This window comes from Mustela lutreola, chromosome 6, assembly GCF_030435805.1.
Source record: "Mustela lutreola isolate mMusLut2 chromosome 6, mMusLut2.pri, whole genome shotgun sequence".
In the NCBI taxonomy this organism is placed as follows: domain Eukaryota; kingdom Metazoa; phylum Chordata; class Mammalia; order Carnivora; family Mustelidae; genus Mustela; species Mustela lutreola.
In genome coordinates this window covers 78,246,088-78,390,266 of record NC_081295.1, presented here as the reverse complement: position 1 = coordinate 78,390,266, position 144,179 = coordinate 78,246,088, and the positions used below count along the sequence as shown (strand labels likewise).

General features: G+C 36.3%; 2 protein-coding genes across 7 annotated transcripts; one reads left to right on the top strand and one right to left on the bottom strand.

The window, feature by feature from the left end:
- The first annotated feature begins 45,893 nt into the window (after positions 1–45,893).
- HSF2 (heat shock transcription factor 2) lies at positions 45,894–86,879 on the top strand. Of its 6 annotated transcripts, none has more exons than XR_009354668.1 (14): positions 45,894–46,119; positions 59,327–59,435; positions 59,569–59,696; positions 60,544–60,668; positions 62,710–62,785; positions 66,097–66,158; positions 67,069–67,156; positions 68,708–68,856; positions 69,246–69,485; positions 70,064–70,169; positions 74,338–74,391; positions 77,127–77,211; positions 80,254–80,374; positions 86,205–86,879. XR_009354668.1 is itself a non-coding variant. In XM_059177698.1 (13 exons), exons 1-13 carry the CDS (start codon positions 46,027–46,029, stop codon positions 80,256–80,258), a joined length of 1,320 nt encoding a protein of 439 aa, XP_059033681.1. In that variant the 5' UTR covers positions 45,894–46,026; the 3' UTR covers positions 80,259–83,783. The 6 variants fall into 6 exon arrangements, 4 of the variants coding, with proteins under 4 accessions (XP_059033681.1, XP_059033683.1, XP_059033679.1 ...); XR_009354667.1 differs by lacking the exon at positions 86,205–86,879 and adding an exon at positions 81,095–83,783; XM_059177698.1 differs by lacking the exon at positions 86,205–86,879 and having other exon boundaries at positions 80,254–83,783.
- Positions 83,376–118,817, bottom strand: SERINC1 (serine incorporator 1). Its single transcript, XM_059177701.1, has 10 exons — positions 118,664–118,817; positions 102,368–102,529; positions 99,345–99,514; positions 91,833–91,912; positions 91,470–91,607; positions 89,584–89,753; positions 89,390–89,480; positions 86,732–86,876; positions 86,399–86,629; positions 83,376–84,981 (listed from the first exon to the last, which is right to left on the bottom strand). Exons 1-10 carry the CDS (start codon positions 118,700–118,702, stop codon positions 84,846–84,848), a joined length of 1,362 nt encoding a protein of 453 aa, XP_059033684.1. The 5' UTR covers positions 118,703–118,817; the 3' UTR covers positions 83,376–84,845.
- Positions 118,818–144,179: the final 25,362 nt, after the last annotated feature.

Below are 144,179 nucleotides of genomic sequence, written 5' to 3'. Positions count from 1 at the left end.
TGAATTTAAAATATTTACGTTTCTATGTCAAGGGTAAGTTTTGGGTCATCATGTTTTAGGGGATATGTCTTATATGTCTCTTATTCCTCAAAGTAAGAGATAACAGTGAATGAAATATGAGTGAATATGAGTAAGAGATATGACTGAACAACATGTTTTCCAATCATACAAATCTATTGACTACTAACAATTAAAAGAAACCCAGAGAGGTTCTGCTTCATTAGCATCTCTAAGTTTTTCATTTATTCACTGTAAGAGAGAAATTAATAAGAGGACAGCATAGAAATTTAGCAGCTAGGAGTTAACTAGAAATTCCTGGACCTCCTAAATGACTTGAAGTCCTGTTCCTTCCAATTCTTTATACCCTGCTCCCCTTATCTTCTCTACTTTGGCTCATTCAAATTTACAGAAGCAAACTGAAGAGACAGTGACTCCTAAAAAGCTAATAAATGCCACATCAATAAATATTTCCTGAATAGAACAGTAGATTCAAAACAAAAATCTGCAGCCCATGCCCTAAAGAGCTGGAGAATCAGAATCTTTGAAAGGAATCCTTCCATGCTGTGAAGACTTCGTTATCCAGTCTACCTGACTTACGGTCCTTTAGCCTCCAGTGACAGAAAATGCCTCACTGTCAAAGGAGGCCCATTCCATCGGATGACCGCCTCGCTGGTTAGAAAAGTCTTATAGTAAACTACAATCTCAGCTCTGTAGCTTGCCTACATTCACTCTTTACCAGCCTATTATAATCATAAGCCTGTTCTCATGTCTACATAAGGATTTTAAAGTAATGCCTATTTGAAATCTTCCCTTTTTCTTCTTTGTTCCACTATAATGTTCCCCAAAGGACATGGTTTTTGTTTTTTCTTCAAGTTTCCCATTTTTCTCCTGCATAGTATTTTGTCATTCGGAAGCAAATGTAATATTTTAGGAATGAATCACCTTATACTATAGACTCTATAGCCTTCTATTACTGCAACCAAACATGATGATAGTTTTTCTATAATCCAATAGTTACGCATTCAGCAAACATTTACCAAGTACCTACTAAGTGCTTGGTTTGGGCTAGGCCTTGGGGATTCAAAAATCAAGCAACCCCTGCTCTCATTTGGCTGCATTCAACTATTTGCTCATGGGAAGCATACGATCAGTTAAATCCCAGCTCTTCTGCATTTGTGTCTCTGCAAGCAGATCACTACCTCTGTCTACTGATGCATAGAGAAACTGACCTTTAACACTGATGTTCAGTGACTTCAATCACAGCATTTCCTTTAGGAATGATAGTTTTAATTCTGGTTATCAAAACTGTATACTCTATTTGTCATTCCTTTAAAGCAAAGATTAGATGAGCAAAAAACTTAGCTCTCTCTAGTGGCTTTTATAAAAATAAGTTACGCAGTGAAGGACAGATACCTATAGTGAGCCTTCTACCTCTCTGCTCTCTGTAAATCATCATGCAGCACACCTTAGATGCAATGTTTTTAGCCAGATAAGATTTTATCACTTTTTTTTTAATTTATTTATGAGAGAGAAAGCGCAGGAGGAGGAGTAGGAGGAGAGGGACAAGAAGGCTCTGCATTGAGCACAGAGCCCAAATCAGGGCTTTGAAGATGGAGGATGCAGGGCTCAGTCACATGACCTTGAGATCACAACCTGAGCTGAAACCAAGAGTCAGATGCGTAACTGACTGAACCACGCAGGTACTGGGAATTTGTCACTTCTACCATTCATCTTACATTGATCAATTGATTCACAAATGAAAATTAAGATATGTTGTGCACATATTCTCCTGGTTTGCCATATTAGCCACTCGGCTACAAAGGACATAGAATTTTTTATGCCATGTGCTCAGGGAACTCATTTTGAAGCTTTGTGATGTAACAATTCTCCAAAGTACTCACAGTTTTTTTTACCACTCCCATTCGACACTTCTGTTAGGGACTGAGATTATCGTTTGAGGTCTATTCTTCTCAATACCCTTCTTTTCATCTTCTGAAAATTAAACAATCTACATTTTCTGTTACTTTTCATCTCCCACCCTTCTCCCTCCAAAATTCTGATTCTTCTGGAAGCAGGAGGTCAATAATGGACTTAGAGTGATAGCAGCAATGACTGAGAGCAGGGTCCTCAGGCTCCCAAACAGAAACTCCTTTCAGTTCCTTTGCAAATTCTTCAAGTGAAAACTTAGTTCTAGTCTAATAACTAAAGCAGATACAGCTGCTGCTCTAGTTGAAGGAAGGAAACAGATCCCCTCTCCTAGAACCTTGCTTCTCCCACATGAACATGCATGTGAATCTCAGAGGAGGATCTTGGTAAACTGCCAGTCCGGGATCAGCAGGTCTGTGGTAGAGCCCACAAGTCTGCTCTCTACCACACTCCAGGTGATGCCCCCGGGAGCAGCTTCATGTAGCAGGACCCTGAGACATCTTCACTGTATTTCTAGCGTTCCCCCAAAGAATTACACTTATGTGGCTCTAGCATTTCCACCTGTTTGCTCATAATTACGTATCATCATCTCACACTATGGTACGTACAATTGTATGTACCATACAATTGTATGACTCCTCCCTGAAGATGTCTGTGTCCTAATCTCTGGAGCTTTCGAAATATTACATTATATGGCAAAGGGGAATTAAGTTTGCAGATGGAGTAAGTTTGTTCATCAGCTGACCTTAAAATAGGGAGATTGTCCAGGTGGATCTAACGTAATCACAAGATTTCTTAAAAATAGAAACGTAACTCAGATTCAAAGATGTGACTCTTGCTGAGTCACTTATTATGGAGATACTGTATTGCTGGCTTTGAAGACGGAGGATGGAGCCTGGATCTAAGGAATGTGAACAGTCTTTAGAAACAACAACAACAAAAAAAAAAAGGCAAGGAAACAGATTTTGCCCTTGAGCCTCCAGAAAGGAAGATACCCCAGATAACAACTTGATTTTAGCCCCATGACTTGTGCCAGACTTCTACCCCATAGACCTGCAAGATAATAATTTGTGTCGTTTTAAGCCCCCAAATTTGTGGTAATTTGTTATAGCAGCAATAGAAAACAAATATGCCCTTCTCACCATGGTTTTTCACCAGTTAACTGAAGAGCTGACTCTAATGGCCTATATAATGACTTTCTCTTTAAAAAAAAAAAAAAAAAAGGATAATATTTGAGTGAATTTCTCCCTGAGTTGCTACTTCATTTTCACACTATGAGTTGTATAACTGCTCCAATGGGTCTCTTTATGTAGAAGTCCATGATTTCTGCATATGACAATAGAGTATACATTACTAACTCTGCATCTGGATATAAAAAGAAAACAAATTGTTAAAAAAATATGTAACTAAATAAATAAAAAGAAAGCAATATTTTGCTGGGTTTATAACAAGATTTACTACTCAAACTAATTGCCTAGGGTCTGACTTTGAAGGTTATGCTCTGTTTTTCAGTGTTCAAAAAATGTGTCACCATTACCGCTTTAGAAAAAAAATAACTGAAAACCCATAAAATGATTTTCATTGCTACTTTTCTTCCTCATGGTATTTAAAGAGAGCCTTACCACAGTTACCACCAAATGAGTTTAAATGTCAGCATAGTAACTTTTCCATAATTCTAAATTAGTTAGAATTTTGGTTGAAACAAACCAGTACAAGTACTAAAATTGAAAGCATCAGGATTCAGGCCTCTTACATTAACAATCTTTAATTTCCCAGAAATTTTTGGGCAAAGGAGGGGGGAAATGTCAGTAAAATTAAAGCATTCTAGGACTGCATGTCTCTAAACAATTGAAGCTGCACCATGAAACAGTTTAACAAAGGAAATTACCTAAAAATAGATGCACGCCATTTGCATGGCAAAATCTCCCCATAGCAAGTAATGAAACTGTCACAGAATGTAAATGAAACATCACAAAACCTGTGGATAAGCTTTGTCTACTCAGATATAGTGGCTTCTGCTTCACATATCATTCAATGACCTAAATGCAAGAAATGGTCACATCCAAGTGCCAGCAGGGCTAGTGCTCAAGGTAAAATGTATGACAGCAAAGCTTATCACACTGTCTGTTCCCATCTCCCACTAGGAGGGGAGATCAGAGAAGAGGACAAAGGGAGGTCAGGGTAAGAGAGGCATCAAAGGAGGCCTTAAAGGGAAAAAAAAAAAAAATCAGGGAAGGGCTCCAGCATAAGAACAAAGTAGAATAAATAGAGGGGCATGGGACACTCTTCAATCAGGGTTTATAATTTCAAACAAAAACTCACCATGATTCTAGAAAAAAGACAATTTGTTGAAAAATGGAAAGGTTACTCACACTTCTGTCAATTAAAAAACAGGTACAAATGAGGGCAAGGAACCATGGTCAAGACATTCTGCAAAACCAACCCAGAGAAATCACCATTGCTTCCTAATACTTACGGCTGAATACTATGGGCTTCTCTGCCACTGCTTCTCACACTGGATATTAAAAGCCTTTGTTGGCCCTAAAAATTGGGTATTACTGCCACTACTGCTGCCACCATCCATCACCAAAATGGATTTTCTCCAGCATCTACTCTTTTGAATCAGTAACTTCTGGAGAACCTGGCTGGCTCAGTAGGTTAAACTTCTGCCTTTGGCTCAGGTCATGATCTCAGAGTCCTAGAATTAAGCCCCACTCAGGCTCCCTGCTTAGCGGGGAATCTGCTTCTCCCATTCCCTCAGCCCCTTCACCTGCTTGTGCACTCTCTCTCTCTCTCTCTCTCTCTCAAATAAATAAATAAATAAAATCTTTTTTAAAAAATAACTTCTTATTCAAAGCTGGAGGAGGACACACTTGTCTGCTTGGTCAAATATAGGTTATGTGCTGGGATCCTAGAAGAAAGAAACCCTGGAAAGTCAAACATCAAACATTCTCAGCCTCTACCTTATGCAAGATGGGCTCTGCTTTTCTCCAAGACTAATTACAGGGAAATTCCAAAAATATAAGAAGGAACATCTTTCCAGATGTTGGTCAGTCCTCCAGTCCCTCAAAAAAATGAGGCAGGTATCCATTACAAGAAACCCAAATTGAATGAAAGAGAGAGTGGAATTCATTTAGTGTTGATATCATTCAAATAAGCCTGAAACATTTTAGAAGAGCAGAAGACAGAAAACCTCTTTCTACTTTCCCACTACATCTGAGTCACTACCTGCCGTTCAAGAATATCAGTTGAGGGGCGCCTGGGTGGATCACTTGGTTAAGTGTCTGACTTCAACTCAGGTCATGACTTCAGGATCCTGGGGTGGAACCCCACACTTTGGGGTCCCCTCAGCAGGGAGTCTACTTGTCCCTCTCCCTCTACTCCTCCCCCAGCTGGTGCATGCCACGCTCTCTCTCAAATAAATAAATTTTTAAAATCTTCTTTAAAAAATCAGCTGATTCTGGGGTGCCTGGGTGGCTCAGTGGGTTAAAGCCTCTGCCTTCGGCTCAGGTCATGATCCCAGGGTCCTGAGATCGAGCCCCACCATTGGGCTCTCTGCTAAGCAGGGAGCCTGCTTCCTCCTCTCTCTCTCTGCCTGCCTCTCTGCCTACTTGTGATCTCTCTCTGTCAAATAAATAAATAAAATCTTTTAAAAAAATAAGTTTATTCTTTGGGAAATTATAGTAATGAGTCAACCCCAAGGATGAGTCTGCATAAAATATTAAACAAACATAATACCAGATATGGACTTATTGAAGATTAAGACCAAGCTTAATTTTTTTTTCAGGCAAAATATAAAATCAAATGTCTAGCTTTCTGGTAAGAAATAATAAAAATAGACTATTGATAAATCATACACTATCTTAAGCATTCAATCTTGCTGCATTAGCCTCTCTGTTTAATAAAAATATGCAAAAATAACCTAAGCAGAATTGAATTCTTACTCTGTGCCAAACATGATGCTAATTTTTTACAAAATTATTCTATTCTATCTTTATATACAATCTTATGAAAAGAGATCCTGTGACCATTCCATTTTAGAGATAAATTAACAAACCTGCTGCAGTGAGAGACTTGCCAAGGGTCACACAAAAAGAGCAAAATGAAGGTTCTACTCCACTTACATCTTCAAGTTCCAACCCTAACTCCAAAGCCTGACTCTGGCTAAAAAGTCCTGTAAAGGAAGCTCAGCAAAGTCGACCTTTCTCATTTTTGTTTTATTCATCAGTCTCTCTTCAGTGTTAAAATGAACTTATGAAAACTTCAGCAGCAAAGTCTGAAATTGCAGTTGAAAGTACTTATGCAAGTGGGGGCCACTCTATCAGTGTAAGGCCCTGGGAAAAATATTTTTGCAGAGTCATTACCAATATAATATGTTTGATCTTAAAATATATTACAAAATTCATGGTCCTTATGAAGATTAGTAACTTATTGATAATGATTTAGAATAACAGGTAGAAAAGATGTACTTAATTGTTTATTGTCTAATCAGTTCTTGTGAAGATTCTTCATAAGAAGAATCTTATGATTCTTCCTGCCATCTCTTCCTGTTCAGGTCTAGGAACTTTCTCTTTCTGTTCTTCACTGTCAGATATCTTTCACTGTGAGACTATGTTATCATCACAATGCCATAGTTCTTTGGAGCCCATGTGAACTGAAACAACTCATATCTTCTTCTCGCCAAGGTTCTCTAATGCTGTTTGCTTCGTTACTTATGATGCTTCTACATACTGGCTTCCAGTGATTAACCCAACTGTTGCTAATCTTCTCAAACTATAAGTGCACAACACAAGTACAGTCTTACCCGGAGTATGTGGGAAATGTAACCAACATTTAATGTAGAACCGCACAACTGACTGTAATGCAACAGTGTTGACCATACTCCTACCTTCTGTGCACTACCCTATCGAGGAGGCATAGGATCCATAGGCAAAGTGAGAATGGTCCCTCTTATTCAAGAAATGTGCATCCCTTAATTTGCATGGCTCCTTGAGAACAGCCTGACCCATGACAAGGAAACTGGAAAGGAGTTAAGATGGGCACCCTGGGTACCAGCAGTAGGGATGGGGAAGTGCCAGAGGAAAGGATGCATACAATCCCACTCTACACAAGCTTTGGGCTGCACTATGTGCAAACATGTTTGGTTTTGTAAACGTTTCGCTTTTTTTGCCTCTTTATTTCATTATCTCTTATCTTCACTTTCATCAGTTCTCTTGATTCCCACTTTAAATATCCTACTCCTCCTGTTCCATTATATATAAAATTGAGGAATTGGTTAATATATTGCAGTGGTTCCCATTTTGATGAATGCCTATATGATGCTGCCTCAGGAGCAAATTATTAAACACATGGACCAAATACAAAAAAATCAAGAAACACAATCTACTAAATATTTGCCTTTTGCTGAACAAATATATATGCTAGCGGACATTTGTTTGAATCTATTCTACCTGGATATAAATCCATAGTTTTGATCTTGTATTTTTGTGTTGGCATTAACTGTGATCCAAACACTCTTTGACAAAGCACCCTGTGTACAAGGATCACTGAAAAAAATAACATTTGCTGGAGACAAGTTAGATCAAATCATGGGGGGATAAATAAAAAGTATACTTAGTATAAAATTAGCAAAAAAGTATAAAATTAGTAATGTTGAAAGGTTTTTGTGTTTCTGAGGGTATTATATCTATGGTAAAAATAGTGTTTGGAATACAGAATTTTGTTATTTTATGTTATTTTTTGTTGCCTTTTTTCTTACAGAACAATACAGTTAATGTTTTATCAAAGGTTTATCATTGTCTTTTTCAGTATGTGATTTTATTTTTTCCTTAAACAGAATTCTAACTAGCCAAGTGTCATTTCTAATCCAATAATGAAAATAATAAGAAAAATATATAACAGAATTCTCTTAACAAAATTTTAGATAGCAAAGGTTTCTATTACATTAAAAGAAGGGTGGGCAAGTGGCTATGTGTAGCTCATACTGTGAGATACCGTCTCTGGTTAAATAAATGCTTAGTTTCATCAACATTTACAGAAAATTGAAACATAGGAAGAAAGAATCAGACGTACTCCCCACAGAAATTCCTTTAATTTTTGATACAAGCCAAACTCTTCATCCTTGAGAAATAGTTTGTATAGAGAAGTGTCCTAAATTCTTCCAACAGTGCACTGCTCAGCTGCTCCAAGTAATACATTTTGTCCTTGTACGTGAGAAAGTGTTTAGTAAAACCAGATGGCCAACTGTTTTCCTGTCCTGAAGCACTTAAAACTGGCAAGAAGATATTTGAGGTCAAAAATCTTACAGATCCTAATGACATGAACAGACACTTGAAAACTCTGGTTCTTCTATAATTAGATTATTTCGATTATTCTCCTCCACCCAATTCTTATTAAGTCACAGTTTGTTATCTGAAAAATATTATTCTAATACACACTGAGCTCAAATCTCCTTCATCCCCACCTTTGTGGAAATCTGTACAAACTACACTGTCATTTAACGCATTAAGAAACCAATAGGAAAATAAATTAGATTTCAAACCAGCACTTACTCTACCCATCTTTATTACTGGATATCCTGAGTGTCGCCCTTCAATATTCAACTCAGAGAGATCCACTCATGCACCAGGACATAGCCACATGATAAAATCGAGGTGCAAAGAAAAGTGCACCTTGTAGGCCAGAGGTTCTTAAAGGAATCTCCCAGGGATTGTGTTAATATGAAGTTTCTGACTCAGCAGGTCTAGAGTCGGGCCTATGGATCTACATTCCTAATAAGCTTCCAGCTGATACCAGTGCTCCTGGACTGTGGACCATCCTGAACACCAAATTTCCAAGGCTAGACAATTTCAGAATTCTCCAGCTGCCATGCCTCCCAACTTCCCAACCTCTCTCTCTTTTCCATGACCCACCTTTCATGACACCCCACTCCAACCCCTTCTGTTAGCTCTGGTGCATGCATGAAGTTTGTAGTTTTGTCTACCTCTCTACCATCCACATCTCTCATCTCACAGGAAGATTCTTTCTTCAGTCTCTGGCCTCTAGAATCCCTTCCTTCATTTTGACATCATCTCCAGAGCTCCTTGGAGGTAACCAGTGTTTAGACAATAACAGTGGGAAGAAGGGGTAAAAGAAAACCCTAACGTCCCAAAAGGAAGTAGAAGATAGGAAAAATACCTTTGGGCAATCTGAAATCCATTTGAAAGATATCAGATAATTAAACCTAAAAATCTTTTCAGTGCGAGCCTTCATGTATGGACCGAGTGATCAACCAGTACTTACAAGTTCAGAGAAAAGAGTAGTTCATCACAATAACTCAAGTAGGGGAGCTTCGTGCGAAACTGGAGAGATAAACTCTACTTTCAAAGTTGTGTAGGGATTAAATGGGTGAAGTGGTGTAGGGATGACATTTCAGGAAGAGAGTAACACGAGCAAAGGTGCAAGGGTAGAAAAGTTTAAGCAAAGAATGTGACAGGATCAGTGAATTCACCCACCAGAAAGACATAAAGAGTTAATATGAAGTTCCTGAATGCCAAGTTAGAAAAGATTTATTTCTTTTCATAGGTGGTGGAAGACACTGAGCTTATAGAAGGAGCAACATGACTAGAATGATCTTACTTCCCACTTTTCCTGGGACACTCCCAGTTTACACCACTGCCCAAGCTTAATTATCTTTACTGATACCACTCCCTTTAACTTTCCAAAATGCTCCAGTTTGAACAATGTATTATGTGGTCTCCCTAGACCATATATATATGTGAAATATATATGTGAAATATACATATACATATTTCACATATATACTAACCACGTAATGGAGTTAGTATTTTCCTCTAATACTCAAATGGATTAGAACAGAGGTATGTAGCCTATAGCCCCAAGATGCCTGGTTCATGAATGGTGGACTGTACAGGATGTTTGAAGAACATATTTGCTTGATGTGGTTATGCTGATTATTACATGTGGATCAAACTTTTACTGTAGTTATATATTATATATCTTAGATTTATAAAATACAGATAAATTAACTAAGTACCAGGCCCACTTACAAATGCAGTTTATTTTATCATTAGAACTTTTCAAAACATAAAACTCAGAATGAGAAAATAAAGAGATGTATGGAAGTTACAAGTAATTAGAATATAGTGAGAATAAGTTAAGAAGGCAGTGGCAGGGACATCTGAGTGACTCAGTCAGATTAATTGTCTGCGGTTAAGTGTCTGACTTTGGCTCAGATCATAATCTCAGAGTCCTAGGATCAAGCCTCAGTCTCCCTGCTCAACGCAAGGCCGGGGGCAGGGGCGGGGGTAGTCTGCTTTTCCCTCTCCCTCTGCCCCTCCTCCCACTGCTCTCCTTGGCTCTCTCTTACTCTCTCTCTCTCTCTCTCTCTCTCTCATATAAATAAATAAATAAGTCTAAAAAAAAAGAAAAAAAGAAGGTAATGGCAGCTTGGGGGGCATGGGTAGGTTGCTGATCAGGATGGCAACAGGGGTGGGGAAAAAAGTTAGATGTTATATATATCTTATATATATATAAGATATATATATGACCTATTATATCTTGCATACCTATAGATCCAGAGAAAAGAAAACTCAATGAGAATGAATCCTTCCATTCTTGTGGAGATGTCAAATTTCTAGTTTATATTCCTTGTTTCAGCAATGTAGAGGCTCAAAACGTTTACGTCATTCAAAAAACAGTACTTTTTAAAAATTAAGTGATCACCACAGGAAAAGTCACACTATGTGACCTTAGATACCAAATCATGCCTAAATTCAATGACATATATAAGAGGGTGTTTTTAATTAAAAATCATACATGAAAGAGAAAACTGATTTGATCTACATACGTAAAAGGATTATTCTTTTTATTTACCTAGATTCAGTTCACATCAGCAATATATTCCTAGTGTACTTCACTTTTCTTCAGTTCCTAAACCAGACATAATTGGACTTGAATACTGCCTGAACAGGGAGTATAAAAGGTATTGAGTATTGAGAGGCAACCAACCAACCAACCATTGAAGTTTTCTTGTAGCTACTGCCTTGAATCTATCCTTCTATTCACTTGCCCTACAATTAATTGTTCTTGTGAGTCCCATAGGTTCAGACTTCTCGGACTTTGAAACCTCTGGCTTACCCTATCCTTGGTCCTATGTTCCCTCCTGAGTCCCATCAGGGTATCTGATTTCCACATGCAAGTACACCTTGACTCTTGCTTTCCATCCTTGTTTCTAGCAGCGTTTCAAACTAAATTTTTTGTAGCCAGGGATGTTTCTGGGCTTATTTCCACCAGGTAATTTGATGATATTTGTATTAAACCCAGATCATAATGTTAAAGAGTGCAGGGGTGGGGGGAATCTTGCAAAACACACAGTAATTTTGCAGATAGGGAAACTGAACTCAGAGAGGTTAAGTATGCAGAATCATATAGGAAATTGATGGCAGATTTAAGACAAGAAGCCAAATGTCACATCTTGTAGCTCAAGGTTTCATTTATCACAAGTTTCTTTATTCCTTAGCTGTGGTCCCCGTGCTGAGATCAAATTTAACAATAGTTGTAGCCTGATCTTTAGCATACATATGTATCATCCTATCATCCATGCCTTCTTCTTATCCTCTTACTGAGCTTCATTTACAAGATACAGATAATTCATTTTCACCTGAAAAACAGAGATACTCCTAGGGTGAAATATAATAGCTACTGAAGCAATTCACTAAAAAAAAAAAATTAAAAATTAAATTCAAACAACAGAGAAATAACATGTCACCAGTTTGAAGGATATAAGGAATCTAAATTGTGCTAAGTAACTATCAAAATGAAAAAAATAGATATAGCTCAAAAACATTGTCACCTTAGTAATGTTCTTGGGGAAATCCTACTATCAAGGAGAAATTTTCTGCTGTTCTTATAAGAAGTTGGAACTTTAAGATTTCCCAGGAGCACAGAACTAATTAGATTGTAAAGCACTGATTTATTACTATTTCAAAAGAAAAATTCTATATTTTAAGTCACCAACATTGATGCTCTAACAAGCTGAAAACTCATTTTGTGTACAAATTTCAATTCCTTTTAAAGATAAATTAAACAGACAGCACAAATACAATATCCCAACTCCGATAGTTGTTACAAAAAAAAAAAAAAAAAAAGATAAAAATCACCGTGGAATTCCCAAGTCTCAAATGCACATCTTGTTCCAGCAACAACCCACATGAATTTTGTCCTTTCCCACTAAAAACCAAAACACTAATTTAAGCACTTCAAAGCTAGCATGGTTTTTGTGCAAAGAACTTATTGGATCCTTGACATGGAAATAAATCAAAAGATGGTGAAAAAAATGTTTTGTAGGAGAGAATGAGGATTCAGAATCCAGGTCAATGTATTCTTGTCCTCTCCCTTGCTATTTTCTATAGCAATCCCAAAGAAGACTAGACATAAATAATGAGACATGAAGAATAAAAAATTAAATATCTAACCTCTCAAGCCCTCAATAGAAATATATCAAAAAATATAAATATATGTTTATAAAAAATATATGTTTATAAAAAATTAAAAAATATATATATATAAAGCTTGCTTGGTTTCTCAGTTACACTGAGTAGGTACTCTTTTTGTTTAAAATCCTTTTGTGTACACATCTTTAAATAAAATAAATAGAGATAAAAATAACAAGGTTTTTAATAAAATTAACAAAATGAAGAGTTGTTCACGTTGCTTTGAGGAAAAGAGATACAGACCTCTGAGCTAATGAAAGTAAGATACTTCACATTTACAACCAACACTAGAAATTACTATGTCTCTGTTAGATGTTTTCACCATCAGTAAATTAGAGAAGCATAGAAGATTTTATTTCTTACAATTGTAATCTCACAAACATTCATGGTAATAGCAAAAAGCCTAGGTATAGGTCAATCCCCCTTGCTATACTTCTGAAAATCTCAGGAGGCAAAGTAACCCAATTTATTGAATAACTACTATGTTCCCATTTTGTTGCTGAGGGCATTAAATACAATATTTACAGCAATCTTAAGAAGTATGTATTATTGACTTTCTATTAGTAAAAGACTATCATGGCTCAGACAGTGGGCAAATGGGAAATAAGAATTCAAACCCAAATTTTTCTTACTCCAAAACCCATTCTCTCCCCATAGCACTTATGTTATTAGTGCTACTGCTAATAACTCACATGATCAACCAAATACGTGAATTCTCCAGTGATGTACTGCATTTACTAAAAAGACTTTATAAGCTCATTTAATTGCACTTACTGATAGCTAGAGAGAAAATACTTCCATAATAATTTTAACAGGCTATCTTGTGAAAACATTTATTAAATACCACTGATGTACATACAACAAACTCTTCTAAGTAATGTAGAAAACTCCCCAAACTATTCAGTGCTTCACTGAATATGTATTTACTTACTCTCTTATTTTCTACATTTCCCTACTACAAGCAATAGTTTAGTGATAAGATGATTTTACAGATGAAATTCCAAAGAACTATCACAAGAATCAACTTCAAGTTGATTCCCATTAATAAATGTATTTACACCAATCTTCAATTTTTGATGAGTATATAAGGAACAGCTGTTCCAGAGACCTGAATAAAGCCTGTGGCCAAGGAACAGTATGTGTTTCTATGTAACATTAACTAGTACATAGAGAGAAGTAATATTGACCTTATTGAAATCAATTTGTCATCAAGTGAACTATCTAGTTTGAATAATCTTTGTGGTCCCACTGAAAACCCAGAAGCTATCTATATGTATTAGGTCCAAATATAGTTATATATTTGGTCACTAAAAACCAGTCATGCGTGACAATTTTAGAAAAAGTCTTTGAACATACTTTGAATTGAAAATTACTTCAGTGGGTTAAAGCCTCTGCCTTCGGCTCAGGTCATGATCCCAGGGTTCTGGGATCAAGCTCCACATAGGGCTCTCTGCTCAGCAGGGAGGCTGCTTCCCTTCCTCTCTCTCTGCCTCCTTCTCTGCCTACTTGTGAGCTCTGTCAAATAAATAAATAAAATCTTTTATAAATAAATAAATAAATAAAATTACTTCTTATTATCATAAGAGAATACAAATGTTGGTTGCTTCTTTATCATACAGGGACAGCGATAATCCACATAACATTCAATAATCAGAAGCCTCTTAAAAGGAAATGTCTACTCCTTTAAGACTCTGAACTTTGCTTTACTTTAGAAAAGCGTGTTTGGCAGTGGATTAATCTCCCTCAAAGCCACATTACTGCTGAGTGAAATAACAAAACTAGATTATTTAAGCATGGCAGCCTGCTAGGCAGCACATTTCTGAGTGGTTATCATAGATCATACCTCAGGTAGCTGTTGTAAGGCTCCAAAAGCAAAATGATTCACAAGAACTGCATAAATCAACAGAAATTATTTTGTTTGGCATTAATACTGCTATTATGAAGTGAAATTAATATAGATGGATAAAGAAAAATCTGCAACATGCTAACCTCTTCCTGTGCCTTCTCCTCAAGTTCACAACACCCTTTGGTTTGAATGTACCACGGGATAGAAACCACATGTAACATTCTCTGGCTTAAAACAAATTTTACAGCTTGTACCTGGTTTCTGGCTACTCTACCAAGTACATTACATACAGACACCAGAAACATTGTCAGTCACCTAGGTGACAAATGAGGCAAAAAGACCATGGATGCAGTGAGGTAAACAGAGGGAAATGTGTTTTTCATACATTCAGTAGAACAATGTCATCCTCAAAGAACTTCTAGAAAAGCTAATCAATTTTCAACAGGTGATTTTGAGTCTCCTGCTTGGGAAGTTCAAGAAAGCAACTAATGAGGGTCAACTGGGTGGTTCAAATGGTTAAGCATCTTCAGCTCAGATCATGATCTCCAGGTCCTAGGGTGGGCTTCCTGCTCAGTGGGGAGTCTGCTTCTCCCTCTCCCTCTGTCCCTCCCCTCCACTTGTGTCCTCTCTCTCTGTCAAATGAATAATGAGTAAATAAAATCTTTAAAAAACATAAGCAACTAATGAGCAGCAAACAACTGTATGTTTGTATGTTACCAAGGAACTTCAGACTGCTGGCCACTCTACCTGGAATTCAGCAAATTAAAAAAAAAAAAAAAATGCAAAAGCTTAGTTACAGAATATAATGATAATAATAATAGGTAACATTTCTTGACTACGTTATGCACCAGGAACTTAACATTCATTACCTCATTAAGTAACAACACCCTGATTTTAGAAAAGTTCCATTTTAGAAATGATGAAACTAGAGTTCAGAGATCAATAATATCTTCATTCACTTGAATATTATATTAATCAGGGCAGACCATATAATTCACTAATGTACCCTCAGCTCCAAAACAGTGCCAAGCACTCAGTAGGCGTTCAATAAATAACGAAGGGAAGTCGAAACAATCCCAAAGTTGAAGGCACTTCTCCCAATGCCATGGTACTCCTCCAGAGATATAGGAAGACAAGAAAGAAGGAAAGAGATAGAGAAAAAAAGGAAATAAGAAAGAGAAAAAAAAAAGACTATTATTAGTGGGAAGAAGAATCTTTTATATTTTCACTGGTTTAAAACCAATGGACAATTATTTTTATATATGTCTGGCTAATGATCAAATTTATGCTTATAAATTGAAAAAGTTAGATGAAATGGATAAATTCCTTAGAAACTACCAAATCTCACTTGAAAAGAAACTGATAACCTGAACAAAGAAATAAAAATTAACTTTTCCACAAAGAAAACTGTTTTCCACTGTCACAATCTTTCTCCCCTTGTATATAGTCAATAACCCATGCTCATCAATTTTTCTTTAAAATTTCAATCCCTGTCTTCTATGACCACCTAGCCAAAAGCCTTTTTCAGCTTTTGCCTGAATTCGTATAATAGCTTCTAAGCTGTTACTCTGCTTTAATTCTTTCCTGGTAAAAATCTCTATATTTCTTAAAACACTGCCTTTATTTACCTACTTAAAACAACTTTAGGATTTCCCCTTTGTTTACAGAAACAGTCTCAACTCTTTTGGGAGTCAGTTTCCCACAGGCCTATCACATTTTGTTCATTGTGTGAAACAAAGCACTGACTGCCCTTTGTTTTAGATTGTTATTTTCGAGAATATAAGGAAAAATAGATACAATGGAATATAAGGAAAATAGATACAATGTCTCTCCCTCTGGAGCAAAAAAGAGTCATGCTACTTTCCAGTCTACAATATTCTGGTCCCCTAAACTCAGGGATCCTCTCTTATAATGAAACCTACTGTGTGTAACAGATGTCTTTTTTATCACTCTATGGGAATTAGGACTCAAGGAACCAGGAAAAAAAAAAAAAAAATCTGATATTCTGGCTTCTGATTTTCTACCAGTCACAAACTGTCCTTCATCTCTGACAAAAGACTCTCATGTTTTATACCAGCATCCTTGAAACTAACTTTTTAGCTATCAGAGTAAAATTTCAAGCCCTTCACAGTTCTTGAGAATTAGAATTTTAAAACACTCATGTCCAGTTCCCTTATATCAATTAATTCAGAATCCCTGACAGTGAGCCCTGAACATTGTTTGTTGTTGTTGTGTTGTTTCGTTTTGTTTTGTTTAGTTTTACTGGCTGCTTGGAGTTTATTTTCCACTCCATACAAAACATGCAGTTACAGGGTGATAGGAAGCTTTGTGTGTGGCTTGGATGGCAAAACCTGGACTTCTCTCAAGTTCCTGTTTGGTGTTTTGCTGTTTCCATATGAAAGAGCCCAACTGTTTCTGCTTGCCACAGCCTGCCAGGTCTATGGGGAGGGCAGGGGGTGGAGGGGAGGAGCTCAGGCAAGCCTAGCACCTCCTGAAGCCAGGTAGTGTGGCCACTCGGGATTAGGGCCTGGTGTTGGCTTTGCCAGGCAGGCCACCAGGTTGCTTTCTCATGGCTTCCAGAGCCAACTCACAGGTGACTTGACAGTGCCACTGGCGGCCTGGGAAAATTTCAAGCATTCTGGGGACTCCAACACTATAGCCACAAACAGGAGAGTGGACTTCCCCCAAAAAGAAGTTTGCCCACCGGTGACCCCAGTCGGCCTCGTGAAGACGGGGTGTTGAGGGATGACTTCCCCAGGGTACTCCACACTTCCACAGCAGCTGTCAAAGGAAGTGGAACCCAGGCTGTGCTATTAACAGTCCTGTGGGAGGAGGGAAGAATGAGTGAACCCCTGGAGGGGATGGCTGCCGCATTGTCACTTGTGGATCGCTGGCAATCCCCTGCAGGCCTCGGACTGTGATCACAGGTGGCAGGGATAGGAACACTAGGCCACTGAGCCCACTGGCAGAGGAGACCGCCGAAAGCCCACAGGGTCTGAATATTGGATTTTTTAAAGTTCCCCAGGTAATTCTAATCTACAGTCACATGAATCTATAGAATAGGATTTATATTCAAGGCACTCTAAAATCTGACTCAAATTGGCCTCTTCAAACTCACTTTTCTGGTGGAAAATTGAACACAAGTAAAAGAAGAGACTATCTAAACTAGAGAAAGAGAGACATCTTGACCAGCGAGAATCGAAATACAGAAAATTAGGATAGACAAATATAATGGAGAAAACAAGATTCTGAAGGCCACAGTAGAAATACAAATAGGAAAAAAAAAAAAAAATGCACTGAGTATCCAGGATTGTATTAGGAAAAAATTAAGAAGGAGAAGAGGAGACCGAGATCTAATGACTACTAGGGACCAACAACATCTGAGAGAGGAAGACAGAGGTAAAATCTCAAAAAAAAAAAAAAAAAAAAAAAGAAAAAAAGAAATTATCCCCCGAGGGGGACCAGGATCCTGGAAACTATCAACAGGTGGCTTCTCACGCTACAAATATAGAGTCCATTGTCAAAGTTGTTGGGAAACAACCCCTCAGGATTAGGAAAGCCAAGACTAAGTTGTTAAAATAAAAACCTGCATAGATTTGAGGAGAGAAAGTCAGGATCAGCATAAAAATACATTAAGAATTATTAAGTGAGTTTCAGGGCGACAGTGTGCCCTGAAAGTATGTGCCTGAAATGGGGGTGAAATTAGGACTCTAAGGGATGGCAAACCAAAGACGGGGATTTTTGAAAAGATGGGGCACAGCACAGTGGAGCCAGACAGAACAAAAGCAGATGGAGTCTCAGTTACATGTTGGCCAGATGGGAGAACATCTCCCAGGTGGGATTACCCAACTCAAAATGTATAAAATGGACAAGATATATTTGACAAGCAGAGGTTTTGATAGTCCCAGAATCCCATTATCCCCCTATCAGCATCGACACATAATCTGGAGGAACAGGGTAGTATTACAAAGAATAAGTTAAAGGGGGAAAAAAGCATTTAGAGCAAGCAAAAGGTGCTAAGAGAGGGAAATGAAACAATTTAGAAGCTGATTAAAAATTCAGTTGAGCTTCCCTGAAGATTTAACAGAAGCGTAGAGAAAAGTGAAACTAGAGACAAATATCCTACAGCTACAGAAGAATATGTAGGAGAAAATAATTTTACTTAAGACCTGGAACATTGAAAAACCAAGAACAATGCCTTAACCAGAAGTCCCCTAAGGACACAATTTTCAGAATTACCAAAAGGAACTTTAGTTCAGAAATCTATCAGAGCAACCCTCAGGTTAGCGCGAAGGAATAACTTCCTACAGCAACTCCTGGTATTAGGCACTTCATAGGAAAAGGAAAGAACAGGTACAGGCTAAAAAGGCCTGTCACAAGATCCTGCATGACTATGTCTCTAGACAGCGTCCACACTCATTAAGCTCTCGACTGTCTGAAGCACAAGATTCAAATAGAAAAAGTGAATTGGAAATTGAAAGGGTATAAATAAGCAAAAGGAAAAGAAAAACATCTCAGAAGAGACCCATGGGCCAAAGTTGCCACCACCATAATTTCTAAGCTTAGAGGAAATAAATACAGAGTACATGGATAGCTTCCCTTCCCCAATTCTGTTCATGGGAGAATGCCAAAATTAACTCTGGCTAGAAGAGAGCTCAGGCTTTCAAGATCCCTAATCATAGATCTGAAAGAACTATACTCATAGATGGGAATCACAGCAAGTCTGAACTGAGAAAAATACCTCCACCGAACTTCTTTCTCTAAATACTACTGGGACTTTAGCAACACTAAATACGGGGTCCTCAGAACACACTTTCATTGGGATTTCTGTTCTGTGAGATTAGACTTGGCCTGTTTTCTAAATTAGGTGGGTGTTCAGATCATCTTTTGTTCTATTAAATCCTTGGACACTTTTTAAAAAAGCAATGGTATGAAAGAGTTAAGTAATACAACTGAAGGAACTAACTGCATTTTAGTGAAAAACTGACCACACAAGCTAAAAGAACCTGACTTTCCCCAGGCACCAGACAGAGAGAATTTGAAATTTGGGAAGACTTAAAGTCCTTTGATTTTAATTAAATTTTAGCAATATAATTTGAGACTTCAAGTCTTTGGAATCTCCCTGAAATATTATAATTAGAAGACATTTATACTCAAGTTTGGGACATCTTTGTGCCGATGGCAGTTTATTACCAAAGTGTCTTGTGTTTGTATTCAGTCTTACTGAAAACCTGACTAGGGATTTTGAACATTATGGTGAGCCTTGGTTACAAAATACTACTTTAATTAGTGAACTGGTCCAATTTATTTCAGAGCCTTCTAGGCTCTGAACTAACTAGATAACTAGAAGAGGCACAGCAATTGGTAGTGAGTGGCCTCATGAAAAGGGAAGCCATCTCAAAAGTTTCTCTGGTCCCCTAGAAAGGAGAGCCACACTCCTGACTAACCACCGAAGGCTTCATAGTTAAACCCAAGAGTTAACAGCAAAAAAAAAAAACAAAAAACAATAACTCCATGGAATTCGGCAAATGGAGGTAACAAGAAACTCCATGTATTCTTTGATGAATTTGGGAAAAGGAACCAGAAAAGCAGAGCTGAACTTAAGCAGAGCTGAGATCCTTTCCCACCCCTCTTCCTTTATGGGAACAATTTGCCTGCACAAAGTACACATTATCCTCTATCCTTAACACAACTGAAATGTTACAACTCTGCCCCAGGGGAAGAGGCCTGCCAGAATCCAGACAGGCCTGTGAGTGGGAAAGTCTATTTATGGGATTCACTATAGATGGAGTTCAGTATCTTTGCCACATACCCCAGTGTCCTAACAATTCTGGCCATAGTAAAATGAGCATTTAGATCCTCCTCTGCTAGATTTCTTTGTCTGTCTCAACTGAATTAGAATACAAAGGAAAGAAGCAGATTGATGTTATGTACTGCTCTTCTCCAAACCCTTATCTGGCTCTCAAAGCCCAACTAACACCCTATTGCCTCACACCAGACAGCTCTGTTACTCTCCTAACCCTAGTAGACATTTGAGTGTGACCCCTGGAACAGCATTATCACAGCTGGAGTAAAGAAAATTTTACTGAATAAGCATAGATGGAATTGGATGATAGATTGGTACCAGGTTAGTAAAAGGAAGAAAATTTCACAGATGACACCAAAAATGTTATCTTGGGGAGTAGGGGAAGAATCTGAACAATGATGGCATTGCTGTTAAAAAAAAAAAAGAGAGAGAGAGAGAGAAAGCAGAGCTTAGCCTGATGTCACTACTCTTTCAGCTTTATAAGCACTTACTTACTACATACTATGTGCCAAGAAGTATGTTCTTAGTTAATAGTACACATATGAAAGGGCATGGAAGAAGAAGTTTTCTGCCAATCACCTTACTGTCTCCTGCCTGGCAGCACTACCAGTAACATCAGTGTGACACAGCGTACAACAGAAGGTAAGTTTCTGGCGTGAACATTTTACTTTAATCCATCAAAGAACATGAAAGGAAGATCTAAATGCATGTCCACAACAATACAGTAGAATCCTTTTCTTCTCAATTCCCCTGCTCCCACCAGATTTCCAGAAACTCTCAGTCCCCAAACCCCTGGTTTCTGAACCCAAGATTTTTTTTACTGCCTCTTCTCACTCTTGGTTCTTCTCTTTCCATTTTCCTTTGCACCTGATGTTCCCAAACCTTCGCCACAGACTGACTTCCTGAGAGACATCATCTGGAATGTCCATGACTTTTCTCCCCATGGATCAGCCCACTGACTTTTTCTTTTCCATATCCGCACCTACTGTCCTTACTGGACATTACGAAAATGTAATATCCTTTCTGGAAATCTCTGAATTCCTTTGAAAGTTGGTAAAGGCAAGGAAGCTAAGTGAGCACAACCAAAATCCTCTTCAGGGGAAATTAGAGGGGGTAGGGCTAAGAACATTTACACAATCTTGTGCAATTGTAATTAAAATAATAAGCATACTAATTAAAATATTGAGTGTTTACTACATGCAAGGACTGAGGCAGAGCACTCTTTTTTTTTAATGCTTTTTTTTATTTCTTTTCAGCATAACAGAATTCATTGTTTTTGCACCACACCCAGTGCTCCATGCAATACCCACCACCTGGTTTCCCCAACCTCCCACCCCCCGCCCCTTCAAAACCCTCAGGTTGTTTTTCAGAGTCAATAGTCTCTCATGGTTCACCTCCCTTTCCAATTTCCCCCAACTCCCTTCTCCTAACTCCCCATGTCCACCATGCTATTTGTTATGCTCCACAAATAAGTGAAACCATATGATAATTGACTCTTTCTTCTTGACTTATTTCACTCAGCATAATCTCTTCCAGTCCCATCCATGTTGCTACAAAAGTTGGGTATTCGTCCTTTCTGATGGAGGCATAATACTCCATAGTGTATATGGACCACATCTTCCTTATCCATTCGTCCGTTGAAGGGCATCTTGGTTCTTTCTACAGTTTGGTGACCGTGGCCACTGCTGCTATAAACATTGGGGTACAGATGGCCCTTCTTTTCACTACATCTGTATCTTTGGGGTAAATGTAGTGCAATTGCAGGGTCATAGGGAAGCTCTATTTTTAATTTCTTAAGGAATCTCCACACTGTTCTCCAAAGTGGCTGCACCAACTTGCATTCCCACCAACAGTGTTAAGAGGGTTCCCCTTTCTCCACATTTTCTCCAACATACGTTGTTTCCTGTCTTGCTAATTTTGGCCATTCTAACTGGTGTAAGGTGGTGTCTCAATGTGGTTTTAATTTGAATCTCCCTGATCACTAGTGATGATGAACATTTTTTCATGTGTCTGATAGCCATTTGTATGTCTTCATTGGAGAAGTGTCTGTTCATATCTTCTGCCCATATTTTGATATGATGATCTGTTTTGTGTGTGTTGAGTTTGAGAAGTTCTTTATAGATCCTGGATATCAACCTTTTGTCTGTACTGTCATTTGAAAATATCTTCTCCCATTCCGTGGGTTGCCTCTTTGTTTTGTTGACTGTTTCCTTTGCTGTGCAGAAGCTTTTGATCTTAGTGAAGTCCCAAAAGTTCATTTTCGCTTTTTTTTTCCTTTGCCTTTGGAGACATATCTTAAGTTAGTGTGGCTGATATCGAAGAGGTTAGAGGCAGAGCACTCTTACACAGACTATTTCACTTGATGCATCAATCACTACTATTATAGTTGACCTTTGAACAATACAGTAGTTAAGGGCTGCCACCACATGCAGACAAAAATCCATGCATAACTTTTGACTCCCTAAGTATTTGCTAATAGGCTCCTGTTGATGGGAAGCCTTACTGATATCATAAAGCATCGATTAACACGTTTTATATGTTATATGTATTATATACTGTTATTCTTAAATTAAGCTAGAGAAAAGAAAATGTTCCTAAGAAAATCGTAAAGAAAATTCATTTACAGTATCATAAAAAATCCACATATAGGCAGCGCAGACTGCGGGCCCAGAGATCTCTTGCTTTAACAGTGTCTGGATGACCAAACCCAAGGCGTCCCCTTCCGGCAGCCTTGGACCACCCTCCAACCTCTTTTCCAGTCGCAGTCTTCAGAGCCATGGTCGCAGCATCCCCTGCCTCCAGGACCAGCCAACACTGGTGTTTTGTTTTCTTTGTTTTGTTTTGATTTTGTGCACTTAGCTCCTCACTGCCATTGATCATGAGCCCCAGATTCACTGGAATTATTCCAGCGACAACACGCACCTGGGGGGCTCCTACACCTGCCTCTCTCTGGGCCTGTTTGGTGACGAAGTGGCTCTGGAGATCTCCGGCCATGTCCTCTGGCATCGACTGAGCAGAAGTGGGAGGCCTCCTAGCTCTCCAAAAGCAAAACCAGTAAGGAACCGCGCCCTCTTCCCTGGCCTGTGCACGCCGCCTGAAGACAAGGACAGGGGCGCCTGGGTGGCGCAGTGGGTTAGGCCTCTACCTTCGGCTTGGTCATGATCCCGGGGTCCTGGGATCGAGTCCCACATCGGGCTCTCTGCTCATCAGGGAGCCTGCTTCCTCCTCTCTCTCTGCCTGCCTCTCTGCCTACTTGTGATCTCTCTCTCTCTGCCAAATAAATAAATAAATATCTTTATTTAAAAAAAAAAAAAAAAAAAAACCAGGACACCCCGCGGTAGCCACGGTCCTGGATGAGAACCTGCCCAGGCGCAAGGAATCTGCAGGCCCTGGGTTCCGCCCAGGCAGCCAGACCCCACCTCTGGCTCCCTGACGAGCCGCTTCAGGGAGGAGAGGCGAAAAGCGTCAGGAAGGAGGCGAGGCAGCCACCCCACTCTCCTCTGCAGGCTGGCCTGGGCCAGTCTCTGGAAAGGCTCAAGGTCAAGCAGGAATTAGGAGCCCCCAGAGCCCAGCGGGCCTTGAGGGGTGCCTCTGGTGTTCTCCTGGTGTTAGGGCTTCTGCCTGAGCCTCTCCCTTCCACCCCTGGGCAGATTTTTAATGACCCTGGAGCCCTCTTTCAGGCCCTGGGCCAAATGGAAATAAAGCTTTTCACAGCAAAATGACAACAACAACAAAACGTTTTTTAAAATCCACATGTAAGTGGACCTGTGCAGTTCAAACCCCTGTTGTTCAAGGGTCAACTGTGTTTCTGTTTTAGAGTGAAGACAACTAAAGCTTAGGAGTTAAACACTGCCTGAGATCACAAAACTCAAAAGATGTGAAGTCAGAACTGAAACCTAGGCCTGCCTGACTTGGAAACTCTTAACTTTCTCATATCTTTTTTAATCCATGACAACCATATCTTACCCTTTTCTTCCCATCACCCTCTCCAAAATTGCAATTGTTTTAGATATAGTGCAAAATACCAGTAACTTAAAGTACTTATAGCATCACCGTACGTAAAAGCATGTCTGTGGTCCCGCTGCATTGTCATCACTACAAGTAATATTTGTTTTTTTTTTTCACTTACAATGTCTAAAATGAAATACCTCCACCCAGTCCTTAGCATCCAAATTTTCTTTATTCTATAAAGTATATCATTTTACACACACTCACACACACACACACACACACACTCACTAGATCACAACATCAATCTGGAGTTTACTCTCTTGCAAAATCTGTGCCGTGAGTATCTCCTGTTGATTCTCCTTGAAAATGTCCCTCTGGTCAATCTTTCCAGGACTACTCTCATGCCTAGCATAGAACCTCATCATTTTAGACTTTGAAGTACACAGTAATACCTTAAGTGAATTACCACTTCTAGTTTCCCAATTTTGACACACTACATACTGACTTTTCACAGACTCTTCAGTGATTCATCAGTCTTTAGACTAAATTCCACATTCTTTTGCCTACATCTCTAATCCCCAAAGACTCAGCTCCAAATAGTTTGCTCATTGTTTCCTGAATATATGTTCACATTTCTTTTTTCTAAGTGAAATACAAGCAACTAATAGTATTTTTAAAATGGGTTTATCTTTATTCACAATTAAAGGTATGTTAATTTAAACAGTGAAATACAATTTTTAATCCAGCTGCTAAGCAAAGACAAAATTTTAAAAAGTGTTAATAAACACCTTTGGGAAAATAGGCACCCTAATTCCTTAACAACAAAAAGTACTTCAGTGTTTGGAGGGCTATTTCTATCAAAAAAATGTAAAAGGCAGGGTACCTGGGTAGGGCAGTTGGCTGAATAACTCACTCCTGATTTCGGCTCAGCTCATGATCTCTGGGTCGTGAAATTGACCCCACTCAGCCCCGGGTCAGGGTCCACACTCAGCATTGAGTCTGCTTAAGACTTTTTTCCTCGGGCGCCTGGGTGGCTCAGTGGGTTGGGCCGCTGCCTTCGGCTCAGGTCATGATCTCAGGGTCCTGGGATCGAGTCCCGCATCGGGCTCTCTGCTCAGCAGGGAGCCTGCTTCCTCCTCTCTCTCTCTGCCTGCCTCTCTGCCTACTTGTAATCTCTCTCTGTCAAATAAATAAATAAATAAAATTTTAAAAAAAAAAAAAAAAAAAAAAAAAAAAAAAAAAAAAAAAAAAAAAAAAAAAAGACTTTTTTCCTCAAATTGGATAGTATTGTTTCTTTTTTATAATATTTTATAATTATAATTATGAACACTGGATTGCTACATGTAATAAATGACTTTACTGAAAAAAAAATATGTGCTGAAATTTTTTTTAAAAGTCTCTTTTCCCCGCTTTGTGCCTCCTGCCCCTAAAATAAATAAATAAATCTTTAAGAAAAATGTAAAAGACTTCCCTTGTAAGAAAAAAGATAATATTTTGAGAAACGTGGACTTTAATTAAATACCTTAGTCTTAAACTTCTGAGTTGATTAGTGATTTAGAAGAAAAAAATACAACCTTAAATAATTATTCAGTTTTAATAAAGGAAGACTTCAGGGTTTTTTAAACATGTGTATTTATTTTTAAAAAGCAATCTAAGTTTTAAAGACCATTAAAACTCATATGAATGTCTAATACCAACTGTACCAGTCCAGTGTTCCTCAATCCATTGCTGTCAACCATTTCCCACAAAAAGCCTGCCCTGCCCTCTTGTGGTGAAGTCTGTCCTATGCAACAAGCATAGGGGAAAGCTAATCCAAAATGTATATGCTGCTGCAATCAGACCTCCTATTCCTTTCATCGATGTTACGGAAGAAACGGGAATTGTTTGATGTAAATGAAGGCATGGCAGCAATACCTCCAAGAGCTAATCTTAAATACTTGGATGTAGACCTTTGTTTCTTTCTGCATTGCTAGTTGTATAGTTGATGATGGTTTTGATAGTTGGATATTTATCCTTCACTTGAAATAACTGAAAGAAATAGATATGTGATATGTCAAAGTTTTCATAATTAAGATCTAAAAAATAATTTTATTCCAATACCAAGAAAAAAATCACACCTGAGTTTATTATACTTCAAACAATATTATATACATGCCAATATCTCAAAAATATGGAACAATATCATCTCAATTATTAGATTATAATAAACAGATAAAAGAGATTTGGTTTTATTCCAATGCAGAATTAAATATAGAAAGGCTTTATGTATTGTCTACTGATTTTTTCAACATAACTGTGCCTTGTACACCACCTAGAGGAAATTTGTAAAATTTATCCTGAACCACTTGTACTGATTGAACAGTCTCACCATGAATTATAAAATGGAAACTATTTTCACCTGCCTGAGGTTATTTTCAGTAGTCAATGATTTTCAATGATGAAGTCAGATGTCAGTTGGAATCTAACATGGATATTTATAGTTGAAATTACTTAAATTTTTTTTTCATGAATGTAATATAAACTCCAATTTCTCTTAGTAAATTAGAGAGCCTAAAGCTAGATCTTCTTTAACATTAAACCAACTCTATTTTTTTTAAGTTAAATGTAACACTGTGTGACGAACAGATAGCTTAAACAAGTAAAAACCTCTCTCCTTAGTTCTCCATAAAAAAGCAAAATCTGTATTACTGACAGGAAAACTGAAAGGTAGGTTAGGAAAACTTTCAAACCTAAATGTTTTATTACCAAAAGAGAAGGTTAAAGAACTGAACTTCATTACCAAAAATGTTTGGCAAATATCTTTCTAGGTCTTATAGCATCACTGTGGTTAAGTGAGCTAAATTAATAGTTACCCTACCTCCTATGAGTAAATATTTTAATATGTAACTCTGTCTTTATAGAAGACAATTCCACTTATTTTCTAATAATAATTATTACTATGACTTACAAACACATCTTTTTAAGTAGGAAGAAGCTTCTTACTCTTACTATCCTATATTGAAAGCAGTTAATCAGAACTAAAATTCTGTGCCTTCATTTCTTTTCACATTACAATCTTTCTTCCTAATTAGTCTCATTCTATAATAAAGTCTTAGATAAATGCCACCGACTCCAAGTTAATACCTGTAATAAAGCTCTCATATCAATATATTCAAAAGCCAATTCAGGGAAGGACGCTTGGGTGGCTCAGTTGGTTAAGTGTCTGCCTTCAGCCCAGGTCATAATCCAGGCGTCCTGGTATTGAGTCCCACATCAGGCTCTTTGCTCAGCAGTGAGCCTGCTTCTCCCTCTGCCTATCACTTCCCCTGCTTGTGTTCTCTCTCTCTCTCTCCGACAAATAAATAAATAAGATCTTTTAATTTTTTTTTTTTTTAAGCCAACTCGGAATCTCTAGTTGCACCTCTCAGGGGCATTTCAACTCAGCATTGTTCAGAACCATCATTAATCTTTGCCCCAAAACTTGCTTCTTCTGCAGTTCTCCTTGGTATGGGCTATGGCACCATGAAACTTGGAAGTTATCCTTGAAAACAGCCTCTCTGTCTCATTGCAAATCTAATCCATTGTCCAGATCACTGATTTAGCTTCTAAATGACTCTTAAGTCTGTTTACTCCTGTCCACCTCCACTCCTGAAGTTCTACTTCAAACAGTCAACACTTCTGGTTCTGGTTCGGACAATTATCATAGTTTCCAAACTCCTCTCCCTTCATGACTATACTCCCTTCATCACATGTCCCTATACTCAGTTCAACACCCAACAGCCAGACTGTTGTTTTTGTTTTGTTTTGTTTTCACATTGTTCCCACCCCCCACAAACCCTCTTAAAACCTTCAGTGGCTTCCCAGTGCTCCTAGGGATGGAGGTTTCAGCTCTGAAGCTACCTAAGAAGGCCCCGTTTCCCCAGCCTCATCTGGCCAGTACCGGCTTACCCCTCTCATGTCACCCAACTCTTCCCTTGGTCTTCCATGCTGTAACCACCTGAATTCTCTCAGTTCTTCTAGGCACCATTCTCTTGGAACTTTGTAAGTACAGATGCTTTTTGCCAAGAACATTCTTCCTCCCACTCTGTTGTAATCTACCTCATTCTCAGTTATCCCTTGTTTCTCAATTCAAACTCACTTTCTCAAGGAAACTACCTCCTGAAATTAGGCCAGATGCCCTCTCTTACCTGCCCCCTTTGGTATCCCCATGAGCATAGAAACACTCTGTGGTCTTGCTTTTCATTCTATTTTCAGTACATGGCATAGAATTAATAAGTACTTAATAAATATTTATTGGATGAGCAAATGAAGTCATGAAAGTCAATGGACCTTTCTATCATTACAAGAAAAAAAAATCAGATGAAAGACAATGTAACTGTTTATCTCCTCTCTTTCTCAAGACTCAGTGGAAATAATAGTAGAGGTATACAGAAGTGGTATAAACAACTATGAAGAAGAAAATGAAAGCAGGACAACCTGCAAATGATTTCAACAAATTTGAGGAAGGCTGAAAGGAGATAATGAACCAATGACTGATAAAGTAAAGGAAATTGCTATAAGGTATATACACAGAAAGGGCTATACAGGAAGTTAATCTTCCCAGTGGAATCCAGAGGACTGAGAACATTGAAGTGCCACCTACAGTGGAGAGCAGAAGTGAGGCACAGGCTAAAAATGTCGAGATTCATTGAATGCGTTCAGACAAAACGTGTTTTCTCCATCCACACCCACCTCTGTCACCGAATATCTTTCTCAAAAGGTCTGTCACCTAGCATTTTCCCTCATCACGGAAAGAAAGGAAAAGAGAAAGAAATAATGGGGGGTGGTGGATGGAAGAACGGAGGAAGGGAGGGGTAAAAGCTGTCATTATCTTCTCTATAATAATTGAAAACACTGCTTGGAAGAAGTAGGGCAGCTTGTGTGGGAGTTGGAACTCTGACATTTAAGAGTCCCAATGATAATGTTCAGTTCCCCACCCACACACCTTAAAACAAAGCTTGCCAGCACATTCACTGCCTTGGGCAGTCACTCACTCAGCTTTTCTGTTACCTCTGAAAAATAAATGGACAGGCAAGGACCATCGAAAATCTGAGGGGAAGAAACCTACAATATGAATGAGAAAGATCAAAATAAACAAAAATGACCCCAGGAAAAACATAGGTAACTCATCAATAGAGGGATCTTTAAAAAAATACTTCTTATTATATCTTCAGAGATATTCAAGAGAGATATTCAAGAAGACACCATATAATAAAAGGGGTCACCTGGGTGGCTCAGTGGGTTGAGCGTCCCAGCTCCTGATTTTGGTGCAGGGTCATGACCTCCGGGTCGTGGGATGGAACCCTGCATCATCTAACTCCTCACTCAGCAGGGAGTCTGCTTGAGCTTCTTTCCCTCTGCCTCTCCTCTGAACCAACCCCTCCCCACCTGCTCTCTCTCTAAAATAAGTAAATAAATTTTAAAAAACAAACCAAGATTATAAAAAAAAAAATTTTTTTTAAATGAGTGCTGTGAAGTGTGTAAACCTGGTGATTCACAGACCTGTACTCCTGGGGCTAATAATATATAATATGTTTATTTAAAAAATTTTTTTTTTAATTTTAAAAAAAGGATTTAGATGTGGATCATGATGCGGTTCAGTTGTTAACCTGTAAAGGATTGGTAGTTTTAGCACATTTTCCTCTTTTGTGAATATTGCACATTTTCCCTGGTCACAAGGGTAAAATTTAAAGTGGGCTGGACCTGTTATATGAAATCTGCCTTAGATATAAATTTGTGTCAGGAATTTAGGAAATCCAGGTCGAATAGAGATTTCCCAAATTTTCTAATAGACTTAGCAAAAAATAGTTTTTCTTCCCTCATCTATAAAATATGAAAAATAATACACCTCTTCATAACATTCTTTTGAGTAGGAATGGATGTTAAACAACTTAAAAATGTCTTGGCATAAAGTAAATTTTCAGTAAATATAGCTGAATACCAGCTATTATTACTGCTACTACTATTGGTATCACCTTTATCCAGGATTGCAAAATGGTAGGTGATGCATATGTAGCTTCAGAGACCATCTTGCTCATCACATAAGGAATGTCTGAACAAAAACATAAAGCCAAAGAAAATAAATTCTTATGGATGAAGAAAGAGATAGTGGCCAAAGCTTACTGACTGAGTCCATAGATCCAACCATGCCTGAATGCCAGGATATTCTACTGGAATTGTGAAATAAATGAGCCAATAAATTTCCTTAAAAAAAAAAAAAAACAAGAACAAGAACAGGGTGGCATTAAAAATTAAAAACCAGAAATCAAATGTGTTAAATTAAAATGTTTCAAATTAAAATACGAAAGTTAAACATTTTATAGAATAACTGAATAAGATAAGAAGTAGAAAATATCAGAGAAAATGAGACATAGATGATTACTCTAAGATGTCTGACATTAGAGGGAACAGAGATTACAGAAAAGAGGGGATAATAGTAATAAATAATAATCGCCATTATAGAAGAAATCTCCGACAGCTGAAGTACTTCAGTGAAAGTCAGGTTGAAAGAACCCACGCAGTGTCTGGCTCAATAAGTAAAACAAAGACATATACAGCACCATATCATTGTAAAACCTCAAAACAACACATAAAAAAATATAGTTAAATTTTCCATTGCGGAAATTTTTAAAAAGTTCCTTAAAAGGGAATAAAACATAGACTATCATCAGAATTATCACAGTGCTAGATGATAGAAAACAATGGAAGAATGCTTTCAGAATTCTAAGGGAAAATGATTTTCCCATATATATTATATAATTGATTTTCCCTTATATATTATAAAAAATCTGTACAGTAAAACCATTCATCAAATGTGAGGGCAGAAAAAAAATTTTCTTCGGACATGTAAGCCATCAGAAAGTTTAGCTACTATGGAGGTATCTGAGGAAATTCCTTTAGGATATACTCCAACAAAAAGGAAGAAAATGCCAAGAAAGAAAAAAATGCTAGCACACAGTGAATCCTACTCAGAGGAGCAGTCAATGTGAGTTCCAGGATGACCAGAACAGCAAGTAATATAAGAAGGAGGAGAGCTCCAAGCAAAAGAATTCAGTGGTAAAGAGGTCCACAGTATCATAGACCATATAACAAGAAGTCTGAACAAAATTTAATTGTAATAATGACAAATAATGCAAGGAAAAAAAGGCACCAATTAGAAATTCCACAAGAAACAACTTAAAAGAAATATAAATATAGTGCTCAATTTGACCTCCAGAGATCAGTATTTACACAATAACAATAACATTTTCAGTGTCTACTGAATTTTGTATTGTAGAATCAACTTATGGACAATATATGAAAGTATTATGGTTACAGAGTAGAATGGAAGGGGTGTGCACTTCAATAAAAGCGAAAGTACAGTGACAGAAGGGGACAGGTAGAAAGGAAAATAGGAGAATTGAAAGAAGGAAAAGGGCCTGTGTTTTATAGAATGGAGACAAAAGCTACTCTCTGTAGTTTGAGAAGCCAGCAATAAAGGTAGTAAAAAAAAATTATACTACCGCAACTAGACTAAAACTATAGCATAGAAGATCAAATTTTTGATAGAAATATATTTGGAGATGGGGAAGTTTTCAAATTTGGTAAAAATAAGCTAACTCCTCAGCTATCATTGCAAGAAGTCAATAAATAATACTGTATGCTGATTGTATACTGTAAATGTATACTGAAACATTTAGGAATAAAGCACACTTTGGAGATATCTTAGAGATTTACTAGCTGTTTGAGAGCTGAGTTACTTAACCCCGCAGTGCCTATTTCCTCATCTGTAAAATGAGAATAATAATAGTATTTCATGGTATTTATCGTGAGGATTATGTGAGCTAATATATGTAAATCCCTTATAATACCTTGTGAGTGCCACATACAAATGAACAGATATGTATTTGATGCTTTTGATGACTAGTACTGGTGGAGATGAGGAAGGGAACTACAGGGCTCTTAATTTTCACTCTTTATCCTTTATTTTACTTTTTTTGACAAGGATACTGCTTTGAAAACAAAAGTCCCTTGTTCAAATAACTTTAAAAATCACGTTTACCATTAAATAAGGTTACTTCCAAAGCTTAGAGATGCCAAATTTAAACTTATACAATGAATTTTTAAGCTTTGCTATGAACTAGTAAAAACCTAGGTAAGGTCAAATTGAATTAAAGGATTAATTTGAGTGCTACTGCCAAATTCTCATTCTTCCGTGATTTGGGGGGCAAGAGTGTTTGGGTGCTCTACTCCTCTTTGCTAGGGTACGCGATTGTTCTTTTCTTTTTCTTCTTCCCTTTCATTCCCACCCCTCCCCCACCTCTTTTTCTCTTTTATTGTCTTCTCTCCTTTTGTTCTAGTTGCCCTGCCTCAGCTTTAAAATGCTAGTGACCCCACAGTGCTTGCTTATCCCCATTGGAGGTATTTAATTTTCAGTGGCTTGGTGACCATGAAAATAGATATTTCAGAAATTAAAATTTGTTGATTTCTGTAACATATTAATTATTGTAATACATGTCATAAATGCAATTTACTCAATATTATAAGTATAATGTTGAAATGATTTCCTAAGATCTCAGAAATGACCATACATTTTAAATTTAAGAAAATAATTTTTAAAAACTTTTAAATAAATGTGAACCATACTACAAGAGTATTCCAAAATTCTACTGTCCTAAATGAATCATTGAAATAACTCAGAGAAATCATGTCTTTAACATCATCTAGACATTTTTTGAAAAAAATCATACCTGCCAATAAAATCATTTCTTATCATTAATTTAAAGAAAACTGATAATAATGTTAACTGTACTTCATTTTTATTTTTTAAAAAAAGGAAAGGAAAGAAAAAAGAAAAGAAAGAATAAAAAAGAAAAAGAAAAGAAAGGAAAACTTATGTTAACCGAGAGGGGAAAAAAATCTGATCCTCAGAAATACAACTCTGAAGTATATTATGTGATGTAGTTTTGCTAAGAATAAGCAATTCTAGCGCGGGGAGAGTGGAAATTAGGAAATTAATCATATTAAACACCATTTGGGGGCTTCTTATGATGAGATTCAAATTTCTTTGGTAGGTTTTTGGGGTTTTCTGTATGTTTTTTAAGTGAGGTCTTTTTGTGGTTTTGTTTTTAGCTCAGCATAGTGCACACATCTGCAGGTCGCAGCAGTAACGCAGCGTGAACAGCAGAGGGAGCGGAAGGGGCAGGCCAGAGGGTTACGGTCCGAAAGCATTTCGCCAGGGCCTAACCCTGCTTGAACTTCTCAGGAGCGTGCATATGCAAAACTCGGCTCCATGAGAATGTGCAAAGCATATACACGGAAATAACTGAGAGGTTTCTTTATTCTTAGAAGTGGTATTTTTTAAAAAGGCCAACTGTCCTTAATGGTCCCCACTATTGCCAAATATTATTTCTGAGACAAATACAATGTGGGAAACGTCTTATTGTCAATTTATTTTTTAAATACTCTGGAAGCATCATTTTCAAATATTTCAGCACCTCTATAAGGATCCAAGGCTCCTTACCTGAAGATTTTCCACATGGGGTTGGGAGGTAAACCAAAACAAATCCCTTGACTTCTCCAAAGAAGAGCTTTTAGGGTGGCCCTGTTACAGACTTACTCCCACAAATGAAGCATGTTTAAATTCCTTTTCACTATCTCTTTTCTATTGTCTCATGTTTTTCTCACTTATTTTCTTCATATATTTCCTTTCCTTTGAATTTTACTTACTCATTTTTCTTTCATTTCCACAACTCCTTCTCCTCAAATGTCTCCCAATTATTCTTGCCTAGTTTTACTTTATTTCTTGTTCCAATCACATTTTGTTTATTTATCTCTTGTTCTATCACATTTTATACTTCTGTTTTTGTTGCTCTTTCATTTCTAATATTTTTTTTCCTTCATCTGGTCTTTTTTCCATCAATAAAATTCCCTTCGTCTATAATCTTAGCCATCGTCTCAAGAAAATTTCTCTTTTTTCACATTTATTACAAAGCTATCTCTTTTCCACTTCGGTGTCATGGGGATAACAATATCTGTGACTTTATTCACTCAATTAGTTATTTTATAAATGCTTGATAGATGCTTACACTGTATAAGATACTTACTAGGCACCAGGGTTGGGGGTGGGGGTAGCAAGAAAGAATGAATAAGGAAGATAAAAATGAACAAAACAAAATTCCTATCTTCTGTTGTCCATAACATAGTAACAGACACAAATAAACATAAAAGCAGTATAATATCAGTACCATCAGAAAAATATACTTTTCTCTGGGGATATAAGATAACATGAAAACTCTTTATAAGGAGGCAATCTCTATGAGGACTCTTGAGGAATGGAGGAGTATCAGTGAGTATAGCGAACAATAATATGAGGTGAAAGGGAATGATTGTGGAAGAAGAGCTGAGAATTTTGTTCGTTATTTGTCAGACAATAAAGGTGATCCTTCTGCAATATTCATAACAGGCTCTGCCTTTTGGTAAACCTCTACCACCTTTCTGTAATCTCAATGGGAAGGACTGAATATTGCAATTACCAATTCTCATTCTTTTTAATCTTTTTTTTTCTATATTGTAAAATAGGTAAAAAGAGTACTTAATTCATCAGGGTTTGGCGACAATTGAATGAGTTAATATATGTAAAGTACTTACAACCGTTCCTGGAACATATTAAGCAGTGTAAAAGTGTTTTCTCTTGTTGGTATTTTAAGAGTTAATTGAGGACAACTCAAATGCCATATACTCCTTCCATGAAGCTTTTTCTAATCTCCCCAAACCTCTCTGATCTTTTATTTCATTGTTGTCCTTGTTCGTGTTACCTAGTTAATATTTAATTACTCTGTAATTACTTTGTGTATTTTCATTTTGTGTGATCATAAGTTCCTTTGGCAGGTACCACAAAGCATTGTATACTTGTTTGATTTGTGGAACTAATATGATTGAGGACACCTAATAAGACTCAAAGAAACATTAGCTAAATGAATCGATGCATGCCATATCTTACAAGTTAATAAGTAACTAGTATGAAATATAAGACTGCTCATTTGTTAGTGAAAATTGAAAATTGTAAATATGTTTGGGCAATATCTTAAAACTACTTTAAAAAAAACAGTATTTTATTCTTTGGGGGTTATTTGACAGTATCAGGGGACATTTCTTAGACATTTACTATTACATAGCAATTTATACACAACTAATTCATTAGTTAACTAAATTCTCACAACAACTTTATGAGACCTTGTAATGAGGCTCAAAGAAATCCATGGTCACACTGTCAATATTAACGACAGAGCTAGGGTCCAAATCTGTGTCTAAAAACTCCAAGTATTGTTGACCCTTACTTAACGCGGATTTGAACTACACAGCCCCATTTACAAGCAAATTTTTTTCAAAGCAGTATAGTGCTGTACATATATTTTCTGTCCCTTTGATTTTCTTAATAATGTTTTCTTTTCTCTAGCTTACTTTATTGCAAGAGTACAGTATATAATACATATAACATACAAAATATGTATTAATCGACTGTTTCCATTATTGGTAAGGCTTTCAGTCAACAGTAGCCTAGTAGTAGTTAAGCTTCTATGAAGTCAAAAGTTATACATAGATTTTTGACGACTCGGGGGGTGGGGGGCTCAATGCCCCAACCCCCACATTGTTCAAGAGTGAACTATATGTGCTCTACTAAGATAATTGGAGGGAAAAAAAGGTTATTTTTCAGCAAAACAGGTATATTAATAGATAAAAGATTATGGAGATATAAATAAGTGAGAATAAAAAATCAAAATGCATAGTTCTAGAATTATCCAAGGAAAGCTAACAAGAACTATCACATGTTGAAATTTAATTGATTTCTTTTTTTTAAGATTTTATTTATTTATTTGACAGAGAGAGAGAGTACAGCAGGGGAGCAGCAGCCAGAGGGAGAGGAAGAAGCAAGCTCACCAAGCAGGGAGCCCGATGCAGGACTCGATCCCAGGATCCCGGGATGCTGACCTGAGCTGAAGGCAGACACTTAACTGACTGAACCACCCAAGCACCCTGAAATTTAATTGATTTAAAAGGTTTGAATCATACAAGTTTATTGCAAAATCTCAAAACATATTAATATTGAAATTCTTCAACGATGAGACAAATACTTTCATCTTACAGATGGTCTGGAAAACATTGGGCACATACTTATCAAGGGAGCAAAATTCATAATAACAATAAGGTACTCTAATTTTTATTTCATGTTTTTAAGGATCAGCTTATATTTTTTCTTGACCCCATGAGTAAGCCATTTCTTTAATAGCTTGGAGTAGGATTAATGCATTATTAAATAGAGTTTGCCTTTGGGTCAAGTCCTTTAGCCAGCTCTGGTTATTAACTTAGTTGATAGAGTGTTATGGAAAATTTGCTCTTCTCGTGCATTCATTTATTCATTTTTCAAAAAATATTTATTGAGTATCTATAATGTGCCAGGCATTCCTCTAGGATCTTGAGATACATCAGTGAGAAAGCAAAGATCCTTGCCTTTGCAAGTAAGGAAGATAGGAAAAAAAGATCCTTGCCCTAATAAAAGGGATTAGGGATGCATGAAAGGGTGGTGGTAAGAAATTGTTGCAATTTTTAAAAGGCTGGTCAGGATGGTCTTCATAGAAAAGATGGCAGTCGAGCAAACACTTGAGAGCAGGGAGTTAGCTCTGAGATACTGAGGAAAATGCATTCCAGGCAAAGAAGCTTTGTACAAAGACCCTAAAGCAATGTGTTCGTGATGTGTTTGAAGAGTTAAGGAGTCCAGTACATCTGGGAAGAAATGAGGGTAGGAAAAGATGAACTTGTTGGCTTTTTTTTTTTTTTAATTTATTTATTTGAGAGAAAGAGAGAGAGAGAGCAGGGAAAAGGGTAGAGGGAGAGGGAGATAAGCAGGCTCCCTGCTAGATCCCGGGTCCCTAAGGTCATGACCTAAACCAAAATCAAGTGTCAGATGCTTAACCAATCAAGCCACCCAGATGCCCTGAACTTGTTGGCTTTTGCTTAAAGGGAAATAGAAAGACTGCAGAATTTTGAGCAGAGTAGTGACATGTTTTGATGTATATTTGCAGTTAAAAATAAATAGCATAAAACCATATAAAAACTTAAAGTAGGCTAGCAAAGGGGAAAAATGATTTGACTACTTTTAAAATATTGATGGTTAATTTTTTTCTTCTTAGATATTAAAAATTGTATATTCCTTAAACCTTTTCTAGTTCATGATAAATATCATGGACTAAACCATAATTCTAACAGAGAGAAATAATTATCTTTTCACCTAGCCTTAGAATAATGCCTTCTTATATCATCATAAAGTTTTGATATTAAAATAAAATACTAATATCCTTTAAAATATATTCATCATTGTATCCAGTCATGAATCAACTAGGTTAGTAAATATTTGGGTTAGCGTTGCTTTAATAAGCAGAATGGTTGGATTTTTTGAATGACCTGAGTTTTTGGTGCACCTGAAGGTCACAAACCTCAGGCAGAGAGCACATTAGCAGTCTCAGTTGCAGGACTCCCAACAATGCCAGTGTGCAAGGGAGGAGGAGGGAATAGGTAAAATCAGAGTAGGAGAGGGAACCTGGCTGCGGCCCAGATGGGAGGGGCTGGCCAGCAGATCCTATCACAGTATTCAATGGGTGTGGTGAATTGTTTCCCTACTTAGGCCTGCATGGATGCCCAGAAAAGGGAAGCCAAGGAATAGTTGGGCTGCTGCAATGCTCACCTAGGTATTAGTTTGCTAAGGCTTCTATAAGAAGATGTCACAGACTGAGTATCTTAAACAACAGAAATTTATTTTCTCATTGTTCTGGAGGCTAGAAGTATAAGAGCGAGGTTTTGGGGTTTGGTTTCTTCTGAGACCTCTCTCCTTGAGTTGCACCTGGCCACCTTCTCACTCACTGTGTCCTCAAATGCTTGCTTCTCTGTCTGTGTGTTGTCTGTGTCCTAATCCCTTGTGTCTGTGTACTGGATTAGGGACCATCCGTGTGACTTCATAAATTACTTCTTCCAGGACCCAATCTCCAAACAGTGCCATTCTGAAGTACTGGGAGTTAAGATTTCAACATATAAATTGCGTGGCCTGAGGTGGGAGAGGGCAGGAGACACAATCCAGACCATAACACCTAGCTTCAAGATCTAAAGGAGCTATCTGGTTGAAGCAAGACTCGGGACCAGAGCACCCAATGATGTAACTAAGCACTAGGCAAAACAGGAGAACCAATCATGTTTTTGGTTGTGCTTGTTTTGTTTATTGCAGATATTTATGTTTTTAAAAAAGTATCAAAGCAGTAATCATAAGAAATGCAGAACTTGATTGCACTTTCTTTACTTAGTATCATAGAGTCTTACTTTGACAGAGGACTAAGAAAGCAACAGCCCAGCCTAGAGGGTGGGCATTCCAGGCAGGGCCCTAGAATTGGAGTGCAAATCAGGAAAGTATAACTGAATCCCAGATATAGGATCCAGAAGAGTACAGAGAGTCAGAAGAGAAGACCATTATTATTGACAGGGAAAGCCAAGTCCTCACTCCAGGCACACCAGCTAGGAGACTTGGGGTACTGTGTTTGGTTGGAATTCCTTTAGGGTCCTCGAAGGGTAAATCCTAAGTAAAATTGAGGAAGGACATAGCTTTAAAGTAAACAAAGTTCCAGATCAAACAGCTGAATATGTATCATACCTATTGTGAATGTATGAAAATGTGATCAAACCTCTCTAGGTCTCCGTTTCAGTAAATATCTTCATAACACTAGTTCCTTTCCTTTACCCTTTTCACATAGCTGACAAAGACTACGGTAGATCATTGCTGACAATGAGGAGTTTAATCCATTGCAAAGTAAACTAGAATGAAGCTGGCTCAGAAGCCGCATATCTTCAGCCACCAGTGCCTGCAAAGTCATGTGTTAATAAAATGTATAGTTTTCTGGCTTTGCATCAATTTATTGTGCAAACAGCAAAGAATAAAGGTACTCCTTTAATTTCCACCTAATAGTCAAAACTCCCGGTCGCACCAAATATTAGATCCTTCTCTATCAAGCTTAAACGTCTTCTACTGCCATAGAAACATGATGTTGATATTTCTTGTTGCTAGGAAGCGTCAGAATGCTGGATGCATACACAATAGCATTCTGTTAGCTCAAACACGGGGCTTTTTAATCAGCAGGACGTTCTTTTTATACACCAGTACAATAATAGAAAAGTGTAGATTTACCATGCAAATTCTACAGGAAAATCTGATTTCACGAATCTGGAAAATAAAAGCATGAGTATTTAAAGACATGTCTAAGGATTTTTTTTTTTTTTTTGGCAGCATCTTTCAGAGTGAAATAAATAAATAAATGAAGGCCTCGAAACAAAGAGGATGCCCATCAGTAAGTAGCAAAATGGCTGAATATATTGTGCTTCACACACACCATGGAATACCATGGAGTCATTAAAAGAAGTAAATTATAGCTATGTCAGTTGACTTGAAAGAATTTCCAGCATGCCTTGTCAAGCAAGAAAAGCAAAATGCATAAAATTATGTATGTGCTGTAATGTTCACTGGAGTGATACTCACAATAGCCAAAAGGTGGAACCATTTAAAATTTAAAATGTATTAATTTTAATTTATATTTAATTTTAAATGTTATTACATAATTCTAAATAATTTATAACTTAAACATATTGATGTAACTTTAATTTGTCATTTTTTGCAACTTATTTTAAATATTTTATGAAATATATTCAAATTTGGATTTTAAGTATAATTGTTCACTGAAGATGATTGCATTTTTAATACTTTGATCATTACTATTAATAGAACACTGATCATGTGAAAGTCTTGATAGCAACCTAACTAATGATTTTGCTGAAATAAAGGCAAGAAAACACAATTTTATAGAATAAATATATGATAATTTATGAATAACATATGTATTTATTTTATTGGTCATCGAAGACACCACTTCCCAACCAATAGAATGCCAAACAATGATAATTAAATTTGGTCTTTTTAGATATTTACCAACTTAGTGTGTTATAAAACTATAGCTTTATACATATCTTTCAAATTTATTATTATGAAGACATTTATCAAGGTAGAAAGAACATATTTTATTCAATGGTTCTGTTGATACGTGATCTTTAAGTGTTCTAATATATGTGTGTGGGGCTCCATTTTTACCTTGAACCAGGCTACCCAAGTCTCTGGGACTGGCCGGGAAAGCCTTCTGAATACGGGACAGGACCTATGATAATCAAAGATTAGGGTACCTACAGAAGGGCATAGGCTCTGGCTCAAGATATCCTGAACCCTAGGTTAGTCAACAGTAGAGAAAGCCTAGCCAATACACATATCCTGAATGCAGTTCACCAAGGAAAAATCATGTCCACATCCATTAGCTGAATTAACAAAATGTGTGGTGTTGATGAGAAAAATAAAATAAAATTAAGACAAAGCCTTCAGGGAGTAGGACTTTGATTGGTCTTTCAAGTGCTAACTAACCACACTTGGAGTATGCATTCCTAATTAGTGTATTTCGAATGATAACTAACTACCTCAGGGTTAGATTACAGTGAATTATCACACTATAGATCAGTATTTTAAAGTAAATTATAGCAAATGTAGTAATTCTCGTAAGATCTTTATAAATAAGAGCCCTGCCATTAATTAACAGTTCTTTCATGTGTTCTCGCAAGTCCTTGATTCAAACAAAGCCAGATTTTTCTCGGAAGGTCATAAGTCATTCAGTTCTATCTATTCTAACCACACTTTGAGCATAAAACACTGGAAAGGACTTCTCCCTTTCCAGCTGGTCCCTGGATGCTGCTCATATTACTGAGCTAAACTTTAAAGAGGTTAGATGTGTTCCAGTCATTGCCACCTCCCCCTACACACCTCTCAGATCATGACACACATACATGACAGTGGTTACCTCCTAACTGAAGCCAATTACTTCAATTTAATCTTGTTTTCAAGGTATGAGTAGATTTCAGACTCAAGCCATGTAACCCAGCTCACTTAATTGTTGAAGGGGCTCAGATCTCCACCATCCAATGATTTGAATGCAATGATCATTGAAACCCTGTTGTTTAGAAAGATGAAGTCCAAACACCTTCCTTAACCACTACTTCTACTTGGAACAAGACCAGTTCCAGGGGAATGGAAACTGGAGCCCTAGCATGATGCTATTCTTAGAAATAATGGAAGGCTTCTTCAATCACAGACCATGTTGCTAATCTACTACATTTTCTATTGCTTCTAGTCTTTTTAAGTTTTCTGGCCTTAAGTTTTCTTTCATGTCAATGTCCCTCTTCATGGGTCTGGGCCTCCATTGTGATATTGATTTGCAGAATATATGGAGTTCTTCTATTCATCACCTAGCTGTTGGGATACCTGTGAAAGAGTACCTCCACCCTGCTTCCAGAAAGGCCAAGTAAGAACTTCATTTAAATTTTAGATCTCTCATCTGCACTGGCTGCTATATTAGTTATTTGGCTTAGCTTAATGGGTCCCTGCTTCCTGTCCAACATCAATAACTGGAAGCAGCTAGAGTTAGTGTGACCAAACATCCTGGTTTCTCTGGGGCTGAGGGAGTACCTGAGATATAGGACTTTCAGTGCTAAAGTGGAAAGTCCTGTGCAAACCTGGACTTATCACCTTTGTTGGGTGATGGGTCAGATTTAGCAAATATGGCAATACGGTGGAAGTTTCTTGTAGAGCAGTCCTACCCCCAGTCCAGAACAAGTGGCACTAACGCATGTTCTACTTAAAAGGCTTATTCAGCCAGGGTCTCTACACTCAAGTTGTAGCCTTCAAAAAAAGAAGTTTCTTCTTTGATCTAATCTCAATATTATCAGGTGGGCTGAAGGGAGATGTAATTTATCTGATCCTCAAAACCACTCTGTGTATAACAGGTATTTTCACTCACATTTTATATATAAGCATCTAGGACTTGGAGGTGTTCAGTAATTTGTCTAAGGACCCTGGGTCATTCCAAAATTGAAGAAACTCAACACTTTGTCCAGATAGAATATAGATGAAAACCTCTATGCAGTTCACCTTTGGTTTCAATCAGGCTATTCTTGACAATAATCTTTAAAAGCATGTGTTCTGCTTGTACTGCTGATTCCAACTAGTTTTGCATATTTGATTAGAGAGAATTTGTACAGTCTGAATCAGAGGCTTTGAAGCGTCAAAGTGTTCCACAATATTGCTTTTCTGTTTCCTAAGTAAAAGCCTAGGTCACTCATATTTTCTATTTTTTAATCTTTTTTTTTATTGTGTTATGTCTTTTAAATCTTAAACCCAGGCTGGAAATGAACCATGGAAATATTTTAACTTTTAAAATTTTGAGTCAATAGGAGGCAATTCACTTTAAGAAAGTGACATTATTATCCTCTAATATTGTAAAAATTTCAAAATTGTGGACACTGGGTCAAATCTGTTTTTCCTATATTAATGGGATTTGTAAGCAGCAAATAATTGTGAATTAGCTTGATTGGTTTTCCTCCCTTGTCAGTTTTATAACTGAGCACAATACAAGTACAAATGGGTCAATAATAATTTTCTCTTCCCCTCAAAATGTCTCTAGTTAGTACTTTAAGTTTTAATTACAATAAATATTAAGGATTAAGTTCATGAAAAAGAAAACACAGTAGTTTAAATTATTTCTGGAACATCTGGATTTTGTTAAAAGGTGGAGGGTGAATAACAAATCTGTACATTTTTTTTTAATTTTTTTAAAGATTTTATTTATTTATTTGACAGGCAGAGATCACAAGCAGGCAGAGAGGCAGGCAGAGAGAGAGGAGGAAGCAGGCTTCCTGCTGAGCAGAGAGCCCGATGCGGGGCTCTATCCCAGAACCCTGAGATCATGACCAGAGCCGAAGGCAGCGGCTTAACCCACTGAGCCACCCAGGCGCCCCGTACATGTTTTTAAAGGAAGGTCAGTTTACTAATTTTTCTTTCTAGAATAGTGGTTCTCAGGGTCAGCAATATCCGTATCACCTGGGTACTTGTGAGAAATACATATTCTTAGCCTGAACCCCAGACCTACTGAGTAGAGTGGGAGGAAAAGCAGCAATCTGTTTTTCCAGACGCCCTCCAGGCAACTCTGACATAGGCTAAAGTTTGAGGCACACTGGTATAAATGAAAAACAAAACAAAACCAAACAAAACCAATATGTTCCAGAGTACGGAAGAACATAGTTTCAGTTCTGGGCTGCTGGGTGGCTCAGTCAGTTAAGCATCTGCCTTTAGCTTGGGTCATAATCCCAAGGTCTTGGGATCAAGTACTGCATCAGGCTCCCTGCTCAGTGGGGAGTCTGTTTCTTCCTCTCCTCCTCTCTTCTGCTTGTGTGTGCTCTCTCTCAAATAAATGAACAAAATCTTAAAAAAAAAAAAAAAACACAACAACAACATGTTTTCAATTCAAAAGCCATGTGATTTTAGATACACCATCTATTTCCTGGTCACGTCACCAGGTTTCCTGATTAATAACTTATCCCATTAGCTGGCCTCATTAGTGGATAAATATTATCTATATGATACTTGTTATTTGTTGTAAACAAAGTATCCTCCCTCTAAGTGACTTGGCTGCATATTTAAGTTTGAGAACCACTTGTCTGTAAGATGCAATATATTAAGAGCAGAGCAGCTACAGAAGTTGTAATGCTCAATACAGAATTAAAATGTAGGCTGCCTTGTTAAAAAATGAAGAATTTCAGGACAGTGACAGAAGAGCATTAAACCAAACATTTGAAGTACAGGGCCTACAAACCCACAAGCCTACAGCTACACAGGTCCAATGCCCAAAAAGCAGTTTGTTTGTATCTATACACATTTTTTTTCAGATGCAAATAGTACAAGGCCATGAAAGTAGGCCATATATTCCCCTCAGATACTTTCAATCTTACCTTCTGAACTGTCACTCTCCGTAGACAGATCATGCTCATTAGCCTCCCATTTTTGTTCATTGCTGTCTTCCTTTCAGCTATCCCAATGCAACTGTATTTCAAGACCCAACTTAAGGTCACTATCCTCCATGATGTCTTCCCTTACTACCTTAATTTACTTAACCCTTTCTAAACTTTCCTAGTATTTTTAATGTTGTCAATTTAGCTTTTTCTAAAAAAATGATAATTGCTGATCATTGTGTTTATCTCGTTTCTCAAGTTAGAATATGAACATCTTAAGCACTGAGGTGGTGCCATCATCATGCAAAGGAAAGAGCACAGAGGTTTTTATTTTATTTTTTTTAATATTTTATTTGACAGAGATCACAAGTAAGTGGAAAGACAGGCAGAGAGAGAGAGGAGGAAGCAGGCTCCCCGATGAGCAGAGAGCCCGATGTGGGGCTTGATTCCCGGACCCTGAGATCATGACCTGAGCCAAAGGCAGAGGCCTCAACCCACTGAGCCACCTAGGCGCCCCAGAGCACAGGGTTTTGAGCTTAATAAACCTTGGGGGCAAATTCTCTCTCTGATTTACTAGCTGCAGTACAGGTAAATTAATTCACTTTTGGGCCTCAGAATCTTCACTGTAAAAATGGGATCACAAGATCAGCTTTATTGGGTTGTTGGGAGAATTAGGAGAGATAATAAAGCCCTGGGCATATATAAGTGCTCGCAAATATTAGTTCTTTAATCCAGATATATTGGATATATCCTGCCATACACCTGATTTTGCTTCAGCAAGCAGATGAGGGCTGAACACGAAGTCACTATTCAATAAACATTTGCTCACTGGAAATTGCCTGTATTTAATTTTTTTTATGTATTATTTTACATGCACCCAGGAAATAAACCAATCCTGTGGGGAATTAGTATAAAATGTTATCTCTAACTTCTTTGTAAATTCTTGTATTCACATGCTGACTTTTGCAAAAAATAAAGTTTAATTTTGTACGATATTTCACATCGCCACATCTTACATGGGTAAAAAGAGGGATAGTCATATCTCCAATGAGGAGATAGCTAAGTCTGGCATTGACAGAATAAGAGGTTACTCTAAACTACACAGAATCAGTGTAATTTAATATTCACTTATGTGTCCTTGAAGCTGGGTTTAAATTCAGATACACTGACCCCCCCCCCCCCACTATATCAGACAATCTCTGGGAAACAAGAATAGACTGGTTAAGTATGTGCAGGAATAATTGTTTTATTACAAGAGTGCCAGTGAAACTTTTTTTTCTTTTCATGCCAGGCTTATAGTTGTTATTCAGTGTCTGTTGAATTAAAAAACAGCGCGTTACATGCCTATTAACGTTCCTGGTTCACTGGAGTACATACTGATTAAGAGTGAGTTAATATTTAAATTCCTCTTTTTGATAAACGTATTTTAATGTAACCATTTTCTCCTAATGAAAATTTAAGGGCAAGGTTTACTATTTTTAAGAGTTTCAAGTTGAGGCCTAGCACGTCACGTTTGAAAGCTGCGTCCCTCCCCTCCCCCTAACCCCCATGTGAATTATTATACTTCCTCCTGACTGGTGCAATCCACACTTGCCCGCCAAACTGATGTCTGAAATACCCCTGAGGACTTTCTGTAGCCTCCCACCCACGGCTCGGAAACCCAAAGCCGTTTACACGTGAAGCAACCAAACACAGTCCACTAAGCCTAAGGTCCGCTACAGTGACGGCTCCTGTATAAAAGGCGAATGAGAAGGCAGCGCCCCCTTTGTTCCCACCCCCTCTTGTCGGCAGCATCCTATCGCTTTTCTTTGTTGTGCGGTCCGCATCTGGGATTGGTCGGAAACGGGACCAGCGCGAGACCAGTGCGCACGGGCCAAACGCCGAGACTTGTCCGTCATGTGCGGCCGCCCGTCCACCCTGCCTCGCTGCGCGCCTGGCGAGGCTTGGGGGGCGGGGCCCGAGAGCTGCTGCGCCTGCGTTGTGGGCGTTCTCCCGGAGCAGCAGCTGCCGCCGCCGCCGTCGCCACTACCGCCGCCGCTACTGCTGCCGCCGTGTTCGGGTGTAGAATTTGGAATCCCTGCGTCTCGTTAACAATGAAGCAGAGTTCGAACGTGCCGGCTTTCCTCAGCAAGCTGTGGACGCTTGTGGAGGAAACCCACACCAACGAGTTCATCACCTGGAGCCAGGTACGGGTGAGGGCACAGCGGCCTCCGAACCCCCTGACTAACCGCCTCCTCTCTCCCTCCTGTGGGGTTGTCTGTCGCGGCCTGCGACTCGATGCCTTCTGCGAGGCGCGGGGTGGCGGGGTAGCGCGGGCCCCGGCGCTCAGTCTCGCTAGGGACCCTTGTATTGTTCGCGCGGGGAGCCGCGGGGGTCCGGGCCAGCGCTGCTGGCTCAGGCCGCGGTGGGGGGAGGGGCAGCCCGCGCCGGGCGCAGCGGCCCGGGAGGCCCCGTAACGGTCCGGCCCCGTCCGCGTTCGGAACCGGCCCGGCAGCACGAAGGCGGCCAGCGAGCCGAGGGCGCGGGAGCCACGTTATTGCACACTCATTCTTCGTCCTCCCTCCCGGCTCGCGGGCTACGAATCGCTGAGGACACGGAGAGCCCTGGGCGCAGTGGTTTGAGAAATCTTTACCTCAGCGACCTGGTTCTCACTAAAAAATACACTTCGCTTTGCACCTGAATCGTTTTGAGAGCAGTCAGGGATATAGAAAAATGTTCAAACGCAGTAAACGCAGGCTACTCGTTGTCAGTAGGTTTCGAGATTTTATGTAGAAAATGGTACATCGTTCTTTGCGAATTTTGAGCCGTTTGTAGAAACGGATTTTTATGATTATTTTAATAAAAGTGCTCTTACACATAGGTGTTCAGTAATTTAGAAGCTAAAATGAATCACTAGATTTCACTGAACAGTTGCTGGGAAAGTGGTATATGATGCCTTGATTGTTGGTTTGATCGCAACTCTGCCACTAAACAGGGATGACCTTAGTCAAGCTCCTTATCTTGACTGGCCTAAGTTTCATCGTCCTTAAGATGAATGGGGTTGCCTGGGTGATCCAAGACTCTACAAGTTCCAAATACCAAGATTCTGAGCAGAATGATTATTACATAAACAATGCATTTGCGTTCAAATGCACTCTCAGGCTTTTGGAATAATTTTGTAAAGGGGGGTGGATTTTTCTTATTTTAGGTGATCACCTGTTGGGGATATTTTCTTGTTTAGAGGGCTGGAGAATAGTAAGTGAAAACTACCCTCAGAGTGCCTGGCACCTGTTAAGTGCTGAGTAAATGTTGCCTTCTGTTTTTCTCCCTTTTCGATTCCCTTCCTATTGTAGAAGCTCTCCGTTTTACTTACTTTTATCTACTTACTTTTAGCTTAAAAGGGAGCACTGTATTGAGTACATTAAGTTTTTGACCTCGGTAACACTGTATTCTTTTTCATATTACTGTCATTTGTTCATTTTTTTATACCCCTTCTAGGACTTAATTTTCTTGAAGGTCAGTATCATCAGCTGGATGGTGTGTATTAAGCATTCGATGAATCCTGTACAGTCGTACAAAGAAAGGTGAAAATAATAAAGCCAGCCGCCAGCATACACTTAAAAATAAACAGATGTGTCATGCTTTTCATCAGTCAGAAGGATTAAAAGTTGACAGGGATGGATCAGCACAGTCTGCTGTTACTCAGCCTTGTATTCATATTAGAGACTGGACTGAGAGTCTCTCTTCCACCCAAGCTGATTTTATCATACCTTTTTGGCTTGTATGGCCATTTAAAAATAACTCTTATTTATCCCATTATTAAGTCTAAACTTATGTTTTACTCATTTTCTATATATAATGGGACAGTTGAAGTATAAATTCAGTGAGGGCAGAGACTGTGTTTGTGCCGAGGACACAATAAGTATTTAATACATATTTGATGTATCAATGAAATCCTTAGATTGTGTAATGGAAATGGTGAGAATGATAAAGATAGAATTATGACTGAAAAGACTCTTAGGGGTAATCTACTTTAGCCTCATCATTGTATAGATGAGGATTTGAGGCTTAGATTAGATTTCTTATCCATAATTACAAAGTTAGCCGTTATTGGAGGTGGGACCTAACATAGATTTCTGACCTCCCAGATTAGTCTTCCATCAACAGCACTTCACTTAATGCAGGTTGGTACAATATTTAGTGTTATATCAAAATGTTATCCTTTTGCAAGTCAGTGAACCATTCTGGATTAAGGTTGTCTAGGGCTTAGCTTGGTTGCTTAGAAAGTCTGTCTCTCTTACTTACCCACAGATTTTTCCAAAAGCATTGTTAACAATGAAATAAAAGGTAAAACTAAATAAACAATGACGTTAAATGGAAAAAACAAAATAAGTTACGCTCATCTTTTAAAAGTTGCTATTTATGGTTGTTTCTGGTTTCCTTCAAACATATTTTGCTGAATTTCTGTTGAGGTAATTTAGCATTTATACTATACTATCTGAGTGAAAATCATATTAAGACCTTTCAGAAGCAGCAGATGTTTTGGAAACCAGGCAATCTTAAATGCAATTTTTTTTTCTTCACTTGTGAAAAATAATTTACTCCTCTAGCTGGAGTATAAGGTGAGGGGGGAGAAAAACCAACTGCAGTTTGAAAAGCTTGGCTTAGTATTCCTGAAGACTTATTGATACAACTAGTTTTCCTTGAAACTTGTAGTATGACAAAAATGAAAAGTGAAATACCCCCATTCTCATGATGAATTATAAAAATCCAGGCAATCAAAATTATACTAAATATGTTATTGATTCAAACAACGGAAATACCTTTAGATCCTGAGTGTCTTTAAAACATCTGTACATATTTTAATTTTTTCCATATTTTCCCCTAAAAAGTTTCTTTTTTCTTTGTTTTTTGTTTTTACATTTCCTATAACTCCAAACTTCTATATAGCTATTTTGGCTCTGGTAGGCTGTCTGTTGCCAGAATCAGGGACAGAGATAGTGCTGTTGGACAACCTAAAGCTGTTTTAAGTGTAACCAAGTCCTAAACAGAAGGCACCAGTTTAACTTGGAAGCAACTGCAGAAACTTGATATTCAGGGACAAGAGGTTGGGGAAGTTGGAAGCTCTTGCCATTGATAGTGAGGAACAGCCTTTACTGTTACTGAAATTTGATAGTGTATTTTGAAGTGAAGTAGTTACAAAGGCAGGAAGGAACTGGAAGTCATTGTTTTTTAGTGTTACTACCTTTGTCTCTGTTCTTCAGATTGTTTGAGAAGACCAAGAAATAATTTCCACTAAAGACCTCATACCCTTGGTGCCTGGGTGGCTCAGTTGGTTAAGTATCCAACTCTTGATCCAGTTCAGGTCTTCATCTTAAGGTTGTGAGTTCAAGTTGCACATTGGGCTCCATGATGGGCCTGGAACCTACTTTAAAAAAAAAAAAAAAAAAAAAGATGTCATACCTATCTGGTCCACCTTTTTATGCCCTTTGACATGTGTTATTTCTCCATCCCTCTCAAATCTGCAAGACAAGTCAGGAACTAGGAAGGAAATGGAGCAAAACCAGTATTGGACTAGTGCTTTCTAGCTATTTTGGATAAATTGGAGCATCCAGAACTTGATATTTGGGTATCATTTTGAACTTCCCAGTAGCCATTTAATTATTACACTATTCTCAAGTAAAAACAAAACCACTAAGTGGCAGAATGGGAGTAAAATCCACCTTAAATGAGTCTACCGAAAAGTTGAAAGACTGATTGATGAGTATTTTTTATTTGTATGCATAAGAGAGAATGAGAGACTCAGAAGGAATGGTTGGTGAACATTTATAAGTTATGCATTGTTTTAAAAAAATTTACAAATTAATATTCTGAAGAATTTTAAAGTAATGGGACTGAAAGATGATTAGTAAGAATATTTTGGATGTTTTTAACTGACTACCAGTTCAAGCAGTAACAATTATTATTTGGAAGCTTGCCAGCCTTTATGGGTAAAACCTAAAAAGAAGCTACCCATCTCTCCTGCCTCACTCAGTAATGGCTTTCTGCTCCTTGTGGAATGTGTTGGGAGAGTTTTGTATTGTATTGTTTGAGCCTCACAGGTTTAAATGGCAGTAAGGTGGAATTTTTGCACTGAGAGGTCATCTTCTAATTTTAGAGTAGAGACTGAAGGAATACCATAAGCAGAGACACAGAATATGGGTGAATAAGAATTGTATGAGAAGGAGAGCACATGCAGATACAAGCAAGGGGCAGTCATCATTTCATTTGATATAATCCAAGAATTGAACTTCTAAAAAGATATTTTGGTCTACTGTCACCAAAAATTCATTTATTTGATCACTTACAAATATTTATCATGAATATGTTGTGACTAGATAGTGTCCTAGGTACTAGGGATTCATTCAGTAGTGAACAAAGTGGCTTCATAGAGCTTATATTCTAATGGAGGACACTGATACTAAAATGTAAGCAAACAAAAAACACATAAACACAGATAATGTAATTCAGTTAGTGGTAAATACCATAAAGGAAATAAAGCAGGGTAAAGAGAGAGGTCCGGGTGCAATTAGGAGACCAGTGTCACGTAGTATAAAAGAAGAAAGCTGCTTTTAAATATAAAGAGGGAAAGTTTAGTAGAATTACGGTATCAGGGGGATTGGAGTAAAAACTCTAAAGAATATAGGATTGGCAGTTATGAAAAAAGTATGACCACATCTCAATGAATGGCAAGGCACTGGTGCCACACTGATGGAGCTTACGGGAAGTTCATCCTTCAAGATATACCTTTTTTTTCTTTTTTTTTTAATTCTTTTAAGATTTTATTTATTTGACAGAGATCACAAGTAGGCAGAGAGGCAGGCAGGGACAGAGAGAGGGGGAAGCAGGCTCCCCATTGACAGAGAGCCTGATGCGGGGCTCAATCATGATCCCAGAGTCCTGGGATCGTGACCTGAGCTGAAGGCAGAGGTTTCAACCCACTGAGCCACCCAGGTGCCCCCAAGATATGCCTTCTAAGGCAGGGTTGGCAAACCATGGTCCATGGGCCAGTCATCTGTTTTGTAAACAAAGTTTAATTGGAACATAACCGTGCACAATCTATTCATATATTTATAACTGCTTTGCTGCTACAATGGCAGTATTATGATGTTATGATCTACAAACCTGAAATAATTTACTATCTAATGCCTTACGAAAAGATATGTACCAGCCCTTGTTCTAAAGCACCCTTAACAGCTGTTCATGGGGACCTGTCTTTCCAGATATACTCTGATTTGAAACCTCCAGGGAGAGAGAGGGAATGTTGGCCTTGTGGTGCTGACCTTCTGTACTGCAAGAGCTAGGTGCTGGAGAACCTGCTTGCACTGTAGGAACCTGCCATTGTTAAAGAACCAGGAAATAGGAAGGAGAACCCCCTTCTTTTGTAGTGTCTCTCTAGTGTCTTCTGTTGACAAAGCTTATCACCATGCCATCTAGAAAAAGATATTTAAGGGACCCACCTCTATATTTGCAAAGCAGACAATGAGGAATGAATTTGGAGCAATAAATTGATAAACTAGCACATAACATAAATGGGGTTTGTGGGTATTTTAGGTAGACTGATGAGGAAAGCTTCTCTGAGGAGATGTTTGAGCAGAGATCTGAACAGTTTGAAAAGATAGGCCAGGCAAAGGGGAATGGCAAATGTAAAGTCTTGAACATGGCATGTTCGTGTAATTGGAGAAGGCCCATGTGGTTAGTGTATCTGGAAAATGTAAGATTGAGGTCAGAGTAGGCAGGAGCAGGTGGTATAGGGGCTTAGGGCTATGGTAAGGACACTGGAAATCTAGGGAACTAGTTTGTAGATTATCACAGCTTTCCACTCTGTTAGTGAAAGTAGTGTGGCTGAGACTAGCATATTTGCAGTGGAGATGATGAGAAGTTGTTGGATTGATATTTACTTCAAAGGTAAAGCAGAACTTACTAATAAATTGTATGGAGTTGCAGGAAAGACAGAGAAGAATTAAGAATGACTGAGATTTGGCCTGAACAACAAGATAAATGAGGACCCCATTTGCTCAGATGGGGGAGAATTCAGAGAAATGCAGGTGGATATCATTTGGCCATATTAACATTGAGATTACAGTGGATACTAGTGTTACTTGAAAATTGTTTCGTTTAGCTTAGATTTCATCAACCACACTTGGTCAAATGACCATGCTTAATTTCAGAGGAGGTGAGGAAGTTCAGTGATAGGAAGGAAAACAGGAATATTTTTGAACAGCCTGAATGACTTCTACACTCCCAAGACATCCAAGTGGAAATGTTGAACAGGATGTTTGGATATGAGACAGTGGCATTCAGGGTGGAGTTTGGAGCTTATGAGTGGTAAAGCCATGGGACTGGATGGGATCATCTAGGGAGACAAATGAAGATAGAAGAAGCTGAAAGACATGTCATTCTGATTTTTAGAGGGCAAATGAGAATAAGAAAACCTAGGTAGAGTGAGAAGGAACAGTGCAACAGAAAAAAAAAAACAGGAGTGAGGTCGTAGAAGTTAATGGAAAAAAATGGTTCAAAAACTAGAAGGTGATCAACTGTGTCAACTGCTGTTATGTATATTCTTATATACTCCTGGTGTATATAAGCAGGAATTTAAGATGTATATACTTATATTAAGATTGGAATTGCTGGAAATAGAGTATGAACTGTTCAGCCTGATGATAGTTCAAATTATTTTCCAAAGAGATTGAATAATCTTATACTTCCGTTAGCCAAGCATGAGATTTTCCATTAATCCACATCTTCAAAACTTGGTAATCTCATTCTTCTTAATTCTTTACCAATCTAGTAGATGTAAAGTATTACCTCAATGAGGTGTTAATTTATATTTCCGATTAGTAATGTGTTCAAATACCTTTTCTTATGTGTTTCCTTTTCTGTGAAGTATTTCACCATTTTTTCTATTGGGTGGCTTGTCTTTTAATATTTGTAGGAATTCCTTGTGTATTCTGTATGTTCATTCTGTGGGTCTGTGTATTGCATATGTCTTCTCCCAGTTTGAGGCTTATCTTTTCCTTTTGATGAGTATAGGTTTTTAATTTCAGTAGAATATATGCATCTTTTTTGTTCATGCTTTTTGTTTCTTCAGGATGTTTTTTCTTACCTCCTCTCCAGGGAGAGAAAAATACTTTTCTATTTTTCTTCTTTTTTTTTTTTCTGGAAGTTTAATAGTTTGCATTTTATGTGTAAGCATTTAATTCATCTGGGATTGATTTTTGTGTGTGGTGCGAGAAATCCATTTTCATTGTTTTCCATATAAATTTTCAATTGTCCTAGCTCCTTCATTGAATGTTTCCTCCTTTCCATGGTGATGTGTATTGCTCCCTCTGACATACAGCAGAATTACAGGTAGATACTGTGATTTTTGCTTCTAGGTTCTCTATTCCATCTCATTGAACAGGTTTTTGTTTTTTTGTGTTTTTGTTTGGTGTTGTTTTTTCTCTTATCACGTGTCTTAATTACTGTAGCTTTATAGTGTGTTATTTATGGGAGGGCAGCTTATCCTTCAGGAATACCTTGACTGTTGTTGGTCTTTGCTCTTCTGTATGTTTTAAAATCAAGTTCCATTAAAAAAACTTACTGGGATTTTAATTGGGATTGCATTGAAACTATAAATCAGATTAGGGAAAATGGATGTCTTTATGATTTTGAATATGCCCACAAACAAGGCATATTTTTAAGTTAATTTTGTTTAATAAAGTTTTATATTTTTTGGTAATTATGTCTTGAACATGTTTGTTTGATTTTCTTCCTAGATATCCTAAGATGTTTTAAGTGGTGTTCATTAGTTAAAATTACATTTCTAGGTGTTGCTGGTAGTTAAAAATATGAATAACATTCATATGTTGATAATAAATTGGTGAGCCAATCATTTTACTGATTTGGGGTCTTAAAGTGTACTTCCATACATTTGTGAATGATAGTTTTGTTCTTTCAGAACTTTATATCCTAAAAAACAGTTTTGGGTTTTTTGTTTGTTTGTTTGGTTGTGTGTGTGTGTGTGTGTGTGTGTTTCCCAGTGGCTAAGACCTCAGAAGTAGTGATCATGAGATCCCTTTTTCTTATTTTTAAAGGGAATGTTTTTTCATATTTCCCCCTTAAGTTATTAGCCATTAAAATTAAGAATTTTTTTTAAAAGATTTTAGATCACAAGTAGGCAGAGAGAGAGGAAGGGAAGCAGACTCTGCTGAGCAGAGAGCCCGAAGCAGGGCTTGATTCCAGGACCCTGGAATCATGACCTGAGCTGAAGGCACAGGCTTTAACCCACTGAGCCACCCTGGTGCCCCCAAATTAAGAATTTAATTTATCTTTTCCCTGTTGATATCCTAGAGGGGAGGGGGCATGCCAGGAGGGAGGTTACAGAAAAAAAGTTGACTTTGGTGAGTAGGAAGATGGATTTGAAATAGATAATAGGTTGAGAACATAGTGAATTAAAGAGCATTATGTAAAAATGTTAACAGATCAAAAATTTAAGAGTGAAATTTGAGATGGTTGGGGCAGAGATAATAGATGTGATTATAGTTAATAAATCATCATACTTAATAAAGTCGGTAGTTAGATACACTGGAGTGGATGAGATTGCCTAAGGAGAGAGTGTATAGGGTATCATGATCAAGGATAGAAATCTGAAAAACACTACCTCTTAATAGGTGAATACAACTGAAAGAAAATATGAGATAGGAGACCCAATAATATATAGTTTCAGAGCCAAAAGAGTAGAGTATTTAAGGAGAGGATTGTCAGTTGTGCCAAATGAAATGCCACAGAGAGGTGTGGAAAAATCAGGACTGAAAGGAAGGCATTGAATTTGAGATTTTAGAGAAAAACGGTCTGAGTAGAGTAAGGGAAAACAAAACCAATTTTTAGCAAGAATATGTAGATGGTACTACATTAGGGAAGGAGGCTTTGAAATTGTTTGTTAAATTTTGCCGTGAAGGAAAAGACAAATGGGGCGGGTAGATTGAGAGGAAAGTAAGGTAAAAGGAAGTTTTTTAAGATAGGAAAAAACATGCATTTTAAAGAGCTATCGCCTAATAACCAACTCTGATTATCATCAAACTTTTTAAATTTTGCCAGTCTAATAAGTGAAAATCATTAATTAATTAATTAATTTATTTTTCTGTGCATTCAGTTATAATGAGATTGGGCCCCTTCTAAATCTTACATTGGGTTTTTCATCTTACTGTTTTGTCAGAAATTTTTAATTATACAGTTACCTGTCATAAATATTTAAAACATGTTTATGTTAATTGACTTAATTGAATTTTCACAATAACTCTGTTATGACTTAGTTTTAGTTTCAGACACAAATAATAGAATTCCAAACAATAGGGGGACCCAGATGGATCAGTTTCGTGAATCATCTGCCTTCCTCTCAGGTTATGATCAGGGGACCCTGGGATCAAGTCACACATGGCCTCGGGGGCTCCCTGCTCAGCAGGGAGTCTGCTTCTCCCTCTGCCTGCCACCTCCCCTGCTTATTCTCTCTTTTCTCTGTTAAATAAATAAATAAAATCTTAAAAAAAAAAATCCAAACAGTGGTTTAAACAGAATAGAGATATATTTTCTTTTTAAGTCTGAGGTTACCTTCTGGTCTTTTCAGCCAAACTTAGTTTCTCCACCTCAGTGGTTGTTGAAGCTTTCTTTAGTCATTATCTTCAAGTTCCAAGCAGGGATATGGGATATAGGGGTTTGACACTTTGGATCTTTCCCCTTTTAGAAGCTTTTCTGGTAGCCCTACTCAGTCCATTCTATTTATATCTTAATTGCCAGGTATGCATTCAGCTGCCTCTGTTTGTTAGGGGGACTGAGAAATGTAGTTGCAGCATCAAACAGAATTGTGGTTCTGTTAGTAAGAAAGTTTTTGCAAATGGATTTCTTTGATTTTAAGGCTAAATGATGTTCCAGTGTGTGTGTGTGTGTGTGTGTGTGTGTGTATCACAGTTTCTTTAGCCTTTCTTCCATTGAGGGACACTTAGGTTGTTTTCATATCTTGGCTATTGTGAATAATGCTGCAATGAATATGGGAGCACAGATAACTCTGTGAGATACTGATTTCATTCCCTTTGAGTGTATACCCAGGAAAGGAGTGGCTGGATCATGTGGTAGTTCTATTTTTTGTTTTTTTGAGGAAACTTCATGCTGTTTTCCATAATGGCTATACTGATTTATGCTACCACAAACAGTATATGAAATTTCCCTTTTCCCCACATCCTCACCAACACTTGTTATTTTTAATTTTTTTAATAATTGGCAAACTAACAGATATGAAGTGGTAGTACCTCACTGTGGCTTTGATTTGCATTTCCCTGATGAGTAGTGATATTGAATGCCTTTTCATACACTTCTTGGCCATTTCTTTATCCTTAGAAAAATGTCGCTTCATTTTCTTTTTTAATTGGTGTCCTTTTTTTGGCTTTTGAGTTGTATGTGTTCCTTACATACTTGGATTATTAACCCCTTATCAGATATATTGCTTGCAAATACTCTTATTCTGTTGGGTTTTCTTTTTATTTTGTTGTTTTCTTTACTCTGCAGAAGCTTTTTAGCTTGATGGAGAAGGTACATTAATTAGCTTCACTGTAGTTGTCCTTTATGTATGTAAATATATTAAATCATGTTGTACAGCTTAAAAATATACAATTTTAGTTTTAAAATAACAAAAATAAAGTAGAAGAGTTTGGAAATAGGGTAGGCAGCTAGCAGTTTCCATGAATAAAATATAAATTTTTACATTATGACTTCTAGGTTTGCATTATAACTTCCAAGAGCACGGTTATAAAGAATGATTGAGCAGTGAGTTGGCATTGAGCTTTTGCTTTTTGGTTTCCAAATGCAGAGTTCATGAATGAATTTTTTTCTCCTGATTTTTCCCCAATTTGAATGTTACTGGTACTTATTACCTGTTAAATTCTCAAGTAGATTTGTTTCTGCTTCTGTTCTCTCTAATCTCTCCATTTATTTATTTTTTTACTATCTATTCTTTAGTGCCAAACTCTTACAAACACTAAAATTCTGTCACTTTTTTAGGATAGGTTAACACCCCTCTTTTCATTGTTTTTTTTGTGTGTGTTTTCTTGCCTATTGTTACATAATTATTTTACAAGTGAATTCTAGTACCTAATATTTGGTTGTGTTAGCATCTCCTCACATACTCTCAAAAAATATTTTTGAGAATTTATTGCAAATGTATTGGTTAATTAGAATTGACAGCTCTACAGTACTGTATAGAGAAAACTATAGTTTAATATTCTCTTAAATGTTCTGTATATTTATCTTTAGCTATGTAAAATTTTTCTATTATTGAAATCTTTTATTCTACTTTGGTTTTAAATTGTTACTGTAAAATGCACCTAACATAAAATTAACTATTTTACCCAGTTTTAGCTACATGGTTCAGTGGCATTGGGTAGATATACATTATTAAGCAGCCATTGCTACCATCTCCAGAATGGTTTTCAACTTTGCATACTGAAACCTTATGCTCACTAGATAATAGTTTCCAAGTCTTCCTTTTTCCTTGTCCCTAATAACCATTCTGTTTCTGTCTCTATGAATTAGACTATTCCAGATATCTCGTATAAGTAGAATAATACAGCATTTGTCCTTTCGTAGCTAGTTTACAGAATTTCCTTCCTTTTTAAGGCTGAGTACTCATTGTGTGTATATTCCAAATTTTGTTTATCCGTTCATCTGTCAGTGGACATTGGGTTGCTTCCGTTTTTTGACTGTTGGAGTAATGCTATTATGAATGCGGGTATACAGATACCTTTCTGAGTACCTGACCAGTTCTCTGTGAATATACACAGATAAAGAATTGCAGGATTATATAGTAATTCTGTGTTCAGTTTTTGGAGGAACTACCATACTGTTTTCCATAGCAGCTGCACTATTTTACATTTCCACCAACAATGAGAACAGTTCTAATTTCTCCATCTCCTCCAACACTTATTTTCAGTTTATTTGGTGTTTTTAAAAATAATTGCCATCCTAATGGGTATGAAGTGGTGTTTGTGGTTTTTGTTATCATGTCCCTGATTAGTAATGTTAGGCATCTTTGCTTACATTTTGTTAGCCATTTGTATATGTTCTTTGGAAAAATATTTGCTCTCGTCCTTTGCCTATCTCTTACTGGGTTGTTTCTTTTTTGTTGTTGGAATTGTAGAAGTTCTTTATTATGGATATTAACCCCTTATCAGATAAACAGTTGGCGTATATTTTATTTGATTTTGTGGGTTTCCTTTTCACTCTGTTGATAGTGTTCTTTGCATAAAGGTTTTTACATTTGAGATAGCTTCATTGGTCTGTTTTTGCTTTTGTTGCATGTGCTTTTGATGTTAACCAAGAAATCATGTTAACCAAACCAAGAAATCATTACCAAATCCAGTGTCATGAAGCTTTCCCGCTTAAGTTTTCTTTTCTTTTGTTTTTTTTCAAAGGTTTTATTTATTTGAGAGGGAAAGAGAACACGAGCTGGTGGGGGGTGGTGGGGACAGAGGGAGAGGAAAAAGCAGACTCCCCACTGAGCAGGGAGCCTGATCTGGACTGGATCCCAGGACCCTGAGATCATGACCTGATCCGAAGGCAGACTTAACCAACTGAACCACCCAGGTGCCGCCTCTTCTACTATTTTTATAGTTCTAGCATTTACGTTGAGGCCCTTGATCCATTTTGAGTTAATTTTTGTATATGGTGTAAGATAAATTTTGTTCTTTTGCACATCAGTATCCAGCTTTCCCAGGACTGTTTGTTGAAAATTTTTTCTCCTTAGAATGGTATTAGTACTCTGGTCAGAAATCTTTGGACCTTATAAGTAAGGGTGTATTTGGTGGTTCTTTTTCTGTTCTACTGATCTGTCTCTCTGTGTTTATGCCAGTAACATGCTGTTTTGATACTGTATTGTAGTAAGTTTCAAATTATTTTTTTGTATGGAAGAAGACAAGTGACCTTAAATATTATTAATCTGATAGTTTACTGAATTTTTAAAATAGTTTTTCAGTTGATTGTGCAAAGATAGGTCTGTTGCAATTAATGATAAAATACGACTTCCTCTTATAATTTTGTCTGATTTTGTCTAATTGCATTGGCTTTAAAACAGTGTTAAATAGTTATGTTGCATACTTACAGTATTTTTTTTCTTCTGATTTAATGAAAATTCTAATACTTCACCTTAGTGTATGATGCAGCTTTGGTTTTAGACATACTCCTAAACTTTTGAGGTTGACATCAAAAAGCTTCATTATAGTTTGGCAGTTAATTACAGGTTGTTTCTTGTTGCTGTTAATAGTATCATGAAAGGACTGCCCAGTTTTGGGGTTCATATTGGATCACCTGGGAGGACTTCAGCAAATTAACTTTTTCTTTCTTTTTCAGAATGGCCAGAGTTTTCTGGTTTTGGATGAACAAAGATTTGCAAAAGAAATTCTTCCCAAATATTTCAAGCACAATAATATGGCAAGCTTTGTGAGGCAACTGAATATGTGTGAGTATGGGCTGTAGTTTATTTGGAGTACGTCATCAGCCACTGATTAAACCATTTTTTCCCATTAGGTTGATAAAGGAAAGGGAAATTTTTTACTTCTAGCGTAGTTGCCTAAATTTTTAATGTTTTTCAGATGGTTTCCGTAAGGTTGTGCATATTGACTCTGGAATTGTAAAGCAGGAACGAGATGGTCCTGTTGAATTTCAGCATCCTTACTTCAAACAAGGCCAGGATGACTTGTTGGAGAACATTAAAAGGAAGGTGAGCTATTTTTAATGTGATTTATTTGAGGCATTACCATATAGCATACTTGGCCAGCACAGTGTTTCACCTGTTAAAATTAAGACTGTACAGAAATACACAGGTATTCCTTGTTGGGATGACTCAGACTAATAAAGCTTTAATTATTTCCTTCTGTTTTATATTTTTTTCTCTGCGGTTAGCTGTTCTGAAAGCTCTGTCTTCAAATATGTTCTAGAGGGAAGGAAAATGTTTACATTCTGACTGAGGGTGAGGAATATCCATATTGGGATGGCTCACTTCTTCTAATTTAGCTTAAAAAATAAAAGCTTTTAGAATGTCGACTCCCTGGAGGGCTTTTTCTGTAGTTCACTGCTGAATATCCAATGCTGAGAACAAGTTCCTTGCATATAGTAAGCACTTAATAATACATTTTTAGATCAGTGGTGTCTTTTGCTGAAATAAAATATTTTTACTAAATCCACAAAAGAGGGGAATAAAAGAGTAATGGACCATGAAAGAAAATGGCCTAGTGTGCAGCTGTTGCTGCATAAATTTATTAAATGTGGAATGTGATAATAAAGAGGCTTGGGGAAATTACAGTGAGTTTGGTGAAAGGGAATGAAAAAAAGTGCCTAAATTTTTCCTGCTGGTGGAAACTTCTCCACATTAAAAAAAATATATATATATATATTTCACCCTCTGTCTTTGAGCTATGAAGTTTATTCCCTTTATAGAATCCTGTTTTGGGCTTTTTGGAACTAAATCTAAGTTCTTAAATGGGCTACAAAATACACTTACAATAGGGAAACTTTGAATTACAAACATGATGTTTAATATTTTATTTCCTTAAATTTGCTTTCAAAAGGTTTCTTCTTCAAAACCAGAAGAAAATAAGATTCGTCAGGAAGATTTAACAAAAATTATAAGTAGTGCTCAGAAGGTTCAAATAAAACAAGAAACTATTGAGTCCAGGCTTTCTGAATTAAAAAGGTAAAATATTATTTCCAAATCTTAATATAGAGGTTGGTATGTGTGTGTTGGGGATTGGAAGTTAGTGCTTTAAGTACTTAGTTCAGTGCTCGCTTTTGGCAGCACATATACTAAGTACTTAGTTCACATTGTTGAAACCAGGATAAAAGGTCATTTTTCTGTAAGTATTTATTCCCTTTAGTTTTGATTTGTAGCCCATGATACCTCAATATTGAATTTTCTTTAAAATTCAATATTAGAATATATAATATATATTCTAAAAGAATATATAAATCTGGGCAATTAAAACAATTTGATGCACGAACCTCACTGATGAAACAGTAGATCTTTAAATCAATGTAGGAGAGAAATAAATTCTACTTAGGTTAGCTTTCATATGATGTTCACACACATGAGGGCACAGAAGCTGTAAAAAACACTGCATATATGACTTACATCTTCTTTATGGTGGTTTCATAAAACTTTTCTATGTTGGCCTATCTCTTAGGAAAAAATAGGACACAAAAACGGGGGAAAAGAAACTTGCCCTACTTGGTATTTATCTTACCTAGACACAGTGAAGTATTATTCAAAACTTTTATCTACAGAAACGTGCTTTTGTTTTATTGCAATCCTTGGCACCATTACTTGCCACAGTAACAACTTATATATAGAGTACATGTGTACTTCATCTTAGTAAGTAGTTGGCATTTTCTCTTATCCTAATGCGGCCGAGGTCTTGAGAATAGTTATTCTATGTATTCTGTCTCCTATTCCAAACGTGGGAGAGCTGTCTTAAAAGCTTAGCTATCTTTATTTTAGCTGTCTTAAGTGTATTCATTAAAAGAGTAACCTTGAACTTCATTCCCTTTTTGAATAAGGCTTAATTTTAAGCTGTCCAATTTTGAATATTTTATTCAATATCTTATGCCAGTTTATTGTACATATCTTGTGTCTCCTGAGATGCCCTTTGACCCAATTCCTTGAATCTCAGGTTTGGCCCTTAAGGAATGTGATCCCAGATTCATCCTCTAAGTTTTAGAGGTAACCATTCAACTTATGTTTAGTAGGCAGATGATAGTATCTTTAAATATCTGAGTCAGAGGAAATACCCTAGTTACTCAGTAAGTGTATTAAAGTTTCATTTTTCGTATCTTCTATAGGTAAGATACAGAAGTTCGTTTTGTAAGAGTTTAGCTTGAGGAAGATGGATATTATAGAAATTGATAAGAGCAAAAATTAAAGTATTTAATAGATGGATTGTCTTTCATGCCTTCTCAGTGTTATTGCTGCTTACATTTAGTAACTGCAATTTCAATAAAAGTTAGTGAAGGAAAATAAACTGTTACTACCAGGCAAGTTACTGGTTTGTCTTATGTTTAGACATGCTTCGAAAAAATTTTTTTTGGTGTTTTCATGTTTGAAACAGATCCTAAGATAGACAGTTTTAGGGCCTGATTGACTTTTAGATTGACCTCAACACTTAACTACGAATAATTTCTGGGATCTTAGGGAAGTCCTCGTAATTCTTGGGTCTCATTGTCCTCCTCTATAAAATGAAGTTAATAATTCCTTTCTTGGCTGACTTTATAGAAGTTTAAACAAGAAGTACATATAAAATGCTTAGCATAATCCCTAGAGCATAAGTAGTGCTTATGCTTCCTTTAAGATTCTTGTCACTTCCTTTAAGATTCTTTTCCAAGCACAAGTCCTCAATTCACTTGGTAACCAAAATTGAAAGGTTAGTTTATTTTAAACAAGAAGTAATGAACCACATTGTAAGGGAGGTAAATTTCCTGCTACTATGTGGATATAGGCATGAGTCTTAAATTTTTGTGTTTATATTGCCATGAGTAGAAAGTACTCTAGTTATGAAGGGATGATTCTGGAGTTGTAGCAAGGTAGTTGCCATTTTATGTAATCAAAGTTTTTCCAGTTTCATGAAGATATATATAGCAAAGTTCACTGTTGTTTTTTTTTTTTTTTTTTTTTTTTTTTAATTAAAGATATTGAGATCTGGCTTTCTGACTAAATTTTGTTTTATTTTTTAATAATAACATAGTGAGAATGAGTCCCTTTGGAAGGAGGTGTCAGAATTACGAGCAAAACATGCACAACAGCAACAAGTTATTCGAAAGGTAAGCTGTTCTCCTCCATGGCCATAACCATAAAGTCTCTATTGAATAGTTAGTGATTGGTCTTAGTTCTTTTTTTTTTTTTTTTTTTAAAGATTTTATTTATTTATTTGACAGAGATCACAAGTAGGCAGAGAGGCAGGCAGTGAGAGGAGGGGAAGCAGTCTCCCCACTGAGCAGAGCGCTCAATGCAGGCAGGACTCCATTCCAGGACCTTGAGATCATGACATGAGCTGAAGGCGGAGGCCTAACTCACTGAGCCTCCCAGGCACCCTTGGTCTTAGTTCTTACATATTGGGTTCACATATAGTAGTGAAACTATGAAATCAAACAAATTAGGTCAACTGTTAAATTTTCTTTTTAATAAGAAACATTTCTCATTAGCTAAATATGGTTATTCCATACTCTCAGATTAAGTCTCACTAGTTTTTAGCAAGTGACCTTTGGCCTTATAGAACAACTTTAAAGATACTTCATTTTTAGGAACATAATATACTACCAGTTTCTTTACATTTTTTAGTATGAATGGCAGCCTTACTGTGTGGGTTTGTTGTTACTGTTTTTACTGTTATTCTACTTGAAAGGGGATAAATATGGTCTTTGAAGACAGATGAATAAAATTTTCAAATCAGTTGATCAAATTATGAGTTCTAAAAAATTAGTCATCATTTTATGCCCTTATTAGTCTCTGTGGAAAAGCAGTTAAAGTAATCTGTTGTAAAATAAATTCTGGATTTTAGTATCTGAGCTGAAAATAACTGGGGGAACTAACAATCTCTCAGTTGCATTGTGTCCTTGTGATTTAGTCTTTTCATATCAGCTTTCATATGTTAATAAGACTTGAAACATAAAAGTAATTAAGGGAGCTATTTTTTGCTCATGAGTAAACTAGACTCTTAAATTTAAGCAACAGGTTTTTGTTGGGGGGAGGAAGGGTGGGAGTACTTCAGCTGGTTTGTGCTGAGATGCCTTTAGCTAAAAATAGGGTTATGACTGACAGGAAAGATCTGGGTCTAGTGGAGCAAGCTTAGAACATAGATGAATGGTTGCAGCCTTTGGCCTGTAGTTAGAATACTGGGGTTTTTTTCGTTTATTTTTGTTTTTTTCCAAATCAGTATGCAGGTGAAGGTTAAATATAGAATTCACTTCTAAGTATTTAGTCCAAGTGCATATATTTTCAGAACTTCCAGAGCTGAATCCAGCCTACAGCCCTGTTAAGAATACCTCATTTAAAACAATAGGTGTATACAGTATTAAACCTGTACTTTATTTTTTAAAAATCTTTTAATCTTTTCCAGAAAACAACGTTTTATAGTTAAATACTGGCTTATAATGCTATTTTTTTTTTCTAAGAGCAGAGAAAGTTGGCGAAATACTTACATAACATTTCAGTTTTTCATGAAATCTAACATTCTATCTGTCAAATTTGAATTTGAATATATGTGGTTTTGTGGAGCTAGGGAGTTCTCATAATGCATAGTGATAGCTGATAATCTTCTCTCTGTTCCTGGAATTGCTTCATACATCTGCTATATACTCCTTGGCCTTGGATTAAATGGAATAGAGTTACCTGTTACGGATACTTGTTACAGGGTAGTATAATAGTACCTGTTAAAGAACTTGTCAGGTCCAGAAGTCAGATGCTATAAAGGTTAGATGCCTTTTCTTCTCTTTCAGGGAGCAAGCTTTGTACAGCTTGATGCAGAATTGTCGTAAGAGAACTAATATGTAAAACAAATGTCAGGAGAAATTTAGTCAATGCTTCATATTCTTATACATTCAACCACTAATGTTAGAATTTGTCTATAATACTTAGAAATTAACAAAAGTAATTGAAGCCAAATTATTTCAGAGATACTTTTAGGCTTAAATTGTCTTTTCATCAGCCATCAGTCAACATTTTCTTTTGAATAAACAATTTAGTGGCTAATTTCCTTTTCAAGACTGTAATGCTGTTTAACTTTTATGCAAAGAGTCTAAATAGTCCTTCAGACACTTTTGGCCTTTATTTATAGCCTCTCAGTGATACACTGCTTTTCATAGTTCACCATATGATCCTCACCTTTTTCTTTAAGAAGATGACAATAAATTTAATACCTTAAGCCAGTGATTCTCACATTCACATCAGTATCACCTGGAGTACTTGCTAAACATACATTGCTGGACCCTGTCCTCAGAATTTCAGCTTCAGCAGTTTTCTAGAGTGGGGTTGAGAATGTCTAATGTGTGTCTAATAGGTTCTTGGGCTAATACTGCAGGTCCATGGTCTACACTGCCATAACATGAAAGATTGTTTGCATGTCTTGATCTGCTTAGTAGTTTTTTCCTTTTAAATTTAATCTAGCTCTGAAAATTAAACTAGCTTCTCCTGATTGGCAGTATGGGTATCTTGGATGTTTAAGAGCAAAACCATCCAAACCAAAATCTGCTCATTGTTTATTTGAAAAAACTCTATGTATTCCAGCTTCAATATTGTGAATTTATTTTTGGATAACCTCTAGTTAACTGTATTTTGGGGTTTATCTCTATTTGTATATAATTAAATACTTCATGACACTACATATTTTTTAAACATTTTATTTATTTGTCAGAGGGGGAGAGAGCACAAGCAGGGGAATTGGCAGGTAGAGGGAAAAGCAGGCTCCCCGCTGAGCAAGGAGCTTGATGTGGGACTCCACCCCAGGACCCTGGGGTCCAGACCTGAGCTGAAGGCAGATGCTTAACCAACTGAGCCACGCAGATGCATCCCATGACAATATTTTTTATTAAGCCATAATTTTTTAGAATTAGCCAATAAGCTTTTTCTAACCTTGAAAATTTTATGCTCTCTTTTGAAAGCCAGCAGTCTCTTTTGCCCCAAATTGTATTACTTAGTTTAAGAAAAATGTTGCTTGTCACTTTTTTCCCCCCCAGCATAATCTTCTTGAAAAAATTTTAAGTAAAAACTTAGGATCTGTATCCAGGCATGCATGGTTCTTAGCATCAAAGCAAATAACTGGGCTGAGTATTAGGTAGATAAATGGATGGGTGGGTGGATGGATGGATGGATGGATAGATGAAGGTCTTAGTCATCTTGGTATCCTAGGTATCTGCAACTTTAATTTTATAACAGGTTATTCTTCTGCCTGGAAACTGGTATTTCTTTAGATATCAATTGTAGGATGCACCTGAGATTTCAAATATGTTAAAATATAAGAAATTATATGACTTAGAATAGCAAATATGTAGTATTTGATCTAATTTTCTAAGACCTATAATATGTACTTAGGAATTGAGTCTATGATGGAAATTTTTTATTTATATTTTTCTTTTAGATTGTCCAGTTTATTGTTACGTTGGTTCAGAATAACCAACTTGTGAGTTTAAAACGTAAAAGGTAAGTTTTTGTTGTAAAACCGTTCATTTGACCTATTCATGAAAAAACTGAACATTTTAGTGTTTAACCATGAATGGCCTACATTTCCTGAGTATATGTCTGTTGTCCCAGATGAACAGTGCTTGTTAAATTATACTCTCAGCATTTCATGAGTAGTGTTACTTTTTTCTGCGGTCAGCCTGCTAATGTTTTTCAGAGACAAGGATAGCCTAAATGGTCACCTTACAGACACATACATAGTTAATAAGAAATCCATTTTTATTCACATTAGCAATTTAATGTATCATTAGTAGGCTTCAGTGAGGGAAACTCTTAAAAGGTCGTCTGTTGAAAAAAATAAAAAATTTTCTACTTGATCTCATTGGTAAGGAATTTGAAAACCTGTATATTGACTGGCTTGTGATAATGAAAAATTTAGTAATTGCCATTGTCATAATTAAAGCTTAAGAAGGGTAGTGGACAAAAGAATAGTTGGAAGGAGAAAAAATTTATCGTGTAAGACTAAAATTTTAGCAAAGATTCGTTATGGTTACACTTTATGCTGTGGCCTTAACTCTGCTTCCACAAACTAATTCTTATTATATCATCTATTTACTTTGTACTATGCAACTGTAGTTCATAAAGAGTGATGTGGTTTGGTCAGCAATGATATATATTCAGAGAGAATAATTTATTTATTGTATTTAACAAAAATAGTACAAAAGAATGACGAAATCAAAGCCCTAGACATAGTCATCCTCTAGTTTCTCTCCCTAAGATGTGACCATTTTTAAGAGCTTATTTTGTGTCACCACCTGAAATCTTTTATTATTGAAGTGTTTATGTTCATGTGAGGGTAAAATATTACAATCAGTTTAAATTTCTTGTATGTTTGCTTCACTGAATTTAATGTATATATGCTGATTTTCAGGCCTCTACTTCTAAACACTAATGGAGCCCAAAAGAAGAATCTGTTTCAGCATATAGTCAAAGAACCAGCTGATAATCACCATCATAAAGTAATTTTTTGTTTAAATTCTGTTTTATATTTATTCTCAAACCAGATTTTATTACAACAGTATTTCATGCACTCACATTTGCAAAGTTCAGTGAATAATAATCTAAGTGCTCATCCTCCAGCTTTATCAAATCATGACATTTTTTATTATTTGGTTTAGATTATTTTAAGAAATAAAGCATTATAAATACCATTTATTATATGATGATATGGGAACAAACCTGTTCCCTGATTTGTTTTTTGCCTCCTCTTCAGTTTCTCCTAGATAAATCTTGAATTAGTATTTATCATCCCCATGGTCCTTTTTATATGCGTGAATTCATGAACAATATTTGGTATTACTTTGTATGTATTTAAACTTCATATGAATGATATTATTTTGCACATATCATTTTACATTTTGACTTTTTTCACTTTGGCTTTTGAGATTTATTAAACAGATTTAGTTCATCTCAACTACTACCTGATAGCAGTTGAATATTATGATAATGTAATTATGCATTTATCTATTAGTTATTTTAGGTTATTTCCAACTTTTATTATAAATTACATAGACTAGATTTTTTAGCAATTGCAAAACATTTTTGTTTACATTTATTTTTGTCATGGGCTGTCTGGATAATTTGTCAAACTTAAACCCACTGGCAAATCAGTTCAGTCCAGAGTATAGACTTCTTTTAATAGATGATTGTCATGGTTACATTCACATCTTAGAATTCTAAATACTGCTTCAGATTTGTTACTGAAGTACCAAGATTTTTTTCTTAAGCAAATCAGAGTTAGCATCACGTCTTACCACTGTTTCAAAGTAAGCATACCTATTATTTTTTTAGGATTGAAGACTCAGTGTAAATGGATGAAGATTTCTTAATCTAACTGGAATTATTTATTTTTAAGTCTTTTACATCTTTTACCTCAGATTTATCTACTGTTGAGATTTATAGATTTATTCATTATAATAATGAGACTTTAATTTGCTTTAGAGAATTGAATGGGTTTTTTTTTAGGTACCTATGATCTGAATAGATCTGTAGCTGAATAAAAAAAAAATATTGCTAAAAATTCAGGCTGACATTTAACTGTGGAGTAGTTGAAAAAATTTTTTTCCTATTAAAGCATTTTAATAAGAAAGAATAAGACATATGTCAAATAGAGTAACTTGAGTTAAAATAATCCTCATCAGCACAGTGGCCATCTAGTTATGCTTGAAATTCCTGGTGAAGTTTTAAGACTTTTTTTTTTAAAACCGTTTGGATATAAAAATACTTTAAAATGTGAAGATCTTTCCATAGACTTATTCTGAGGCATGCCACCTTCATGATTCCTTACAGTAAAAGAAATAGTTAAATAGAATGAAGTAACACACCTCCTACCTTTGCAAATTGGTGCAAATACCAATTAGTGTGTAAGTCCCATTAGGGCAGAGAACATAGCTAAATTGTTTACTTAATATTTAGTAAATAATGGGTGCCCAATTAGCACTTTTTAAATGGTATATTGTTCGGTAGTCAATATAATTACAATTTTGTTATTTTCTCCCTGATTTTTTTAGGTTCCACACAGTAGGACTGAAGGTTTAAAGGCAAGGGAGCGGATTTCAGATGACATCATTATTTATGATGTAACTGATGATAATGCAGATGAAGAAAATATCCCAGTTATTCCAGAAACTAATGAGGATGTTATAGCTGATCCTTCCAAGTAAGGAAATTACAAAGTAAAATTTGTGAAAATATTGGTTACTTTTGTTATCAAAGAGCTTAATTCAAAACAACTTTACTCTGATAAACTACTACCAAACTCCTATTTGGATTATTAAGCTGAAGCAGCCAAATTATTTAACCAGATGTTCTCCCCTCAGCAAAAAGACTTCCAACAAAAAGTAATGAGAATTCGGATTTTTTTTAAATTTTGGAGTTAAACATCTTTAATTGATCCTTTGTCATCTCACATCATATGATGAATCAATATTTGTGATTATGCTTCTCCCCAACTTTGGGGAGAAAATTTCCATGGGAATGAATGGACAGAATGAATTTATTGAATGCATTTGAAAATGTAATTGGTTCTTTCTCATATTGCTGATCTAGCTGTAGCCAATACCCTGATATTGTCATTGTTGAGGATGACAATGAAGATGAGTATGCACCTGTCATTCAGAGTGGAGATCAGAATGAACCAGCCAGAGAATCACTAAGTTCAGGCAGTGATGGCACCAGTCCTCTCATGTCTAGTGCTGTCCAGCTAAATGGCTCATCTAGTCTGACCACAGAAGATCCTGTCACCATGATGGATTCCATTTTAAATGATAACATCAATCTTCTGGGAAAGTGAGTGTTCATATAGATGTTATCTGAATTTATTTGCTTTCTTTGTTTACTTTACATGTTCTATTCTCTTCAAGTGATCTTCCTTTCAGATTGTGAATCCATGTAATCTTTCTTTGTTTTTTGAGTTTTGCATATGTTTTTTGAGAAGGATTTAATCATGCGGAGAGAGTCTTGAGATTTTCTTGGCAATTCCTTAGATTTCTTTAATGAGATACTTGTTTTGAATGTTCATAAATTGTGTGTGTATGCATATTTATGTTTTTATTAGGACTATGGAATAACATAATTTCTATTAAGGTACTTAATAGCATAAGAAAAGCAGAAATTAGCATTAATAAGTAATAAACATTTTATAATTTATAGTGTAGAGGAAAAAAGATACATTCAGACTATTGTTGCAGAATCTTTTCTGTAAATAATAAAGTTTTGTGTGTAAAGGCTGTGAGTTCTCAGTTAACTACATTTTTCAGGAATCTCAAGTACTGAATAGGATCTCTTAAGATTAAGAATTTTATAATGTGGTTTTAAATGCAAGGAAACCTAATATTTGATATTTTTTTTAAATCTTTTTTCCTTAGGGTTGAGCTGTTGGATTATCTTGACAGCATTGATTGCAGCTTAGAGGACTTCCAAGCCATGCTGTCAGGAAGACAGTTTAGCATAGATCCAGATCTCCTGGTTGATGTAGGTACTTTGAATAATCTTTGCTGTACTGGCAGTTTGTGTATTCACATATATTATTTATAAATCAGTACACCTTTTTTGTATTTTCACTGTTTTTGCATTTTCTTTTTTTTTAAATGAATGATTTTGTTTATCAGAAACAATGAGCAGATGGGTTCAGGACAGTGAAGGAGGGTGATCACTACCCCTTTCTGAATAGCAGCTCAGTTAATCCTTCTGTAACAACATACCAGTTCTGTTCAGTACTTCTACTTCTTCTCTGGACTTGTTGCCGTATTTGTTCTGCTCTAGAATAGATTGTCACTGAATAGAAATGGGTGGAAATTTAGTAAGAGAGTTACTTAGGAAACTGCATGGAGACACTTTTTAATACTTTGGGTATTAATGTTTTCCACTCACATGAATTATATTTTAAATTATTTGCTATATTTTTAAAATGTTTATGTCCTGAGTCCTAAGGTTATCTTGTTCCAGTCCCCACCACCACCTACATGAGTATCACTTCAATGTTGTCTGGACTGTGAATCCTTATCTACCATTTCTGGCACTAACTACCTTTCTTGCTGTCTTCTCTCTTGCTCCTACCACTCCTCTCTCCCTTATGGCTTGGTCCCATCCAGATGAATGGTCCCATCTAGATGAATATTGTTCTGTCCCTGATTTCCATTTTCTGTTGTAAATCTGTTTCTGTATCCTGAAAAGGTTTGTTGCTCCTTTTTTTTTTTTTTTTTTGCATTTCTGCCTTAAAGTACATCTGTCACATCAAAATATTCTGTAGTCTTGCCCTTTTAAGAACTTCTCAGTGAGGATAGAGGGAATTAGTCCTTTCTTACTCTTCAGTCTTATTAATTTGCCACCTTAGCAATCTGCTTCTTAGTCTTTGTCAATATCCATGATTTGATTGTTCTTTCCAAATCATCATTATGTCACAGGATAAATTTCACTTTCTTTGAAGATTTCCTTTCTGGCCTATGTTATCATCTTAAGGGAATTCAGCATCCATATTAATGACCTACTTTGTTAATAGTAATTTGTCAGCCCTTCTTGATTCTGTCAGTCTTTGTCCCCATCCTGAATACAGGGACCTTTTAGAATATCTGTCCCTTAGGTTATAAGAAGGAAACAAAATTCCGTAATTCTGACCTTTTACAAAGCCTTGCAGTCTTCTAGGTTATTTTAATTTAACCTTGGAATGTTTATCATACTTGTCTGTCTTCAAGACCTCATCTCGCCAACTCGTCCCTGTTCTCACAGAGGATAATCACAATGTTCTTGTTCTCTCATAAGTTGGGAAATCTCATTTTTCTTTTCTTAGGGGAAGTGCTTGCTTTCTCTTTAAAGCTTATTTGTACACCTGCCCTGTGCCTCTCTGTTTTTCTATCTCTGTCCTTGATTTTTCCCATCTTGCTTCAGTGGGTACAGATCTCGTTCTTAAACATTTTGATGTGTGGCTCTGCTCATTTACCGTTTTGCCTCTCTAATTCTTTAACTACAAAACATTAGAAATGAGTGGCTTTATTTGTTACTTCTTTTTTACTCTATTTGAAACCCTGCATTATCTTGCTTATTCACTTGAAGCCTGTGCTGCCTTGGTTTATCCATACTGAGTAGGCTCCAGGTTTGTTTGTTTGTTTGTTTTTAATTCAGGCCATTGGGCTAGTAGGTGGGTTTCATTTGGCTCATGTCACTTACTGGCAAGCTATTTAACCTTGGAAAAGTTCACCTCTTTTGCCCAGTTTCCCCATTTGTTAATTGTGGCTGATGCCTAACTTGAAGGGCTCTTTTGGGCATTAGAAATAATTAGTGCTGTTCATATTAATACTGGTTATTTTTGACACTGAGACTTCTCTTGATTTTAGAGTCACTGGACTTCGTTTATCTGTCTTCCTAACTATTCTTTGTTTACTCTACTTTGTTTACTCTTTCTTTTTCTTATTGTTCTCTACCTGTGCGTAATCCCCAAGGTACCCATTATTTTGTCTTTTTATTTGTTCTAGGTCTTTTCTTTTTCTGTCCTTCCTTTATGAAGATATTTGGCTTATAGGATTACTCTCAAATTTATATCTCTAGCTCTTAATCTTTTTTTAAAGCAAACTTTGCTTGAATTTTGATGCCATCATCAGTTAAGATCTTGCCTTAGATTTTTGTGTTTAGTGCCAAACTTCTCTTTGTTCTCTAAATGAGCTATGTTTCTCAGCTTTCTTTTATTTTCTGTAGTGATATCAGACTTCTCTTTACTCACCCAGAATAGTAATCACTGAGTCATTTTGGTTTCCTTATCTTTATCTCATTGTTCAGGTCCTGTGTATTTTCAAAAATAGCACTCACAGATAATCCCTACTTTCTGATGCCTCTCTCATCTAAGATCTTCATTATTTCATCCTTGAATTATGCTGACTGTAAAAATTACCCATTGGTTGCCTTGTTCTCTGAGATGGCAAAGATGGTAAGGACATGAATAGGTGTGCTGAGTTCATGGGTTCTATGCAGAGTTCAGTTCTTAGTGACTGTGAGTCAGCAGGAGAGGCTTGGCTGTAGGATTCAACCAACTATGTCAGCTCCTCATGTACAATCTACTGTTTTCTGCTTCACACTCAGCATCTGCTGGGAATACACGAAAGTGTCCCTGATTTGGTGGGTGGCATTGAGTGGGGCAAAGAAAGAGTGAGGAGCTTATACTCTATAGATGCCACTTTCAGTAGGGACAAAATCTGGTCAGGTCTCAGAGGCAGTGACAAGCTGAACTTGGCAGAGATTGGTGGTCATGTAAAGTATCTACTCTTAAGGATCTGATTCTCTTCCTTTACATGGATCAGTAGGTAGTATGAAAGGAAGGAAAGAACTAGGGATATTTTTAAGGCTATCATGAAAGTGGAACTTTTTTTTTTTGAAAATGGAACTTTAAGGAAGAGGAATCAATCTCTAGAGACTGTGGAGGAGGGATCTATCTGCATTTCGTTCTGTCATGTGAACCATTTGGTGTATTCATTCTCTTAAAATGCTTTAATCACTATAGTTCCTTGCTCGGGCCTTTTCCAAGGCTCTTACTGCTGAAGAATGTGGCCTTATGCTCTGACGAACCTTGCTTTACTTCTTGAACTTTACACATACAACCTACTATTCAACTCAGAAAGTTTTATGTTATTTAGACTGGTCATCTTATCTACTGCTAGAATTTACCCACCCTCACTCCCAACCATTCCTTCTTTATTATTGTTAATGTTATGATTTATTTTTCTCTCCACTTTCTACAAGTCCTAACCATTCTTCAGGGCCTGATATGTGTTGGATAGCTTCATCAAGACTTTGTTTCATCTTGCACGTGCCTGTGTGCATGTGTGTGTACACACACACACACAGAGACATGCATGATTTTCTCCTTTCTCTCAGTACTTTTAATCTCCACCATCCATTAGTATTATAATATTGGATTGTATCTGATTGTATGTTGCTATTTGATTTTGTTCTTGTCTTTCAGATTGTAAGCTCCTAGAGAGCAGGAATAGTGTCTTCATCTTGTATTCTTCATGATGTCAATTGATGTCAGTTATTTTTTAGATGCTCAGTAAATCCTTGTGGAATGAACAACTGAAGTTTATGACTTAAAAGTTATGTCTGTAAACTGGCTGGACTGAGAGGCATGCAGTAAGCAGTGGTCTTAGCATTTACGTCTTCTGTTGCTAGGTGAGGTGAAAAAAAGCAGCAAGAAGGTATACCATTTGGTCAGAGGGCTTCGTTTGAGGTGTAATTTAGGAGCCACCATCACAGAGCAGGTTCTGTAAATTTCTCACGTATTTAGCAGGTAGTCAGTGAAGGCTTACTGTCAGGGCAAGGAACTCAGCCCCAGATGCCACTTAAAACCAAAGGCATTTAAGAGAGAAAATAAGGAAATGAGAAGTTGGGCAAACCACTATTTGTCTTAAGTGATTTACCCCACTGTTTTATGGAGAAATTCTTAAAACATCTGATGCATGGGCTAGCTTGCTCTGCTTTTGTGTTTTTCTTTCTGCTTTCCTGCTTTTCTCTTTCAAACTGTTATACTGTATGAAAACTTCCTAGTGCAGGAGCTACATCTCTACCCAACATGGCTGTATAAAAATTTTGAACACGCAGTTAATTCTTTTTTAATATTTTTTAAACTTATCATCTTTCTTGTTTGGTCTTTCAGCTTTTCACTAGTTCTGTGCAGATGAATCCCACAGATTACATCAATAATACAAAAGTAAGTTTTAATTCATGTTGCTCAGGACCCATAGCTGTAAGAATCTGAAAAAAGCCCTAGTAAGTAGAGAGCAGTATCACTCCCAGTTACAAAAAACATTTTGTATTTTACCTTATATGTGTGATCAAGACAGTAAAATTCTAGCTGAAAAAAAAGCTTTTGGTTATGGGGTGAGTCATTGCCCAATTCTGTAGGTACCTGTGTGATTAACAGTATGAAATGAGCCCTCAAATGCTGGGAAATCAACTGACTTAAACTTGGCATGATCAGGTATATCACTGAAACAAATTATTAAAATATTTTTTCATGTTTTATGTGCTTCAGTTTACATTCATATTCTTTCTATGAACAGTGTCTCAGCATTTTTTATTGAAAATCCACTGGTACCCATATTCTTAAATAGTTCCTTCATTTTATTAGCATGCAGTAAAAGCTCAGGGATTTGAACTAAGTTTTTACTAACTGTAGGTACAGCAGGTTGAAACAATGAAGTATGGATTTTGGACAGGTTTTTTTTCTTTTTTTTAAAGTAATGGTTTTGTTATTTTGTTAGTCCATTTGGGATGAGCAAATGTTGAAATTCTTTAGAACTGGTTTTTAATGAGTAATAAGGACAATTTGCAGTTGTTAAGAGCAAATGATTAGAGTCATTCTGTTAGTTTGTATATTGCTTATACAATAGGCAGATTTTTAAATGTTTTTAAAATAGATTAGGTGTATACTCCATTTGTCTTGCATTTATACCATACTGTTCAGTCCCATTTTTTTATCGAATGCAAAGGTGTAAATCAAGTCCTCTGATATTTGTACAGGTTCTAGATTAGTGAACTTAAAGTTTTACTTGTTTTTTGTTCTTTGTTGTCTAAAAATGAACACTTAGATATAAGTAATTAGAGTAAGAATGTAGAATTTTTCTAATGTCATGATCAGTTCTTGTACATACTCAAAGTTACAGGCTGTGTAACTTAGAGTTGAAAGAATTTGTGAATTTTTGAACTAAAAAGTTGATTATACATTGAATATTTGGATAATTTTTATCAGGGGTTAGCATACTTTTTATAAAAAGGCCAGTTGGTAGATACTTTTTTTTGTAGGCCATATGTTCTCTGTCACAACTACTTAACACTAATTGTAGTGTGACAGCAGCCATAGACAATACATAAAAGAATGAGTGTGGCTGTGCTTCCATAAAATTTTATTTACCAAAACAGGCAGCATGCTGAATTTTGCCTGGATTTATATTTTAAGTTTCTGCGGATTACCTCAACACCCTGGGTTTTAGTAAATACGGTATTATTAAATGTTAGGTCTTAAGGTGAATGAACCCATATCATGCATTTATTTAGTCAATGTGCTGAACTGTTTGTTTATTGCTATACATTGAGTCATTCTTTATTCTTGGATTATCCTATTTATCGCAAAACCAATATCTTAATTACAGTTCTCAGGAATAGCAGTTAAACAGCAAATTGCATATTGTTCTAAAGTGCTATAGAGAAATTAGAGAATGACTTTTCATTATAGTTCTAAAATCTAGATTAATGTTTTCAAATAACTGGCACATCAGCTGTCATTCCCTTGCTCATGACAAGTATTGTATTAACATAGATCACAACACTCTTTTTCTAATATTATCAGGACACTTATACGCTTCAATAGAGCCATCTAAGTGGCCATTACTAACAAATAAGAATTTGCATGGGAGATGAATTCCTTTTGTCATCCTGATTCTCACATGTTTTAGAATAACTGGCATCCTTGGAAACTACCTATTTGAAAAAGTAAAAGATAATGATGGTATTCTTTCCTTAATGTTTGTTTATTGCGATTGCTAAATCCGAAACATATTTATGTACATTTTTGGGAAGTTTTAATTTATTATATCTTGAGGTCATTATTTCTGAATCTGGAAACTTGTACTGCATCATTTTATGATGATTATCGGCAATTTTAGGAATTAGTATATTTTCTATACACTGTATACTTAGTGAGCATGCAGGTGTCTGGGACTTAACAGCTATTTAGGAAAAATTGTGAACCTCAGCCCCTCAGTTTGAACATCATTGAAAAGAGCACCGAAGAACTAAACAACATTAAAAGTTTAGTCCCCTTTACAGTCAGATGTGAGGAGAGAAGACAGTGGTTGAAAGAAGCAATTTAAGTGACAGAAAAGAACTGAAAGAATCTCAGAAGGAGAATGAAGAAACTTCACCTCAACTTTGAGGCTTCCAAATACAGAAATAATAGTTTTAAGGATATCACCATGTCATCCTGAGCTACTCTAAATATGTTCACTTACGCTAAATATTCTGTTTGTGAGTGAAATGAGTGATACACATTTTTAATCAAAACTGTTTGAGTTAATTGTCCTAAAGAATTATCTCTTAGTTTGAAACCAGCCATCTTTGATTCGTTCCCATCTTTTACCTCTGACAAATTCTGTCTGTTCTTTTGAAATGTCCCCTCTTTTCATACTTAACTGTCATCCTAGTTCAGGTTCTTTGTTTCATCCACTTGATGACAGCAATAATTTTCTTAACTGGTCTTAACCAGTCTTACCTATTCAGATCTCTTTCTCTCTCTAGTTCTTCTTTCCCGGTGTTCCCTTTTCCCCTGTATTTCAGATAATACACCAATATTCACATAACGTACCAGCTTTTTAAAATTTTTTTGCTATTTTTAGGAATATATAAAATGTGAAACAAGTATTTTTTATATTATTTTTTCTCTTTTAGTCTGAGAATAAAGGATTAGAAACTACCAAGAACAATGTAGTTCAGCCAGTTTCAGAAGAGGGAAGAAAATCTAAACCCAAAACAGGTAGGTATAAATGTGGTATTAATTTTTACAGACTTTTAAAATTAAGAGTCATACATAGAAACTAATGTGAGCCAAGGAAAGTCTTTGCCATACTTAGCAGTTGAACACAGAATGTACTGTTCTCAGTTCTATGCATAATGTATCAAGGTTTCAGCTTATGGAAAAAATTAAATTGGTGAGGTACTAGTTCTTTAAGTCATTTTTTTTTTTTAATTTAACTGTAGGAGAACTGAAAGAACTCTCAATTGTTGAATGAAAGACTTTTCTGACTAGTACATTTTAAAATTTACTGACACGAAATATTATATTTCTTATTTGGGTGTATAAGGGTAGTGATTGCATATATGCACAGCTGTTTCCATTTTTTCCACCTTCAGCTTGAACTCTGTATAAGCTGGTGATAAAAGAGCATTTTTCTAATCTTTATTATAGATAAGCAGCTTATCCAGTACACTGCCTTTCCACTTCTTGCATTCCTCGATGGGAACCCTGCTTCTACTGTTGAACAGGGGAGTACAGCATCATCAGAAGTTATGTCCTCAGTAGATAAACCCATAGAAGTTGATGAGCTTCTGGATAGCAGCCTAGATCCAGAGCCAACCCAGAGTAAGCTTGTTCGCCTGGAGCCATTGACTGAAGCCGAAGCTAGTGAAGCTACACTGTTTTATTTATGTGAACTTGCTCCTGCACCTCTGGATAGTGATATGCCACTTTTAGATAGCTAAATCCCCAGGAAGTGGACTCTACATGTATATATTCATCAAAATGATGAACTATTTATTTTAAAGTATCATTTGGTACTTTTTTTTGTAAATTGCTTTGTTTTGTTTAATCAGATACTGTGGAATCAAAAGCACCTTTTGCTTTTCTCACTTACACACTCTGGCAAAGCTTTCAGATGTTACTCAGCTACATAGGTACACAAGATTTAATGCACATTGTTGGCATATCTTTAAGTTGGATTCAAATGGCCATTTTTCTCCAGTTGTAGTAACTTGGATTTCTTTTTTTACGTATATGCCCATTAACCCCAGTTAAACTTTTGTTTGTTTTACTTGTTTGATGCTGTCTGTTTGCATTGAGTGTAAGTCACTAGAACTAATGGTAGAACTCTTAAACCTTTGTCTGTTCCAGTTACTTTTATTAAATATTTTTCACTTGGCTTATTTTTAAAACTGGGAACATAAAGTGCCTGTATCTTGTAAAACTTCATTTGTCTCTCTTGTTCAGAGAAGTTCATTCATGTTCAAAGGAAAGGCAAAGTAAACATGAGTGCTTGCTGTCAGAAATGGCTCCAGCTCCATATATATAAAAAGAAGGGGGATGGGATGGCATCAACCCCATCCATCTCGTTGGACTAGTTTTAAGTAAAAGTTTTCTGATTTGTTTGTGTTTTTTCGAACCATACTATTTAGTAAAATAAATATAATGAATGTTGCGTACTAATGTCTGTTACGTGTCTTCTTTAGAGGTGACACCCACATGTAAAATTTTTTCCTTTTTATAGGAAGTAGATTTAAATTGTAAACTGTCTGTTGTCCATTTTTGATTCACACCAAGATCTTTGTGCCTCATCTCAAGAGTTAGACTGTGTATTACAACAACGAAGGAATATAAGGTCTCTAAACTTAATGTGTTTTAAAGTTCTTTTGTGTTAAAAATTATACTGGCTTGCTGCCGATATTTCTAATAAAGAACTAAGAGAAGTATGCCTCTCATTGTTCCAGATGAGGTAAGAACATGATCACTGGATGCCACCCAAAGGCCAGTAATTTTTTTTTTTTTTTTAAAGATTCTATTTATTTATTTGACAAGAGATCACAAGTAGGCAGAGAGACAGGCAGAGAGAGAGGGAAGCAGGCTTCGTGCTCAGCAGAGAGCCTGATACGGGGCTGGATCCCAGGACCCTGGGATCATGGCCTGAGCTGAAGGCAGAGGCTTTAACCCACTGAGACACCCAGGCGCCCCAAGGCCTGTAATTTTTGTCCCTAGAGATGGAACAGTAACACTTTCTCCCTTTGGAACAGGCTTATAGAGCTTAATACAAGGCGGGCACTACGTTTATCAAGTTGAATTCTACCTTCAGGCAGAGCCTGGAAGCAGAGCAGTTTATATCTGAATATTTTATAGGGCTATTTAATGAAGAATCACAAATATGGCCCTCCTTGTGGCCATATTCTGTCAATATCCTGGAATTTCTATTACTATAATGTAAAAATTCAAAATAAAGCTTACCACAGAGAGATAGGAAACCCTTCCTTAGCAGATCTTTAAACATTTGGCTCTGACAATGGCATCCTGGTGAACTAATTCAAGTCCCCAGAAGTTAGTTTCTGCATAAGCTGTAGAGGTCACTGGCTTAGAGGTTGTTAAAGTGAGAACAAGAATTTAGAGCCTGAGAGACAGAACTTAAGAGAATTTTCTTTTTCCCTTCTCTTCTTCAGTGTGGAATATGATTAAGTTTCTTCTCTTGGGGACATTTTGGAGCTTTAGAAATATTCTAAAAATCTTGAAAAATATGTTCCAGTACTTTTTTGAGTTGAAATTAAAATTTTTCACCTTTAGTTGGAAGGAATTTAGGGTACTGATAATACTACCACTTAAAAATATAACTTAGTTTAAAAAGTTACATGCTTTTTAAAATGTATCTAAAGGAATCTAAATACCGTACTGATTTGATAACCATCATCATCCATTCCACTTCTCCCAAAGAATTTTATCCTACTTTTATTATGTGTGAAAGTCCTACACTGAAGATAGTGTCCTACTTCTCTGCAACTAAATTTGAAATTGTTTCCTATTACCTTAAGATTCTAAGCATTATAAAGAAATTTGTGTCCAGTTATACACAGTTCATCAAAACAGTATGATTATCCAAACCATTTTCTCTATCATGGAGTTAGATTATTTCTACTTCATAAACAGGGTGGCTGTGTAACTGAATTCTGATAAATAAATCAGAAGTGATGTACAGAACTTCCAGGTCTGGTTTGTGAAAACCTCCCCTCTGCAATCCTCCTTGCTCTTTTACTCCTCCACTAGCCTGATGCAGAGGAGTATATGGCTTCAGAGTATACATTCAAGAAGGAAGAAATTTGGCTTCCTGAATCACTGCTTAGAAGAGAGGCACCCATCAATCTTGGACACCTATTGTAGACTTCAGGTGAGTGGAGAACAAACTATTATGTTCTGCCTTCGGGTTTTTTTTGGGGTGGGGGGATTGATCTTAGTGTTCACTAATACTCAAATTTTGGCAAACATTAAACAGTAAAATTGTATGAGAAATAACATTTTTAGTGGCCTGAACAGGTCTTGATTGGGGGGAAGGAGTACTTCCCCAATTTTTTTGTATCTGAAGCTGAAGATTATCAGTGTAAGCATCATCAGTTTCATTCCTTTTTGTTTTTGTAAGTGTACAACTCTTAAAAACTTTGTAATACAAAAAAGTGTATGATGGAAGGAATTTGGTATAGCACTATCAGTCCTTTTAACTCCTTCATAACTATATGCTAGAACTATTGTATTTTTTAATTAGTTACCCACTGGTGACTTAATTAGATCATCTTTCAATTTCATCAACAGCAAAAAAACCCAGAAACTACCTGAATTGCAAAAGTATTCTGCCCCCAGTGTCATTCTTTCTCACCAGTATTTAAAATTTTGTCTTTATTGGGTGTTTGAGAGTTTATCCAGTGCCTTAGTAATGCCTTAGATTCAGAATGCCTAAGAGCTACATCTTTGTTAAATGTGGAAAGTGATTGTTAAGAGAGGGATGATGCCCTGATGTTCTTAAGGCATCTTTTCAGGCAGATCCAAGTTCAGGAAGGAGTAATAAGGAAATTGAAGATCTGGACACTGATCTCTAATACCTCTTGCTTACCAGAGGAAGTCTCTGTACTGTCTGGAAAACAAGTACCACAGTATGAAGACCATTAATTTCAAGAGTGCCCCCTATCTTCATCCTCATTATAACTTTCTTTCATTTAAGGGGGGTGGTTGTAAGTATCGGCATCAGAAATCACGTAGAACAGAGCTGAATGTTCTTTGAGTGTGTTACCTTGTTTTTCATAGGGATGGTATACTCAAGTGATAAGGCTTAAAAATGACAATAGTCTGCAGACTGGGAAGATGATGAAATGATATTTGTTGTGATGAACATGTTACATTTAAGAATTAGAGCCTAATGTTCATTTCAAGCACACATGAAATATTTTTTGAGAATTGGTTGCATATTAGGCCATAAAGCAAATCAGAAAATTTCATGGAATTGGTATCAAACAGACTAACTATAATACAAATAAATCAGACCATTACAGTTACAAGGAGTACTGGCATGGTATTTTGTGGAGTGACCTTCATTTGGGTTTACTGTTTTCCCATGATTATAGGAGTTAATGGGTTTGGGGTAGAAAGACCACAGGGGTGAAGTGCCGTTTTTACCATTTATCAAAGTATCTTACTATTTTTTTCTCTGGAGAACCCTAATACACTTAAAAAAAAAAAAAAAGAAACAAAAAGCTCTCTTTATCTTACATCTTAGAACATAGAAAATCAAGGGTGTAAGAATGGAGAATCTGCCAGTAAATGGGGATGCTTTTAGAGCTGTTACACGGCAGTACTAAAAGTGTGCTGGGCTGGCCAAGTAGTGACAAGTTGAAAAACATGTTAGGTCTTTTAAAAATTGGTAAATTGAAGCTAATCAAAACTAAGCACTTTTGCTCTGCAAAAGACCCTGTTCAGATGGAAGAACAAAGATACAGACTAGGAGAAAATATTTGTAAACTACGTACTATCTGATACAGGATGTATATCTAGAATATTTTAACTCAAAATTCAACAAATTGTAACAATAAACCATCCAATTACAAAATTACAAAATTGCCAAAAGGCATGAATAGACATTTTACTGAGGACCTACAGTTGGCAAATAAGCATATGAAGAGATACTCAACACCATTAGCAATTTGGGAAAGGCAAATTAAAACTACAATGAGATAACACAATATTTCTATCAGAATGGCTAAAATTAGTGATACCAAATGCGGGCAAGGATGCAAAGAAACCGAACGGTTCATTTATCAATGGTGTGAACACGTCAGAAGACGGCAGTTTCTTGTAGAACTAATCATTTAACCTGCCCTCAAGGATTCTTCTAATTACGGGTTCCAAAGAACCACTGATCTTTATTTTCATCATTGAAAGAGTAGTATAGGGGCGCCTGGGTGGCTCAGTGGGTTAAAACCTCTGCTTTCGGCTCAGGTCATGATCCCAGAGTCCTGGGATCGAGCCCCGCATCAGGCTCTCTGCTTAATGCGGAGTCTGCTTCCCCCCACCTCTCTCTGCCTACCTCTCTGCCTACTTGTGATCTGTCAAATAAATAAATAAAATCTTTAAAAATATATATTACAAATGAAATGATACTCTATGTAATCTTTTGGGATTGGCTTTTTAATACAGTAGCGTACTTCCTTGGAGATCCAGTCAAGTTGTTTTGTGTACCAAGAGTTTATTCCTCTATTTATTGTTTAGTAGGTTCAAGGTATAGATGTAGGACTGTGTGTTTAAACATTTCATTTAAACACAGTTGAAAGACTTTTTTGGTTTGTTTCCAGTTTGGGCTACTGCAAATAAAGCAATAAACATTCCTGTATAGGTTTTGTGTGAACATTAAGATTTTTCTGAGTAAAATGCCCAAGGCTTCATAGATACTATCTTGCTTATAATATTGGAGAAATCATGCCATTTTAAATGAATTACTGAATAAAATATACCAAGCCTTAGTAACATACGGAATAGAGTACTTCATTTCTGTTTGTTGTTGTTAAGGAACTTTTTTATATCCTCTTGTGTCAGAAAGCATCCATTTACAACTTAGGAAAAAATGCCTTTGGACACAGGTTAAAATTATTCTCCAAACTAAACTGGCCCATCTATTAAAGGTTCTTTAGGAGAACATGACTTGAATTACCTGAGATCCAATTTCATGGGTTATTTACAGACGACCAAAACGGTGTAACTATCACCTTTAAAATAATACAGGTTTTCAGCAAATGCAATGGACAGTAAACCCTGTTTCAGGTTCCTTTATACAGAAGAGAAAAAGTAGGTCTGAGTATATATAGTGACCTAAATTTGAGTTGCTAAAGAATTAGTACACCACACACTTTCTCTGAATTCATTTATTTAGAGATAGAACACAGCCATTCAAAATGATGGAACACAATATCAACACACAGAATAAAGTTGGGGAATTAAGTTGAATTGTTATCTTTCATTTACATTAATAAATACCTTAAAAGAAGCAAATATAGATTTTAAGATTATGACACTAGTTAAACATACACAAGTAACTAAGTTTCTAAGTTAACTGTTATACTGCTTGATTTTCAGGTTGAAAGACTATAATAAACTATATATTTCAATTAAATGGCAGCAAATACAAAAGCATTTTAAACATCTTCTGAACCTATGGTATAGTATACTATAAGCAGTTTATATTCTATAGCATTCCATCATTCTCCTGGCCTCGGTTTATGGGTAGAAGGCAAGCTGGACACCAGCAAATCACATAACGAATTCACCACCACTAATGAGGTGTGTAATCTATTACGCATGTATTTTGAATAGAAGTTGTTTTTCAATGCCAAAGAAATGCCAGCTGTTTTTGGGAAACTTGGGATTTCCTAGCCTGGTCACTGATCAGTTATCTGAGCTTCGGTTTTCTTCATTTCTAAAACGAAGGCTTGGACTAGATTTTATCTAATTTATCTCCTGAGGCTTAGTCTAAACTACAGTAATGTCCTGTCAAAAGTTTACTACCTTCGATTTTAATGAACTTTCAAAGTACACCTTCTAACCCACGATTACCTTTTTCAAAAGCTTTGTATAAATCCTTCAGAGTACCTAACATCTCCTTTGAACCTATACTTTTGCTTATGTTATAATGACTAAAACAAAGTTGGTATGTTGATATGAAAGGCCATCCCTACCCAGGGAAGATTACAACCTAACTGGGTATTCAAATTAGTAACCCACTATCCCCAATCTTTCTATGAAGCCTCTGTCTCTTAATCTCCATCATAATTTACACTATTGTCCATCAAACACTTCCTACCTGTTTAAGTTCCTTATCTTCACATCAGGGGAAAAACCTGAAAAGATTTTTCAAACAACCGGCATTTAAGTCACTTATTTATACAATTTTACAATAGCCACCTTCTTTGCAGTCTCTTGTAGAGCAAGGCATCAAATATTTCAAAAGGCAGCCATACATTTCCTTTTCTACTTTCTAAAACAGCTTAGGGACTAGCACAATTTAAAAATCATACTGTCAAGAAGCAGTTTTGTTTTTACTCTTAATTTCACAGGCACAGAACTAAGGATAAACCTAACAACGTCCACTTTTCACCACCAGACTCCTATCTCTCTCCCTTTGTAATTCATTCTAACACACTTATCAATGTGCATGGCAAAAATACAATGATAAAATGACAAGCAATAAAATCTAGTTCATGCCAGAACACTGGAGAAGTTACATGGGAAGCACGCACATACACAACTTTACAAAAGTTTGGAATACTGTTAATCTCAAACAAGCAATGACCAAAGTGGGACTTTCATGCCAGAAGTCCTGTTCAATCAAAATCACGATTTGTAAGAACAAGTGGTGCCACTAGTGTCCAAACATACAACACAATGCCAATCCAACTAGAAGAGATTTTCACCCATACCGCTGTCCACTGACTCTTCATCTCACGAGAAGGCTCATACCTAAAATTTAAGAAAAAAATAAAAGGGAAAGAGAGATTCAGCCATCACGCTACTTAACTTTACTTCGAGGTATTCTTTGTATAGTTTGTGGTAACAGATACACAATTGTTGAGCTAATCTGTTGCTCTGCTTGTCATACTACTTTAGCAACTAATGTGAAGGTAAAAATTAAGAATTTCTTTTAAAGGAGTAAAGGACATTGGCCTTCTGAAGTAGCTCTTTTACTAATACTCGGGTTCTTTATGTATAGGTCCCCACTTTCTGTACGTTTGTTAGGCCACTTTGCTTTTACAAAAAACCTGTATGAGTAAAGTAAATGGCTTTTTTCTTAAAAGCAAAATTTCTCTTTGTGTTTCTTTCAGTCAGCAAAAGCAGGTACTAGCATAAGCCTTTAATAAAAATGAAGTAGCATAATGCAAACTGTAAAAAGTAGGGGGAATCCTGTACTTCTGGCTTAGCAGTCATTAGACAACAGGGAAATGGACTGTGATGCCTGGTTAATAAGTAAGATATTGTTATAAAAGATTTATCAATTCTAGGGCCACCTGGATGGCTCAGTCAGTTAAGCATCTGCCTTCTGCTCCAGTCATGAGCCTGGAGTTCTGGGATCGAGTCCCACATCAGGCTCCTTGCTCAGAGGGAAGCCAAGCCTGCCCCCTGGCTTGTGCTCTCTCTTTCCCTGATAACTAACTAACTAACATATCAATCCTATCCTGTATAAAAAAAGTGTCATCTATTCCAAGCGTATATTGGAACCACTCTCTCACCTTCAGCCTTTTCAGATTTAAGAGATTCAGAAGGAAATACATTCCAAATTTAGCTGGTTTTTGTACAAATGAAACATACCAAAAATATTTTTTATCTAACGGTTTCTTTTTTTTTTAAGATTTTATTTCTAAGTAATCTTTACACCCATCATGGGGCTCAAACTCATAACCCAGAGATCAAGAGTCACATGCTCCTCTAATGGAGCCAGCAGGGTGCCCCAATCTAAGGTCTTAATGTTTGTTATCTGACAGCCAAAGCTGTGAATTACTGAACACTACATGGAATTCTTATCACTTAATATGCCGCAGTGTAGGACTTTTTAAAAAAATGCTTATTTTTCAATAGTAAATGTCAGTAAAGTCTGCTCTTAAAATGAAGAATAATCTATTATTAACATGGTAATTTCTGTAAAAAATGTGTAATTTCATGAAGCTTCTGATTTTAATCTCTTCAAGATTTGGAAGTATTTCAATATTAATGCCAAAGCAAGGAAGTAAAGTCTGCACTTCTTATACTGATCTCATTCATTTATATGTAAATTCTGAAATACATTGGAGGATCAAAAGTACTTCATACCCGTTTTACATACAATACAATGATGAAAAACATTGAAATTTCCACATGCAAAGTTTTCATGAAATGTACTTACCTGTACCAGTTGGTAAGGGTCATCATGATATAAAGTGAAGCCAAGAAAAGCATGAAATGAAAGAAGGAATAACTGTAAGTAACACCATCCCTTTCATTATCTACGGCTCGGTGAACATCGTCTCCATCCTCCAGTGATCCATCACTTCTGGCTCCACCATCTTCTATTAATGTTGATTCATCACTTGTTAGAGTCAATTTATTAACCTGACTGTTGTTTGAAGTACGGATGCTGCATAAAAGACAGGAAAGAAGGAAAAGGGGTATTTAAAAAACTGATTTTTAAATGAATGGCTAGATTTCTTGTTAAAAAATAATCCACAGTTTTTCTTACCTTGAATAAAACACACATAATAAAAAGAGGATCAGTCCTATAATTCCTTGAGCATGCCACCACTGGACAGACTGCCCCTCCTTTGGGACAGTGTTTGTTGTATTGTACCCAATTATGCTTAGTAGACTTGGATTGCAGTTTGTTTCTGTAATGTAAATTAAGGTCAAATTAAAATGCCAAACAGTATAAGAAGTAATTTATTTTGGGGGACCTAGTTAAAAGTGTTTTTTTCTTTTTTATTTTTAATTTTATGCCCTTGCATATTCAAAAAATCTTCCTGGAAGAAGGCACAAATACAAGAAAAATGTAATCTGAAAAACTTGTATTTATTGATAATGATACCTTTTAAATATTACAGTGCTAACTTTATAGAAGTGCCCAGAAAAATGTCCAGAACGGAGATGATATTAAGCTCTAAACTGATCAAGAAAAAGGTGAAATTGAGATGAGCTCTCATAAGTATAATAAACCCTAGTACAGTTAGGAATAAAATTCAGGTGTTCTAAATGAAGATTCAGTGGCTTTTCCTAATATATATTGTAGGAGAACAATACTGACTTTATGAAATTTATAAACTTTGGTCAAAGTACATTGCTATGTAGACAAGGGAGATTAAACATAAAATTACTAGTTAATTAGAATTTTAACAAGTGTTTTGTGGAAATGTCCAAATAAGTCATAATGACCTAATCCATACTGTTAACTTTTGTAAGAAAAAGTCTGTATTCACTAAAGTATCCAAAATGTTTCTCTCTTCCACAAAGTCAGGTATATCAACTATCATCTTATGATGAAAACAATCATTAATTAGGGGGAAAAATAAGACAAAATTGATTCTTATCTTAGAGCCATTCAGATAAGAGTAAGCTCTAAAGCAAATTAATAAAAAAAATTTCTAACGACTTAATACCTGAACAAAAATAATTCTTTTCTGTAATACTAAAAACAGCCTTCATCAGGACACCTGGGTGACTCAGTGGGTTAAAGCCTCTGCCTTCGGTTTGGGTCGTGATCCCAGGGTCCTGGGATCGAGGACCTGCTCCCTGCCCAGCAGGGAGCCTGCTTCCTCCTCTCTCTCTCTGCTTGCCTCTCTGCCTACTTGTGATCTCTGTCAAATAAATAAATAAAATCTTTAATTAAAAAAACAGCCTTCATCCCACTATTGATAAAGCATCTACTGAGTTTATAAACTTGAAATCAGATTCAGATAACATTTTGTAATTTTAAGTAAAAGGCACCACTTCTTCCTTTTCAAAATCAGTAACTAATTTCTTGCTCATCTGCTTCACCCCAAATGATTTATATTGGCTTCTTAATCTCATGGAATGCAATATAACTGGCCTATAAAGAGATTCATTAGAAAGCCTAATTATATTCACTTGCAAGGTACTCACAGACAAAAACAGTATCTTAATTAGTTAAAAGCAAAACTATACTGCTTAGCAATGAATCAAGGAGCATTTTAATAGCTTTTCTAATACACACACACACACACACCCTCTCTCTCTCTCTCTCTCTCTCTCTATATATATATATATACACACACACACTACCATAAATATGACTGTTCAAATTAGGTATATTTGTTATAATTTTCATATGATTATAATTTGTTACTAAAAGAAGCAAAGTGAAAAAAATACATAGCAGTACATCAAATATGAAAATGCTATTATTTCCATACTGTTTTCTTCTAGAGGCTTATTTTTCTTTTTTAAAGATTTATTTACTTAGGGACTCCTGGGTGGCTCAGTTGGTTAAGCAGCTGCCTTCGGCTCAGGTCATGATCCCAGCGTCCTGGGATCGAGTCCCGCATCGGGCTCCTTGCTCGGCAGGGAGCTTGCTTCTCCCTCTGCCTCTGCCTGCCATTCTGTCCGCCTGTACTCGCTCTCTCTCCCTCTCTCTCTGACAAATAAATAAAATCTTTAAAAAAAAAAAAAAAGATTTATTTACTTATTTTAGAATGAGAGAAAGAGCAAGAGAGCGTTGGGTGGCAGGGGGGTCTGAGGGAGAGAAAAGACTCAAGAAGACACTCTCCTGAGTGACCCAGAGATCCATCTCAGGATGCATGAGATCAAGGACCTGGGCCAAAAATCAAGAGTCAGATGCTTAACCCACTAAGCCACCTAGGCACCCCAGAGGCTTATTTTTTAAATAGCTTACTTTCACAAAATAATCATCTATGAAAAAAAAAAGTTGCAGAATTCATTAAAAAGAAATAAGGGGTGCCTGGGTGGCACAGTTGGTTAAGTGGCTGTTTGACTCAGGTCATGACCCCACGTTCCTGGGATCGAGCCCCACATCGGGCTTCCTGCTCGGTGGAGAGCCTATTTCTCCCTCTCCCTCTGCTTGACGCTCTGCCTACTCACACTCACTCTCCCTCTCTGTCAAATAAATACAATCTTTAAAAAAAAAAAAAAAAAGACACTTCTCTTGGGGCGCCTCCGTGGCTCAGTGGGTCAAAGCCTCTGCCTTCAGCTCAGGTCATGATCCTAGGGTCCTGGGATCAAGTTACGCATTGGGCTCTCTGCTCAGCAGGGAGCCTACTACCCCGCCACACCCCTGTGTCTGCCTCTCTGCCTACCTGTAATCTCTAGCAAATAAATATATAAAATCTTTAAAAAAAAAAAGAAAGAAACCCAAGCAAACAAAACATACCCGGTTCATTGGTCATAGCAGACCATGTCAAATACATTGTGTAGACTGTGATTACTGAAGACTGTAACAAACCAGATCTTGGTTGTGATTCCTACAAAGAAAAATTAAGACAAATATTCTGACATCATTCAAGATTTAGGGGAAACTTAGAAAAATGGAAGCTTCATTAAAAACTAATGATATAAAGATCATACTTGGATTTTTGGCAGAATAGACATTACAGAAGCACCAAGGCAGAGGAGCATGTTGACACTGATGAATGCTTTATTTTCTGAACAACTGGCTGGATGAGTATAATAAACAAAGAATAGGACGATAGCAACTAAAGACAGCAGATAATTCAGAGCTGTAGCTGATAACAATGCTGTGAAAGAAATATAATTGGACAATTAGAATGTATCACGAATATTAGGAGTTAGGCATAGGGCTCATTTTAAAAACAATCATTCAAAACGTATTTTAAGCAACTAACACGGTCTGCATTATGCAGGCTATAAGAGCAGAGAAGAGTATTTCTGAACTTTATCACAGTGATTTTACACTCCTTACACATAGCTCACTATAGTATTTTTAAGGACAGTAAGGTAACATAAAAAATTTCATTAACAGTAATAGCTCCATTACAAACACTTTCACACACAGTGGCCTTAATTTTCAAAATACAGAAAAATAGAAAATTACTTAATGTTAAGTCCATAAAACAACGCTTTCCTGTATTAACTATTTTTTATTAAAAAAAAATTTTTTTAAGTAGTCTTCATGCCTAATGTGGATCCCAATGCAGGACTTGAACTCACAACCCCGAGATCAAGACCTGAGATGAGATCAAGTCTAATGCATAACTGAATGAGCCACTCAGGCACCCCTTAACTAATTATCTCTTAAAAAAAAATTTATACATAACAATAAGTCATTATTATTTAATAAGACAAACCAAGTTTCTTGTATGTAAAACACACAGTGTGTTTTTGTGCTAATGCATCCTTTAATATACAGGTGTTTATGCAGATATGCCTGCCGGGATCCACCCAACAAATATTTACTGAATGCCTGCAAAGTTCTAAGCACTGGGGATACAACAGGAAACAAAACAAACTCTTGCATTAGATTTGCATTAAAGAATGACGTGTTCTATAAAAGTGAATTTTCCAAATGACTGAAGCTTATTTCTTTGGATACTAAACTCTATTTTAACCACTGAGATCAAATAAGACAAACTAGCTGTGAGAGAAGTATCAGGCTAGCAGATAAGAATGAATATAGCTTTCAATCTGATTTAAAATATTTAGTGGAAACTCTTATCATTTCACATAAAAATTTATATTTATGGCTGCTTTTGAAAGGAATCAGAAAAAATTCAAGCAATACTGAGCCCACATTTCCACAAGGCAACTACTGTATGAAACTGAGCGGCAGCTATGCACCTTAAATAAAATACAGTCATCACAGTTCTGTTTGCACAAGGATTGCCTATGCACTTTAACCTGAGTCTCTTCCCTCCTTTTCATCACCTGGGGCAAGCAAATGAATTCTGATCCCTGTTCTGCAGTATAACCACTGGACTCAAGCTCATCATTACAAATAAAACAGTCACAGTACTTTAAGAACCCAATTACGTGTTACTGACACAAAAAGGCATCTTTCCACTTATATAAAAAGAAATGTTCTAGAGTTGCTTTTTATATTTTTTCTGCATGCTGATGTTTATGAATTATGCCACTGTTTATTTCTAGCAGTCCTCGTCCCTTTAGTATTTTTAACCTGCTGTAAAATAGGAAATTATGCTGTAAAAACTACATACTGTCCGTCATAGAACACAGCCTTTGCCACATCTATTTTAGCCATTCAAGGTACAATGTCTGGATTATTTTCTGGCTCTTAGGTATGTTCTTATCGATTACCTAAAAACTATTTCAACAAGTAAAGCTGTTCACACAATGTGGTAAGATGGCACTTATAAACTTTTGAAGTAAACACCACTTCACAAAAACATCATAAAAATCTTTATTTCCCTAGTCTACATATATGCTCTCACCTTCCAAGTTCACCTGTCTTGAAGATGCTCCAAGAAAAAGCTTACCTGCATACCAACATCTTGAGTTCCCTTCTTCCATTTTTTCAACCCATGATTCATTCCATGAATGGGCAAAATCAATAAGTAAGACTAGCTGTATGAGGATGAAGCAAAAGGCACCTGCCATGCCTACATAAAACCACACTGAAAGAAAAAAAAAATACAAATCACTGGCTGGTTCACTTTTTATTATTTCACCTTCGTAATCACAATACACAAAAGGAAATATTTTATACAAATGTCTTGATTTTGCCAACAAGAGGAAAAAACAAAACAAAACAAAACAAGTAGTGTTACAGTTCCAAGAAGCAGTTATCTCAGTTTCTTTATAAAATATAAACATCACACAATTATGAAAAGATGTATTACCAGTTGTAAAAGTTCCTTCGGGAATGAAGAAAGCCCCAATAATAATCGCAATTGCTGCAGCAAATTTAAAGAACCAAAATCTGAAAGAAATAGAAATATAGTTTACTAATACAGATTCACTCAATAAATAGTTTCATATATGAAATCTTTTAAGAGCATGTGAAAAAAAGTTTATGTGACTGTTTAGGACTGTTTTAAAAAAGAAAGATAATTAATTCACTATGAGAAAATGAGAATATTCTATATTCACAGGTTTACTTTAAATAATGAATGGGTAAGTGAAATTTAAGGAAGAAAACAAATGAACAAAATAAAAAAGACCCAAAAAACCCAGACTTTATATACAGAGAACAAACGAGTGGATGCCAGAGGGAAGGTGGGTGAAATAGATAAAGGGATTAAGAGTACACTTATCCTGATGAATGCTGAGAAATATATAGAACTGTTGAATTATTATATTGTATACCTGAAACTAACGTTAACACTGTATGTTAACTTTACATGAATAAGAAATTAAAAATAATATGTGAAAGTATAAGGTGCACTATACAAATGAACAGGTTTTATAAACACATGATAAATGCTCCATCCAAAACTCTGGTAATAAAAAAAAACACTAGCTTTTAGGACATCAGCATCTTGATGGCAAAGAGCCTATTTTTTGGTTCCCCTGTTCTTAACAACTAATTAGGCTTCCAACCATTAACAGAAGGGTCTCTGTGCAGCAGAATATGAGATCAAGAAACATTTAAGAGGAAAATCATCTCCAGCACCTGTGTATTTGGTAATAGGCAGACAGACTCTGGTATGGGCTGCAGAACTAATAAACACCCCTAACCCCTCCTACCTTTTCCCAGTTGGGGAAAACCTAGACTGCTGATGTATGCAAATACCCATGAATGAGAGACAATTTATAAAAGTCTAGCTCTCCTGAGGGAAGATTCCTGCATGGCCTGTATGTGTGTCAGGGAGATGAGTTTCAGTGCAACAGAGAGGGGAAGAGAAACTTTGTCAGTACCACCCCTACACGATGGCAAGAGAGTATGGACACTACCTGGCAGCAACCACTCCCCTGGGGCAAAAGGAGAACTGTTGAGTGACAGCTACTCCAACCCTGTGGGACAATTCTAAAGAAACCCATTTCTCTCCAGAAGCACCCAGATTATGGAGGCAGGACCTCCATGACTAAGGGGGAACAGGAAATGGGGAAAGCAGCAGCAAAGAACATCAAAAAGCATTAAAGGAACACAGTTTCTGCCAATTACATTCAGGATTTAAGCAGGAAATATGTTCACAAGTCTCTGGGAGATCCTCAGCCAAGGATATTTCTGCTGGCTGTGTGGGACTCTAAACACCTGGAGTACTAAACCCACTCTGCAGCCAGCTCTCTGTGTGTGCTCCCAAGTGTGGCAGAAAGAGCCAATCCAGAAATGAGAAGGGAGGGAAGGGAGAAACCAGAAACTTCAGCCATAGTGCCACCTTCTGGAAAACAAACAAAAAAAGACTTCCAGTAGCCAGTGAGGTGAGTTTTTTTAAGAACCCGAGAAGTCATAAAAGCTTAAGACTTCTTCCACAAAAGGGAGCAAGAAGTATGCAGCCAGTGTATAAATACAAGGTCACAGAGAACTCTTGGGATCAAGAGTACACCGCATCTGAAGGCAAACAAACAGTAGAGACTTGAGTTATCTGCTACCTCAAGCAACAACACAAAACTATAGGGAACAAGAAAACACTCCCATCAACAGAAGATAATAATCCAACAACTGAGCTCAAAGGCACAGTATCTTGTAATCTAGTGAATAAAGAATAGCAGCTGCTTTAAGGAAACTCTATGAGCTACCAGAAAACACAAAAAGACAAAATCAGGAAAAAAAAATACATGAACAAAACGAGAACTTTAGCAAAGCCAGAAACCGTAAAAAAAAAGAACCAACATCTGGAGCCGAAGAATATGATGAAAGAAATGAAAAATGCAAGAGAGCACTTGCAGCAGGGTACATCCAATGTCCAACAGAATCAGCGACCCAAAGAACACAAATTTTGAAATACCCCCATAAGAGTGAACAGAGGAAAAAAGAATGAAAAAGAGTGAAGCCAGCCATTTGATCTATGGTATTTAAATATTAGAATAATTAGTGTTCCAGAGGAGAGGAAAGAAAGAAGGGGGGAAAGTTTATTTAAAGAAGTAATGGAAAATTTCCCAAGCTTGGGAAGTATTATACACCTGAGTTCACAAATCTACTAAATTTATTACTGCTATTATCTCAATGCAAAAGACCCTCTCTAAAACACAAACTGTCAAAAGATGGAAGAAAAAGAATCCTAAAAGCAGCCAGAGAAAAAAGGATCTTAATCTACAAATGATCTCCCACTAAGCTAGCAGCCGACTTCTCAGCAGAAATTCTCCAGGCCAGGAAGGAGGGCAACGACACATTCTAAGTTTTGAAAGAAAAAACTGCCAGCCAAGAATATTCCTTCTACCAGTCATCCTTCAGATATGAAAGAGAAATACTTTCCCAGATAAATAAAAGGTGAGTGCTGAGTTCTTGGAAAAAAAAAAAAAAAAAAAAAAAAAGATTGGTGACAGTCCAAGCTTAAGTGAAAAAATGCTAATTAGTGATATGAAAGTGTATGAACATATATAACAGACTGGTGAAGATAAACAGTAAGATTTAGGAAACTAATTCTATAATATGAAATGTTAATATCTAACTATAAAGGCTAGTAAGAACTATTAAAAAACTACACTATGTTAATACATAATATAAAAATTATTAAACTGACATCAAAACTCTAAAAGGGGAGGATTAATTGGATAGAGCTTTTGTATACAATTGGAGTTAAGCTGCTATGCTAACAGCTTAAAATGGCCTGTTTTATCTAAAAGATGTTTTAGATAAGCCCCACAGTAACCAGAAAGGGAAAGCCTACAGTAGGTTCACAAAAGATAAAGGCAAACAAGAAGCAAAGAACACCAATTTACAAAAGCAAACAGAAATGGAGGAAAAAGAAACAACGGAAATACAAAACAATCAAAAAGCAATAAGTAAGGTAACATTACTAAGGCCTTACATACCAATAATTATTACCAATAATTATTACCCTAAATGTGTATATGACTAAATTTACCAATCAAAAGGCATGGTGTGGTTAGATGGATAAAAAACCAAGACCCAACTATATGCTGCATAGAAAATTCACTTCAGATTTAAGAAGTCTCCCAGGCTCAAAGTGAAGGGATAGTAAAGGATATTCCATGCAATTGGAGAGCAAAAGAAGTAGGGCTAGCATACCTATATCAAACAAGAAAACTTTAAGACAAAAAAGGTAACAGGAGGGATGCTTGGGTGGCTCAAGTCAGTTAAGCGTCTGTCTACCTTTGGCTCAGGTATTCCTGGGATCAAGCCCCGCATCGGGTGGGCTCCCTGCTCAGCCAGGAGCCTGCTTCTCCCTCCACCTGCTCTGCCTGCCGCTCTCCCTGCTTGTGCTCTGACAAATAAATAAAATCTTTAAAGAAATAAATAAATAAAAGGTAATAAGACAAAGAAGGCTGTTAAATAATAGTAAAAGGGCCAACTCAATTCTCCATGAAGATACAATCATAAATATATATATACCCAACATTAGAACACTTGAGTATATTAAGCAAACACTAACAAAATTTAAGGGAGAAATGGGTAACAGTAACAGTAAGAAACCTCAATACCCCAAACTTTCAGCAATGGATAAATCCTCCAGACAGAAAATCAACAAGGAAATGCTGGATTTGAACAATATGTTTAGGCCAAATGGAATGAACACATTTAAAGAACAATCCATCCAACAGCAACAGAATACACATGCTTCTCAAGTGCATACGGAGCATTCTCCAGCATGAAGAGATCACATGATAGAACCCCAGAAAGTCTTTTTAAATTTAAAAAGACTGAAATCATACCAACTTTTTTTTTTCCCCAATGACAACAGAATGAAACTAGAACGGAAACCTGGAAAATTTCCAAGCACATGGAAACTAAACAACACACTCCTGCAAAATCAAGAGATCAAAGAAGAAATCAAAAGAGAAATTATCTCTAAACAAATGAAAATAGAAACAACATAATAAATAAAACATACAGGACACTGCAAAAGCAGTTCTGAATGGGTGAAGATATTCGCAAATGACTTATCAGATAAGGGCTAGTATCCAAAACCTATAAGGAGCTTTTCAAACTCAACACCCAAAGAACAAGTAATCCAATCAAGAAAGGGGTAGAGGACATGAACAGACATTTCTGCAAAGAAGGCATCCAGATGGCCAACAGACACATGAAAAAGTGCTCAATATCACCCGACACCAGGGAAATACTAATCAAAACCACAATGAGATGCCACCTCACACCAGTCAAAATGGCTAAAATTAACAAGTCAGGAAATGATAGATACTGGAGAGGATGCGGAGAAAGGGAAACGATCCTACACTGTTGGTGGGAATGCAAGCTGGTGCAGCCACTCCGGAAGACAGCATGAAGGTTCCTCAACAAGTTGAAAATAGAGCTACCCTATGACCCAGCAATCGCACCACTGGGTATTTACCCTAAAGATGCAAATGTTGTGATCCGAAGGGGCACTGCACCTGAATATTTAGAGCAGCAGTGTTCACAATAGCCAAACTATGGAAAGAACCTAGATGTCCATCAACAGATGAATTGATAAAAAACATGTGTATATATACATCATCTTAATATATATTATATATATATAATATATTATATATATATAATAATAATAATAATTTGAGACACAGGATGGGGGTCTGGGGGGAAAATGAAACAAGATGGGATCAGGAGGGAGACAAACCATAACAGACTCTTAATCTCATAAAACAAACTGAGAGTTGCTGGGGGGAGGGGGGTTATGGAGAGGGTGGCTGGGTTATGGACATTAGGAAGGGTATGGGATATGGTGAGTGCTGTGAAATGTGTAAACCGGACAATTCACATACCTGTACCCCTGGGGCAAATAATACACATTATAGGTCAATAAAAATAATTAGTAAAAAGATAAAAAAATAAAGAAAATAAAACCTGCATTAAAAAAAAAAGTTCTGAGAGGAAGTATATAGTGAAAAATGCATATATAAAGAAAACAGATCTCTAATAACCTTAACTATATACCTCAAGGACTAGAAAAAGCGAGGCCAAAGTTAGCAGAAGCAGGGAAATAACAAAGATCAGAGTGGAAATAAACGTGATACAGAACAGAAAAAAAATAAAAAAGATCAATGAAACCAGAGCTGGTATTTCAAAAAGATAAAAGTGACAAACCTTTAGCTAGACTAAGAAAAAAAGTACTCAAAATCAAAAACAGGAGACATTACAACCGATTTTATGGAAATACATTCATAAGAAACTGCTTGAAGAATTTTACGTCAACAAATTGCATAACTAGAAGACATGGATAAACTCTTAAAAACATACAACCTATCAAGATTAAATCAAGAAAAAGAAAATCCATTAAAAGATGGGCAGAGGAACTCAGCTATTTTCCCAAAGACATACAAATGGCCAAAAGGTATTTAAAAAGGTGCTTAGTATCACTAATCATCTGGGAAATGTAAATCAAAGCCATTATGAAATATCATCTCACACTTGTTAAACTGAAATGGCTATCATTAAGAAGACAAGAAGTAACAAGTGTTGACAAGGATGTGGTGAAAAGGAAACCCTTGCGCACTGCTGGTGGGAATATAAACTAGGTCAGCCACGATGAAAAACAGTATAAAGTTTCCTCAAAAAAAATTAATATAAACTACCATATGATCTAGCAATTCCACTTCTAGTCACATATCCAAAGGAAGTACAAACAAGATACCAGAAAGATACCTGCTCTCCCATGTTTATGGCAGCATTATTCACAATAGGCAAGATATGAAAACAACCCAAGTGTCTGTCAATGAATAAAGAAACTGTGGTATAGACAGATACACAATGGAATGTTATACAGCCACAAAGAAGAAGCAAACCCTCCCATTTGCAAGGACATATATTAACTGTAGACATTGTGCTGAGATAAGCTGAAGAAAAACAAATACCACATGATATCACTCATAGGTGGAACCTAGAAAAGCCAAGCTTGTTCATTGAGAAAAGAATTCTCTATTGAGAGTAGAATGGTTACCAGAGTATGGGGTATGTGTGGGGGGAAACTGGGACAGGTCATTAAGGGGAACAAACTTGCAATAAGTACATAAATCCTGGAGATCTAATGCACAGCATAGTGACTGTAAGCAGCAAAACTGTATTACAGACCTCAAAGCTGCTAACTGTTCTTACCCCAAGAAATAAGTAATCACTAAGTGACATGACTGAGGTGTTAGCTAACCCTACAATGGTAATAACACTGCAATATACAAATCTATGAAATCAACATTTTGTAGGTGCTAAATCTACAATGTTATATGTTAATTATATCTCAATTAAAATGAAAACACATGTAAGGAAAATGGTTAAGTGTGCTACAAGCATGCTACTTTGAGTAGAGTGTTATCTCAGCGAATAGCTGTAATAGCCGTTCTGTGATGCACGCTGAAAAGTGTTTAAAAACACATTTAATAATTATAGTTGTAAAAGTGCAAATAAACAAATACCAGTGACTACAAGAACAAAATAAACAAAATAAATTCAACCTGGCACAATGTATTTTTCACTAACATTTGTATTTCTCACTTGCTCATTCTTCCTGTCTTAGTAATAAATAAGCAACAGCAAATATTCAAAAAAAATTTTTTTTTAATTTATGGGAAGAAAAGAACAGATAAAATTCAAAACATTCAAATTAAGTACCGGAAGTGATGCTCTTCATTAAGGAAGATTAGTAAAAAGGACCCTAAAGTTTTTTTCTAGATTGTCTACTACAACCAACCATTTAGAAAATCACCCTGCTGAGGATTAAAATTTTTCATTTTGGTCGCACTGTAGTTCTAAGTAACCAAGTTCAGTTTCATGTAGTAGTAACACTGATCTACCAAGAACTACAAGGAAAAGGAAGAATGAATTCCCTGTTATTAGTAACAGATATGGCAGTTCCCTGCCACCTTTTAAAATTTATTTAGAGGGAAAGAATGCACAAGCAGGATGGACAGTGAGAGAGGGAGAATTGCCAGTAGACTCTACACTGAGTGTGGAGCCCGAGGCGGGCTAAATCTCATGACCTTCAGATCATGACCTGAGCCAAAACCCAGAGTCGGGTGCTCACTGACTGCCGCACCCAGGTGCCCCAGTAAATCCTCTTTTTATCATGAACTATAAAACATCATGCATCAGAGATTATACCAATAAATGACCCAAGGTTACTATTTAATATTTATATTTCTAAAATCTGATATTCTCAGTAAAGACAAAAAGATATTTTTACCTGGTCATTCATGAATAACAAATCTGAAAATTGCATAACTTATTTTATAGTTTCTGTAGACAAACTAAAATAACTGAGAAAACACCACCTAGACTTTTGTATTATTCAAAGACATACCCATTATGCACTGCAGCTCTTGGATCACTGCTACTCTTCACTTTGATCATTAGGAGAGAGAGGAGAAGATAGAACATAGCCAAGCCAAAGCACAAACGGTACACAGCTTTATAGCCAACCAAAATATTACAAGGAACAATGCCTTTTTCATTTTCACAAAATCCAGGAATCTAGAAAAAACAAAGAGTTTATGATGTCGAATTTTTTCAAATAAAGACAAGTTCTAGGTAATCAGATAGTTTTCAGGTTTAGAAAACAGAAATATGCTTTACAGTTTCTGCTGAATATGTAAGCAAGGTAAGTCTGGAACATTTTCATCAGCTAGATAATTAACTTTCTTTTCACTTTTTTGAACCCATGATAAACTATAAACTGATCCAAAACTGGATGTTTATTTTGACTTGCAGACTTAGTCCAAATGTCCTAAAACTTGCATTCTCCTGTGATATCTCAAATATCTGTATAAGAAAGAAATACAATCAATAAAAGCTCAAGGAATTATAAAGTTAAGTCAGCTTCTAAATACCAAGGAAAACAACGATAGCTTCTTGAAGCCAATGTGACCTAAATACATTTTGAGTTTTGTTCTCTTATTCTACAGGTGTTATTTTTGATAATGAATTGATCTGGATTAAAAAATAGCTGCCACTGATTTATTTTAACTTAGAAATCTGAAAAAAACTGGATGGCCATTACTGAAAGTCACACTGGAATCTGAACACACACATACAAAAAACAAAACAAAAGGACCTTAAATGAAATAAATGGGAGCAATCCTCAGAACCACATACACTACTACTACATATGAGAACAAATTTCCTCTAGAAAATGTTAAAGCAAATGGATATGCCAAATATGACTGTTAATTTGTGCCTTTAAAACCAAGAACTTATAATTGTGTTTAAGCTAATGGACAGGCACTACTTCCTTTTGCTAGCTCCTGCACAGTCTATAAACCCTTTCCTGGTCTCACTTAAATCTCACCTTTCCAACCCAGTGTAAGCCCTAGGGCAGTATATACTTACCCATACTCACTTGCAACACGTACACAACTAGACATCCTTAATTATCCCACTCCCTTGTGTGGTAGCAGGACACTACCTGGCAAATTCCCATCACTAATTAGTCAGGTTAAGATCAGTCAGGTTAAGCTAGTTCAGTAACAATCCCCAAGTATCAGTGGCTTAAAACAGCAAATATATAGTTCTTGCTCTTGTGCATGTACATAACTGGTTCTGATAGTCACTTCAGGAGTCCAGGCTGTTGGAGAAGCCACCATTTCAAATGATGTACATGTTGTGACAAATTGAAAAAAGGAAATCTTCTATCAGTAAGTAGAAGCTGATAAGTATTTCTTCAACTCACAACTCACTGATGAATAAGTATTAAAGACATGGCACTCTAGGAAATGCAAATCATTGATGACCTTCAGAAAGCAGAGAAGCAGAAACATTTGGTGATGAGAATTAACATCTACCATCTAAACTATTTAAAACCACAGTCAACTGGATCCATGACAAAACCTTATGTCTTTTGCTTATAGCCAAGGATGACATTAGCTGGTCATCCACATTTACTATGTACAATGCTAGCTCTTTTAAAATCGTAATAATCTCATTTTCCAAACTTTCACCATCTTTCCTTATCCTAAAGCCAACATCAAGCAGATACTGTGCTTTAAAACGGAAGTCAACTGCCATACTATCCTCCTCAACCTCAAATTTTCTGTTATCATTCATCTTGTCTTGGTGGAAAGCCAACTTTTGTAACTTCTCTTGATCACCTCCTCCCTCTCTCCCCCATACAGATTAAAGCTCATATCAAAATATAAATGACTAAATCTCATCCTTAACTCAGCTGCCCTCTGAGACCATCATCTTTGTTACAAAACTCCTCGAATCAGCAGTTTATAACTACTAGATACATTTCCTCACAGCTATTTGGGTCTCCTTCCACTTCTAATCCCAGCACTCTAAAGAAATCACTTTCTCAAAACACTAATGATATACTGGCTGTCAAATACTTTCTTCCTAAGGTCTGCACAACAGGGCATTCACCTGTTTCACCCCTTTTCATTGTTCCTTCTAAAGCTCCCTTTTCTCTACCAACCCCTTTCAATAACAGCTTTTGTAAAAGTTACAGTCTGCTCACTTTGAATGGTCTTCTTCAGCATATGCTGCCATGGTTTCAACTTTCATTTCCATTCCCAAAACACCTCCAGCTAGGATTTCTTTTTTGTTACACACTTTTTTGTTACATACTAATTCCTGTTAGATACACACACACACTTTCTTGAACACCTATGTGGTGCAATATTTCTAAGTCAACGTTTTATAAACTAAATGAGTATTTTCCTCATTTCCTTTTATAACCTGACTCCCTGAAAATAAATTTTTTTAAAATAAAACACATCACCCCCATTCCCCACCATGGTTAACAGTAAGTTTCCTGCTAGTTGTCCAGAATCAGAATCTGGGTATTATGTATGACTATCACTGCCAGTTTTCAAATCCAGATTCAGTTAATTCTACATTCAGAAAAGCTACTGCTGGCCCCCTATACAATTCTTGATTACATGACTAAAAGAGCCTCCACATTTAACTACCTGACTTCTAATTATTAGACCAGTCTTCCTAAAGCATACATATTCTGCTCAACAAGCTCTTTATCCTCATTTTGCTTCCTATTTTCAATCTCTGCATATAAAAGTTCTCATTCTTAGAATGTTGCTTTTTCCATGAGACCCAGAGTTCTGATATTTAACTGGTTAGAATTACTTATTTCTCCTTATTACCACAGCACATTTTCTGTACAACCATCACAGAAGTTAAGCTTATATTAGTCTTACATTGCCTTTCTTTCCTAAAAGACTATTAGGATTACTAAAACTGGAATTATAAGTTATCTTACTTTGTACATTACAATTTCAAAAACCCAACAACTGGTTTTAAGCATACTCATTACAGGTTCAGTTAATCAATTAAAACAAAACAAAACAAAACAAAAACAAAAACAAAACTAACCTTATTGAGTTGTTCTTCCATTCCTGGTATCAGCATTACACAAGCTACACACACTCCAACAAGAAGGAAAAGTGCATAGATCAATCTAGTTACAGTAGAGTTGTTTCCACTAGGACAGCATCGACACAGCAAACATGGGGCACTGCCACATAAACATGGTATCTGGGGAAAAGAGTATTAAAAATTAGTATGTTTTAAAATGATACACTGAGAATTTGTTTCACCTACTCAAAAAAAAAAAAAAAAAAAAGACTGATGTTAAAGTAATTACCAAGGAACAAAATGTATTCGGTTCACATGTAATTATCCACAACTTTCTATGTACTTTCTGTGTAAAGATGGGCCAAAGTCAAAAATAAAAGTGTTTGACCGCTAAATCAATTAAAATAAATCAAATCAGCTAAAACAATGGGAAAAAAAAAAAAACGCAGCAAAGTTCAGCAAAAACAAACAAAAAACCCTGGGATAATAACAAGCCCATCTCTGGCTCCTGTCCTCTAGCCCCCAGGTATCATACTGGTGAATTCACAAAATTCTGAGAATTCTCAAATACCCTAGAAGAGAAAAAAAAAGGGAATTGGTATCCTTATCTTTTCCTCTTCTGAGATGGTAGTAGTGAAAACTGAGGCTAGCTAACTTTCTCCCCTGGAACTCCACAGTAAACTACTGGAATATACCAGGGAAACCGGGTAATTCCCTCACCAGGAGAGATGAACACTGATTAGTGAATCTGTCAATATTTCAGAAAGGTTAAGCATTAAGTGTTCTCACAAGGATTCACCATAACCCTGGTTGAGCTCCCCATACTACCAGACTTCAGAAAGTTGGACAGACTAGTATATTCCAAACTTAGAGCTGCAGCTCTGGGGGGAAAAGTCTCAGAAACCAAGGGAAGGGAGTATGGCAGCAGTCCTACACACTACAGCAACCCATATAATGCAGAGACAAAGCTGTTTATAGCAAGCTTAAGAAAGAAAGAAATAAAAGTCATAGCAACTATGCACACATACTCTAGCAAAAGAAATAAATAAATAAGCACAACCCTCAGGGAAGTGGAAAAAAGGATGAGGGAGAGACATTCGAAGAATCCTGCCTGAAACAAAACAAAACTTAGTAAAAGGAAATTCTGTACAAGCGTTTTACCTAAACTACAGAAAAATAACAAAAAGCAAATGTAAGAGTTCAAAACTGGAATGGGAAAAGAATAAAATAAGATAATGAAAAAAGAAAGTCTAACTTAAAGAATACTATCAAGGAACAAAACAGACACAGCTGAAAATAAAATTACAAACAGAAAAAAGGTTGAGATAATTACTATAAACTTAGGTCATGATGGGAGTTAATAGTGACCAGACATACTATACTGCCTTAATCAATGGAAAAAGTTAAACAAAAAAATGGTTTTTCAGACAATTAATAATAGGCAATACACGACAGTAATTTCTGAGAAAGGAAACAATGTGAACTCCATGACTGAACTGATCCATCTTTCTGCTTGGGGAAAGCTTCCAGAACAGGGAGGAGAATCTAAGCAGGGGCCAGCAGTCCACCTGAATTAAGGAGACAATTGGGAGCTGGAACAGAATAGGTCACTCAGAAAAGTAAAGGCAGTTAGAGTTTACAGGGCAGAATCCTGGAGAAAAGAAAGCTACAAAGTGAGCTCTGGAAATCTGCAGAGGCTTCAACTTGAATCTTCAGCAAAGCACTTCTCACTGCAACCATCTGAATAAAATACCCAAGGAGGGGAAGAGATGGTATTCCCACCAGCCAGTGGAAAAACCTTGTAATCCAAGAGGCAATGAGTTATAGGCTATTACTCAGAATAAAAGTAAGGCATAAGATTAAAGGCTACTCCAGTTTCGCTTAACAAAGCATAAAGGAAACATCAAAAACATCAAATTTTCTTTAAGTAACTCACCTATGCCCAAGAACAAAGCCTCCAATATTTTCTTTTTAAAATACAAGTACATCCAACTCCATGAAAATAAAATTTACAATACCTGACATCTAATAAAAATTTGACAGTTATGCAAGAAAGTAGGAAAATACAACTTTTTTTTAAAGGTTTTATTTACTTATTTGACAGAGAGAGATCACAAGTAGGCAGAGAGGCAGGCAGACAGAGAAGGGGAAAGCAGGCTCCCGGCTGAGCAGAGAGCCTGATGTGGGGCCTGATCCCAGGACCCTGGGATCATGACCTGAGCCGAAGGCAGAGGCTTTAACCCCCTGAGCCACCCAGGCGCCCTAGGAAAACACAACTTTTAATAAGAAAAATCAATCAGTCAAAATAAATCTGATTAAACACAGATGACTGAATTATAGACAATGGCATAACATTACTATTTTAACTGTACTTTATACTCTCAAGGAATATGAAGGAGATTTTAAAAACCCCATCAATATGTTAAGGAGAGCCATAGAAGATAATATAAAAGATCTACACAGAACCTGTAGAAATGAAAAATAAAATAAACCAAAAAATACTAATATACTGCAAAAAAAGATCAGTGAACCCCAAAACACAGCAAAACAAGTGAGACAAAAATGCTAGTATAAAAATGAAAAGAGCAACGTTGACAACTTCAAGCTGCCTAATATAAGTGAAACTGGAGTTCTCAAAAGGGGAGATGACCAGAAGAGTGCTACTGAGGAAATAATTGTCAAAATATTCCCCAATTTAATCAAGATTATAAATTCCCAGATCCAAGCTCAATGAAATTCTAGAAAAATAAGCATGAGGAAAACCATAACAACTTATACCACAAACAGCTTAAAAACAACCTTAAATAGAGACGTATTTAAAAAGCAGGCAAAAAAATTAAGGTTTTTATATATATAAAAACAAAGGAATGGGTCAAATTTAATTAAAAAATGGCTAACATTAAAAAAACCACAAACAGGGCGCCTGAGTGGCTCAGTGGGTTAAGCCTCTGCCTTCAGCTCAGGTCATGGTCTCAAGGTCCTGGGATCGAGTCCCGCATCGGGCTCTCTGGTTGGCAGGGAGCCTTCCTCCTCTCTCTCTCTCTCTCTCTCTCTGCCTGCCTCTCTGCCTACTTGTGATCTCTCTCTGTCAAAGAAATAAATAAAATCTTTTTTAAATAAAAAAATAAATAAAATCCCCACAAACAATAAAATTTTAGGCTCAGGGAAAGTCTTTCAAAAATGAATGTAATATAAAACCACTTTCAGACAAAGGACAAAAGAATCCAAAACTAGCAGACCTGAACTACCAGAAATGTTGAAGGAAATCCTTCAAGCAGAAGAAAGATCAGACCAGACAGCAGATCTATATAAAAGGAATTAAGAACAATGCAAATGACAAAATACAAGGAAATCCTTTAAAGGATAATTATCCTTTTATTATGTTCAGTTAGCCACTTACAGTACCTATCCTTAGTTTCTGATGTAGTGTTCAATGATTCATTAGTTGTGTTTAAAACTATTAAAACGATTAAAACTAAAGCAAAAATACTGTGGGTAGTTATAACAAAGGTGGAAGAAAAATAATATGATGACTGCAAATAGCATGCAAGAGGAGACATTCAAGACATTCAACTTTATACTACTGCACGATTATTAAATTGTAAGTGGCATGACTGAATGAATGAATGAATGAATGAAAATAGATTGTAGAAAGTTAAAAATGAATAATATACACCCTAGAGTGACTTCTGAGAAACTCAAGGCAAAGAAGTATACTAGTAAAGCGATGGAAATAAAACAATACTAAAAATGGCTAATTAACGTAAAGTAAGGCAAAAAACAAAACAAAACAAAACAAAACAAAAACCTACAGAAAACAAATACACAAACACAAAATAGAAAAATGGTTGATTAAAGCCCAAACATAATCACACTAAATGTAAATGGCATAAAGACTCCCAACAAAAAGGCAGAGACTATGTTAGATAAAATCTTGAGATCCAATTCTCTCTTCTATAAGAATCTTACTTAAATATAAAAATGCATATAGGTTAAGAGTGAAAGAAAGAAAAAATAAATACCATGCTATAGTAGTACCAGACTAAATTGATTTCAGAGCAAAGAACCTACCAACGTTAAGGAGGGACACTTCATAATGAAAAGGAGACATACATGGGTATATTCATGGAGGAGACCACTAATCCTACATATTTCTACATTTAATAAGAGAACTTCAAAATACGCTAGGGAAAAACAATAAAACTGAAAAGAATAACAAATTCACATTTATACTCACTCATTAAGAAGCCAAACAAAAATCAGTAAGGATAAAGAAAATTTGTACATTACCAATAAATTGTGCCTGACATTTAGGGAATACTCAATACAACCAAAGTAGGGCACAAATTGTTTTCCAGAATGTACCAAAACAGACCACATTTTTGGCCATAAAACAAATCTCAAATTTCAATAAAGATGCAAAATGTCTCAAATCAAACCACCACCATGTATTCTTGACCAACAATGGAATTAAGTTAGAAATCAGTAACAGAAAAAATATATGGAAACTAAGTAACACACTTCTATTTAACCCACAGAGGAAAAAAAAATACCTAAAAGAAGTTACAACAAATGAAAATAACACATTACATTTGTGAAACTTACAGTACTAAATAAATAACTACATTAGACAAAATGAAGATTTCAATGGAACAATCTGCGCTTCTACCTTAAAAAAAAAAAAAATCAAACAGAGGAGGGAGCAAGATGGAGAAGTAAGAGACAGAAATATCATCAGGTCCAAGGAGTTCAGCTAGATAGTTATCAAACCATTCTGAACACCTACCAGCCCAACAGCTAGAGCTAGACGAGAACAGCAATTCTAGGAACAGAAAATCAACCACTTTCTGGAAGGTAGGACTTGGGGAGAAGTGAATCTGAAGCCACACAAAGATATAACACAGCAGGAAGGGCCAGCTCCCTGCAAGCAGTGGAGCACGGGAGCACAAAATCAGAACTTTTAGAGGACTGCTCCACTGAGTGATGTTGCTCCACAGGCTACCTGGGGGGTGGGGTGGGTGGAACCCTCATGGGGACAGTGTGGTCTCAGGAACCATGGGGTCACAGACCAGGGATGCCTGAGTGTGGCAGAGCTCCCAGGTATTGAAGCAGGGAAGCTGGCTGCAGAGATGGAGCTAAGAAGGGGGTTCTCAACTCAGGGTTATTTTAAACTGTGATCTGAGGCACAGTCGGACCACTACTCTTTGAGCAGAGACCACACAAGAGGCGGATCTGGGGAGACTCTCTCCTTCTTCCTCCGGGAGAGGCAGTGCAGTAGCGCTGCAGGAATCTGCTGGGTTTGGAGACTCTAAATGGTGCTGTGCACCAGAGATAAAAATGCTCGGTCACAGGCCAGGAGTGAACAGAGCACAGCCGGAGACCAGGGAGATGGGAGTGATTGACTGTTTTTCACTGGAAGTGCACTGAGGAGTGGGGCCCCGAGCTCTTGCCTCCTCCAGGGCCACAGATTGGAGGTTGCCATTTTCATTCTCCTCCTCCAAAGCTGTACAGAAAGTGTTCAGGGAACAAAAGCTACCAAAAGCTCGCCTAAGCACATTACTTAGCTGGTCCCTGACAAGGGCGGTGCAATTTTGCCTCAGGCAAAGATATTTGAGAATCCCTGCAACAGGCCCATCCCCCAGAAGATCCCCCAAAACATCCAGCCAAAACCAAGTTCACTGATCTAGGAGAACTGCAGAACTCCAGAGCTAGGAAAAGCAACAAATAAGAGTTCACAGCTTCTCTCCCATGATCCTTTCTTTAGTCTTTCAAAGTTAAATTTTTAAAATTCTTTTTCATATTCTATTTTTCAAAATTTTCCTCTTTACTTTTTTAAGGCTTTTTAACTATTTTATCTTACCAATATCTTTTTAAAAAATCTTTTTTTACTTTTCTTTGTTATAATCATATTTTACCCCTTCACTGTATTTAACCTTATTTTTTGTTTACATATAGATTTTTCTTTAAAATTTTGGGATACAATTTCTTCTAATCAAAATATACCCTAAATCTGGTACATGGCTATGTTCTAATCTCCAGCCTGATCACATTTTTTCCCTTTTTTTTTTCCCCCAACCAACTTATCAATTCCTTGTTTAGAATCTTTTAAAAATTTCATCTTTAGGGACGCCTGGGTGGCTCAGTTGGTTAAGCAGCTGCCTTCGGCTCAGGTCATGATCCCAGCGTCCTGGGATCAAGTCCCGCATCGGGCTCCTTGCTCGGCAGGGAGCCTGCTTCTCCCTCTGCCTCTGCCTGCCATTCTGTCCGCCTGTACTCGCTCTCTCTCCCTCTCTCTCTGACAAATAAATAAATAAAATCTTTAAAAATTTCATCTTTACAGTCATTTTCATCCCTCCACATTGTTTACCCTTATTCTGTATATAGATGTTTTCTTTCTTTAAAATTTTGGGAGGTAGTCTCTTCTAACAGACCAAAATACACCCAAAATCAAGCGTGTGGCTCTGTTCTCTTCACCAGTCTAATTAGTGTATGTATATGTATATGTACATGTATTTGTATATGTGTATATATATGTGTGTGTGTGTGTGTATGTATATCCCCCTCCTTTTTTTTCCCCATCTTCTCCCCCTGGTTTCAGGTCTCTTCTGATTCGTTAGTGTATATTTTTCTGAGATTGTTGCTACTCTTTTGGTATTTTGTTCCTATTCATCTATTCTTATCTGATAAAATGACAAGGCAGAAAAACTCACCAAAAAGAAAAGAACAAAAGGCAGTACCAATGGCTAGGGACCTAATCAATACAAACATTTGTAATATGTCAGAACTAGAGTTCAGAATGACAATTATTAAGGAGCCAGCTGAGCTTGAAAATGCATGCCACAAATACTGTATATAGTTAGGCTCTCATTGAAAATAGAAGGAGATAAAACGCTTCCAGGGCAAACAAAAATTAAGAGAATTTGCAAATACCAAACCAGCCCTACAGGAAATACTGAAAGGAGTCTTCTAAGAGAGGACCTTAAAGAGATGAGAAAGGAACAGACACAATATACAGTAATAGTCACCTTACAAGCAAAAGAATGGCACTCGATTGAGATCTTCATTCTTTCATTTTTCATTCATCTCAAAGTGTTACCCTATTTTAGTATATGTGCTGCCGAAGCGAGCACTCAATAGTTACCCTAAATGTGAATAGAATAAATGCCCCCAATCAAAAGACACAGGTTATAAGAATGGATAAAAAAACAAGACCCATCACTACGCTGTGTATAAGAAACTCATTTTAGACCCAAAGACAGCTCCAGATTTAAAGTGAGGAGGTGGAAAACAATTTACCATGCTAATGGACATCAAAAGAAAGCTGGGGCGACAATCCTTATAACATATAATTAGATTTTAAGCCAAAGGCTATTAATAAGGGATGAAGAAGGACACTTTATCATACTTAAAGGGTCTATCCAACAAGAAGAAATAACAATTTTAAATATCTATGCCCCTAACATGGGAGCAGGCAACTACATAAGCCAATTAATAACAAAATCAAAGAAACACATTGACAATAATACTGTAATAGTATGGGACTTTAACACCCCCCTTACTGAAATGGACAGAGCATCTAAAGCAAAAGATCAACAAAGAAATAAAGGTTTTAAATGACACACTGGACCAGATGGACCTCACATATATATTTAGAACCTTTTATCCCAAAGCAACAGAATATGCATTCTTCTCTAGTGCACATGGAACATTCTCCAGAACAAATCACACCCTGGGTCACAAATCAGGTCTCAACCGGTACCAAAAGATTGGGATCATCCCTGCATATTTTCAGACCACAATGCTCTGAAGCTAGAACTCAATCAAAAGAGAAAAGTTGGAAAGAACTCAAATACATGGAGGCTAAAGAGCATCCTACTAAAGAATGAATGGGTTAACCAGGATATTAAAGAAAATTTTAAAAACTTCTGAGAAACAAATGAAAATGAAAACATAACAGTTTAGAATCTTTGGGAAATAGCAAAGGTGGTCTTAAGAGGAAAGTATATAGGGGAGCCTGGGTGGCTCAGTGGGTTAAGCCTCTGCCTTCGGCTCAGGTCATGATTCCAGGGTCTTGGGATGGAGCCCCGTATCAGGCTCTCTGCTCAGCGGGGAGCCTGCTTCATCCTCTCTCTCTACCTGCATCTCTGCCTACTTGTGATCTCTGTCAAATAAATAAAATCTTAAAAAAAAAAAAAAAAAGAGGAAAGTATATAGCAATACAAGGCTTTCTCAAGAAACAACAGTATCAAGTACACTATCTAACCCTATACTTAAAGGAGCTGAAAAGAACCCAGCAGAAGAGAAATATTAAGAGCAAAAATCAATGAACCAGAAACCAAAAGAACAGTAGAGCAGTAGAACAAAACTCGGACCTGGCTCCTTGAAGAATTAGTAAGACTGATAAACTCTTTGCCAGATTTATAAAAAAAAAAAAAAAAAAAAAAAAAGAGAAAGTATCCAAATTAATAAAATCATGAATGAGAGAGAAAAGATCACAACCACACAAAAAAATACAATTATAAGAACATATTATGAGCAACTATACGCCAGCAAATTTGACAATCTGGAAGAAATGGTTCCATTCCTAGAGACATAAAAACTACTAAAACTGAACCAGGAAGAAACAGAAAACCTGAACAGACCCATAACCAGTGAGGAGACTGAAGGTGCCATAAAAAATCTCCCAACAAGAGCCCAGAGCCAGACGGCTTGCCAGGGGAATTCTACCAAACATTTAAAGAATTAACATGTATTCTCTTGAAACTGTTCCAAAAAACAGAAAAGGAAGGAAACTTCCAAACTCATTTTGAGGCCAGCATTATCTTGGTCCCAAAACCAAAGACCCAATCAAAAGGGAGAATTACAGACCAATATCCTTGAATAACACAGATGTGAAAATTCTCACCAAAATACTAGCCAACAGGCTCCAACAGTACATTAAAAGGATTATTCACCACAACCAAGTGGGCTTTATTCCTGGGCTGCAAGTTTGGTTCAACATCCATAAATCAATCAATGTGATACAATATATTAATAAAGAACAAGAACCATATGATACTCTCAATAGATGCTGAGAAAGCATGTGACAATATATAGCATCCTTTCTTGATCAAAACTTCACAATGTAAGCATAGACGGTACATACCTCAATATTATCAAAGCCATCTCTGAAAAACCCGCAGCAAATTATCATTCACTATGGGGAAAAACAGCTCTTCCCCTAAGGTCAGGAACACATCAGGGATGTCCACTATCACCACTGCTATTCAACACAGTACTAGAAGTCCTAGCCTCAGCAATCAGACAACAGAAAGAAATTAAAGGCATCCAAATCGGCAAAAAAGGAGTCAAATGCTCACTCTTTGCAAATGATATACTTTATGTGGAAAACCCAAAAGAATCCACTCCAAAACTGCTAGAATTCATCCAAGAATTCAGTAATGTGTCAAGATATAAAATCAATGCACAGAAATTAGTTTTATTTCTATACCCCAACAGCAAGAACAGAAAAAAAAGAGAGAAATTAAGGAGTCACTCCCATTTACAACTGTACCCAAAACCTTAAGGTATCTAGGAATAAACTTACCAAAGAGGCAAAGAATCTGTACTCAGAAAACTACGAAGTACTCGTGAAATAAACTGAGCAAGACACAAAGAAATGGAAAATGTTCCATGCTCATGGATTAGACGAACAAATATTGTGAAAATGTCTATGCTACCTAAAGCAATCTACACATTTAATGCAATCCCTATCAAAACACCAGCAACTTTTTTAAAAGACATGGAACAAATCAAATAATCCTAAAATATATATGGACCCTAAATAGCCAGAGGAATGTTGAAAAGGAAAGTCAAAGTTGGTGGCATCACAAGTCCAAACTTCAAGCTCTTTTACAAAGTTGTAATCATCAAGACAGTATAGTATAGTAGTGCACAAAAACAGACACACAGACCAACGGAACAGAATAGAGAGCCCAGAAATAGACCCTCAACTCAATGTTCAACTAATCTTCAACAAAGCAAGAAAGAATGTCCAATGGAAAAAAGACAGTCTCTTCAACAAATGGTGTTGGGAAAATTGGACAGCTACATGCAGAGGATTGAAACCATTTCCTTACACCACACACAAAAATAGACTCAAAATAGATGAAAGACCTCAATGTGAGACAAGAATCCATCAAAACCCTTGAGGAGAACACAGGCAGCTACCCCTTCAATCTCAGCCACACCAACTTCTTCCTAGAAACATCGCTAAAGGCAAGGGAAGCAAGGGCAAAAATGAACTACTGGGACTTCATCAAGATCAAAAGCTTTTCCACAGATATTTGCAAATGAGTTATCAAATAAAGGGCTGGTTTTGGATACCCCCTATAAAGAATTAATCAAACTCAATACCCAAAGAACAAATAATCCAATTAAGAAATGGGCAAGAGACATGAATAGACATTTCTGCAAAGACATCCAAATGGCCATCAGACACAGGAAAAACTGCTCAACATCACTTGGCACCAGGGAAATACAAATTGATACCACCTCACACCAGTCAGAATGGCTAAAATTAACCAATCAGGAAACAACAGATGTTGGAAAGGATGCAGAGAAAGGGGAACCCTCCTACACTGTTGATGGGAATGCAAGCTAGTTCAGCCACTCTGGAAAACAGTATGGAGCTTCCTCAGAAAGTTGAAAACAGAAGTACCCTATGACCCAGCAATCACACTACTGAGTATTTATCCTAAAGATACAAACAAGGAGTATGTGCACCTGAATATTTATAGCAGCAATGTCCACAATAGCCAAACTATGAAAAGAACCTAGATGTCCATCAACAGATGAATGGATGACGAAAAAGTGGTGTGTGTGTGTGTGTGTGGTATACAATGGAATATTACGCAGCTCATCAAAAAAACACAAAATCTTGCCATTTGCAATGATGTGGATGGAACTAGAGGATATTAGGCTAAGCGAAATAAGTCAATCAGAGAAAAAGAATTGATCATATGATCAAAAAGAAGAGATCATATGATCTCTCTGATGAGGAATTTTAGAGGCAGGGCAGGGGTTGTGGGGGAAAGGAGGGAAAAATGAAACAAGATGGAACTGGGAAGGGAGCTAAACCATAAAAGACTCTTAATCTCAGGAAACAAACTGAGGGCTGCTGGGGTTGGTGGGCGTGGGGGCGGGCAGATAGGTTGGCTGGGTTATGGACACTGGAGAGGATATGCGCTATGGTGAGTGCTATGAATGGTGTAAGACGTATGATTCACAGACCTGTACCCCTGAAACAAATAATACATTATTACAGGTTAATAAAAAAAAAGAAAAAAAGAAAAAGGGTCACTGGACACCTCACCAAATTATAGATGGCTAATAAGCATATAAAAGGACTTCTACATATTTCATATGCATATGGGAAATGCATATTAAAACTCATGTACATACAAAAGCCTGTAAATGGATATTTATAGTAGCTTTATTCCTAAATGCCCAAACTTGGAAGCAATCAAAATGTCCTTTCATAGGTGAATGAACTAATAAACTATGGTATCTCTAAAAAATTGTACATTATGCAGTGCTGAAAACAAAGGAGCTCTCAAGCCATAAAAAGACATGAAGAAACCTTAGATGGGTATTACTAACTAAAAGAAGGCAATATGAAAAGACTACAACTTGTATGACTTCGACTGTATGAAATTCTGGAAAAGGCAAAACTGTGGAGACAGTAAGATCAGTGACTGGAGTAGGTACAGGAATGAATAGGCAAGGCATAGAGGATTTTAAGGGTAGTAAAAATATTCTTTATACTATTATAATGGTGGCTACATGTCATTATACATTTGCCCAAACTCCCAGAGTGTCCAACACCAAGAGGGAACCATACTGTAACTACAGACTTTGGGTGATTATGTGTCACTGTAGGTTCATAGGTTCATTAATTTTAATAAATGTATCACTCTGATGGGGGATGTAGGTTCAGGGGATATATGGGAAATCTTTGTTATCTTTCTCTCAATTATTCTATGAACCTAAGACTACTCTAAAGAACCCCCCCCCTTTTTTTAAAGTGAGAAGGACAGCATGAGTGTAAAAGTGGGTGGGGGGAGGGACGGGGGAAAGGGCGAGAGAGAATCTTAAGCAGACTCCATGCTCACTGCAGAGACCAACACAGGGTTCAATCTTACGACACTGAGATCATGACCTGAACAGGAATTAAGAGTCAGACACAAAACTGAGCCACCCAGGTGCCTCTAGAGAAACCTTTAAAAATAAAGGCTATATGGGATGCCTGGGTGACTCAGTTGGTTAAGCATCTGCTTCTGGCTCAGATCATTGTTCTAGGGTCCTGGGGATGGAGCCCCCCCAAGGCAGGCGGGGGGGGGGGGTCCTTGCTCAGCAGGGAGCCTGCTTCTCCCTCTGCCTGCAGCTCCCCCTGCCTGTATGCTTGCTCTCTCACTCTCTCTCAACCTGCTAAATAAAATTCAATAAATAAATAAATAAATAAATAAAATAAAGAAAGGATAATACATTGTAACCAGGTAGGGTTTCGTGAGAAAAATTAAGGCTGACTGAATTTCTGAAAATCAACCAATGCAATTCATCATATTCACATAATAAGGAAAAACCATTTATGGTCATCTCAACTGATGGAGGAAAATCACTTGACAAAATTCAATAGCCACACATGACAGATCGAACAAAACTTTCTGCAAAGAAAACACCATATCCTCAACTTGATAAAGTGTATTTACAAGAAATCTATAGCTGCCATCATGGTGAAAGTCTATTTCCCCTAAGAGTCAAAACGAGGCAAGGGTATCTGCTCTCATCACAGATATTTAACTTCACACTAGAGGGTCAAGTCCATAAAAGAAGACAATTAAAAAAAAAAAAAAAAGGAATATACAGGGACGCCTGGGTGGCTCAGTTGGTTAAGCAGCTGCCTTCGGCTCAGGTCATGATCCCAGCGTCCTGGGATCGAGTCCCACATCGGGCTCCTTGCTCGACAGGGAGCCTGCTTCTCCCTCTGCCTCTGCCTGCCATTCTGTCTGCCCGTGCTCGCTCTCTCCCCATCTCTCTCTCTGATAAATAAGTAAAAAGCTTTAAAAAAAAAAAAAGCTTTAAAAAAAAAAAAGGAATATACACAGGAAAGGGAAAACTAAAACTCTTCCATTCACAAATAACTGTTTACATGGAAATCCAAAAAAACTTAAAAATGCTACTAGAAGTACAAGGAAGTTTAACAAGGTCCCAAGATACAAGGTCATTATACACACATTAATTATAATCCAACATACCAACTGAAAACTGAAATTAAACAAAAAGAAATACTAAAGTATAAATCTAATGAAATATATACTAGATCCCAAATGATGAATATTAGAAAACAATGATGAAACAAAGACTTAAATAAACAGCAAGATACTCTGGGCTCATGAATTGAAAACTCAGTATTTTAAGATGTCAATTCTTTCCAAACTTGCCTATAGACAACCAAATTCCAATCACAATCCCAGCAGGAGGCTGGTAGAAATAAATCAGTTGCTTTAAAAATTTATGTGGAAAGTTAAGGGAACCACACAGCCCAAATTCAATTCCAGAAGAATTAGATTTAATGCTTTGTTTAAAAATACATGTTTAGCATGCCATGACCCATCTATGTACATATACACAGAGAGAAGGAATATTATTGGTAGTGGCATTTTTTTTTTGGTGACACTTTAACTTTGTGTACTCTGCTATGCTTGACTATTCAGTGACTATGAATCATTTCTGCAAAAACAAGTCATCGTACTAAAAAATAAAAATCTAGCAAAAGCTGACACAAAATATGTAGGCAGTAATCACTAGCTCTTTCTTCTTAAGTATACTAAGTAACTTGGACAAAAAAAATGAAGTCCAATCATTTAAAAAATCAATTCTAGTCCTTAGTATCATTGTTGATATTGGGGTGGAGAAAGGCACTGAAGTAGGCATAAATTGCTGGTAATGTAGTTCCAGGATTAGGTGAAAGATCCAGATATTTAAGTGGTTAATGTAATCACTGATCCAAAAGACAGCCACATGAACCAAGATTTATGATCAATCTAATTCTAGGACACTTACCAAAGAAGCTCAAAATAAAAATTAAAGCTCCAATCAATACACAATAGTAGAACATGTATTTTTTCTTTTATGTGCTTTTTTTTATAGCTCAGAAATTTTCTACAGCTGTTTTATAAATAAATCAGAAAAAAAAACATACAAAAAATAGATTAAGCCTCAAAAAATCTGAGTAAAAAGTAAGCCTTGTTTAGATACAGTTTAACTGTTCTAATTTAATGACTTGAGTACTTTTGAAAATTTGATTAAGTTTTGAATTTGTCAAAACCTTTAAGTAAATAAGCATATTGACTATTAAGACTGTTGAAAAATCGGACTTAATGCAAGACAAAATCTCCTCCAGTTGCTAACAAACTACACTAAAACTGAACAGTTCATGAACAGAGACAAAAGCACCAAGAATGAAAGGAGGTAGTATCATATACTACATAGAATTAGATACTACAGAGTCAATTCCTAGGCTGGCCACCATAATCTAGCATACTTAAGATCAACCTTGGCCACCCAGAGATAGTGACTTATTAACAGTGACTAAAATGCAGTGACTTATTAACTGCCAGAGATAGTGACTTATTAACAGTGACTAAAATGCAGTGTCAATTTTATCAGTTTCCTAGTCAATAAAGGTGAAGAAATAGTTGTAGAAATTTTAATAGGAATATAATTTTCCATATTGTTCACTAAAGTGATTTTCTGATTTAAAACACATAAACATAAAAAATATATATTAAAAAAAATCCTTCACACCCCTCCCCCAACCATAATTGTTTTTTAAGGGGAAAAAAAGGTGTTCATCGTGGTTCTGGAGAGGAGAACAAAACTGGAAACATGAATCCCTCCTTTTAAGTCTTTACTATACACAAAGAACATGCCTACTTGATAAATGGCCAAAATCTGACTTTACAAATCACACATTCTTCCTACCCCCAAAAAATAAAAGTAGTGTTTTAAAATTTATTATTCTGTAATACATTTATTACCCTATGCCTCTTTTGTATTAAACAGACTCAAGTAGATATTCCAGTTTATTACTGAGATTAAAAATACCTGTTTTCCATGCCCAACTACAAGAAATATAATCAAGAGAATGATCTCAGTTGAATTAACAACCTCCAGGTATTATTTTATTAAAATGTAATACTTACAGTTCAAGCAATATCAAAACTTTATGAAAAAATAGTGATTTATGTAAAATTTATGTAAAATTCGGACTCGTGTATATAATGGGAATCATTTGGGAAATCCGACAAGCGTTAGAAGTGGAATTTAGAAATCATGGATTAATGAAATATGATTTTAACGCAAATACCTCGCCCCAAATTAAAAATAACTTTAGTAACTCTAATGTTAATATGCAGTCGGGGGGGGGGGTGGAATGATTATCTTAAACTGAAGTTTATTTGCACCACCTGAATAAAGAAACTGTACCACTATAATGAAAAATAGTATCACTCTAACGATGCTATCTAATTAAAATGCAACCTACACCGAATTAAACATGAAATTTCAGATTACAGAAGTATGCTTTACGTCAAGATACAAGATTTGTAACACCACTGAACTGACCAGCTTTTACAGATACATACATTTATTACTTGAGAAATACAGTAATTTCTTCCTAGCATGAAGGTCGAGGACCCAGCCACAGAGCTAAGACTAAACAGTACTAGTAAATATTACCACCAAGCTGTCCCAAATAGCGGGCGTTTAACTGCAGAGTCCGCCCGACAGAACAAAGAGGCCGACATGCCTCCAGGGATGACAGTGCTGCAGTCTGAGGTCGCTAGGAACAGGACGAGAAAAGACAGGGTACTCCACGGAATGGGCCTAAAACCTACGTACAGACGGCCTACGCAGACACAGGAAAAAGAGCAACAAAAAGGCACCTAGAAGAATGGGGAGTAGCTTTCATGAAAGCTACTCACGAAAGACAGGGGTGGGAAACTACAGCTGTCTCGTCTTTGCTTCTCCCATCGGGGTTTAACTTTCCATCTCACTGCTCCTCACGGCCACTGCTGACAGCTCTACCCAAGACTCGGGGCCCTAAAGCTGAATTGGCGTGACCACGGGATACAGGGAGAAAATGGGGACGGAAGGCACTCCCTGTTGGGTGGGGTACCACGTTACCTCTGCAACCCATCCAGCCCGGCTCGGGTTCCTGTCGCCTTCGCCTCTTACGCTTAGCACCATGAATGTCACAAAAAACCTCCTTACCCAGCTCGCCATGGAGCACAGTCCCAAGACGTTCCCCATCTCCGCAACGTCGCAGGAGCACCCACAGGCAACAAGATGGAGACAGTACTTCTCCACCCTTTCGGGCCTTATTTACTATTTGCGAGCCACTTCCGGCGCATAGCTCACCCCGCCCCTCAGCTTTGCGTCACTTCCTTTGAGGCCTGAGTTGGGTGGGGTGGAGGAGGGCGTCGTGATCAGATTGCGCGTGCGCATTCTTGGAATTTGGGGCTGCTTTCGGAGCAGGGTTCTTTTAACACCGCTGGCGGAAGTTTTTGGCTAATGCAGTGGTCGTAGTTTGCTACATTAAGGAAACGGTGTGAGAAAAACTCGCCTTTGCGTAATGTTTATTTGAGTTTGGGTTCAGTAGAGGCTGAGGTGGTGCTTGATGATTTTGTCCTCTAACCGCTTTTGAAGGATTGCCTTCTCGGTGCTCATACGTTCGTCCACTTATTTCTCGTTTTTACACTTTAGCGTCTTTTTGCCCCACTTACATTCTCAGATATTCCTGCAGGCCACTGCCTAGGACAAGTTCTACTGGGGTATTTCCATTCGTTTGGGTACTAACAGTTCTTTGTATCACTTTTTGTTGTTGACACGCATTTTAATTTCTCGTCCAATTAAGGTGTTACAGGAAGTTTGCCCGTTCAAAAATTTTAATTAAGTGAAAAGACATACTGATTATAAAGACTTAAATATGGCATTGATTTTATTGAACGTCATGAGCTGTTCAGGGGACATTTGGAATCCTTGCAAATTAAGTGGTAGTGATCATCTCTAGTGAGTACACAAAGTTCTAATTCTTTTTATAGAGATATAAAAAGATAATCTGGGAGAACAGTTTGGTGCACAGAAATAAAATAGAAATAGTCTTTGTCATTAATAATGACAGTTTTATAAAGATTACAAAAATTAGATGGGTGAAGGTGAAGTAACACCTAGGACTCTAGAACTGTGACCATTAAATAAGTAGTAAAAAGGAAGTAATGGAATTCGGTAAACGACAATGGGTTTAGTTTGGGCATGCTGAACTTGAAGTCTCAGAAATGCTATCCCTCAGCACGTGAAAATGCAAGCTTAAAAACCAAGAGTAATGAGATGCAAAATTTAAAGTAACTTAAATTGCCCTTAGAGTTGAAGATGTCAGCCTGAAAACAAGAAGCCAGTTCGAGAAGCAGAGCATTTAATTGGAATCAAAGAATTGCAATTAAGGTACAAAGATTTATGTAGAATCCCAAATAGTGTCCAGATTTCAGGAGGTTGACAGGATTTTCATGAAGAAAAAAAGGAGGAAGATTGGGTAAATAGTTTTAAAGAAGAGTTCATTGGTGCTGACAGGTAGGGCTGGATTTGCACTCATTGATTGGTCAGGTGAAGTGATCCCTTGGCAAAAGTTCACTTTTATTAGTCGTTTCAAAAGGGATTTTCTCCTGCTTGTTGACTTCTTGAATGTTGACCGTTTGGCCGAGTTCAAGGTTCAAGAAACAGGATGTGAAAACCAGTTGTCCTGAAATGGCTGTTCTGGCTCCCTTTTAAAATGGCTCTACTTAAGTCATTTTTAAAAAGATAGAGGATTGAGGTAGATATCCAAAGAGAAATGTTGTAGAGTTACAGGAGTCCTTAATATGAATCCAAAAAATTTACCACTGGAAAAATTACCAAGTGGGGAGAAGCTATTGACTTAGTTTTTAACTTCTCACTGTGGTTAATGTCATTTACACACCCCTCCTTTCAATAGTCTTTCTCCTTTCAAGTTCTTTTCTTTCTCCTTTCTCCTTTCAAGTTCTTCTGAGTTTTAAATTCTGCTTTCAATATACATTGTGAAAATAGTGTTAGTAAGGTACTTGACTTCTCAGAATCTCAGAATTTTTGTTAGTAATATATCAACCTTAAAGAGTTGAGGGGATTAAATAATAATCACGTGGTCTTATAAATTAAAGCACAGTGTAAGCCTATTGTAGACCATAAATACAAGCTAGTTTCCCTCAAAATAAATTGTCTTAAAGGATGAATAAAATTTATGCATAGTTTATATTGTACAATACAAGGAGAGAAAGGATCTATGAAAAATGTGTTATGACTTTAATCCTAAAATAATTAAATTCTAAATGTAAACATGTTTAAATATTTTAACATATGTTCAATAAGAATAAACTAGGAGTAGATTAGGACAAAATAACCTATAGGGGTCAGTATAAACTTAGAATTGCAAGAGGCTGTATCCTGATTAAAGACATGCTTTTGTTAGTGAAGACATATTTTGATTTTTTAATTAAAAATCAAGACATAATAAAGGTAAAACACCCTCCTAATTTATTACCTTAATATTAAGATAGCCTATGAACAATTTTATTTCCACACAGTTTTTTTTCCCTCCCCCAGCCCAATGTAAGCCAGTAATTCCCATGACAACCAGATATGTCTATACGTAGATGAGGACAAAAGTATAATATTTATTTCAGGTAGAACATATATAAATTTAGGGAAAAAGGCAAATATTCACAATGTAAATAATGAAGTGATAGAGAATTCAAATGTTTCTAGGGTTTAAATGCTATTTTATAATTATTTAGAATGAATACTTGAAGAAATGCTAATGGCATTTATAAAACATTTTGCTTCTCAAGGGCAATTAGCTAAAATAATGTTAAGGATTTATTGTCCTCACAGAGGAGCTGATAAAATTTAATGTTATCATATTTTGAAGAACTATTAAAATCAAGCATTAATTCACCAAAAAAATGTTATTAGGCTGTAGAAAGGAGCCAACTATTTCTATTTATGCATTTATCAGATTTTTGAATTCTTACTAAATACGTTATTAGGGCAATGTTTAAATCATCACTTTCCAGTAGAAATATAATATGAGCCACTTTTATAATTCAAAATTTTCTAGTAGCCACATTAAAAAGAAAAAGGAACAGATTAAATTAATTTTAATAAAATTTTAATGATACATCTAATTTAACCCAATATAATTTCAACATGACATTAATATAAAAATTACTAATGAGATGTTTTACATTATTTTTCATGTTTTCCTTTTTTTTTTTTAAGATTTTATTTATTTGAGAGAGAATGAACAAGAGAGCAGAGCAGGGGTAGGGGCAGGGGCAGAGGGAGAGGAAACAGAGTCCCCCTAAGCAGGGAGCCCAATGCCCAATGCAGTACTGGATCCCAGGGTCCTGGGATCATGACCTGAGCAGAAGGCAGCCACTTAACAGACTGAGCCACCCAGGAATGCCTCTTGTTAAGTTTTCTAAATCTAGTTTATATTATACATTTATAGCACATCTCAGTTCAGACCCGCCACATTACAAGAGTTTGATAGACCCCACATTGTACAATGTATATCTAAGTGGGGGGAACGAAGCAATTATCTATTAGCAATTATCCAAAGAACCCAGTACAAACTAAATAAATAAACACAATTTTCTTTGTATAAATCATAGATATTTCAGAGTAAAGTGGCTTTGAGCCTGCTAATTTACTTCAGACATTGAATTGGTTTCATCTAATTTATTTTTGCATAAAATCAAATCTGAGAGACTGTAGGAAGAGTAAATGTTAAGTTCTTATAATTTAGGCTAATACTTTGATTCAGGCATGGTTAGACACTGCACCATAGTTCAGCAATACCAAATGTTAGTCTTCAGTAAGAGAGAAAAACAAAAGAGTTGGCTAATATAGTAATACATGAGAATTGTGCTTTAAAAAAGGAGTTCTCTCATGCAAACAGAGTCCAGAAGATGGACTTTTCCCATTGAATCTCCATATAGACACAACCTTGGATTAAATGTCAGTTGAGGAAGTGTTTAGAGACATGCTTAAATCTGAAGTAAGGATGCCTGTGCTTAAATGCTATCCCCACCTCAAATTAGCTGTGTAATCTTGGGCAAATTTCATTTTTTTTGCTTCAGATTCGTCAACTTTAAGATGGGAGAGTAACAGTACCTTCTTCACAATGTTGCTGTGTGGATTAAATGAAACAAGCAAAGTGCACAGAAGGGTGTTAGGCTTCAGTAGGTACTCAATAAATATTAGCTACTCCTAGATAACAGGGACTTTTCTTCTGTTTTCTTTTTCTTTAGTATCTCCCCCCACCCCCATAGTTTCTTAATGTTTGAAACCCTGTGTCTGGCTCTAAGTCAAATGTTTCCATCTAATTTTCTCCGCAATAAAACTGAAGGGAGAATATGGTATGCATAGGCTTCAGGTCCTGCTAAGTAAGTAACTACAAGACAAAACAGGCCTTTTCCTTAATTTGTATTAACTGTTAACCTTGAAAATAAAACTGCCAGTTATTTTGTCAGCCAAAGAAGGGTTTATTCAGGAATAGCCGAGAACTGCCATCCAGGACAAGTAAGCTGCAGCAAAATCATAAGCAGGTATGGGAAACAAAGGAGAGGAGTGTTCTGTAAAGAGGTAGCTGGGAGGGACTATTATAAGGCTAAAGTCAATTGGAGTAAATTGGGAGGTTGAAGTATAGAGGCTTTTCATTGGCTAGGCTGTTGCCAGGCCAAGAAGAAATCTTCCTTTCTCTGATAGGGACTTGTAAGGTCCCTTTCTTCTGTTGGGTGTGCAATTGGTAACTGGTGCTACATGTAAGAGCTCCCCCTGCTGGCCTCCGGTCTTCATCTAAACGAGGTTTTTTCTTGTTGCTGTTTTTTTTTTTTTTTAAGATTTTATTTATTTATTTGGCAGACAGAGATCAGAAGCAGGCAGAGACACAGGCAGAGAGGAGGAAGCAGGCCCCCCGCCGAGCAGAGAGCCCGATGTGGGACTCGATCCCAGGACCCTGAGATCATGACCTGAGCCCAAGGCAGAGGATCAACCCACTGAGCCACCCAGGCGCCCCTCTTGTTGCTGTTTTTAAATTTTCACACAATTTATCAAAGTATAATTGCCATACATTGTTTTGTTAAGATAATTTTTTCTTTTTAAAATCTTACTAAAAACCCCATTTCAGGAGGAGGTAAGAATGGAGCCATTTAGAATCTATCCTGGAGGCAGAACAGTTCTAGGATTGGCTAAATTACGCACTTAAGCCTGATAATTTTGAAAAAGAGAGAAATTCTTTGTACCCTCCTTACACCTTACCAAACATCTCTTTTCCTCAAGGAAGGAAAGTATTTTCCAGAAGCCCTGACCACCTGTTATCAGATTCTTCTTCAGTCTCAAGATCAGAACTGTGTTATATGTATCTGCTTTAAACAATTCTTGAGAAAAGGAGTTGAGATACCATGATAGATTTACTCATCAGTATTCCCACCATAAAGCCCTGAAGAACGCAGTCTTGGATCAAACCTGAACAAAACTGAAGTTCAATTACCAAGCCACCTCCAGTCTAGAAGCTGCTTCATTCTCAAGCAAATGTTTTAAAATTCAGTATATAACTTCTCAATAATAAAAATTAGAATTAAAATACCGTTTTCATAAGTAAATAGAAAATGTAAATTTTTATTCACAATAATTAGGAACTTAAATCAGTAGGATACTAAATTTCTTTAAAAAAAAAAAAGGATTTTTTCATATATTTATTTATTATTTAGAGAGAGCAGCGGGGAGGGAGGGAGAAAGAGAATCTCACACAGATTGTGCTGAGCATGAGCCCAGTGCAGGGCTTGATCCTAGGACCCTGAGATCATGACCTGAGATTGTTAGGTTACGGAGTCGACCACCCCTCAATTAGACAGAAAACACTCTCAATAATGCAAATCACACAGCGAGGTTTATTTCCAGCTAGCTAGGGTCCAAGTATCCGCCCGGCGCAGCAGGTTTCAACAGGGACCCTGAACACTCAAAGCCAAGGATTTTATATAGCATTTTCAAGGCACTTTTTCATGGCTACATACATATCTTGCGCCCCACTTTGACAGTTTAACTTTGTTTAACTTTTTGCCACCACAGCATCACCCTGGCATCATCCTGGCAATTAAGTGAGATTTAGGTTTAGAAGAAATTTAACTTTATTTAAATTTCCTTCTGCCTCAGCCTCCTTCAGTTTTATGGTGGGGAGCGCGACCTTAGGCCTTGAGGAACTGAGCCATTTGTCTCTGGAAATTGGGCCATTGAAGAGATGGCCTTTTTGTTGTAAATCACCAGGACATTTGCAAACCAAGGGAGACTCCTGTCTTGCAGGATTGTGATCGCTGCAAGTTAACTATTTGTTTTTCTTTAATATCCGGTCCCTGTGGCGCCACCGCCTAACCACCCTGGTGGTATATGATTAAGTTGTTTCTTAGGTTTTAGCTACTTTCTCTTATCTCAAGTTATGTGCGCCTGGCGGCTGGTTAGGGACGCTCAGTAAAATGGCTTCCCGGCCTTCAGGATGGCCATTCTTATGCTAACCCACTCTTACAGTGCAAGGTGCCGGCTTTTGCTTTGCCAAGATGGCTGTACTTAAGTCAGGGCTAGACTCGAGGTGGGTACAGCCTTGTTTTTCTTGGCCTTTACACCTGGAGCTGGTTTTCTGGGACTTGTTTTTAAGTCCCCTGGGGGAAGGGGAGCAGGGACAGTTTAAGGGTTAAACAATAAAGTTATTGTTTAACCTCAATGGAAGCCTCTGGCCAAAATAAAAATATAAAATAGGTCCTTACAAGTTGAAATCAAGAGTTGGATGCTTAACTGACTGAGCCACATAGGTGCCCCAGAACACTAATTTTCTATAAAATAACTACCCATCTTCTTTTCTAGGAAATAAAATTCTTTTTTAAAAAATAGATTTTATTTATTTATTTGAGAGAGTGAGAGAAAGAGCAAGTGAGCGCAGAAGCAGGGAGAAGCAGGCTCCCCTCTGACAGGGAGTTCAATGTGGGACTCAATCCCAGGACTCTTGGATCATAACCTGAGCCAAACGCAGATGCTTAACCAACTGAGCTACCTAGGGGTCCGGGAAATAAAATTCTTTTGAAAGCCAAATCTTGTGTGCTTCAATCTCATTTTCTATAGAAATGATTGCTAGATCTGAAAGTCTTTCCTGTGACATTGTACACCTCAACTAGTCGTTAATAATTTTTAATTTTGAGAAGCCTCCACTGGCAAATAATATTGCATAAATATATTTGTATATTTGCATAAATAAAAATATATACAGAATATAAAAATTCTGAAAGCTGTAAAAGTATTTGGAATTAGTGCTAAATATAATATAATATTTTAAGAGCAGTCACACCAAGGATGTTCAATTACTGGCATATTTCTCTTGCATAAATTCAAGTAGCATAATATGTATCAACCCTGTTAAGATAGACATTTATTTTCATCAATTTGAAATTAGTTTTAACAGAGTTAATAGATAAGATACTTCATTAGAATATAGTGGAAAATAATTGTACAAATTACTCATCACTAGAGTCAGTAATATTTATACTACAATTAAATGTGTTCCTATTAATAAAAATTTGTATGCTGTAAATCATGCTTACTTAGATGAGGAACCCCCCTGTATGGTACCTGTCCTGAACAGTTAGACCTGGCAGCTCTACTCTATAGTCAAGAGCAATGGAGACAATGGTGTTGGGATGGATCTAATACTTAAACAATTGCAAAATGATTAGAAAAAAATAATTAAATATCTTCGGGTGAGGTAAAGATATTTAATTTCCCCTCAGTGGTTCACAATGTCTTAGGTGTTGAATTTTCTTCAAGCATATATATTATTCTGAAGTCATGTGCATTTTTATTCCTGGTCTAAAGAATAAAGTTGAAGGTGCCATGTAGCTTATCTGCCTATGTCTCCAGTCTCCTCTCCATTTCTTCATTTTTCAATTATTTATTCTTTCTACAAATATTTTACATTTCTCAGTATGAATGCATATGTCTTTTATTACTCATAATTCTATTTTAATAGTGAAGACAGTTAAAGCAATAGATTTTTCCCCTGAATAATATTTTCCATTTCTTATAGTATGAAAAGTTCTCCCTTTCATTGCATTATATAAAGGTTATGATTTCCTTTAAAATTCCCTTTTTGATATGAATGTTATCAGCAGTAATGATATTTCTCAATTTCCAAATAGAAAAGACTTTTCTAAATGTTACTGGCTTACAACTTTTCTAATGTTATTGACTTATGTTATTGGTTTAGTTTTTCAGTGTGTGACCAAGCATCTGATTAGTTTTTCTAAACATCACACTGACATAAAAAGGAAAAAGTACATTGTCTATTAAAGGAATTTAAAGATCCACAAGTCTATTAAATTAGGGTTATTACATCTATTATTTAGTTCCTTTGTCTTTATTTTTTATTTGCTAGATAAATCCAGTTGTAAGTGGGGTCTGCTGAATCTCCCACTGTTATTAAGTTTTTAAATCACTTTTTTCTTATAATTTCTCATAGTATTTACTTGGTGGTTAGTTGTTTCTTTGATATGTTCAAGTTTATGGTTGTATGAACTTGTTCAATTATAACTTTTATTACACTGAATCCTTCTTCATTCTGCTGTGTCATACCTTACTGTTCACTTTCTCTGATGTTTATATGAGTATTCCTACTTTCTTTTTATTTGCTTTAAATGATATCATTTGCTGTTTTAACTGAAGCAATCAGCATTCTTACACTTCTTCCCTCATCCTCTTGCCTCAGTTTTTGTTATTTTGTTATTTCTAAGGCATGAGGGCCTATAACATTTAAGTTCTCTTCTGACCACCTCAGTTCTATGTTTATTTTAATATTTGTTCTATAGTAAAATATAGTCAGTGTTCACTTCCAGTATTTTGCTGTAGTTTCTTAAATCATCTTTGATTAGTGAAGTTCTTCTCTGTGGATTCTCCAAGAAAGGACTGATGAAAACAAGATTCCTTTAGTTATTCCTTGTTTTAGATTGTTTTTGCCTTTGTATTTGTATAGTAGTTAGCCTAGAAATAAAATTACTGGATCACCTTCTCTTTTTGTAAGTTTTTTTTTTTTTAGATGTATATCAATTGTCTTTTTTATTTAAATTAAATGTTTCTGAGGAGAAGTCTGAGCTCAGTCTAATTTTTTTCCCTTTTATATGCAATCTAATTTTTTTAACCTTCATCTCCAAAGTGTTATTTTATTAATTCCAAGTCCAGTAACTTCATTAGGATATATCTTGGTATTGAACATTCCGAATCCGGTTTCTCTGGAGTATGGGGAAACCATTAAAGGAAAGTACAGATTTTTTTTTTTTTTCAAGAAAGTTACCTTGAATTATAAATGTAAGTTATTTGCTTATTTCCATTATTTTATTTTTCTTCTATAAGAACCAACTGTTTAATGTTGGCTCTCTTACCTGCCTCCCATACAAACTCTTCTCCCTAACCATTTTAAACTCTTTATTTGTCTTATGTTGTTCACCTTCTACCACTTAGTGCCTCACATCTGCTATTAACATTTCTCTCTTCCTGTTATTTCCTCATTTCTTCACTGAGTTCTTTTAGTCTTTGCTTTGATCTATTGCTTCATAGAAGTCGGTTTGCTTCTTTAAGGTTATGGTTCCTCTTTTAGGGTTATTACATGATGCTCTATGTTTATGAGCATCATCTGCTATTTGTTTTTCTTCTTCCTCTTTTCATCATTCCTGTGCTTATAATATTTAAATTTCTCATCTTAAATGGTGAATTTGGTCCTGGACTTAGTAATTAAAGGAAATTTATATGGAGAAATGGCCAGCACCACTTTCCACCCTATCTGAAATTTTTTGACCTGGTTTTTTTTTTTTTTTTTTTTTTTTGATGGGGGAGATTATGAGGGGTGTTATTTATATTTTATTTCTCCTTAGGGCAAATTGTTTTTAATCCCCTACCACCTCCCAAAAGTTTCTCTTTTGTTTTTCTTCTGAGCTTATTTTCATGATCCTCAGATAACCCTGCCTCTGCTTTTCATACCCAAACTAGGTCCAGAGAAACATTAAAACCATTGTCTACAATTGGTTTTCATTATTGCAAATAAAGAATGTATTTTTTCACGTCAAAGTGTGCCCTTTTCCATTGATAAGTGGATTTTGCTGGTTCTTTCGGGGATCTATAGCCAAGGCATCCTCCCTTTGCTTCCTCTTGAATGTATCCCCTTTTCTTCTCCAGTAATTTTTGTCATCCTTTTCTTCAATTTCACTGGGAATTTAGCTACCCTTGATTTTACTTTGAAAATGAGATCATATTTTTGTTTTTCTTTCTCCTCATTCAATTTAGATGACTTTCAGAAATAGACTAAGCAAAATGCCACATCTCACTTCCACCTTGAAACTGGAAATCTACTCTTGTGACTTGCATTTTATTTTATGCTTAAGTCACTCCACATTGCTTGGAGTTTACCCAACATGCCATGGACTTTTTAATCTTCCTGTCTTTGCTTCTGTATGTATTTCTACCAGCACCATTTCTCATAAATGCTTTTTTATAGCTGATACCAATTCATCAGCTAATACTCAGTTGCAGCTCCTGCAAGAAATCTCCTGACAGCTTCTCCTTTTTTTGGCTAATCTCAAACATTAAGTATGATGATTTATCTACTCTCGATGAGGCCTGAGCAGTTTTGCATGCCTACATTTATTATATTGTTACTGGCATCTCTTGTTGTTATTCGTTGTGCTTTTATCTCCCAACCATACTAGGATTCTTGAGAATAGTGACTGTCTTAGGCATTTTTGTATTCTCAGGTTAAAAAAAAGCGTAAGGCCTGTGATAAACAATCAAGCTAATTGAATGAATAAATAGATTATTTAGAGAGACAACTCTCAAAATATGTGACCAGTATCATAACATTCCTGAGCATAAAAGAATGCATTAATTTAGAATTTAGTTTTTAAAACATTTATAAATAATAACATGTGTAGATATAACTTTAAAAAAATAGCAACTCAGCTGCAGCAACATCGGTTTGTGTGATTAAGATTACAGTGAGTGAACCTATTCATTTCTCAGAGATTTCCATAGCAAGTTTGCTATTCAACTGGAAATGTAATTTTTATTGCTTCTGGTAACCCACAATCCACCTACAATCTGTCAGTAAGTAGTGCTATTTCTGTTTTTTGTATCCTCATCAGTAATAATTATTGCAATTGGATTGTAGCTGACAGTTCTCATTCTGCAGTGTAAGAGAAACATGGTATTATTCTTTTTGTAATATATAACTGGAAAAGTTAGCCTTTTAGTAATATAAAAAGTAATACTTTCATGTAATCTAACATCATATATATATATTTTTTTTAAATTTAATTTTTTTTCATTGCTCCAAAATTCATTGTTTATGCACCACACCCAGTGCTCCATGCAATACGTGCCCTCCATAATACCCACCACCAGACTCACCCCCCCACCATCCCCCTCCAAAAACCTCAGTTTGTTTCTCAGAGACCACAGTCTCTCATAGTTCTTCCCCCCCTCTGATTTCCCCCAACTCACTTCTCTTCTCCAACTCCCAATGTCTTCTTATTCCTTATGCTCCACAAGTAAGTGAAACCATATGATAATTGACTCTCTCTGCTTGATGTATTCCACTCAGTATTATCTCTTCCAGTCCCATCCATGTTGATACAAAAGTTAGGTATTCATCCTTTCTGATGGAGGCATAATACTCCGTTGTATATCTGGGCCATATCTTCCTTATCAATTTGTCTGTTGAAGGTTATCTTGGTTCTTTCCACAGTTTGGAGACTGTGGCCATTGCTGCTATGAACATTGTGGTAAAGATGGTCCTTCTTTTCACTACATCTGTATCTTTGGGTTAAATACCCAGTAGTGCAATTGCAGGGTCATAGGGTAGCTCTATTTTTAATTTTTTGAGGAATCTCCACACTGTTTTCCAAAGTGGCTGCACCAACTTGCATTCCCACCAACAGTGTAAAAGTTTTCCCCTTTCTCCACATCCTCTCCAACACTTGTTGTGTACTTTCTTGTTAATTTTGGCCATTCTAACTGGTGTAAGGTGGTATCTCAATGTGGTTTTGATTTGAATCTCTCTGATGGCTAAAGATGATGAACACTTTTTTCATGTGTCTGTTAGCCAATTGTTTTATGGAGAAGTATCTGTTTATGTCTTCTGCCCATTTTTTGGCGTGATTATCTGTTTTGTGTGTGTTGAGTTTGAGGAGTTCTTTATAGATCTTGGATATCAGCCCTTTGTCTGCAGTGTCATTTGCAAATATCTTCTCCCTCCTTATTTTGCTGACTGTTTCCTTTGCTGTGCGGAAGCTTTTGATCTTGATGAAGTCCCAAAAGTTCATTTTCACTTTTGTTTCCTTCGCCTTTGGAGACATATCTTGAAAGAAGTTGCTGTGGTCGATGTTGAAGAGGTTACTGTCTATGTTCTCCTCTAGGATTTTGATAGATAACTGTCTCACATTGAGGTCTTTTATCCATTTCAAGTTTATCTTTATGCATGATATAAGAGAACGGTCAAGTTTCATTCTTCTACACATAGCTGTCCAATTTTCCCAGCACCATTTATTGAAGAGACTATCTTTTTCCCTCTGTATATTTTTTCCTGCTTTGTCAAAGATTATTTGACCATAGAGTTGAGGGTCCATATCTGGGCTCTCTACTCTGTTCCCCTGGTCTATGTGTCTGTTTTTGTTGTCTTGGGTGATCACAGCTTTGTAGTAAAGCTTGAAATCAGGCAACGTGATGCCCCCAGTTTTGGTTTTCTTTTTCAACATTCCCTTAGCAATTTGGGGTCTCTTTTGATTCCAGGCACATTTTAGGATAGTTTGTTCCTGCTCTTTGAACAATGCCAGTGGAATTTTGATTGGGATAGCATTGGAAGTATAGATGACACTAGGCAGTATAGACATATTGACAGTGTTTATTTTTCTGATCCATGAGCATGGAGTGCTCTTCCATCTTTTTGTGCCTTCTTCAATTTCTTTCATGAGTGTTCTGTAGTTCTTCGAGTACAGATCCTTTACCTCTTTAGTTAGGTTTATTCTTAGGTATCTTATGGTTCTTGGTGCTATAGTAAATGGAATCAATTCTCTAATTTCCATTTCTATTTTTTCATTGTTAGTAGTCAGAGATAAAGTAGGACACTACACCACTCTTAAAGGGTCTATCCACCAAGAAGATCTGACAATTGTAAATATTTATGCCCCCAATATGGGAGCAGCCAACTACATAAGACAACTGTTAATAAAGATGAAGAATCATACTGCTATGAATACACTCTCAGTAACAGACAGATCATCCAAGCAGAAAATCAATAAAGAAACAAGAACATTGAATGACACATTGGACCAGATGGACCTCATAGACATACACAGAACATTCCACCCTAAAACAACAGAATACTCATTCTTCTCAAGTTCACATGGAACTTTCTCCAGAATAGACCACATACTGGGTCACAAATCAGGGCTAAACTGATACAAAAAGATTGAGATTACTTCCTGCATATTCTCAGACTACAATGTTTTGAAACTGGAACTTAATCACAAGAAAAAGTTTGGAAGGAATTCAAACACTTGGAAGCTAAAGACCACCCAGCTTAGGAATGTTTGGATTAACCAGAAAATCAAAGAAGAACTTAAGCAATTTATGGAAACCAATGAGAATGAAGACACTTTGGTCCAAAACCTATGGGTTTTGGTTACGGCAAAGGTGGTCCTAAGAGGGAAATACATAGCCATCCAAGCCTCCCTCAAAAAAATTGAAAAATCCAGAATACACACCTTAAAGAACTGGAGAATCAACAACAAATTAAGCCAATCCCACACACAAGAAGGGAAATAATCAAGATTAGAGCAGATATCAATGAGATAGAAACTAGGGATAAAGTAGAACACATCAATAAAACCAGAAGTTGGTTTTTTGAAAGAATCAATAAGATCAATAAACCATTGGCCAAACTAATCCAAAAGAAGAGAGAGGACCCAAATTAATAAAATTATGAATGAAAAGGGAGAGATCATGACTAACACCAAGGAGATAGAAATAATCATCAGAAGTTATTATCAACAGTTATATACCAATAAGTTAAGCAATCTGGATGAAATGGAAGCATTCCTGGAAACCTATAAACTTCCACAACTGAATCAGGAAGAAATTGACAACCTGAACAGACCAATATCTAGTCATGAGATTGAAGTAGTCATCAAATGCATCCCAAAAAACAAGAGCCCAGGAACTGACAGATTCCCTGGAGAATTCTATCAAACATTCAAAGAAGAAATAATACCTATTCTCCTAAAGCTGTTTCAAAAGATGGAAACGTAAGGAAAACTTCCAGACTCTTTTTATGAAGCCAGCATTACCCTGATTCCCTAAACCAGGCAAAGACCCAACCAAAAAGAATTTCAGACCAATATCCTTGCTGAATACAGATGCCAAGATTCTCAACAAGATCCTAGCTGATAGGATCCAACAGTACATTAAAAAGATTATCACCATGACCAGGTGGGGTTAATCCATGGGATGCAAAAGTGGTTCAACATTCACTGATCAATCAATGTGATAGAACAAATCAATAAGAGAATAGAGAAGAACCACATGGTCCTCTCAACTGATGCAGAAAAAGCATTTGACAAGATACAGCATCTGTTCCTGATTAAAACGACTCAAAGTATAGGGATAGAGGGAACATTCCTCAACTTCATAAAATCTATCTATGAAAAACCCATGGTGAGTATCTTACTCAATGGGGAAAAGCTGACAGCCTTCGTTTTGAGATCAGGAACACGACAAGGATGTCCACTGTCACTACGTTGTTCAACATAGTACTAGAAGTCCTAGCAACAGCAATCAGACAACAAAAAGAAATAAAAGGTATTCAGATTGGCAAAGAAGTCAAACTCTCTCTCTTCACAGATGACATGATACTTTATGTGGAAAACCCAAAAAACTCCACCCCTAAACTACTAGAACTCATACAGCAATTCAGTAATGTGGCAGGATACAAAATCAATGTACAGAAATCAGTTGCTTTCTTATATATAGTAACACCAGATACCTTAATGTCAAGTTTAAGGGTTTAGTATTCACTTTTAACTCCTTGAGAAATATATCTCTGACATTTAGCAATATAAAACTAACATATGTCTTTCTCATTTTTGCAAAAGCAAAACTACATTGAACTTGGTTTTTTAATTACTCTATAAACCTTTTGGAAATAAAGACAGACCCATGAAAAAGAGCATCATATAATATTTTTTTCTTTTTTGTTTTGAAGAGAAGGTAGTACTATTAGACCATTTACTATAAAGAGTAAATATGAAGAAGCACATTTTATTGTTTAACCAAACAAAAGATATAATAAAATAAGTTATATACATTCTTATTGTTAGGGATAATCAAAATTACGTAGTCTGATAAATATTTATAAAAGACAATTTCTAATATGTTGACAGATACTTTCTCTATTTTCATATGGCTGAATAGAAGGTATATCTGTGGGTGTTTCATATTATGTTTGATTACATATACCTGGAATCTAAACAGGAATACCTATATATATGCTAAAGAATATTTTTCTTTCATTTCTAGAAAAAGTTTGCAATGAAGAAATGAGTTAAAGCTTAAACTGGGACATAAAATCCATACCTTTATTAAACTGCTTCAACAATTTCTTGTTATTTTTAAACAATGACAGCTCTACTATCCCTCAAGCAGCCTTGGTTAAATAAACTGCTTATCCTCAAGTTGTTCAAATATCTTTTATGTATGGTGTGGGTTGGTAGTCTTGGTACAAGACTGAGAGGGAGACAGAAACAGTGGCAGAGAGCTCACCAAATTTCCAGAAGTGAAACAAATGGAAAATGTTGGAAATGGTTTACAGTCATCAAGAATAAACAAACGTCACTACATTTATCATGAAATTCAAGTACTCATTCAAATCTGTTATATTGTAAACTTAGAAAATTCCCATCAAAGTATAAAACAAAATTTAAGGAAACTATGAACACTTTGGTAGAACACTTCGATAGTACAATTGCTAGTACTTTGGTATCCATGTGTATGTATCATCTTGCTTAGTCAGGAGGAAATCTAGTGATGATTAAGAGTTCAGCATCTTTGGCAAATTCCTTAAACAGTTTTTCTTAGTTCTCTCCTCTGGGAAACTGGGATAATTATAATACTTACTTTTTTCTAGTTTTATTGAGAAATAATTGACATATGTCACTATACACGTTTAAGGCCTACAGCGTGATGGTTTGTTTTACACGTATTGTGAAAAGGTTACCTTAATAGATTCAGCTAATACTCATCATCTCATATAGGTACAATATAAAGAAAAGAAAGAAACAAAAGAAAGAAAAAATTCTCCTTTTGATGAGAACTCCTTGGACTTACTCTCTTAACAACTTTCCTGTATATTATACCATGGTGTTAGCTACAGTCATCGTGTTGTACATTATATCCCTATTACTGATTTATTTTATAACTGGAAGTCCATACCTTTTGACCAACTTCTTCCAGTTCTTCATCCCCAACCCTTTGCCTCTGGTAACTGCAAGTCTGATCTCATAGAAACTCATATGAGTTTGGGGCAGTGGGTTTTTTGTTTTGCTTTGTTTAGGTTCTATGTAAGTAAGAATGTATAATAAGTAAAAATGTATAGTATTTGTCTTTTCTTTGCCTGATTTATGTCTTTTAGCATAATGCCTTCAAGGTCCATACATGTTGTTACAAATGGTAGGGTTTTCTCATTTTTTTATGGCTCAGTAATATGCCTCTGTGTGTGTGTGTGTGCGTGCGTGCGTGTACATACACCATAACTTCCTTATCCATTCACCACCAGTAGACACTTGGTTTATTCCCATGTCCTGGTGATTGTAAATAATGCTGTAACCAACATGGGCATATAGATATCTTTTGAGTTTGTGTTTTCATTTCCTTTTGCTATGTTCCCAGAAGTAGAATTGCTGGATCATAGTTCTGTTTTTTAAATTCTTTTTTAAAGATTTTATTTATTTGACACACACACAGAAAGGGAAAGAGAGAGAGATAGAGAGAGAGAGAGAGGACAAGCTGAAGGAGCAGCAGGCAGAGGGAGAATTGGGCTCCCTGATGCGGAACTTGATCTCAAGACCCTGAGATCATGACCTGAGCCGAAGGCAGATGCTTAACCAACTGAGCCACCCAGGCATCCCCATTTTTTAAATTTTTTGAGGATCCTCCATGCTATTTACATAGTGGCTATTTACATAGTACCAATTTTCAATCCCAGCAACATTGGACAAGGGTTCCCGTTTCTTCACCTCCACACCAGCATTTGTTATCCCTTGTTCTTTTGATGATATCAGGCCATTTACTAGGCATGAGGTAATATCACATTGTGGTTTTAGCTTGCATTTTCTTTATGATTAGTGATATTGATAATTTTTAATGTATCTGCTAGCCTTTCATATGTCTTATTTGAATAAATGTTTGCTCAGTTTTTTGCCCATGTTTTAACTGGATTATTTTTTGTTGTTTTTTTTGTTTGTTACTTAGTTATATGAGTTGTTTATATATTTTGAATATATGGTTTGCAAATATTTTTTCCCATTCTATAGGCTGCCTTTACACTTTGTTGATGGTTTTATTTTGGTGTATAAAGCTTTTTAGTTTGATGTAGTTAATTTTTTTGCTTTGTTGCTTGTGTTTTGGAAAATATTATTACCAAGACCTATGTCAAGAAGCTTTATTCCTATGTTTTCTTCTAGTAGTTTCATGGTTTTAGGTTTTACATTTAAGTCTTTAATCCATTTAAAGTTAATTTTTGTGAGTGGTGTAAGATGAGATCCAGTTTCATTGTTTTACATGGAATATCCAGTTATCCTGGCACAGTTTATTGAAGAGACTGTCTTTTCTCCGAATATTCTTGGCTTCCTTGTCAAATATTAGTTGACCACATATACTTGGGTTTTATTTCTGAGTTCTCAGTTCTGTTCCACTGACATATTTGTCTGTTTTTACAATGTAACTATAATGTTCTAATTTCTATAGCTTTTTTTTTTTTTAAGATTTTATTTATTTATTTGACAGAGAGAGAGAGTAATCACAAGTAGGCAGAAAGGCAGGTGGGGGAGGGGATAGCAGGCTACCCACTGAGTGGAGAGCCTGAAGTGGCCTCCATCCCAGGACCCTGGGATCATGACCTGAGCCAAAGGCAGAGGCTTAACCCACTGAGCCACCCAGGCACCCCTAATTTCTATAGCTTTATAGGATAGCTTGAAATTAGGAAGTGTGATGCCTTCTGTTTTGTTCTTTCTCAGGATTTCTTTGGCTATTCAGGATCTTTTGTGGTTCCATAGAAATTGAAAGAGTGTTCTTTTCTAATTCTGTAAATTGTAATTCTAAATGCCATTGGAATCTTAATAGTTACTACATTGAATCTATAGATGGCTTTTGGTAGAATTGACATTTTAACAATATTAATGAACATGGGATAACTTTCCATTTATTTGTGTCTTCTTCAATTTCTTGCATGTCCCTTGTAGTTTTCAGAGTGGTATCTTTTACTTCCCTGGGTAAATTTATTTCTAAGTATTTTATTGTTTTTGATGTAAGTGGGATTCATTTCTTAACTTCTTTTTCATAAAATTTGTTGTCAGAATTTAGAACTTCTACTGAATTTTGTATGCTGATTTTGTATCTTGTAACATTACTTAATTCATTGATTAGATCTAACAGGTTTTTGGTTGAGCCTTCAGGTTTTCCATATGTAAAATCATGTCATCTGCAAATAGAGATAATTTTACTTCTCCTTTTCAATTTTGATACATTTTCTTTTCCATGCCTGATTGTTCTAGCCAGGACTTCTAATACTATGTTGAGAGGAGTGGTGAGATTGGTCACCTTTGTCTTATTTCTGATCTTAGAAGTTTTCAACCTTTCACTATTGAGTATGAGTTTAGCTATGGGCTTGTCATATATAGTCATTATTGAGATATGTTCCTTCTATTCCTGATTTGTGAAGAGCTCTTTCTTCTTTCTTTCTTTCTTTCTTTTTTTCTTTCTTTCTTTCTTTCTTTATTTCTTTTTTAATCATGAATGGATGTTAAATTTTGTCAAATGCTTTTTTGGTACCAATTGTGATAATTATATCATTCTTTTCTTTCTATCAATTCTTTCTATCAATTCTTTCTTTTGCTCTTTCTTTCATTCTATCACATTGATATATCACATTGATAGATTTTTATATGGTGAACCATCCTTGTGTCCCAGAGTTAAATTCCACCTGATCATGGTAAATGATCTTTTCAGTGTGCTACTGTATTCAGTTTGCTAGCATTTTTTTTTTTTTTGAGAATTTTTGAATCTATCTCTCTCAGGTATCTTGGCCTATAATTTTCTAGTAGTATCCTTTTCTGGTTTTAGAATCGTTATAATGCTGACCTCATAAAATGAGGTTGTTTTGGAGAGTTGTTTCTCTTTCAGTTGTTTTGGAGAGTTTGAAAAAGATTGGTGTTAATTTCTTATTAAATGATACAATTGGTCTATTCAGATTTTCTATTTCTTCCTGATTCAGTCTTGGTAAGTTATATGTGTTTCTAAGCATTTTTCCATTTTTTTTCTCTTTTCTATTAATGCAAGAAATTGCAGGAACTAAAGGAAGGAAGCTAGACTTCCTTCCTTCCTTCCTTTCTTCCATCCATCCATCCATCCATCCATCCTTCTTTTTTAGAGAGAGGTGAGAGAGTGGAGTAGGGCAGAGGTAAAGAGAGGGGGAGTAAATATTAAGCAGGTTCCTTGCCCAGCATGGAGCCCATGCTGGGGCTCAGTCTCCTGACCCTGAGATCAAGACCTAAATAGAAATCAAGAGTCAGATGCTTAACTGACTGAGCCACCCAGGCACCCTTCCATTTCTTTTAGACTTCTAGTTTATTGGTATATAGTTGTTCACAGTAGCCTCTAATGATCCTTTGTATTTCTGTGATATCAGTTGTAATGTCTTCTTTTTCATTTATAGGTTTACTGATTTAGGTGCCTTCTTTTCTTCCCCCTCGGTTAGTCTAGCTAAGGGTTTGTCAATTTTGTTTATCTCTTTAAAGAAATAACCCTTAGTTTGTTTAATCTTTTCTGTTGTTTTTCTGTTCTTTATTTAATTTATTTTCATTCTAATATTTATTATTTCCTTTCTTTTGCTAACTTGGGACTCAGATTGTTCTTTTTCTAGCTCCTTAAAGCATAGAGTTAAGTGCCTTATTTCCGACCTTTTTTACTTCTGTTGTAGGCACTTATTTCTATGAACTTCCCTCCTAGAACTGCTTTTGCTGCATCCCATAAGTTATGAAATATTAGTTTTCAATTTTTATTTGTCTCCACCTTTTTTTATAACCCTTTAATTTCTTCTTTGATCCATTAGTTATTCATAATATCTATATTTATGAATTATCTGTTTTTTTTCTTGCTGTTAATTTCTAGTTTCATGCCATTGTGGTCAAATAGGATTCTTGGTATGATTCCGGTCTTCTTGAATTTGACTGTTTTGTGGCCCAACATATGGTCTTTCCTAGAAAATGTTCCATGTGCTCTTGAAAAAAATATGTATTCTGTTGTCATTGGATAGAATGTTCTGTATATGTCTGTTAGCTCCATTTGATCTATAGTGTTTTCTGATCTATTTCCTTATTAATTCTCTGTCTGGATGACCTATCTACTGTTGAGAGTTGGTTATTGAAATCCTCAACTATTATTGTATTACCATTCATTTTTCCTTTTAGATCTGTTAGTTTTGCTTTACATATTTAGGTGCTCCAATACTGGGAACATACATTTTTACCATTGTTATGTCTTATTATTGACCCCTTTATCGTAATATAATGACCTTCTTTGTCTCTTTATACCATATTTTAGTTTAAAGTCTATTTTTCTGATATAAGTATAGCTAACCCTGTTTTGTTGTTGTTACCATTTGCTTGGAATGACCTTCTATCCCCAACTTTCAATCTGTGTGCTTTTTTTTCCTTTTTAAGATTTTTACTTATTCTACTTATTTATTTGACAGAGAGAGAGAGAGAGATGTTTGAGGATCCAAACCAGGCATATATGCACTGTACTGAGTTCCCTGATCCGAGTGTATACCCGACTAGGTTCTATAGATGAGCAAAACTACCTTTTGAATTAGTACTTGTGCACTGCAGGTAAGAACTCAGTCTGCCAACATCCCTATGCTGGTTGTTACAGGCCCATCCTCCCTGCTCTGTCATTCAAATTCACAGTGATTGAGTCTGGCAAATTACCCTGCAATCCCCCTGGGGCAAGATCAGAGTACAAGCTCCCACAAAGCAACACACAACGTTGGGGGAAAGCTGGTTATCCCCTGTGTGTTCTCTTTTCCCACTGGAAGAACTGGAAGCTCAAAAGAGACTTTTCATTTTCTTGTGGTGCTGCACTGGCCTAGTGTAGGGGCAGTGTGGTCAACATGTAACTGCTTCCCTTACCCTTGTAAAGCGGTCTGTCTTGGTCTCTGTGGTGTAAGGGGTGCTTGAGTCTCACTTTCCTGTTCTAGGATTGTCTCATCGGTATCTTGTTTTTGAATAGTTATTATTCTTTTGAGGAAATTGACCTATGACACCACCTTGTTGATGTAACTCCAGTATCTACTTTATAGGGCTCTTAGGATGATTAAATACATTAAATGTGTAGTTGCACAGAGCAAATGCTCTAAAGGTGCTACAATTATTTTTCTGTTGCTGCTATAGCAGATTAGCACAAACCAGTGGCCTAAAACAACATGAATTTATTATCTTCTGGTTTTGTGGGTCAAAAGTCCAAAATAGGTCTCTTTGAGCTAAAATTAAGGTGCATTCTTTCTGGACGTTCTGGGGAGAATCCATTTCCTTGCTTTTTCTAGCTTTAGAGGCTACTGACATTCTTTGGCCTATAGCTGCTTATCACGTTGATCTCTGCTTGTGTTGTCATATCTCTTTCTTATTTTTCTACCTACCTCTTTATTTTATAAGGACCCTTTCAATTACATTGAGCCCAGCTGGATAATCCAGGCTAATTTCCCACCTCCATATCTTTATCTTAATTATCCTGCAAAGTCCCCGTTGCCTTATAAGGTGATATATTCACAGATTCTAGGAATTAGGATGTGCCCTTCTTCAGAGGAGCTATTTGGACTAGGACAGGCGCTCTGATTTTGGCAATAACTGTAGAGTTTGTCATTTTTTGATTAATAAATTTTTATTTTCCTTAATTTTTTGTGATTGTTGTCTGTGGAAAATAACCTAATCTTTTAAGAAAATATTTTAATATTATTGAAAAATAAATAACACATTTGTAGAGTAGTTACATGAAAATTTTAATGACTAATCTGGTTTGTATCCTTAAGGTCACCTTACTGCTACCACATTTAAATATATGTGGTCTTTATCATGCCTCAAACACTATACTCAAAATTTAATCACATGATACCCCTACAATTTGCTATATTTGTAAAATGAGAACATGCCTTTTACATAGGATGTATTTTTAAATGAATGTAATTTTGCCGGTGTGAAATGAATTTGATAGTTCCCTTTGGTTTTCTTTCTGTGAAAGAATGTCCCATATAGTGTAAATTCCATAAGGCCATAGATTATTTTATATGCTTTGAAGGTACTGGGCATGTCTTTGTACATAGCCTACATTCAGTAAATATTAATTAATTAATTAATTAATTAAAATTAGTTAAATATTAAATATAAATCAATGAGCTTAAGGGTAAATTTCATAGCAGGAGGAAATAAATGAAGAAGGATTTGGATGACAGTGAGTAGTTACTTAAGGTCCCTTCTCACCTTTTTTTTTTTTTTTTTTTTAGAGATTTTATTTATTTATTTGTCAGAGAGAGAGAGAGATACCAAAGCAGAGGGAGTGGCAGACAGAGGGAGAAACAGACTCCTGGCTGAGCAGGAAGCCTGATGCAGGATTCGATCCCAGGACCCCATGGCTCATGACCTGAGCTGAAGGCAGATGCTTCATTGACTGAGTCACCCAGGCATATCTCACCTGTTTTTGATTCTGCTGTGAAAGTATTTCTTTAGGAGACTCAAATTTTCTGAGACTTTTCAAAATTATTTTCTTGAAAATAATCCAAGATATCATAATCTGGTAATCATATTTATTTTTTCCAGATGGATTATTATTTTCTATGAAAGAAGACAAGCAAGCATGTTTATGGTCCTAAATGAATAATAATTACTAAATCTTAGAACATTAGCAAATCTAGAGAAAAGCAATCTATGATACTATCAAGAAAATCTCTTTGAGTTTCCTTCTTATCTCTTATCCCCGCCTCCAAATTCCAGTAAATAGAAGATTTTTAATGGAAAACAATATTAAACTGACCTCTAGCTCACAAAGCAAAATTTTGTTTTTGACTTTGCTCTTCCTCAGTTACAGAAATAAGGGTGGTATATTATAATGAAATATCTCAAATTTCCTTGTCTAATGAATGAGATTGAAAACATTTGACCTCTTTTGTACATGAGTGCATAGATAAGTGACTATCCTGGAAACAAAACTTGAATTGATGGCTTGGGTTAGAATTTAATTTAGAAAGCCAGAAATAAAAGTTGCTACAAATTGTAAGATTTAGAAAGCCAGAAATATGATATGCTATGAATTTTAGTTCAGGAATACCTTGCCAAAAAAAAAAAAAAAAGAAAGAAAGGAAGGAAGAAAGACCTTGAAATCTTGAAGAATTTAAAAACTTTTCCTCTTAGTTTTTAGAAATATCATGCAAATTTAAAGGTTCATGGCATTCAATTCATCCTCTTTTCCAGATGGTATCAGTCCTGACATGGAGAATTGGAATTAAAAAGATGCAGGGAAGGAAGCAAGTCTTACAGAAAATATGATTGCTTTTAACAACAAAATCCATGAAATGTTTTCAGTCACTGAGGAAAGAAATAGAAAAACAAATTAAACTGAAAGGATAGGGATGCCTGGGTGGCTCAGTTGGTTAGGTCGCTGCCTTTGGCTCAGATTATGATCCCAGGATCCTGGGATGGAGTTCTGCATTGGGCTTCTTTCTCAGTAGGGAGCCGGCTTCTCTCTCTGCTTCTGCCTGCCACTCTGCCTACTTGTGCTCTCTCTCTCTCTCTTTGTGACAAATAAATAAATAAAAATCTTAAACTGAAAGGATAAAGCTTGAATGTGAATATCTTGTAAGTGAATAAAAAATAAAACATCTCACCTGTAGTGTGCTTGCAAATAATTCCATCATTACAGGCACATCTTATTTGTCATTTTAAAAAATTTGTCATTTGTTGTTCCCCAAACTCCCAGAGGACGTATAATTTGGTATTTACTTACAAGTAAAAATAAGATTTTTCTAGTGCATTTACTCCCTCTTCCATAAATGTCTGCAGCCAACAGCTAGCTGCAAATGGATTCATTTTTGATTCTTTAAGAGCTCTTTAGTGCTTCTTCAGTAATACCCTCTTCTGTAGGCTCTAGTAGTGGAACAATGTCATAAATTCTTTTGACTTTCACAGCTTGACCTTCCGTCTGTATGTAAAGCCAGCATGTCAGCGTCATAAACAGCAGGCTTTGTAATGCTTGAGAGATCTGTGTGGGCATCATTTATGCCAGCCAATAACTATGGTTGCTTTTATATAAATATAGCCAATGTTTTGTCTGAGGAAGCAGAACAGCTGACTATCTCTTCTAAAAATAGGTTATTGATTCTGTATATATTTATGTTTAAATTAGTACTTCATTTCCAAATAGGAGTTTTATTCTGTATTGGTGTTTACATTTTATCTTGAAAACTACACACTGAAACAGTTGCAACTTGGGTCAGAATGTTTAAGAGTAAGAATCCTGACTTATTTATTACATTATTGATTATGTCCTGGGGAGAAATATATGGAGTGCAAAATAGCCTGAGATTTAAAAGAGATTGTGCATATCGTTTCTCTGCAGTAAGGTTTAGTCCTGCCCAAGGCAAGGTAATGGAGTACTCTAGAATAAATGCACTTTAAAAATCTTATTTTTGACATGAATTGTGGTTTTAAGTTATTACCGGATTTATTTTCTTTTTAATAATCTATCTAGGCAGTGTTTGAATTATCAGAAGCAATTTTTTTCCATTGACTCTGATATTTTTATAATATAGATTTACTTTTAAAACATGAGTTTCAATTTAAGAGAGCTGACATTCTTGAATGATATTCCATTTAAAAAGTAAAAGTCAACAAGAATATTTTAGTTGACCGTTTATCCATTTGCCGAGTTAGTTCATTGGTTTTATGTTCAATTTGAAGGCACATTTATTTCCAGGATAGGAAAAATAATTGCCTCGTTGCTACATGACTCTTATTATCATCAACACCATCAATAATAATAATAATAATAATAACAGTTATAATCCAAAACTTGTACTATATGCATGCTGTTATAAGTATTTACATGTACTGACTCATTTAATCCTCATCACAATTCTATAAGGAAAATAGAAGAAAGGAGAATTCTGAAGTAAAAGGGGAGACCAAAGTAAAGAGATCTTTTTCAAATAAGTGTTTTCTCTGTTAGAGATTCACAGCACATATTACTTTTACAGGTTTTGAGAAATCCTGTGATAAACCTATTAAGCCAGTGTTTAATTTATATAACCTCAGGACTT

Excerpts from the sequence above, each read along its gene's own strand:
- HSF2 (XM_059177696.1), top strand. The coding sequence starts at position 46,027 with ATGAAGCAGAGTTCGAACGTGCCGGCTTTCCTCAGCAAGCTGTGGACG. Across the intron at positions 59,436-59,568 it reads TGTGAGGCAACTGAATATGT|ATGGTTTCCGTAAGGTTGTG; the intron begins GTGAGTATGGGC and ends AATGTTTTTCAG. Across the intron at positions 66,159-67,068 it reads GTGAGTTTAAAACGTAAAAG|GCCTCTACTTCTAAACACTA; the intron begins GTAAGTTTTTGT and ends GCTGATTTTCAG.
- SERINC1 (XM_059177701.1), bottom strand. The coding sequence starts at position 118,702 with ATGGGGAACGTCTTGGGACTGTGCTCCATGGCGAGCTGG. Across the intron at positions 102,530-118,663 it reads TGTGCTCCATGGCGAGCTGG|ATACCATGTTTATGTGGCAG; the intron begins GTAAGGAGGTTT and ends TCTTTTCCCCAG. Across the intron at positions 86,630-86,731 it reads TTATGTGTGTTTTATTCAAG|CATCCGTACTTCAAACAACA; the intron begins GTAAGAAAAACT and ends TCTTTTATGCAG.